This window comes from Bufo gargarizans, unplaced genomic scaffold, assembly GCF_014858855.1.
Source record: "Bufo gargarizans isolate SCDJY-AF-19 unplaced genomic scaffold, ASM1485885v1 original_scaffold_2196_pilon, whole genome shotgun sequence".
Taxonomy (NCBI): Eukaryota; Metazoa; Chordata; class Amphibia; order Anura; family Bufonidae; genus Bufo; species Bufo gargarizans.
The window spans coordinates 142523-286701 of NW_025334682.1; the positions used below are offsets into that span (position 1 = coordinate 142523).

General features: G+C 44.3%; 1 protein-coding gene across 1 annotated transcript; it reads left to right on the forward strand.

Moving 5' to 3' along the window:
* The first annotated feature begins 1035 nt into the window (after positions 1-1035).
* LOC122924066 (ras-related protein Rab-4A) lies at positions 1036-116026 on the forward strand. Its single transcript, XM_044274985.1, has 8 exons — positions 1036-1227; positions 27655-27735; positions 28857-28971; positions 68685-68747; positions 72346-72500; positions 88363-88458; positions 112854-112991; positions 115897-116026. Exons 1-7 carry the CDS (start codon positions 1197-1199, stop codon positions 112967-112969), a joined length of 657 nt encoding a protein of 218 aa, XP_044130920.1. The 5' UTR covers positions 1036-1196; the 3' UTR covers positions 112970-112991; positions 115897-116026.
* Positions 116027-144179: the final 28153 nt, after the last annotated feature.

Below are 144179 nucleotides of genomic sequence, written 5' to 3' on the forward strand. Positions count from 1 at the left end.
CGGGGTGAAGGGCGTCCATGATATGGATTCACGTTTTATAGTGATATTAAACAGTTAGGCCTCCTGCACACAAAAGTTTTTTGTTTTCGTTTAGCAAAAGGCTTTTTAAATCCCATATATGGAAAAAAACGGAATGTACTCCGTATGCATTCAGTTTCCGTTTTTCAGTTCAAAGATAGAACAGGTCATATTATTGCCCGCAAATCGTGTTCCGTGGCTCCATTCAAGTCAATGGGGCTGTAAAATGAACGGATACAGAATGCATCCGTATGTTTTCCGTATTTGTTCCATTTTTTGATAAACCGTCTATTGAAAATTTTATGCCCAGCGGAATTTTAGAATGTAATTACTGTATATGCCTTGTTTAAGTTCCTCAAAAAACGCAAACCAAACAGAAAAACGGAACGGAAACTGAGACAGTACTGAAACAAAAAAAATTAAAAACGTATCCTTTTAAAACGGACTTCAAAACCATCCGGTCTTCTGCAGGAGGCCTTATAAGGATTAAAAATAAAAATGAGATTTTCTACCACTCATCTGTTCAACTTTATTTGGCAAAATTATTGTAATGGATCACATACCACAAAGGGTTAAGAAGGTCCTTACGGAGTATGGAGTTTAGCCAATTCACTTTGAATCAGCTAAATCCCATCATAGTTCTGTACCTGACCACTAGGGGGCTAAGAGGTCCGTGCCGTGTATGGAGTTTAGCCAAATCAATGTGAGCTGGCTAAACACTAGCTCTGTTCCGGACCCGTCCACTAGCGGGCAAAAAGGTCCGTACCGTGTCTGGAGTTTAGACAGCTCATAGAGAGCTGGCTATTTCCCATACTGCAAAACGACCAGGTCCGTTTGGTGTCTGGAGTTTAGACACAACCCTTTTCTCACACACACATTATTCCCCTCCAGTCACAACCTCATTACACAGCCACGCAGAGCCACGTGATGCCGTGCGGTAACACGTGCGCGTTGTTTTGGTGCGTCTCTGTAGCTCAGCTAGGGACGTGAGAGGGCAGTGGTATGCGCATGCGCTGTTCGATGGGAAGGAGGCGGAATAATGCGAGAAGTAGTGTGTGAGCCGCGCAGGTCTATGACACTCTGATCTCCCCTGACATTCCCGGCCTGGCCAACCAGGCGCTGACACCACCGGCGCCGCACTGAACGGGCCGACAAAGAAGCCGACTGGTGATTCCAACATGTCGCAGACAGCCATGTCAGAAACGTACGGTATGGAGGCGGGGCCTGGGTTGTGGCGTAAACGCATAGGACTGGAGGCGGCTGCTGCAGGTGCCGGGGGACGGCGGCCGCCGCCTATCTAGGCGCTGTGTCCACAGATACTGGCGGCTCCGTCCGTGCGGTACCTGAGCGGTTCTGTTGTAGTTCATATAGATGGGGTCATGTCAGTTTGTGTGAGGCCACTCTTCTGTTCACACTGGAGCCACACCATATGGAAACCTCAAGTGGAACCATTGTAATTCGGGGACATTGGGATCAGTATTATGGTGACCCCAGCATTTCTATTGTATACAGAATGTGACCAGAGCCTTCACCTAGACTAGAGGGTAAACCATGGATGGTGCTGGGACATCTCAAAGGGTATCCTGGTAAGACATTATCCCATTTCCACAGGGTAGGGCATAACCATTAGGTCGCAGGTATCAGACCACCTTACCAGAATACAATTTTAACCCATTAGTGACTGCCAATTCCCCTTTTTACGGCTGTCACTAACAGGCCTGCTGGATCAGCAGAAGAACTGATCTGGGTCGTTTAACCTCTTAGATGCCGAGATTAATAGTGCCCGTAGCATCTTAGTGGTTTAGAGGGAGACGTCTTCATATGGCAACCTGAGGGCTGCCTGCCGTCCTTGCCCATCAGACGGCCTGTCAGTATAGCACTGACAATATAGTACATTGTACTTGGTATAAGCATTAGGACTCATGCACACAAATGTATATATTTTTTTTGTCTGTGTCCGTTTTTTTGCATCCCAAATGCGGAACCATTCATTTCAATGGGGCTGCAAAAAATGGAAATGACTGTGTGCATTCCGTATCTGTATGTCTGCAAGTCTGTCCCACAAAAAGATGCAGCATGTCCTATTCTTGTCTGTTTTGCCTACAAGGACAGGCAATGTTAAAGTGGATTTTTATTTTTTTTGCAGATCCGTGTTTTGAGACCACAAAATACACACGGTCATCTGCATTAGCCCCTACAGTGTATTATAGAAGCAATCAAAAGATCACCTTTTAAGGTCACCTTTGTGGGCTAGTAAATGGTTAAAAAAAGGTAAAGCAGTTGTCTCTGTTCAGCAAGTGGCATTTATCATATAGAAAAAGTCAATTCAAGGCACTTACTAATGTATTGTGATTGTCCATGTTGCTTCCTGCCTTGATTCATTTTTCCACCAGATACATTGCTTGTTTCTATGGTGACGACCACCCTACAATCCAGTAGTGGTGGCCGTAATTGCACACTATAGAAAAAAGCACTACCCTATATATGCTGCCATCAGAGAGGCCAGTGCCTTTTCCTATATTGTGCAAGCACGACCACCACTGATGGATTACAGGGTGGTCGTAACCATTGAAACGAGCAGTGTATAATGTGCTAAAAAAATTAATCAAGCCAGCAAAGGAAGCAATATGATCAATCGCAACACATATATATTTTTTTTATCTGATCATTTTTATTAATAGTACATTTTATACAATCAAGTACAAATTGTGTCTACATATTGTTTTCAACTCACAACACATTAGTAAGTGCCTTGTATTAACACTCTCTACATGATTTTATGCTATTTGTTGATGTAAGACAACCTCTTTAAATGGAATCTGTCACCTGGTTTGAGCATATTAAAGTCTTAGTACTGCCATGTACAATAAAATACCTTATTTCCATTTCGTCCACAATGACTGCTTAACCTGGAGATTGACCTCTGTAGGGGCAGGAACACAGAGAGTTTAAAAGGCCACCACTCACTCTCACCCTCAGTGTTTCCTGTCCCTACGGGGGCACCTCACAGAGAGACATCCTGTGAGAGGTGAAGAACATCTGTATTTTAAATACAGTACAGGATTTTTATCCTTTTCCCTCTGCCCTCCGGTGGTTCCTTCCAAAGCTGGGCAGAGGAAGACCTAATGGAGCTGCATCTCGTTCCTGTCCAGCAGGGGCCTGAATCTCTCCTCATGCGCAGGGTCCCCCTTCCCTCTATTGGGAAGCTGACTGCGCACCACAGAGCTGGCTGCACGCGGACTCCTATGTGTGAAGCCTCAGCGCTGCGCTCTGTTCGGGACCGACAGGAGGCTGAGGGGGAGGAGTAAGGATCCAGGCGCGCGCTCGCAGTGATGATGTCAGATGCCGCACTGGCATTTAGAGGCAGCAGTTTGAAGGGACTACTGCTGCCTCCAGAGGGAAGTTCCTGCTCCAGATGTCAGCCCCTGATGCCCCTGCAGGCCAAATGGATCCTACAGACGCAGGCTATGAGCTGAGAGCTGCGATTGGCCAGCACTCCAGCCTGGGAGAAGGAGAGGCCAGCAGGCTCCTCCCAGTTGAGCCGAAAATCTGAAGATACTGGATCCTATACCGGGAGAACGGAGCGGCGCCCAGGGATAATAGTAAGTGCAAGGTGATCCCTGTGCGCCACTCTCCATGTCTGTATGCTTAGTTTAGATTTTTTATTGTAGTGAAAGGTCCTCTTTAATGAAACACTGAAAATTGACGTCCAAGTAGCGAAAGTGGTCAAGAAACCTCCCTTCCATTTGAGGATTCCTCTCAGTTACAGGATCCGATGGAAAGGAAGGTGGACTCGCTCCTAAAAAAAATCTTGAGAAGCATCCATGTACGGAATAAAAACTAACATAGCTGCAACCTCTGTAGCTAGGTTCATGTATTTTTGGCTTGGTGAACTGGAAAACCATATTAAAAATAGGACCCTGAGAGAGGAAATCCTAAATTCTATCCCACTCCTCAAGTCGGCCATAGCATTCTTGGCGGATGCCTCAGCTGAGTCCGTGAGGTTCACTGCCAAGGATGCCGCTCTCTCAAATTCCGCAAGGAGGGCCCTGTGGATGAAATCTTGGGGAGGGGATAGGACATCAAAAGCAAAATGATGTTCTATTGCTTTTTCAGGGGAATACGTTTTTGGTCCCGCACTGGATTCTATCCTTGAAACAGCAGCAGACAAAAAGAAGAGGTTCCCTGAGGAAAATAAAAAGAAGCCCTTTCGTTCCTTTAACACCCAATCCAAGTACTATAGGGGAAAAGGAAAGACTGGTAGGTGGAGCTACCAAAAAGGTGGGGAAAGGCAAGAGGGTTCCTTCTCAACCCCCAAAACAGTCTGACAAACAATGACGCCAGAGTGGGAGAAAGTTTGAAGAAATTTCTATCCCACTGGGAAACCGTGACCCAGAACCCCTGGGCCTCGGATATCTTAAAAAACGGTTACCGAATAGAATTTTCCTAAGGCCCTCCAAAGAAAGTTCTGGATAACCTTCCACAGCCCAAATGTTCTAGGAAGGATTTGGTGGGGGGGGGTCCTACAGTTAACAGAATCAGGGGTGGTGGTAAAAGTCCCCAGTTCAGAAGAAGGAAGGGGTTTTTATTCAAACCTGTTTTTGGTTCAGAAACCAGACTGATCCTTCCGTACTATCATAAATCTAAAGGGGTTAAACAGATCCATTGTGTACAGAAAATTCAAAATGGAATCTATAGCGGCCATCATTCCTTTAATCAAAGACGGATATTACATGACGTCCATAGATTTGAAGGCTGCTTATTATCACGTCCCCGTACACGAAAACTCGCAGAAGTACCTCAGGTTCGCACTGATGGACAGCACCGGAGTGGTAAATCACTTCCAGTTCACTGCTCTACCCTTCGGAATTTCTTCTGCCCCAAGGGTTTTCACAAAGCTTGTGGTGGAAATGATCTCTCCTCTCAGATCAGAGGGAATACAAATCTTCCCGTACTCTCACACCAATTACCTTATTCGCAGATTTTCAGAGTTTGGCTGGATTATAAATCTGAAAAAATCTTGTCTGGTCCCATCCACCAAGATGAAATTCCCGGGGGTACTTCTAGATTCGGTAACTCAGATGTAGTCTCTTCCTAAAAAAACCTGATAGCCTTCAGAGAAAAAGCAAAAACATTTCAGTGCCAAGCCCAGTGCTCCATCTGAAATGCCATTCGTCTCTTGTGATGCAGGAGGTCAACATTCCCATCAGTATTGTGGTCCTAGGCTCATACCAGGATAACCCAATCCTGGATCCTGACGAATTGGGACAAAAAATAGTCCTCTCTAGAAAAAAAGAATATCCATCCCCATTCATGTAAAATCACATTTGACTTGGTGGACGGAAAAGAGGACTCTGTTAAGGGGCATTCCCTGAATAAAAAATCCGGAGATCCAGGTGTTCACAGACGCAAGTGGCACAGGATGGGGGGCAAGAGTGGGCTCCTCAAACTACCAAGGCAGATGGTCAGACGACATAAAAATAAGATCGTCAAACTACCAAGAGCTGAGGGTGATTTGGGAGACTTTAAAAGCATGCCAGAAAGTGGTACTTGGAAAACACTTGACAATACTTTCTGACAATGGGACAGCAGTAGAATACTTACAGCACCAGGGAGGCACGAGATCTCCAAGCCTAAAAGACCTGGCAGAGTAAATTATTCTTTTGGGCAGAAAAGAATGTGCTCTCCATCACAGCAATCCATCTAAAAGGTACAGAAAATGTACAAGCAGACTTCATCAGCAGGAAGACCATAGACCCAGGGGAAGTCCGCCGACAGAACTCCAGAAGGTGGGGAACCCATCAAATAGACCTCTTCGCATCAATAAAAAACGCAAAGGTAGGACTCTATATATTTTTTTTTTTACTCCCTAAACCCCAGGGAAAGGCCTTGGGCGGTGGAAGCCTTCTCGGTCAGGTAGACCTGGGATCTCGTCTATGCTTTTCCTATTTGGGCGTTAATTCCCCGGGTACTACAAAAGATAAGGTCCAAACCAGTAACAGTGATCCTAGTGGTCCCATGCTGGATGATAAGAAACTTGTTTCCGATCTTAACCCCTTAAAGAGGACCTTTCAGGGACTCAGCCCTATTTCCCCTTAAGGACTTGGCCATTTTTTTGCAAATCTGACCAGTGTCACTTTAAGTGCTGATAACTTTAAAACGCTTTGACTTATCCAGGCCATTCTGATTGTTTTTTAGTCACATATTGTACTTCATGACACAGGTAAAATGAAACATTTTTTAACTTAATTTTTATTTATAAAAAATACCAAATTTACCCAAAATTTAAAAAAAAATAGTTATTCCTTTACATTCCCCATAAGTCTACTTCATGTTTGGATCATTTTGGGAATGATATATTTTATTTTTTGGGGATGTTACAAGGTTTAGAAGCAAATCTTGACATTTTCAAAAACCCAGTTTTTAGGAACCAGTTCAGGTCTGAAGTCACTTTGCGAGGCTTACGTAATAGAAACCACCCAAAAATGACCCCATTCTATAAACTACACCCCTCAAGGTATTAAAAACTGATTTTGCAAACTTTGTTCCACAAGAATTAATGGAAAATAGAGATACAATTTAAAAATTTCACATTTTGTCAGGTTTTTACATTTTTTATAATTTTAATTTTTTTTTCCAGTTGCAAAGCAGCCAAACCAAACTCAATATTTATGGCCCTGATTCTGTAGTTTACAGAAACACCCCATATGTGGTCGTAAACCGCTGTACGGGCACACGGCAGAGCGCAGAAGGAAAGGAATGCCATACGGTTTTTGGAAGGCAGGTTTTGCTGGACTTTTTTTTTTTTTTTTTTTTACACCATGTCCCATTTGAAGCCCCCCCTGATGCAACCCTAGAGTAGAAACTCCATAAAAGTGACCCCATCTAAGAAACTACACCCCCCCCAAGGTATTCAAAACAGATTTTACAAACGTCGTTAACCCTTTTAGGTGTTCCACAAGATTTATTGGCAAATGGAGATTAAATTTAAGAATTTCAATTTTTGGGCAAATTTTATATTTTAATCCATTTTTCCGAGTAACAAATCAAGGGTTAACAGAAACACCCCATATGTGGTCGTAAACCGCTGTACGGTCACACAGCAAGGCGCAGAAGGAAAGGAATGCCATACGGTTTTTGGAAGGCAGATTTTGCTGGGCTGTTTTTTTGACACCATGTCCCATTTGAAGCCCCCTTGATGCGCCCCTAGAGTAGAAACTCAAAAAAAGTGACACCATTTTAGAAACTACAGGATAGGGTGGCAATATTGTTGGTACTACTTTAGGGTTTTTATGATTTTTAGTTGCTCTATTACACTTGTGAGGCAAAGTAACAAGAAATAGCTGTTTTGGCACAGTTTGTTTTTTATTTATTTTATTTACAACATTCATCTGACAGGTTAGATCATGTGATATTTTTATAGACCAGGTTGTCACGGATGCGGCAATACATAATATGTATACTTTTTTTTATTTATGTAAGTTTTACACACCGATTTCTTTTTTTAAACAAAAAAAAATCATGTTTTAGTGTTTCAATAGTCTGAGAGCCATAATTTTTTTTTCTGTTTTTGGGCGATTACCTTGGGTAGGGTATGATTTTTGCAGGATGAAATGACTGTTTTATTGGCACTATTTTGGGGGTTGTGTGACTTTTTGATCGCTTGCTATTAGGCTAGGTCTACACAATGACATTTGTCGCACTAATGTCTACTACTCTCGTGCACAGAATAAATAGTGAAATTTCTGATAGATGCTGGAGATGTAAGGAAGAGTTAGGAACATATGCACATATTTGGTATATACAGTTGCAAGAAAAAGTATGTGAACCCTTTGGAATTATATGGACTTCTGCACAAATTGGTCATAAAATGTGATCTGATCAATAGACAATTACAGTCTGCTTAAACTAATAACACACAAAGAATTAAATGTTACCATGTTTTTATTGAACACACCATGTAAACATTCACAGTGCAGGTGGAAAAAGTATGTGAACCTCTAGACTTATGACATCTCCAAGAGCTAATTGGAGTGAGGTGACGGCCAACTGAAGTCCAATCAATGAGATGAGATTGGAGGTGTTGGTTACAGCTGCCCTGCCCTATAAAAAACACACACCAGTTCTGGGTTTGCGTTTCACAAGAAGCATTGCCTGATGTGAATGATGCCTCGCACAAAAGAGCTCTCAGAAGACCTATGATTAAGAATTGTTGACTTGCATAAAGCTGGAAAGGGTTATAAAAGTATCTTCAAAAGCCTTGCTGTTTATCAGTCCACGGTAAGACAAAGCTGCTACTCTCCCTAGGAGTGGCCGTCCTGTAAAGATGACTGCAAGAGCACAGCGAAGACTGCTCAATGAGGTGAAGAAGAATCCTAGAGTGTCAGCTAAAGACTTACAAAAGTCTCTGGCATATGCTAACATCCCTGTTAGCGAATCTATGATACGTAAAACACTAAACAAGAATGGATTTCATGGGAGGATACCACAGAGGAAGCCACTGCTGTCCAAAAAAAACATTGCTGCACGTTTACAGTTTGCACAAGAGCACCTGGATGGTCCACAGCAGTACTAGCAAAATATTCTGTGGACAAATGAAACCAAAGTTGAGTTGTTTGGAAGAAACCCACAACACTATGTGTGGAGAAAAAGAGGCACAGCACACCAACATCAAAACCTCATCCCAACTGTGAAGTATGGTGGTGGGGGCATCATGGTTTGGGGCTGCTTTGCTGCATCAGGGCCTGGACGGATTGCTATCATCAAAAGAAAAATGAATTCCCAAGTTTATCAAGACATTTTGCAGGAGAACTTAAGGCCATCTGTCCACCAGCTGAAGCTCAACAGAAGATGGGTGTTGCAACAGGACAACAACCCAAAGCATAGAAGTAAATCAACAACAGAATGGCTTAAACAGAAGAGAATACACCTTCTGGAGTGGCCCAGTCAGAGTCCTGACCTCAACCCGATTGAGATACTGTGGCATGACCTCAAGAAAGCGATTCACACCAGACATCCCAAGAATATTGCTGAACTGAAACAGTTCTGTAAAGAGGAATGGTCAAGAATTACTCCTGACCGTTGTGCCCGTCTGATCTGCAACTACAGGAAACGTTTGGTTGAAGTTATTGCTGCCAAAGGAGGCTCAACCAGTTATTTAATCCAAGGGTTCACATACTTTTTCCACCTGCACTGTGAATGTTTACATGGTGTGTTCAATAAAAACATGGTAACATTTAATTCTTTGTGTGTTATTAGTTTAAGCAGACTGTGATTGTCTATTGTTGTGACATAGATGAAGATCAGATCACATTTTATGACCAATTTGTGCAGAAATCCATATCATTCCAAAGGGTTCACATACTTTTTATTGCAACTGTACCTGCTCGCGAATTGCTCCTTTCTGGGAATCACTCAGCAAAACAATGGAGGAGATCCTCAGAAAGGAGGTTACGTTCTCGGAAAAGTTGAACAGTATTAACATTTATGATGTGAACCAAGTCAGTTTCAAATCTGAGTTAACCACACATTTCCTAAACGCTGCTAAGAGCTTCGTACCTAGAAAATGGCTGCAAGAGGACTCTCCTACTATCCAAGAATGGATGTTTGAGATCCACAAAATCTATAGCTTTTAGAACCGTAAATGGACAAATAGCGCAGAACATTCAGAAGTTTGAAAAGATTTGGACTAAATGGACTGAATACATGACCTCGAACAACTGTAATCTGCCTCTGGCTTGATAATATAACAAAATTGTTTCCTTTCGAAAAAATGTACTCTTGTATAATGTATTATTTGTCATAATTTTATAATCTGACTGGTATTTTCCACTCCCCCTCCACTCCCCCCCTCCCCTCTTATCCATTTATTCATGTTTAAAACATTAACCTTTCTACGAATTTATATAATAATTATTATATATTTTTATTTTTCTTAAACACGTGTGGAGTGCTGTAACTCAATTGTTATATAATTTTATATAAAATAAAAAATGGGCAGCACTCCAAGGAATAAAAATAGAAAAATTCTTTATTCACCCACAAGGATTATGCTTGTGGGTGAATAAAGAATTTTTCTATGTGCTGCCCGTTTTGACATTTTTGTTTATCTGGATTGGCTTGTATCTACATTGGGCCGGTGCACCCTTCATCTATTTCCGTCTAAGACGCTAAGACTAATATATATATATTTCCCTTAAATAAACTAAAATTACAAGAAAGCTGTTTTGGCACTTTTTTTTTTTTTGTTATTTACAACATTCATCTGTCAGGTTAGATCATGTGGCATTTTTTATAGAGCAGGTTGACACGGCGATACCTAGTATGTATACTATTTTTTATTTTTATTTATGTAAGTTTTACACAATGATTTCATTTTTGAAACAAAAAATAAATAAATCATGTTTTAGTGTTTCCATAGTCTGAGAGCTATAATTTTTTCAGTTTTTGGGCGATTACCTTGGGGGGTAGGGTATGATTTTTGCAGGATGAAATGACGGTTTGATTGGCACTATTTTGGGAGGCGCATGACTTTTTGATCGCTTGCTATTACACTTTTTATGATGTAAGGTGACCAAAAATTGCTTTCTTTTTTTTTTTTTCTTTTACAGTGTTCACCTGAGGGATTAGGTCATGTAATATTTTTATAGAGCAGGTTTTTACGGATGCTGCGATACCTAATATATATATTTTTTTTAATTTACTTATGTTTTAAACAATAAATAATAGCTTTAAAAAAATATATGTTTTAGTGTCTCCATATTCTGAGCCAGTTTTTTATTTTTTGGGTGATTGTCTCAGGTAGGGGCTCATTTTTTGCGGGTTGAGGTGACGGTTAGACTGGTACTATTTTGGTGGGCATACGCCTTTTTGATCGCTTACTGTTGTACTTTTTGTGATGCATTTGCCCACCAAAATAGTACCAATCTAACCGTCACCTCATCCCGCAAAAAATGAGCCCCTACCTGAGACAAATCACCCAAAAAATAAAAAATAACTATGGCTCATAATATGGAGACACTAAAACATCATTTTTCGTTTTAAGAAATCTGTTATTACTAAATGGTGCCAGGCCCTAGCAAATGGCGAATCTCTTCCCAAACAAGCATTAGAAGCCACAATTACAATTATTCACAAAGAAGGAAAAGATGCAAGAGAATGTGGGAACTACAGACCCATCTCGCTTCTGAACCTAGACATAAAGATTTGGGCCAAACTATTAGCTTTTAGATTAAACTCCCTGATGCCAAACATTATCAACAGAGAACAGGCAGGGTTTGTATTGGGCAGGGAGGGGCACTTCCAATACTGTAGACTCTTAAACGCGATTACATGGTCAAAGCTTAAATCCCAGCCTATGGTGCTGTTGAGTACAGACGCTGAGAAGGCCTTTGATCGGGTCGACTGGTTATACATGCAGCGTACCCTCCTCAGGTTTGGAATCCCCTCAATGTTCATACAGGCTATAATGTCTCTATATAGCTCCCCTAGCGCCAGGGTACGGGTTAATGGCACACTATCAAACCCCTTTCCTATTTCCAATGGGACACGACAGGGGTGCCCCTTGTCCCCCTCATTATTTATAATGGTTATGGAGACGCTGTTGCAGGCGTTCCGCGACAACCCACTCATTAAGGGCTTAACAATCGGGTCTGTGGAACACAAACGTGCGGCATTTGCTGACGACTTAATGCTCTTAATAACAAACCCGAAGCAGGCTTTCCCATTAATTCTAGAATTATTTTCGGCATTTGGAAAATTATCCAACTTTAGAATAAACTATTCTAAGTCAGTAGCAATGGGAGTGTCGGTACACGCCTCTTTGCTAAGAACGCTTAAAGCGACTTACCCATTTAAGTGTAACGACACTTCCATTACATACCTAGGAGTTGAACTAACTAGTGACCCCTCTAAACTATATAATGTTAATTATATATCACTGTTAAAGAAAATACAGACCCAGCTGAAGTCCTTGACACTCCCGTGGGTATCGTGGTTGGGACGTAAAAATGTCCTACAGGCATACCGTATTTTTCGCCGTATAAGACGCACTTTTTTCCCCCCAAAAGTGGGGGGAAAATAGCAGTGCGTCTTATACGGCGAATGCAGCTTATTTTGCGATTTGCGAATTTTTGCGTGAATTTTTTGCGCAAATTACTTTGCGATTTTCAATGATACACCCGCCGCGATGCAGGCTGGGAGGACGGGCGCTGGCAGTGTGTGTCATACGTCACGCGCCTGCGCCGCCCACTTTATGAATGAAGCAGGCGGCGTGGGCGCATGACGTATGACTCGCGCTGCCAGCTGTCCTCCCGGCCTGCCTCCTCCCTCCTCTTGGCGAGCGCTTGTAGTTGTAAGTACTCCGCTCATTATGCGATTATGCACATAACTATTTACTATTAGACATACGATTATACAGTGAGCGGGGCCCGTGTAGTAGAATACAGTCACTGCACGGGCCCCGCTGTCATTATAAAGCCAGACGCCGGCCCCCAGCCCTGTATTGAGGGTCATTCACTACAGGGACACTTATGGAGGGGATCTGTGGATGACACATAGCATAAGATGCTATATATGTGTCATCCACAGATCCCCCCCCCCATAACTGTCAAACACAGAGACCCCAATAAGAGTCACCCACAGATCCCCCATGAGTGTCACCCACAGATCCCCCATGAGTGTCACCCACAGATCCCCCATGAGTGTCACCCACAGATCCCCCATAACAGTGCGTCACCCACAGATCCCCCATAACAGTGCGTCACCCACAGATCCCCCATAAAACCCACCAAAAGCACACCTTTTGGTTCAAAATATTTTTTTTCTTATTTTCCTCCTCAAAAACCTAGGTGCGTCTTATAGGCCGGTGCGTCTTATACGGCGAAAAATACGGTATATAGTCCCAAAATTGCTATATCTGCTGCAGATGGTACCAGTGAGTGTTCCGCTATCCTTCTTCCGACAGATGCGACAAATGTTCTCACTCTTCCTATGGAAAGGTAAAAAAAACAGGTTAGCCTATGACAGACTAACTAATGCTCGTATACAAGGAGGTTTAGGCCTCCCTGATTTAGCTCTATATTATAGAGCTATTCAACTAAAGAGATGGCTGTTGCTCTGCATATAGACCTTTAAGGGGCAGGGACCTCCATGGTTACATGGCTCGGGGGCGTGGAAGGAGTGGGCATCTGTGGCTGAGCATTCAAGGCAGGGTACACACACATACCCAGCATCCATATGGCTGACTATATTGTGATGTTACAATGAATAAATAAAGCAACCGAGAACCTTTTTATCCCCTAATGTGTTTCATTATCTTCTTCATGTTTCCCCCTTTCCCCTCTATTTGATGGTGGATATGCTTTGCCTCTCAGAGCTAGAAGTTTACCATTTGCAACCTTTGTTATAATGCTATGTGGTTATCTTCATTATGTACAATACCAACATTGCCGACTCGCGACGCGATGTCCTCAGTGTCATATCCACTAGGATTTTTGATGTTACCGTGTAAAACACAAAAAATTGTCTGATTTAACAGTGATTGTCAAACACTTTGCTTTTTCAATAAAAAGCTGTTATTGTGTAAAACTTACATAAATAAAAAAAAGTATACATATTAGGTATCGCCGCGTCCGTATCGACCCGGCTCTATAAAAATATCACATGACCTGACCCCTCAGATGAACACCGTAAAAAATAAAAATTAAAAACTGTGCTAAATAAACAATTTTTTTGTCACCTTACATCCAGGGCTGTGGAGTCGGAGGCAATTTTGGGTACCTGGAGTCGGCAAAAAATGAACCGGCTCCGACTCCTACTAGATTTAAATTGGAATTTAAAAAAAGGAAGTTTAAATGTCCCAATTCACAAAAAGTTATAATTAATTACCGTATTTTTCGCCCTATAAGACGCACGTAGGTTTTTGAGGAAAATAAGAAAAAATATATTTTGAACCAAAAGGTGTGCTTTTGGTGGGTTATGGCACTGTTATGGGGGCCTCTGCGGATGACAGATATACAGCTTCTTAATATAACAGTGTCCCTGTGTAGTGAATGGGGGCTGGCATATGTTTCTGCAATGGCAGCGGGGCCCGGTGCCTGCTTCATTCATAAAGTGGGCGGAGCAGGCGCGTGTTGTAGTGAGCTACGCTACGAGCGCCCACCCAGCCTCCTGACTACCAAGAAGTAAGTAGTACAGCGTTGGATATGATTACCGTAAACTACAGTGAGCGGGGCCCGGTGTAGTAGAATACAGTGACTGCACCTGGCCCCGCTGCCATTACAGAAACAGATGCCGGCCCCCAGCCCCTCCTCCCTCTCAGCCTATTCACCGGGCGGTAGCATTTGCCCCATAAGACGCACTGCTATTTTTCCCCCACTTTCGCGAAAAATGCAGTACTTCTCTACTGTAAGAATAAAGGCCATTACATGTAGTGCGTCACGTTACCGCAAAACGAACACGTTAAGTGACCATGAAGAAGCATGCTTTTTATGTTTCACTATATGGCACGCAACGCACAGTTAAGGAGCGGCAATACTTATACTTTCCATTGTGTTGTGTTCCGCTGTTACAGGGAACGCAATGCCCATGGTTAACCTAGCTCTCACTGATTACTTAATGAGTTAATATGTTTTTTGCAGGACTAAAAGACACTTGTGTAAGTGAAGGGAACGGATAGTCAATAGTTCAAGACTGAAGCTGTAAACCATTTCAAAAACTGCTGTCATTCAGCTAAGGCTATAAAAACTTAGATTGTTAGCTTAAACTTACTGCGACTTTTTTGATCACTTTTATTACCATTTTTGGGAAGTAAGGTGGGCAAAATTTCAATTTTTTCATAGTTTTTATTTTTATGGCGTTCACCGTGCGGGGAAAGTAACATGACTGTTTTATAGATCAGGTCATTACGGACGCGGCGATACCTAATATGTGTAGTGTATTTTTTTTGTTTTTTATTCAGTGATAAATTTTTATTTTTTCCCTTCTTCTTTTTTTTGTTTTGTTTTTTTGACCCAGACCCACTTGGTTCTTGAAGATCCAGTGGGTCTGATGTCTGTATAATACAGTACAGTGCACCATATAGGGTACTGTATTTCACTTACACTTTGTCTGAACAGATCTATGCCTTTAGCATAGATCTGTTCAGCACCATGGACAGCAGGACGCCTGAGAAGGCGTCCTGTTGCCATGGGAACCTTCCCCGTCTGCTCAGTTGTAGCCACAACTGCGCAGACTGGGAAGGGCAAGGATGGGGCTCTCGGGGGGGGGGGGGGGGCTGTCTGGGGGCTCTCTCCCTCTCTGCTACCTGAGCTGTTAACAGCTCTGCTACCTGAGCTGTTAACCTTTTCCTAACCTGTATGGAAAGGGTTAAACGGCTGACATCGCATCACCGATGTCAGCCGTTTATACCAGGGTGTCAGCAATGTGCTGACACCCTGGTATACCCACTAGACGCCAACGATTATTCGGTTTGCTGCAATCGCCGATACGGGGCGTCACATGACCTCCCCCCCCCCCCCCCCCGCCTTTGTGACAGGATGCCGGCTGAATGATTTCAGCCGGCATCCGGTTCGAATTAACCCCCAGGGCGCCACAATCTTATTTTAAACTCATGACGTATTGGTACGTCATGGGTCCTTAAGGACTCGGAAAACATGCTGTACCGGTACGTCATGCGTCCCTAAGGGGTTAAAGAAAAATATAAAAATTACTCCTTAACCGCCTCCGGACCGCCTAACGCAGATGTGCGGTCCGGAGGCGGCAGCCCTGCGCACGACGACGCATATACGCGTCATCTCGCGAGGGCCGGGATTTCCTGTGAACGCGCGCACACAGGCGCGCGCGCTCACAGGAACGAAAGGTAAGCGAGTGTATCTCCAGCCTGCCAGCGGCGATCAGATTTTTTTTAACCCCTAACAGGTATATTAGACGCTGTTTTGATAATTTTTTGTTTGTTTTTGTTTTTTCTTACCAAGTCTCATATTCCACTAACTTGTGTCAAAAAATAAAATCTCACATGAACTCACCATACCCCTCACGGAATCCAAATGCGTAAACATTTTTAGACATTTATATTCCAGACTTCTTCTCACGCTTTAGGGCCCCTAAAAAGCCAGGGCAGTATAAATACCCCACATGTGACCCCATTTCGGAAAGAAGACACCCCAAGGTATTCCGTGAGGGGCATATTGAGTCCATGAAAGATTGAAATTTTTGTCCTAAGTTAGCGGAAAGTGAGACTTTGTGAGAAAAAAACAAAAAAAATCAATATCCGCTAACTTATGCAAAAAAAATAAAAATTTCTATGAACTCGCCAGGCCCCTCATTGAATACCTCGGGGTGTCTTCTTTCCAAAGTGGGGTCACATGTGGGGTATTTATACTGCCCTGGCTTTTTAGGGGCCCGAAAGTGTGAGAAGAAGTCTGGGATCCAAATGTCTAAAAATGCCCTCCTAAAAGGAATTTGGGCACCTTTGCGCATCTAGGCTGCAAAAAAGTGTCACACATCTGGTATCGCCGTACTCAGGAGAAGTTGGGCAATGTGTTTTGGGGTGTCATTTTACATATACCTATGCTGGGTGAGAAAAATATCTTGGTCAAATGCCAACTTTGTATAAAAAAAATTGAAAAGTTGTCTTTTGCCAAGATATTTCTCTCACCCAGCATGGGTATATGTAAAATGACACCCCAGAACACATTCCCCAACTTCTCCTGAGTACGGCGATACCAGATGTGTGACACTTTTTTGCAGCCAAGGTGGGCAAAGGGGCACATATTCCAAAGTGCACCTTTCGGATTTCACCGGTCATTTTTTACACATTTTGATTGCAAAGTTCTTCTCACACATTTGGGCCCCTAAATTGCCAGGGCAGTATAACTACCCCACAAGTGACCCCATTTTGGAAAGAAGACACCCCAAGGTATTCCGTGAGGGGCATGGCGAGTTCCTAGAATTTTTTATTTTTTGTCGCAAGTTAGTGGAATATGAGACTTTGTAAGAAAAAAATAAAAATAAAAAATCATCATCATTTTCCGCTAACTTGTGACAAAAAATAAAAAGTTCTATGAACTCACTATGCCCATCAGCGAATACCTTAGGGGGTCTACTTTCCGAAATGGGGTCATTTGTGGGGGTTTTCTACTGTTTGGGAATTGTAGAACCTCAGGAATCATGACAGGTGCTCAGAAAGTCAGAGCTGCTTCAAAAAGCGGAAATTCACATTTTTGTACCATAGTTTGTAAACGCTATAACTTTTACCCAAACCATTTTTTTTTTTTTTGCCCAAACATTTTTTTTATCAAAGACATGTAGAACTATAAATTTTGCGAAAAATTTATATATGGATGTCGTTTTTTTTGCAAAATTTTACAGCTGAAAGTGAAAAATGTCATTTTTTTGCAAAAAAAATCGTTACATTTCTATTAATAACAAAAAAAGTAAAAATGTCAGCAGCAATAAAATACCACCAAATGAAAGCTCTATTAGTAAGAAGAAAAGGAGGTAAAATTCATTTGGGTGGTATGTTGCATGACCGAGCGATAAACGGTGAAAGTAGTGTAGTGCCGAAGTGTAAAAAGTGCTCTGGTCATGAAGGGGGTTTCAGCTAGCGGGGCTGAAGTGGTTAAAGGGTTTGGAAACACCAATTTCTGGACCTCTGAGACTGGCAGGAACTTTGTTGGTGATCATACTTGCCTGATGCCCAGTGCGGGGTCCCAGCTCGTTTGCTCCACAGCCTTTGTTGCTTGTCTTGAGTCCCTTCATGAAAACCTCCTATTTGACGGCGTTACAGCCAATGACTGACTACTGCTTCCCGTGCATTATGTTAAATGGTCATGCGATGCAAGGGGAGCAGATCTCTACTGTGGCCAGAGATTGTCTTGATGCCACTGCAGCCAAACGTTTTCATGGAGAAACCCAAGACAAGCAGCGGAGGCCGGGAAGCAAATGAGCCGGGACCCAGCACCTAGGGATTACCAACGCCAGGTCCTGGAAATGAGTTTATAACTCCTTAAACTGCGTGGGCTGTAGCTTAGAAAACCCCATGCTCCTAAGCATCCCAGCTATATTATATGTATTTTAAATTTGGCAACGAAAAATTTCATTTGGCTCCTAAATTTTTCAGGTTAGGAGCCAATGGCTCCTTGAAAATATGTTTTTGTCTGGAGCACTGCCATGTAGTACTACTGCAGGAAACATATTTTAAAAACACATAATGTCCCACATTTTTGCTCTAAAAACTATAACTAGGGCTGCAACGATTAATCGACATTATCGATAATATTCGTTAACGGGATTCATTGTTGACGGTTCCCGTGATCGAATAATCGTCCGATTTGTTGTTATGCGGGCGGGAGCAGTCGGCAGCGTGTAAAACTTACTAGTACACTTCGTAGCAGGCAGGAGGCCAGGCGGCAGCGTAACTCACTATGTCACGCGCATGCTCCTCCCACTTTATGAATGCAGGCGCATGACGTAGTGAGTTATACTGCTGCCGCCTCCCGTCCAACTGCCCGGCCTCCTGCGACAGTTTAATACTTGTAAGTTAGGGTCTGGGGTGATTTTGCATTATAAGTAGTTTAACATCCCTACTTGATAGCTATGATTGGTTGAGCAGAGCCCGGTGTAATAGAATACAGTGACTGCACCGGGCTCCACTGCTATTACAAAACCGAAATGCCAGCCCACACCCCTGTATTGGGGGTCACTCACAATCACTACACAGGGACACTGTTATGGGGGTAATCTGTGGATGACACATATGTGTCATCCACAGATGCCCCCCATAACAGTGCCAGACATCCAAAGATCCCCCCCATAACAGTGCCATCCACAGATGCCCCCCATAACAGTGCCAGACATCCAAAGATCCCCCCCATAACAGTGCCATCCACAGATGCCCCCATAACAGTGCCTGCCATCCACAGATGCCCCATAAGTGCCATGATTGTCATCCACAGATCCCCCACATAACAGTGGCATCTATAGATGCCCCCATAACAGTGCTATCCACAGATGCCCCCCATGGAGATTGAATGTGCAATAAATTATAAGCTGTACAACTACACCGTCGGAACGTCTCTTCTCTGCAACAGGTAACATGGCGTGTAAGAAGAAAGCTAGCCTAAGCCCTGACCATGTGGACATGTTCATGTTGTCTGTTTTGCATAGTAACATAGTACGTAAGGCCGAAAGAAGACATTTGTCTATCCAGTTCGGCCTGTCATCCCGCAAGTTGATCCAGAGGAAGGCAAAAAAAAACTGAGGTAGAAGCCAATTTTCCCCACTTTAGGGGAATAAAAAATTCCTTCCTGACTCCAATCGGGCAATTAGAATAACTCCCTGGATCAACGACCCCTCTCTAGTAGCTATAGCCTGTAATGTTATTACACTCCAGAAATACATCCAGGCCCCTCTTGAATTCCTTTATTGTACTCACCATCACCACCTCCTCAGGCAGAGAGTTCCATAGTCTCACTGCTCTTACCTTAAAGAATCCTCTTCTATGTTTGTGTACAAACCTTCTTTCCTCCAGACGCAGAGGATGTCCCCTAGTCACAGTTACAGTCCTGGGGATAAATAGATGATGGGATAGATCTCTGTACTGACCCCTGATATATTTATACATAGTAATTAGATCTCCCCTCAGTCGTCTTTTTTTCTGAAGTGAATAACCCTAATTTTGATAATCTTTCAGGGTACTGTAGTTGCCCCATTCCAGTTATCCAGTTATTACTTTAGTTGCCCTCCTCTGGACCCTCTCCAGCTCTGCTATGTCTGCCTTGTTCACAGTAGCCCAGAACTGTACACAGTACTCCATGTGTGGTCTGGCTAATGATTTGTTAAGTGGTAGCACAATGTTCTCATCACGGGCATCTATGCCCCTTTTGATGCAACCCATTATCTTATTGGCCTTGGCAGCAGCTGCCTGACACTGGTTTTCGCAGCTTAGTTTGCTGGTTATTAAAATTCCTAGATCCTTTTCCATGTCAGTGTTACCGAGTGTTTTACCATTTAGTATGTACGGGTGACTTGCATTGTTCCTTCCCATGTGCATAACTTTACATTTGTCAGTGTTAAACCTCATCTGTACCTTATCTGCTCAAACCTCCAGTCTATCCAGATCGCTCTGTAGTAGTATGCTGTCCTCTTCAGTGTTAATTACTTTGCACAGTAAAATTTTTATAATTATGTAAGTCCTAAAAGTGTTTTAATATGGCTTTTGAACATACTTTTTCAAGTAAAATCATATAACCCCCTTTTTTTTTGTCATTTTGGTGTTTTTTCCCCCCCCGATTAATCAATGAAATTATCGACAACTAATCGATTATTCAAATAATCGTTAGCTGAAGCCCTAACTATAACACTCGGTTCCATAGCACAAATCTGGAAGCTAAAATATGCTTTACATAAATCATTTTCTTGTTCTGTTTAATAGATACTCGAATGTGTGACAAAGGAAACTATGTCTTTGTCAAGCTGACGGTCTGTGGGAGAACGTACACAATTGGTAACGTATACTTGCGAAATTAAGGACAGGGTAAAACTTTTGCCACTATGTCCAGATTGGACTTCATAGAAGGTGTTCTTATTGCCAGGGATTTCAATCTGACTTTGAATCCAAAGTTTGACACTTCCTTAGGTAGGTCATTAGTGCCATTCTCAACAATATCCAGGGTACGAGCGGTCCTACACAGTAGGAGACTAGTAGATATCTGGCGAATACTGCATCCAGGGGAACAAGACTACACTTTCTAGTCACCGGCCCACAACACTTACAGCAGGATTGACTTGTTCGCTGTTTCCCATCATGCTGTAACCTTCTAACCTAAAGCTACTATTGGCTTAGCTTTGTGGTCGGATCACGCACCCATATTTTTCACCCTTGACCTACCTGATATGGTGGCCAAGGGAATGGACTTGGCGCCTCAGCGAGACCCTGCTGAAAGACACGGTTTGTAGTCAGGCGATAAAAAATGATAAAAGATTTCATGGTGACTCACTCTTCTGACAATACAGCTCCTCCTCTGCAGTGGGAAGCATTGAAATGTGTGATTAAGGGCACACTCCTACAACATGGGTCCAGATTGAAGAGGGAAAGGGAAGCTCATATCAAAAGGCTGACGGACTGCTTAAACGAACTGGAATCCTTACATAAACCTTCTTTTACCCCAGCCTTCTTGGCTGAACTGACAGAAGTGAGGGACAATCTAAAAGAAGCTATAGACAAATGATCCATCCTTTCCAGGGAGCGCTTTCGCAGTTTTCTATATGATAATGCCAATAAGTGTGGACGTGCTCTTGCTAAGTTGTTACACCCCAGGCTAACACAAACTCATATCCCAGAGATTAAGGATCATAGGGGACAGGAGTACATAACCTCTCCCACATTGCAGATGTTTTTCCTACGTAAAGGAGACTGCTTTACCAGGGGTTTCATTAGAGCAGAGTACAGAACTAGATCAGCCTTTCACAGAACCAGAAGTACAGGCTGTAGTCTCCTCACTTAAGGGAAAGAAAAGCCCTGGTCCGGACGGCTTTACAGCTACCCTTTTTAAGCGATACAATTAATTACTTCTCCCGTTCCTCGCTAAAGTTTTTAATAGTATATCTCCGTGTCTCTTCCCTAAACAGTCCCTCGAAGCCAACATAGTGGTCATATTCAAGCCTAACAAAGATATCACTATATGTAGTAATTACAGGCTGATATCTTTGATGAATTGTGATATCAAGATCTTCTCAATTCTTCCTGGAATTATTAATAAAGATCAGGTCGAGAAGCGAGGGACAACACTATCCACACTATTATTCTGATTTCACAGGTCCAGAAAAAACAGACCCCCATGTGCATTGATACCAGTGGATGCTAAAAAAACATTCGACAGGGTACACTGGCAGTTTATGTTGGCAGCATTAAAACAAATGGTGGGTGGCAGATATGTAGAGATGGTGGCAGCTTTGTATACCCACCCCTCAGCGTGTGTTCAAACCAACGGGATTCTGGGTTGCCCCCTTTCCCCTCTTCTCTATGTTTTGACAATGGAACATTTTTAGCAAAGGCAATTAGGAACAATCCTGATATTCAAGGCATAGAGACCCGTAATATGCAGCATTAACTTGCGCTTTATGCAGATTATCTTCTTTTTACGTGACTTGCCCTCACATCTCTTTACTGTCCTTACTTCAGGAATTCAACAGGTTCAGTCACCTTAGCAACTTTGAGGTGAACCTTGCTAAGACTGAGCTATTAAACATCTCCCTTTCCCAAATAGAGGTATCAGCTATCCAAAATAATTTATCTTTCAAATGGAAAGTTTAAAGCCTGACGTACCTGGCATTCAAATTCCTGTGCAACTACACTTATTATTCCCCTTGAATTTCTTGCCACTGCAGAGGAGAACCCTTGAAGACCTACGGCTGTATAAGCTGAAACACCTTTCTTGGTTTGATCGCATGAATACTGTGAAAATGGATATCCTTCCGAAATTTTTACACAGTCAGGTTCATAAATATTGGGACATCGACACAATTCTAACATTTTTGGCTCTATACACCACCACAATGGATTTGAAATGAAACCAACAAAATGTGCTCTAACTGCAGACTGTCGGCTTTAATTTGACGGTATTTACATCAAAATCAGGTAAACTGTGTAGGAATTGCAACAGTTTGCATATGGGCCTCCCACTTGTAATGGGACAGAATAATCATCATAAATCAAACTTTCACTTTTGAATACTTGGTTGCAAATCCTTTGCAGTCAATTACAGACTGAAGTCTGGAATGCATAGACATCACCAGACGCTGGGTTTATTCCCTGGTGATGCTCTACCAGGCCTTTACTGCAACTGTCTTCAGTTCCTGCTTGTTCTTGGGGCATTTTCCCTTTCAGTTTTGTCTTCAGCAAGTGAAATGCATGCTCAATCGGATTCAGGTCAGGTGATTGGTTTAGCTGTTGCATAACATTCCACTTTTTTCCCTTAAAAAACTCTTTGGTTGCTTTTGCAGTATGCTTTAGGTCATTGTCCATCTGCACTGTGATGCGCTGTCCAATGAGTTCTGAAGCATTTGACTGAATGTGAGCAGATACTATTGCCTGAAACACTTCAGAATTCATCCTGCTGCTTTTGTCAGCAGTCGAATCATCAATAAATACAAGAGAACCAGTTTCATTGGCAGCCATACATGCCCACGCTATGACACTACCACCACCATGCTTCACTGATGAGGTGGTATGCTTAGGATCATGAGCAGTTCCTTTCATTCCCCATACTCTTCTCTTCCCATCACTCTGGTACAAGTTGATCTTGGTCTCATCTGTCCATAGGATGTTGTTCCAGAACTGTGAAGGCTTTTTTAGATGTCGTTTGGCAAATTCTAATCTGGCCTTTCTGTTTTTGAGGCTCACCAATGGTTTACATCTTGTGGTGAACCCTCTGTATTCACTCTGGTGAAGTCTTGTTTTTTCAGCCTAATGATGGCTTACTTCACTGATGGTGACAGCTCATCTTGAGAGTTGATAGCAACAGATTTCAAATGCAAATGGCACACTTGATATGAACTCTGGACCTTTTATCTGCTCATTGTAATTGGGATAATGAGGGAATAACACACACCTGGCCATGAAACAGCTGAGAAGCCAATTGTCCCATTACTTTTGGTCCCTTAACAAGTGGGAGGCACATATGCAAACTGTTATTCCTACACAGTTCACCTGATTTGGATATAAATATCCTCAAATTAAAGCTGACAGTCTGTAGATAAAGCACATGCTGTTCGTTTCATTTCAAATCCATAGTGGTGGTGTATAGAGCCAAAAATGTTAGAATTGTGTCTATGTCCCAATATTTATGGACCTGACTGTATCTCTTCCAAACTATACCCATTCATGCTCCGAATAAGTATTTTGTAGAAATTCAATCACCTCTCGCTAGGTTCATCTGGCACACCAGTAAACCTAGGTTAAATAAGAAGGTCCTAATCAAACATAAATCCTAGGGAGGATTCAGTCTCCCAGCTATTCACATCTATCATAATGCTGCGGTGCTCACCAGAATTTTAGATTAGATGCACAAAGATTCAAAGAGGTTGTGGGTCACCTTGGAGCAGTCTCTGTCACCTCTTTCCCTCAAAGCTGTACCCTGGATCAGTTTGGTAGATAGACCACCTATAGAGGACTGGCCATATCTTGTAAGACATGCCCTGGCAGTTTGGGATTACTAGATCACCAAATCACTGATCTCATTTAAACCTGGACCCATGACTCCATTACATGAATATCCAGCATATACTCAGAGATTGGTCCCCTTGTACTTTCTAATTAAAACTGTACTTAACGCTTTTCTGAGAATAAGAGATGTCCTGACTTCAGGGAAATTGACCTCATTTGAAGCCTTACGCCAGAGTGCTACCTTTTTAGTATGACTTCTTGGCTGGGGTATGCCCAGCTAAATTCTTTTTTTTTTTTTTTTTTTTTTTTTTTTTAGAGCTATGTACATTCTCCAACGAGATGACGGACCCACTGACAGATTTTAATATCGTTTACCTATAATCAGGAGACGGTAGAGACATCTTGTCCACATTGTATGGGTGCTTTTAGACCTCTACAGTGGGGCTAGGGCCCCGTTCTTTGTTAAATGGGAATCTTATTTACAGGTCCAGTTCACAGAGGAGGAGGTGAGGAAGATGTGTACGTTCTCCCATGGACTATCGCTGGCGATGTTGATCAAAGAAGAGAATTATGGTGGTACTCCCCAGACATTGGAAGTCCAGGTCCACACCCACAGTATAAGTTAAATCCACGGCACTCCGAAAGTTTTTTTTTTTTTTTTTTGCAAAATAAAATTTCACATTTTAATTCTTAGTATGCAGAATATCATTCATGTACATCCACTGCAATTAATTTACATATAGTAAGTATTATGCCATATCAGATAATTCCCGAACGTTTCGCTCTGTGCGACCTTCTTCATCGGGGTCTGTAGGCAGGGTGAGGAGGCAGGTGCTGGATGTACATCCAGTGCCTGCCTCCTCACCCTGCCTACAGACCTGAAGAAGGTCGCACAGAGCGAAACGTTCGGGAATTATCTGATATGGCATAATACTTACTATATGTAAATTAATTGCAGTGGATGTACATGAATGATATTCTGTATACTAAGAATTAAAATGTGAAATTTTATTTTGCAAAAATAAAAAACTTTCGGAGTGCCGTGGATTTAACTTATACTGTCTAAACCACTCTCACAGGCACCCACACTGGATCCAAGGTGTGCAGAGTACATATTTATCTAACACACTCACAGTATGTGAGTGGACCAAGGAGCTAAGATACATTCTACACATGGAAGAGCTGATAGCAGATCAACAAGAAAGATCAGATATATTTATGAGTAGTTGTCATTCTTTACTCGCTTTCCTAGATTCTCCAGGATTTAGAAGCTTTTTGGCATCCTAAGCTTTGCCTGTCCTCTAATCTCGCCGATCATAACTTCCCCTCCCGGTTCCCTTCTTTTATTCCTTTTTTTTCTTTTTTCCTTTGTCTCTCTTTCCACCTATATACTTGTTTTATGTCAATTAATGGCTCAATAATTTGAGTTTCCATACAGAAATAATAATGCAAGGAACATAGAAAGCAGAAGACACATTTTATTCATTTTCACACCTTTTTCTGATAATAATGTGCTACACCCATAAACGTTTGAGTTAACATATATAGTCACATAGATACATTTGTCTTCAGCTCTAACACCGTAACTTGGATCTTGCATAATCCTACGATTGGATTGTTCACGTAATAGATGGCCATTCTATCTTATATTGTTATAACTTGAAAATCTGAATAAAAATAGAGTAAACATAAAAATAAAAAATTAAATGTGTCATCTTTTAACTTTTTAGGGATTATTTCATCTTCAACATGCTTAACTAATTACAGTAGCAGTAATTTTGACCATGGATGCCCAAAATTTTGCATGCCACTGTAAAAAAGTACTAATTTATTACCACATAAACTGACACACATCAGATTTGGAAAATTAGTCTGTATCTATAAGGGGTTGAAATGATGTCCTCTTTCTATTATGGTCATTTGGATGTGGGGGATATGAGTCACTTGAATTCACGGTGAGGGCAAGAGGTAGTATTTTTTTAATGTATTATTTGAAAATTTCTAAACTGCCCCCAGACCTTTTTTGAGCACATTTAACCCCTTTTCTACCAGTGCCATACATGTATTTTTGCTGGAGCGAAATGCAAACACTGCGCCCGGTCGCACATGCAGCAGGCGTCATGGTCGGCGGGTCTCCACTGTTTAAACTCCAGAGACCTGTGGCTAATGGCCGCGGGTCATTGGATTTTGTAGGCTCAAATCCGAGCTTTCAAATCGTAAAAAAAAAATTGTTATAAAAATGTAAAAATATAAAAGTTTAAATCACCCCCTTTCCGTAGGAAAAAAAAAGACATAAACATGCATAATAATAAAAAAAAAATATCATGGGCATCACCGCGACTGAAAACACCCGTATTATTAAAAACTAAAAATATTTTTCCAATACAGCAAATGGCGTAATGGAAGAAAAGATTAAAATTGCCAATTTGCCATATTTTCATCGCTTCTTTTACCCAAATAAATGTAATAAATTGTTATAAAAAAAGTCACACGCACTCCAAAATGGTAACAATAAAAACTACAGATTGTCCCGCAAAAAATTAGCCCCCACACAACTCAGTAGATATAGCAATAAAAAAAAGTTATGGGGGTCAGAATATGGTGATGTAAAAAAAAATAAACATATATATATTTTTTATTTAAAATACATTTTTACGCTATTTAGACATAAAAACCTGTGGTATCTTTGTAATCTTACTGACCCAGTGAATGAAGGGCACAGGTCAGTTTTGCTGCAAATGGAAAGCCGTGGGAACAAAACCAGTAAAACAGTGGAGGAATTGCGTTTCTTTTATTCCAATTCCACCCCATTTAGATTTTTATTTCCTGCTTCCCACTACATTGTATGCCATTTTAAATAGTGGCATTAGAAAGTACAACTTGTCTCTCAAAAAATAAGCCCTAATTCAGCTATGTGAATGGAAAAATAAAAAAGTTATGGCTCAAGGAAGAAACGGTATCCTAAAGGTTAACATAATTTTTTATTTTTTTATTGCTGATATCTCCTTTTAACTTGAGCTAACATTAGCTCCAGTTACAGAAGGAATACAGCCTCCTGGCATGCACTGTTGAGATACTCTGGGACTGCTAAGACCCAACAGCTCATGCAGTTACCTGACAATCATCTCCCTGCTCCTGGAGTAGCGCAATCTGTTTAGCTAGTGACTCAGTCCTTGCAGAGTTAATTGCAGACAGTGTGGATGTACATACTCTATGGGCAGTCCACAGTTAGAGATGCTCTTCATTCATTTCACACCTATACTTTGCTCCAATGATCTGTATAGCTGTATGTATTTCTTATGCCAAAAATGATTTGGAGCCTGTCCTGAGCAAAGTCTCCAAAAGTCAAAACTTGGGAAATATGTTTCATTATCCAGGCAAAAGTTTCCTTTCAAATAGTGTTAGCTTCAATGACTCAGCGTGACCTTTCATATGGACCCTTTGTAATTTATAGTTTTACTGCATTTCAGATTTTCTTTTCAAGTTCCTGGTTATTGGAAATGCTGGTACTGGGAAATCCTGCCTGCTACACCAATTTATCGAGAAGAAATGTAAGTCAGTAACCTCTGAATACTGTTATATGGGTTGAGTTCATGTATGGAGTCTGTAACATAGTTCATAAGGCTTAAAAAATACATTTGTCCATCCAGTTCAGCCCGTTATCCTGCAAGTTGATCCAAAGGAAGGCAAAAAAAAAACCTGTGAGGTAGAAGTCAATTATCCTCATTTTAGGGGAAAAAGATTCCTTCCCGACTCCAATCGGGCAATATGAATAACTCCCCGGATCAACAACCAATCTCTAGTAACTATAGCCTGTAATATTATTACACTACAGAAATACATTCAGGCCCCTCTTGAATAATTTTAGTGAATTCACCATCACCACCTCCTCAGGCAGAGAGTTCCATAGTCTCACTGCTCTTACCGTAAATAATCCTCTTCTATGTTTGTGTACAAACCTTCTTTCCTTCAGACACAGAGGATATCCCCTTGTCACAGTCCTGGGGATAAATAGAAGATGGGAAAGATCTCTGTACTGGCCCCTGATATATTTATACATGGGTATTAGATCTTTTTTCTAAAGTGAATAAACCTACTGTTGATAATCTTTCAGGATACTGTGGTCAGCCCATTCCAGTTATTACTTTAGTTGCCCTCCTCTGAACCCTCTCCAGCTCTGCTATGTCTGCCTTGTTCACTGGAGCCCAGAACTTACTGTACTGTACTTGTTTAATACTTTGTGATATGTCATTAGCATGCATGTACAGTGTGTATTTCTCCATGTTAATGAAACCTGTGTTTTATGCTTTTCTTTTTTTTTCTGATGTGAAGTGCTACATCACATGACGGAAATAAACGGCACCTACAGACCCCATCCCATTGGGTATAATGGGGTCCGTTGGGTTTCCTTTGTATTGTCTGTCATTTTTACTAGCTAAAAAGAGCAATGCATGCTGTGTTTTGTTTTATAGTATGTTTAATATAATCTGTGACAGAGGTTCCTAGTGGAGCCTCCAACGTAAATGTGAACAAAGCCTCATTTATAATCAGAATAAAGTCTAGTGATGAGTTTTGTACTTAAAGCCACCACTAAAATGTTTATTGACACTGATCACTTGGTGAGATGGTTTATAATTTTGTGCATCCTTGATAATGTTCTCTTTCTTTCTAGTTAAAGAAGATTCCAATCACACAATAGGAGTAGAATTTGGTTCAAAGATTATAAATGTTGGTGGTAAATATGTGAAATTACAGATCTGGGATACAGCAGGACAAGAGCGATTTAGGTATAAATGCCTGCATTGTTCACTGCTTGATTTATAATCTTTTTGTGCTTTTTATCATGCCACAAATTAACATACAGTTGCTTAGGAGTCGGCAGTGCAGTATAATGATGCAGATGTATGTGCTTCCAATTATTGGTCATTGTGACTGACATATTTGTATACATACTGCTCTGTTATGTTACTATTGTAACATAGTTTGTAAGGCTGAAAAAAGACATCTGTCAGACATCCAGTTCAGCCTGTTATCCTGCACATTGATCCTGAGGAAGGCAAAAAAAAACTTTTGGGGGGGAAAAAAATCGGAATACTCCCTGGATAAACGACTCATCACTAGTAACTATAACCTGTAATATTATTACACTCCAGAAATACATCCAGACCCCCTCTTGAGCTCTTTTAGTGAATTCCCCATCACCACCTCCTCAGTCAGAGAGTTCCATAGTATTAGGGCTGTTTCACACGAGCGGATGCCGTGTGTGACATCCGCTCCGTGACTGACAGCCAAGACCCGATGCGGACAGCAGAAGCACGGAGCATTAACATGATTGATAATGCTCCGTGCCTCTCTGTGATCTCTTTACTACGAAATCACGGTGACAACTTTATCTCACTGTGATTTCGTAGTAAAGCGATCACAGAGAGGCACAGAGCATTATCAATCATGTTACTGTACGTGCTTCTGCTGTCCGCATCGGGTCTTGGCTCTCATTCACGGAGCGGATGTCACGCACGGCATCCGCTCGTGTGAAACAGCCCTTTCTGCTCTTACCGTAAAGTATCCTCCTCTATGTTTGTGTACAAACCTTCTTTCCCTCAGACTTAGAGGATATCCCTTCGTCAAAGTCCTGGGGATAAATAGATGATGGGAGAGATCTCTGTACTGACCCCTTATATACAGTCCTGATCAAAAGTTTAAGACCACTTGAAAAATGGCAAAAAAAAACAACATATTTTTACATTGTTGAATCTTAACAAGGTTCCAAGTAGAGCTTCAACATGCAACAAGAAGAAATGAGAGTGAAACAAAACATTTTTTGAGCATTCAATTAATTGAAAATAACGATTAAACTGAAACAGGCTGTTTTTCAGCTGATCCAAATTTTAGGACCACATGCGTTTAAAAGGCCAAATGTATTAATTGTCATTTTCTGTCAGGTAGTCACACGTTGTGATGGCAAAGGCAAAAAAACTCTCCGTTTTTGAACGTGGTCGGGTTGTTGAACTGCATAAGCAGGGTCTCTCACAGCACGCCATCGCTGCTGAGGTGGGATGCAGTAAGACAGTCATTTGGAATTTCTTAAATGATCCTGAGGGTTATGGAACAAAAAAGTCAAGTGGAAGACACAAACAAATGTCATCAGCACTGAGCCGGAGGATCCAATTGGCTGTCCGTCAAGACACTGGACGATCCTCAACCCAAATTAAGGCCCTTACTGGTGCTGACTGCAGCCCCATAACCATCAGACGGCATCTGAGACTGAAGGGCTTCAAAAACAAAAAATGTCTTCAAAGACCTAGTCTCCTTGAGCGCCACAGAACTGCTCGTTTGGACTTTGCAAGAGAGCACCAAACATGGTTTCCAACGTTACTAGCATGACAAGCAGATCCCACCTGAAATGTTTTCTACGCGCCACAGTGGAGGGGGCACCATAATGGTCTGGGGTGCTTTTTCCTTCAGTGGAACAATGGAGCTTCGGGAAGTGCAGGGGGCGTCAAACGGCCGCTGGCTATGTCCAGATATTGCAGAGAGCATCCTCATGACTGAGGGCCCTCGTCTGTGTGGTAATGACTGGGTTTTTCAACAGGACAACGCTACAGTACACAATGCCTGCAGGACAAGGGACTTCTTCCAGGAGAATAACATCACTCTTTTGGCCCATCCTGCGTGTTCCCCTTATCTAAATCCAATTGAGAACCTTTGGGGATGGATGGCAAGGGAAATTTACAAAAATGGACAACAGTTCCAGACAGTAGATGGCCTTCGTGCGGCAGTGTTCACCACTTGGAGAAATGTTCCCACTCACCTCATGGAAACGCTTGCATCAAGCATGCCAAAACGTATTTTTGAAGTGATAAACAATAACGGCGGAGCTACTCATTGCGGAGTTCATGTTTGAAAGTTGGATTTCTGTTTTGGGGGGGTTTCTTTTTTTTTTTTTTTTTGGAGGTGTGGTCCTTAATTTTTGATCAGCTGAAAAACAGCCTGTTCCAGTTTATTTGTTGTTTTCATTAAATTGAATGCTCAAAAAATGTTTTGTCTCACTCCCATTTCTTCTTGTTGCATGTTGAAGTTCTACTTGGAACCTTGTTAAGATCCAGCCATGCTAAATATGATTTTTTTCTGCAATTTTTCAAGTGGTCTTAAACTTGATATTACCATATAACATGGTAATTCAATCTCCCCTCAGTCGTCTTTTTTTCTAAACTTAAAAACCCTAATTTTGATAATCTTTCTGGATACTGCAGTTCACCCATTCCAGTTATTCCCATATTTTCCCCCAGTCCAAGCATTCTCATTTATTTAATTTTTATTTATTTTTTATTCGTTTTATTGAACAGGTATATAGTACCGAATTATACAGAACAACTAATACCTACCAAAATTCTGAAAAATAACAAGTACAGCACTGTGTCTTTACAATCTTAATCAGGAAGAGCATGACATTTGGTATACATAGAGCAGATCAAATATGAGTGACTTATACATATTTACGTCAATATGTGGTCTATCTGGATGCAGTAAGTAAAGCAGCAGTGAATCTATGGGCTGAATGCAAAGTTTGTGAAGAGGAGCACCACAGTCCCCAGACCATCAAAAACTTAGGGGAACACCCTCGATTTTTGAATACTATAAAGTTTATACGGTATTATCGTATTCACCAATGCCCTCCACTGGCTTACGGTGGGAGTTCTATCTCCCATACACCTGATAGCTATGGCTTTCCGTGCCAAAAATAAAACTTCCCTCAAAAATATTCTGGTATATAGAGTACAAATTACCTCATCCATGATACCAAATAGGCACATCATAGGGACGGGAAGAGTCAGTAAATTAGACAAGAAATCTTTTAATTTCCTTCCGAAATGCATGTATATACGTGCAGGCCTATATAAGATGCCAAAAGTTAGCCCCTTCTGCAGCGCACCTGTGACATCTTGAATGTGATAGCCTGCCCATCTTATACAATCTCAAGGGTGTTAAATAACATTGGTGTATAATGCATAATTGTATGAACTTATTATTGATAGCAAGCCATCATCTATGCCTTCATCTTTAAGTTCTGGTATTATGGTTTTCTATTTAGAAATGGCTAGTAGTGGGGTAGATTGTATCTTGGCGCTCAGTAAATGGGTATATAATGCTGATATGAATCCAAGGGGACCTTGTGAACGAATCACTCCAATCATTGGGTAGTTGGCTATATCAATTTGATGGCACTGAAGTGGGAATGCAAAACATGTTTTAATTGTAGAAACCTATAAAATGCTGTTCTAGGTAGGTCGTATCTATTACTTAAAGCATCAAAAGTGTTAAGTTCATATGCTATATTCCTTCCAGAATTGATTCCCAGGAAGAGAAACCAAAGAGGGGAGCATAGGATTGTCCCATAGTGGTATCTCAGCCATACAACCCCTATATGCATGTATCCTCTTGCAGGCCTTCCAAACCTGTATAGCTAATCTATGTATTGGTAACAATATTCGTGAGAATAACTGAGGTTTCTCCAGTACAGGCCATAAAGATTTAAGGCAAGCATTCTCATTTATATACTAACCTTTTATGTGGTACAGTATCAATAGCTTTGGGGAAGTCAAGATATATGACCTCCATTGATTCTTCACAGTCTAGAGCTTACCTCCTCATAGAAACTGATTGGCCTCTCTGATGGCTGGGACCACGGGAGTGCACATAGTCCAGCACTTTTTCCTATAGTGTGCAAGCACGACCACCGCTGCTGGATTTCAGGGTGGTCGTAACTATGGAAACAACTAGTGTACAGTCGTGGCCAAAGGTTTTGAGAATTACATAAATATTGGAAATTGGAAAAGTTGCTGCTTAAGTTTTTATAATAGCAATTTGCATATACTCCAGAATGTTATGAAGAGTGATCAGATGAATTGCATAGTCCTTCTTTGCCATGAAAATTAACTTAATCCCAAAAAAAACTTTCCACTGCATTTCATTGCTGTCATTAAAGGACCTGCTGAGATCATTTCAGTAATCGTCTTGTTAACTCAGGTGAGAATGTTGACGAGCACAAGGCTGGAGATCATTATGTCAGGCTGATTGGGTTAAAATGGCAGACTTGACCTGTTAAAAGGAGGGTGATGCTTGAAATAATTGTTCTTCCATTGTTAACCATGGTGACCTGCAAAGAAACGCGTGCAGCCATCATTGCGTTGCATAAAAATGGCTTCACAGGAAAGGATATTGTGGCTACTAAGATTGCACCTCAATCAACAATTTATAGGATCATCAAGAACTTCAAGGAAAGAGGTTCAATTCTTGTTAAGAAGGCTTCAGGGCGTCCAAGAAAGTCCAGCAAGAGCCAGGATCGTCTCCTAAGTGCAGAGCTTGCTCAGGAATGGCAGCAGGCAGGTGTGAGCGCATCTGCACGCGCAGTGAGGCGAAGACTTTTGGAAGATGGCTTGGTGTCAAGAAGGGCAGCAAAGAAGCCACTTCTCTCAACAACAAAAAAAACACATCAGGGACAGATTGATCTTCTGCAGAAAATATGGTGAATGGACTTCTGAGGATTGGGGCAAAGTCATATTCTCCGATGAAGCCTCTTTCCGATTGTTTGGGGCATCAGGAAAAAGGCTTGTCCGGAGAAGAAAAGGTGAGCGCTACCATCAGTCCTGTGTCATGCCAACAGTAAAGCATCCTGAGATCATGTGTGGGGTTACTTCTCATACAAGGGAGTGGGCTTGCTCACAATTTTGCCCAAAAACACAGCCATGAATAAAGATTTGTACCAAAACACCCACCAACAGCAACTTCTTCCAACAACAGTTTGGTGAAGAACAATGTTTTTTCCAGCACGATGGAGCACCGTGCCATAAAGCAAAAGTGATAACTAAGTGGCTTCGGGATCAAAACTTTGATATTTTGGGTCCATGGCCTGGAAACTCCCCAGATCTTAATCCCATTGGGTCAATCCTTTGGACAAACAAAAACCCACTAATTCTGACAAACTCCAAGAAGTGATTATGAAAGAATGGGTTGCTATCAGTCAGGAATTGGCCCAGAAGTTGATTGAGAGCATGCCCAGTCAGAAATACTGACTCTTTGCATAAATGTCATGTAATTGTCAATAAAAGCCTTTGAAACATATGAAGTGCGTGTAATTATATTTCACTACATCACAGAAACAACGTAAACAAAGATCTAAAAGCAGTTTAGCAGCAAACTTTGTGAAAACTAATATTTGTGTCGTTCTCAAAACTTTTGGCCACGACTGTATAATGTAATGGAAAAATGAATCAAGCCAGCAAAGGAGGCAATTTAGATGATAACAATACATCAATAAGTGCCTTGTATTAACTTTCTCTACATAATAAATACCACTTGCTGAAGTGAGACAACCCCTTTAACCTGCCTGTATATCCCCCCTTAATCACTAGATGGCACTTTAAGTTTAGTATAGTGTTGTTTTAAAGGGGGTTGTCTCACTTCAGCAAATTACATTCATAATGTAGAGCGTTAATACAAAACCACTTACTAATGTGTTTGGATTGTCCATATTGTCTCCTTTGCTAGTTAGATTCATTTTTTCGCTTAAGTCTAAGGACTCTTTCACACGAGCGTGACGGATTGACCCATGATGCGTTCAGTGAAACTCGCACCATTTTGCAAGCAAGTTCAGTCAGTTTTGTCTGCGATTGTGTTCAGTTTTTTCCACGCAGGTGCAATGCATTTTTATGCGTTTAACGCATGTGATAAAAACAGAAGGTTTACAAACAACTCCTAGCAACCATCAGTGAAAAACTCATTGCATCCGTACCTGCTTCCGGATGTAATGTGTTTTTCACTGAAGCCCTATTCACTTCTATGGGGCCAGGGCTGCATGAAAAACGCAGAATATAGAACATGCTGCATTTTTCACGCAACGCAGAACTGATGCTTTAAAAAAAAACGCTCATGTACACAGACCCAATAGAATGCGTCAGGATTCAGTAAGGGTGCTGTGCGTTCACGTTGTACCCGCGCAGAAAACTCGCTCGTGTGAACAAAGCCTAATAGCTTCATGTCTTGACTTGAGGAGTGCCGTCATTGGCATCCATATACCCTACATTCTATTTTGTCTGTACTTTAAATCTGAAGTAAAACCAGAACACAAGAAACCATTTTTTTTTATCATTGCTAAGGTTTGACTTCTTAAATTGCTTCTGTCAGCAGATTTGTACCTATGAACCTGGCTGACCTGTTGCATGTGTGCTTGTCAGCTGAAGACGCCTGTGATGACCTCTGGATAGGTCATCAGTATCACTGTCCGCTGCTGTATGTCTATGGGACAGCCCCTGTAAACCCACCTCCCCTTAACCCCTTCAGGCGACTTTTCACCTTAAGGACCAGGCCATTTTTTTTGCAAATCTGATATGTCACTGGTGTGATAACTTTAAAACGCTTTTACTTATCCAATCCATTCTGAGATTTTCTCGTCACATTTTGTACTTCATGATAGTGGTAAATTTGAGTTAAAATATTTCATTATCTATTAAGAAAATACCAAATTTTACCCAAAATTGTGAAAAATTCACAATTTTCGAAATGTCTATTTCTCTGCTTTTTAAAACCGATAGTGATACCTCCTAAAATAGTTAGTTATTACTTTATATCTCCCATATGTCCACTTCATGTTTGGATCATTTTGTAAATTACTTTTAATTTTTGGGGGACATTAGAAGGCTTAGAAGTTTACAATCAAATCTTTAAATATTTTCAGAAAATTTCCATAGCCCAATACAACCTGTATTGTAATGCATTGGCTGTCAGCTTTCATGTTGACAGCCTGCCTGTGAGACCCAGCCTAAGGGATGGATCTCACAGGCTTCCGTAGAAGGCATCGGGCTTGAATTCTCTGCCATATAGTCCCTGCGGGGACCCGATGGGGAAGCAGAGGGCACCCGTACCCTCCGCAAACCCTCTGCATGCCACGGTCAGCTTTGACAGCGGCATACAAGGGGTTAACCCGCCGGTATCAGTATTTTCACTGATGCCAGCATGTGCAGCAGGGGCCGGGCTGTCAGTGACTGCTGGGTCCGTGCCATTGATCGGGCGGGCGCAGCTCCTGCACCCGCCGATCCGCCTGCCGTACATGTACGGCACTGGTCCTTAAATCACCTCCACCAGCGCCGTACATGTACAGTGAGGGTCCCTAAGTGGTTAAACTGCTTATTTTGTTTCCTGTCCGTTAGGATAGATGGGCGTATCAGTGCAGGAATACTACGCACAGCCTCTGGGTTTGTATTCCCGTTTTTTGTTACCGGAGGTTTGGTGCTGGGAGTAGGGTTAGGGGACTATATTGTCCTTCCTACCTCCTGGTTTAAGTCAGGCATGTGCTGGCAAACTCAGGCTTTTTGTCTACGCTCCTGTGTGAAGGACCAGCGGATTGGGGGTATTCCCAGGGCCAGGGAATGCTCTCTTCTTGAGTCACGGCTCCTTCCTGGTTGTGTTCATCACATGTCCGGCATGAAGATATCAGTGGGCATTGCATCAGTAACGCACCGCCGTGGGGCATGTGACGTCATAACGTCAACTCGGGAAGCGCCATATTTGGGGAAGAATTGCCATTATGACGACGTTCTTGGGCGTGTGTTACTGCTCCTTTGTCGAGAACCAGGTCCTGTTGTTCTGCACCCAGGCGAGGAGATGTCTAGTCCCTCTAAAAGCGATTCTGCCCGCAAGCCCACCAATCCTCCCTGAACCAGAAGCCCGGTATGCCTCCTTCCTGGAGGGTCTTTTTGTCACTGAAGTTATTTGATACTTCTTGGGTGATGGTTCTTTTCCATGTTATTCTGACATGGCTGGGGCTCTCCTTATGCTTTTCTTAGGTTAAAACACTTCCAGATTGGGTGAACCATAACAAAAAGAAAAGATGTGCCATTTATAAAAGGAACCTCCCTGCTTCTTAAAAAAAAAAAGAAAAAAAAAAGGTGCCTAAAATGTGCTGACAGTGATTTCTGAGGAATCACCACCCTTAATGGAGGGCTTGAAGTCCATAATTAAGGAAGAAGTGGGACCAGCCATCGGTTTCACCTACACCATCTACTTCAAAACCTCAGATGCCAGTTAGGGTGGAACAAGAGTCGGACCTAGACTGCCATCAAGTATCATCAGAAGCGGAATTATGTTCGTCTGATAATACCTTGGGGCGCCCTCTGTGTTCAATTGAAGAGACAGAATCTCTTCTAAAGACTATTAGAGCCACCATAAATTTAGATGGATCAAAAGAACTTATCAGTACTGGACCAAATGTTCCTGGGGCTAAGTGGTAGTGTGTGCTGCCTGAAGGACGATAAGAAAAGTCCAAATTTGCTTACCGAAATGTATTTCCTTAAGTCCAAAGGCAGCACACACAAAGGTTTCATGTCTTGCTCCTCTTGTCTAGGACAGAAGATAAATAATTAGTAAGTCAGACTAATTAACCCCCCTATAAAGGAGTGCACACGTGGCAGACGTGTTTTTTCCAAGCAATTTCTTTTGCAGGGAGGGATACAGTCAGATCCATAAATATTGGGATAGAGACACAATTCTAAAATTTTTGGCTCTATACACCACCACAATGGATTTGAAATGAAACGGGCAAGATGTGCTTTAACTGCAGACTGTCAGCTTTAATTTGAGAGTATTTACATCCAAATCAGGTGAAAGGTGTAGAAATTACAACAGTTTGCATATGTGCCTCCCACTTGTTAAGGGACCAAAAGTAATGGGACAGAAACAAATCCTAAGTCAAACTTTCACTTTTTAATACTTGATTGCAAATCCTTTGCAGTGAATTACAGCCTGAAGTCTGGAACACATAAACATCACCAGACGCTGGGTTTCATCCCTGGTGATGCTCTGCCGCGCCTCTACTGCAACTGTCTTTAGTTCCTGCTTGTTCTTGGGGCATTTTCCCTTCACTTTTGTTTTCCCGGGCCGCGCGATGGACTGAAGGCGCACGCGCCATGGTGACTTCTTCCTGGCCAGTATAGTACAGAGCCGGCGTGCGCGCTCACGGCTTTGTACTATACTGGCCAGGATGAAGTCACCATCGCGCATCCGCGGCGGCGTGCTCGTTCAGGACAGTGTGCGGCCTGCCCGGGAGAAAAGGAGTCTTCTGCACAAGCGCGGTGGCTGTAACCAGGGGACACCGAATGACAACAATGATAGGATAACCCCTTTAAACATTTCAGAATTCATACTGCTGCTTTTGTCAGCAGTCACATTATCAATAAATACAAGAGAACCAGTTCCATTGGCAGACATACATGCCCATGCCATGACAATACCACCACCATACTTCATTGATGAGGTGGTATGCTTAGGATCATGAGCAGTTCCTTTCATTCTTCATACTCTTCTCTTCCCATCACTTTGGTACAAGTTGATCTTGGTCTCATCTGTCCATAGGATGTTGTTCGAGAACTGTGAAGGCTTTTTTAGATGTCGTTTGCCAAACTGTAATCTGTTCTTCCTGTTTTTTGAGGATCACGAATGATTTACATCTTGTGGTGAACCTTCTGTATTCACTCTGGTGAATTCTTCTCTTGATTGTTGACTTTGACACACTTACGCCCACCTCCTGGAGAGTGGTCTTGATCTGGCCAATTGTTGTGAAGGGTGTTTATCCCTTCGTCCTATGACAGCACCAGGAGAGAGGGATCCACCTCCCAGAACAGGAAACCCACAGGTATAAATCTTCACAGACGCCCCTCCTCCTCAGTGGTTTCCTGTCCTAGGAGGGACAACCTACAGGTGTTTTTTATTTTCAGTGGGGACTGGAGGAGGTGTGTGCCGGGTGACCCCGCTCCACACACCGCGGAGGGAGATGGACGGCTGGACACCGGGTATGGAAGCCCTCTCTACTCTCCCTTCATTCCTCCCTTCAAACCCTCCCCACTCTGTACCTGAATAGGAGGCCATCCCGAGGACATGTGCGGCGCGGGCAGCGGCGCAGGACAGAAGATACAACTAGGAAGTGAAGATACAGGACGCAGGAAGGGGCGGAGCTTAGGGAAGAGGCGGCAAGTTTAAAAGGGGAAGGAGCAGAGTGTCCGGAGCAGCACACAGCTTCTGCCTGGCTTTCCTGTGCAGGCGCTAATGATTAAGCCAGTATCTAGCCAGTCTCCCATGTGATCTTTGCTGGGGTCTTCCAGAGCCAGGGCTAAAGGGATATTTCCAGCATGGAGAGTTCTGGAGGAAACCCTTAAGGACCCAGTCACCCCTGCACCTATGGTAGGAATGGGTATGGGCCTGAAGAAATGTAAGTGATCTACATTTGTCTTTTTTCTCTGAAGATCGTGATGTTTTGTATGTTTAAATTTCCAGGGTGTAACTGAGAAACCCAGAAAAGCTACTGCTAAGATGCGTCATAAGGAATGTGGTATCTGTAAGGCTAAACTAGATGCTTCATACACTAAACCCCTATGTAAAGGATGTATTGAGAGTACCATAGTGGAGGAATCCCCTAGTATGGTCAAATGTATGAAGAAAATGATCAGAGAAGAGTTAAGTCTTATGTCTTGTAAAGAGCGCAGGCGGAAAAGCACCAAAGATAGTGCATCTTTTTAAATTGAAAATTCTGACTTGCCTAGTTCAGAGGACGAGCTTGAAAGCGGTGAAAGGGAGTCCGGTTACATCCTTTTCAGATGAGGAATGCAGTGGTAGGTCCTTTTTTTTCCTGTTCAGGAGGTAGATCAATTAATCAAGGCAGTCAGGGCAACTATGAATCTGGAGAATGCAAAGGAGGTTCGCTCGATTCAGGATATCCTGTTTGGGGGCCTGCAGACTAAGAAACGAAGAGCCTTTTTTATCTACAAGTATGTAGGGGCCATGATGAATAGAGAGTGGAAACATCCGGATAAAAGAAGCTTTATCCCTTCAGTAATCAAAAGGAAATATCCGTTTGAGGAAGGTGAATGTTCCCTATGGGATAGGGCTCCCAAAATTGATGTGCCCATAGCTAAAGTGTCTCGAAGGTCATCCCTACCCTTTGATGATTTGGGCAATCTTAAGGATCCAATGGACAGAAAGGCTGACACCTTTTTAAAGAGAACATGGGAATCCATAGGTGCATCCTTCAAGCCTAACATAGCTTTCACCTGTACTGCTAGGGCACAAATATTGTGGATGAAACAGTTGGAGGCGCAGATCCGGGATAAGACTCCTAGAGATAAATTATTAAAATAAGTAGAGGCTATTGGAAAAGCAGCCTATTTTTTGGGCAGACGCCTCTGCGGATGCAGTTAGGTTGTCTGCTAGGGCTTCATCCTTGGCTAATTCCGCTCGTAGGGCTATTTGGCTCAAGAATTGGTCAGGGGATGTGGCCTCAAAAAATCGCTTATGTGGTATCCCTTGTGAGGGGAAATATTTGTTTGGGTCTTCCTTGGACGACATATTAGAGAAGGCAGGGGATAAAAAGAAGGGGTTCCCGTCTTCTTTTCAGTCATACTTTCGTAAGCAGGACCTTTTTTTTCCAGAGAGGCAGAGGAAATACGGATAGGAATAGGAGTCCAGCAAATAGAACTGACAGGTGGAAATTCTCCAGGTCCAGAGGGCTCCTGTTCAAAAATCAATCCAGGGATCCTCCTAAGAAAGACTGCTCCCAATGACGCTAGGGTGGGAGGAAGATTACAATCTTTTCTACCAGCCTGTTCCAGAATATCCAACAGAGCGTTCATTAGAAGAAGGATTCAAGCTAGAGTTCAAAAAGTTCCCTCTGCAACGATTCAAAATTACATAAGTAGATCATTCAGCTCAGAAAAGGAGGTCTCAAAACTCATTCAAAAAGGCGCACTCATTCAGTGTCCAGAAGAGGAAAGGGGCACAGGATATTATTCTACTCTGTTTTTAGTGAAAAAAACAAGTAGAGAATACAGGACTATCATAAACTTGAAGTCTCTAAAGGAGTACCTGGTATACCAACGCGTCAAAATGGAGACTATAAAGACAGTAATTCAGCTTCTTTACAAGGACTGTTTTATGGCAGTGTTAGACATCAAAGATGCCTACCATCACCTTCCGATTTTTCCCGAAGTATCTCAGAGTGGCCGTAAGGTTCCAGGGGATGCTGAAGCACTTTCAATTCCAGGTAATACCTTTCAGGATTTCGATGGGGCCAAGGATTTTTACGAAGCTAGTCTGAGATGGCAGCCCATATCGGGGAAAAAGATATCCTGTTTGTCCCATACTTGGGCGACTTTCTGATTGTCGCACTGTACTACCAGAGATGCTTATTTCAGGTCCAACAGGTGGTAGAAATCTTGACAAAACTGGGCTCGATCCTGAACAGAGAAAAGTCGAGACTGATTCCAGAAAAGAAACAACAGTTCCTGGGAATCTTACTGGATTCAGTGTCTGAGATCCTACCTCAGAAAAAATTCAGAAAATAAGGTCAGTGGTTCACACCCTGATAAACAATCCGTGTGTGTCCATAAGGAAGGGGATGTCAGCACTGGGAACTCTGACTGCCTGTATACCTGCAGTTCAGTGGGCTCAGATCTATTACAGAGCCCTCCAAGAAGAAATTTTGGGGAACTGGTCAGTTAAAATAGAATACCTGGAAAGCAGTGATGTTGGCCCAGACTTGTCAGACACTGAAGTGGTGGCTGTCACTAGAGAACCTGGGGCAGGCAGTCCCATGGAGGATCGAAGAACCCCTTATAGTTACCACAGAAGCCAGCCCAGTAGGGTGGGGGGCTCATGTGGGAGAGACCTTGCTTCAAGGATTGTGGGACTGCCGGATGTTGGACAGTTCTTCAAATCAAAAAGAGCTTATGGCAGTCTTTCCGGCGCTTCAGGAGTTACTCCCTCTGATCAGGAGTCGACACGTGAGAATTTTATCCGACAATGCCTCGGTCGTAGCATATCTGAATCATCCGGGTGGTACCCGGTCCGTGTCCCTGCAGTCCCTGGCGGTTCAGATTTTTTCCCTAGTGGAGGGGGTAGCTTTATCCCTCTCGGCCCTTCATATCAGAGGTGTGGACAATTGGAAGGCCGATTTTCTAAGCCGTCGATCTCTGGATCAGAGGGAATGGTCTCTGAATCCTTCTGTTTTCAGCAAGATTGTCAGGTTATGGGGGATGCCTCAAGTGGATCTTTTTGCCACCAAGGAGAACAGGAAGGTAAAAAGATTCTACTCCCTATCTCCCAGGGATCAACCAGAGGCGATAGACGCTTTGGTTCAGCCTTGGAGTCAGGGTCTATTGTATGCCTTCCCTCCACTTAAGTTGATACCGAGGGTTCTCAAAAAGGTCAGGGAAGACAAAGCCAGAATCATCATGATTGCTCCCTTCTGGCCATGTCGAGCGTGGTTCTATTGGCTGAGGGTGATGTCAGTAGCAGATCCTTGGATCCTTCCGGACATCCCAGATCTTCTTTTTCAAGGCCCTATTGTCCACCCCCCTGTGAAAAGGCTCCATTTGACGGCGTGGCTTTTGAATGGCGCCTTTTACTAGATAGAGGTCTTTCTGAATCGGTGGTTGCTACCATGCTGTTAAGTAGGAAGACGGTGACTACTAATATCTATGCTAGAACTTGGATCACCTTTATTAAGTTTCTAGGAGTCCCTCCTTGGACATCCTTCCCTCTTCAGTTAAGTAAAATCTTGGATTTTCTTCAGAGGGGTGGAGAACGGTCTAGCGCTAAGTACTATCAAGGTCCAGGTGGCCGCTCTGTGTTCTATTCGATTACAGGTTAGCGTGTCATCCTTGGATTATAAGGTTTTGTAAATCAGTATCTAGGAGTCTCCCTGCCAGGAATTTCAAAACTCCTCCTTGGGATCTTAATCTGGTGTTAAAGGCCTTTGTTAAACCTCCCTTTAGTCCTGTAGATTCTCTGCCAATTAAGTTCCTGACCTTGAAATGTATTTTTTGGGTAGCTATTACATCAGCCAGGAGAATTAGTGAGCTTCAGGCTCCTTAGCCCTCCATTTACGATTTTCCAAGATGATTGTGTCCGTCTTAGCATTTTTACCCAAAGTAGAATCGGAATTCCATAGAAGTCAGGAAGTGATTCTTCCTTCCTTCTATGAGAATCCGAGTAACGAGGAAGAGGCAGATTTCCATTCTTTGAATGTTAGAGAATGTGTCCTACGGTACCTAGAGGCTACAAAAGGTTGGAGGAAGTCCTCTTCATTGTTTGTCTTATTTTCAGGCCAGAATAAGGGGAAATCAGCTAGTAAAGGTACTTTAGCCCATTGGATCAAGCAGGCTATTTCTTTGGCATATCTTTGTATGCAGGAACCTGTCCCGTCTGGCTGGTCGGCCCACTCTACAAGAGCGGTGGCAACTTCCTGGGCAGAAAAGGCAGAAGTTTCTATACAAGACATTTGTACAGCAGCAACGTGGTCTTCTGCTTATACCTTCTATAGACACTATAGATTAGAAGTGTCTAATCTTTCCTTTGGACGCAAAGTCCTCCAGGCTGTGGGCCCCCCCTAATTTTTCACTCTCTGGGATATCTCCTGGTGCTGTCATAGGACAAAGGGATAAATGATCATTACGTACCGGTAATGTTGTTTTCCGGAGTCCATGACAGCGCCACCTTAATTCCCCCCCTGTTTCTTTTCCACCTTAGGCTACTTTCACACTAGCGTTCGGCTGTCCGCTTGTGAGCTCCGTTTGAAGGGGCTCACAAGCGGACCCGAACGCTTCCGTCCAGCCCCCAATGCATTCTGAGTGGACACGGATCCGCTCAGAATGCATCAGTCTGGCAGCGTTTGTTCTCCGCTCCGCTCAGCAGGCGGACACCTGAACGCTGCTTGCAGCGTTCGGGTGTCCGCCTGGCCGTGCGGAGGCAAACAGATCCGTCCAGACTTACAATGTAAGTCAATGGGGACGGATCCGTTTGAAGATGACACACTGGCTCAATCTTCAAACGGATCCGTCCCCCATTGACTTTCAATGTAAAAGTCTGGACGGATCCGTTCAGGGTAATTTCACACTTGGACATTTTTTGACTATATAATGCAGACGGATCCGTTCTGAACGGAGCCACCGTCTGCATTAATATGAGCGGATCCGTTCAGAACGGATCCGATCGAACGCTAGTGTGAAAGTAGCCTTACTCTTCCATTCAGTTCTAACCGAAACCATGGGATGGAGCTGGTCCGGATGTACTGAAGATGTCTCGTCTATGAAAACCACTGAGGAGGAGGGGCGTCTGTGAAGATTTATACCTGTGGGTTTCCTGTCCTGGGAAGTGGATCCCTCTCTCCTGGTGCTGTCATGGATTCCGGAAAACAACATTACCGGTACGTAATGATCATTTTCTTCACCAGGGAAAGAATTCTTCGGTCATCCACCACAGTTGTTTTCCGTGGTCTTCCCCGTCTTTTGGTGTTTCTGAGCATTAGGTGTGATCAAAACAACTGTTTGGAACATTCTTAAAAAGAAGGAATGCATCGGTAAGGGTACTTTCATACTTGCGGCAGGACGGATCCGACAGGCTGTTCACCCTGTCGGATCCGTCCTTCCGCTATTTCGTCGGACCGCCGCTCCGTCCTGATTGACTATAATGGGGACGGGGCGGAGCTCCGATGCAGTACAGCAGTTTGCGGTGAGAGGCCACCGGACTAAAAAGTCGGACATGCAGGACTTTTAGTCCGGCGGCCTTTCGCCGTGCACTGCCCCCGTCCCCATTATAGTCAATATTGACGGCACGGCGAAATAGCGGAAGGACGAATCCGACAGGGTGAACAGCCTGTCGGATCTGTCCTGCCGCAAGTGTGAAAGTACCCTTACTGGTGTGTTCCTTCTTTTTAAGAATGTTCCAAACAGTTGTTTTGGCCACACCTAATGTTTTTGCTATCTCTCTGATGGGTTTGTTTTTTCAGCCTAATGATAGCTTGATTCGCTGATAGTGACAGCTCTTTGGATCTCATCTTGAGAGTTGACAGCAACAGATTCCAAATGCAAATAGCACACTTGAAATGAACTCTGGACCTTTTATCTGCTCATTGTAATTGGGATAATGAGACTTTTGGTAGGATATAGGACATCAATCTTAAAATCAAGACTTCTTGATGTACTTTCAGATATGGCCCATGATAGAGCTTGCAAAGTCTGACACCTTCTTAGCTGATGCAGTTGCCACCAGAAATAGAACCTTCCAAGATACAACCCTTAGGCCCCTTTCACACGGACGAATATTCCGCGCGGATGCGATGCGCTATAACATGGTTATAAGGGAAAATAATAGCATTCTGAATACAGAATGCATAGTATAATAGCACTGAAGGGGTTAAAATAATAATAATTTAACTCTCCTTAATCCACTTGCTCGCGCAGCCCAGCATCTCTTCTGTCTGTCTTCTGTGCTGTGTGCAGGAAAAGGACCTGTGGTGACGTCACTCCGGTCATCACATGATCCATCACCATGGTAAAAGATCATGTGATGGACCATGTGATGACCGGAGTGACGTCACCGCAGGTCCTTTTCCTGCACAGAAGACAGACAGAAGAGATGCCGGGCTGCGCGAGCAAGTGAATTAAGGCGAGTTAATTTTTTTTTTTTTTTTTACCCCTTCAGCGCTATGCATTCTGTATTCAGAATGATATTATTTTCCCTTATAACCATGTTATAATGGAAAATAATACAATCTACAGAACACCGATCCCAAGCAGAAGTTCGGGTTTGGGTACCAAACATGCCGATTTTTCTCACGCGCGTGCAAAACGCATTACAATGTTTCTCGTGCTTTTTTCCATTGGGGGACACAGACCATGGGTATAGCTTAGAGGTATTAGTAGGAGGGACACTATGCAAATGAAAGAGCTCCTCCTCCTCGGGCTATACCCCCAGACTCCACCAGGAGGAACTCAGTCTTTGCTTAGTGTCTGGTGAAGGAGGTTGACACTCTCTGATTCTACTCCTTTTTGTTATTTTTATTCTAGATGGGGACACAGGTCGGCATGGCGCCTTCCTGGTCCCCCGTGGAGTGCCCGCCGCCGTCTTTGGGACGTTGCCTGGCTGCCTCCATTTCCCCCCAAGAAGATAAGTGGATCCGGGCTCGACCTGTTAGCTCCGGCATCCCACCAGCTGCTGGGACGCCTGCTGCCTACCCTCCTCCAGAGCACTGTTCTCCTGGATTGGAGTCAGAAGTCTGAAGAGGCGCATCCCTGCTGGTCTGGACATCGAGGGAGCATGCTGAGCAGATAAGTGTTGCACAATCCCTCCCCCTCCCTCTGTGTCTATTTGTCTGTGGCTGCCTGGGTGAGCTTGAAGAAGGATCCTGATGGGGCACTTTCTTCATTTTGGCACTGGAGTACTGGCATCTCTTCCCCTTAAACTGTGGGCTTCAGCGCTTCTCTCGTCGGGCCTTGGCTGCTGTGCTCCCTCAGCGCCCGCCGGCAGGCCGCTCCTCCACGTGGTGCGCTTATTTTCGCGCATATTTTCGTGCTCGCGCATATTTTCGCGCGCGCGCATATTTTCGCGCGCATATTTTCGCGCGCCATATTTTCGCGCGCGCATATTTTCGCGCGCGCGCTTATTTTTCGTGCGCGCGCTTATTTTCGCGCTTTTTTTCGCGCCATAATGACGCGTTAGGGGAGGCGGAGCCTCGGCATGCCGCACTGACTCTCCTTACACCGGAGACTGTTTGCTCATGGCCGTGCAGCTCCTCATCACTCTACTCCGTTTTGTGCCAGGCAAGCTGGTAGCTCAGTGGTACTGCTGCTGTTGCCCCATGTCCAGGCTTTCTGAGTTCAAAGCCCCTTTCAGCCTTCAAAAATTGTTTATATTATTCTAGATGGGGACACAGGTCGGCATGGCGCCTTCCTGGTCCCCCGTGGAATGCCCGCTGCCGTCCTTGGACGCTGCCTGGCTGCCTCCATTGCCCCCCAAAGAAGACAAGTGGATCCGGGCTCGACCTGCAGCTCCGGTATCCCACCAGCTACTGGGTCTCCTGCTGCCACCCTCCACCAGAACACTGCACTCCTGGACAAGGAGTCAGAAGCCTGATGAGGTGCTTCCCTGCTGGTCCTGGAGTCGAGGGAGAAGTTCTGCAGGAGCAGATAAGTATTACCTGCATCCCTGCCTTACCCCCCTCCTCCACGTCCCTGGGGGCCTGCGGTCCCCGCTTGGGCATCTGCCATGTCCAGCGCGGCCGCTAAATTGGTCTTAGTCACCAAGGCAACCATGTCCTTTAATCCTGTGGCGCTAACGACTCCATCTCTCTCAGTGGTCCCCACAGTGGGTGACTGACTACGAAGAGGCAGCGTGAGCGGCAGCATCCCACCTCGGATGTCTCTGTCTCTCCACCCCCCTCACCTCGCCGGTGGCGCTTGCGGACTGCTCTTCCCCCTCCCTAGGGAGAGTACTCCGAAGGAGAATTATCCGGCTCGGACGAGCCACGTCCTTTTTGGACTATAGGGCATTTTCAAATCCTGTGACGCCAACCACCTCTCTAAGTGGTTTTCCACAGAAGACGCCCGAATACTAACAGGGAGCGTGAGCAGCAGCATCCCTCCTCGGATGGCTCTGGCTCCCCCCCCCCCCCCTCGTCTAGAGGCGCGTTCGGGCGACTCTCCCCTCCCTTAGGGAGCGCAAGTCTGAAGGAGAATTTCCGGCTCTGATTAGGTCATGGAGCGGGACCCCTCGCCTAAGCTCTCCACCAGGGTGGCTGACTTAGTGGTGACTGTCCGAGACACCTTTATTCTCCAAGGGGATTCTCCTCCTTCCACTGGTCAGGAGTTCCCCCTTTTTCCGTCCAGGCAGTCGGAGACTACCATGTTCCCGGTCCATGAGGGATTTTTCCGCGGTCATGTCCAGGGCCTGGGGTGGTCTTAATAAGGTTCTCGACCACCCAGCGCATGAATATACTTTCCTTTCCCTGCTGACGGCGAGGAGAGGTGTCTCCTCCCCCTAAGGTGGATCCTCCGGTGGCCGGATTAGCCAATTATGTGGCCCTTCCTGTCTTAGTCAGTTCCTCTTTCCAGGATGCTGTGGACAGACGCATAGACTCTCTTCCAGGTCCTTTTTTCGCTGGCAGCGCGTCCCTGTGACCTACCTTTCACTTAGCAGGGGTAGCCAGTGCTCTCTCGGTGTGGTTACAACACCACCACCAGGAACTGGCGGTACGAGATGCGGCTACTAACACACTGGAGTTGGTTCTCCAGATGTCTCAGGCTTCTAACATTCTTTGCGAAGCTTCTAGGGACATTGTTTCCCTCTTTGCCCGCTGGTTGGCCATCTCTGTCACTCAGCGCGAAGAGATCTGATTGAAGGTGTGGGACGCTGACGCCTCCACCAAGCGTTCCCTTGCTAATCTCCCCTTTGGGGTTTCCAGGCCTTGTGGGGATCAGCTGGACGAGTTCGTCTCTGCATGCCTTTTGCCGTTTCTCATCTGGTAGGCCGTCGCCTGCTTCCTCCGCCGGGGGTCTCAGGTCGCCCGCACAGAGGCCTTCCTTTGCACCAGCCTTCCCGGCACTAGAGGGCCCAGTCAGCCCGCCCTGCTGCTCCTAGGCCTATCACATGTCCCGATTGCGGAATCCCACCATCGATTCCTGCGCTTCGCCATTATGGGTCGACACTGTCAGTTTGTCGCCCTTCCTTCGGGTTGGCGACCACCCCGCGGGTCCTTGCCACGGTCCTGGACCGCTCATGGCGCTTCTTCGTACCAGGGGCATTCCTTTGCTGCCCTGTCGGGACGATATCCGGATAGAGGCCCCCCTCTCTACCGCAGACCACGGACAGCGTCCGGATCACTGTTCAGACCCTGGAACGGTTCGGCTGCCTGGTAACTTTCCCAAACTCCTGCCTCTTCCCGTCCCAGAGGCTCTCCTTCCGGAGGGTGATTTTGGACACCTCGGCTGCCAAAGTATTCTACCAGCCTTCAAGTCCTCCCAGGTCCAGGGGGCAGTGTCGCATCTGCTGCGCTCCCCGTGCCTCTCCATTCGGGAATACTTGCAGGTCCTGGGTCTTATGGTAGCCTCTTTCGAGGCCTTTCCATATGCCCAGTTTCACACTCGCCTGGCGCAACAGGAGATCCTTTACCTTTCAGCGGGTTCGGGCAGTTCTCCCTTGGTGGCTGTTCCCAAAGAACCTGAGGTCGGGGAGTTCCTTTCTCGCATTCTCCTGGACGATCGCCGCCACCGATGCCAGCATCCTGGGTTGGGGGGGCGTTTTCCAGTCTCGCACGGTTCAAGGAATTTGGCCGGCGGCAGAGTCTCGCCTTCCAATCAACTTTCTGGAATTGAGGGCGATTTTTTCCGCTCTCTCTCTCCTATTGGACCTCTCTCCTTGCGGGCCTCCCAGTGCGGGTTCAAACGGGCAATGCCGCGGCCGTGGCCTATATCGACCATCAGGACGGGACCCGCAGCCGGATGGTGATGCAGGAGGTGAAGTGAATTCTGACGTGGGCGGAGACTCACGTTCCGGTGTTGTCAGCAGTTTGCATTCCAGGAATGGACAACTGGACAGCGGACTTTCTAAGCCACAATACGGTGGATCCAAGCGAGTGGTCTCTGCATCCAGAAGGGTTCGAAGAAATCTGCCACAGATGGGACCGTCCGGATGTGGACTTAATGGCGTCCGGGTTCAACAACAAGATCCCAGTGGTCCTGGCTCGCGCCCGAGATCCGGAGGCGTACGGATGGATGCGCAGGTGTCTCCGTGGCAGGACTTCAGCCTCCTCTGTTTTCCTCTCCTACCAAAGGGTCTACGCCAGTTCGAGGCGGAAGGGACTCCGACCGTTCTCATCACCCCAGAGTGGCCTCGCCGCGCGTGGTTTTTCGGACGTGGCTCGGTTGCTGGCGGACGCCCCATGGCCTCTTCCCGACGGACAGGACTTACTGTCTCAGGGCCCGTTCTTCCACCGGAATTTGCGGTCTCTTCGTTTACCGGCGTGACTGTTGAAACCGCCATCCTGATAAAGATGGGGTTCTCGGATTCAGTGGTTAGGACCATGATCAGTCCGGGGAAGTCTTCTTCCTCCCGGATTTACTATCGTACCTGGATGGCCTTCCTATCCTTTTTTGTGGGTTCGGGGTTCCCTCCCCTTCGGTTTTCCATCTTGATGGTACTGTCTTTTCTTCAGTCTGGGCTTGTGCAGGGACTGTCGCTTAGTTCCCTGTAAGGTCAGGTTTCGGCGCGGGCCGTCAGAGGTCCCTTGCTCTTAAGGGTCCGGTGGTGACCTTTCTTCGGGGGTGGCGCATTCGGTTCCCCGTATGTTCCCCCTTTGTCTCCTTGGGATCTCAATTTGGTTCTGCGCGCTCTGCAGTCGGCTCCCTTCGAGCCTTTGAGGAGGGTCTCTCTGACTGTTCTCATCTGGACTTCCTTGTGACCATAGCTTCTGATACAGCTACATAGCGTAGTGATTAAAGTTCTGGGCTATTATGCAGTGGCTGTGAGTTCACGTCCCATCACAAGCTTTTAGGTCAGACTGGTGTCGAAGCTGGCCGCTCTTTCCTGTCAGGAGCCTTAATGGTTTTCCTCCAGGATTAAGTTGTGCTCCGTCCAGTTCCCTTCTTTTTGCCCAGGGTGGTCTCTCCCTTCCGCCTTGATGAGGATCTTGTCCTGCCTTCCTTTTGTCCTTCTCCGGCTAACCCCAAGGAACGCACTCTGCATTCCCTGGATGTTGTACGGGTCCTGAAGGTGTGTCTCGCGGCTACTGCTTCCGTCCGCCGTTTCTGGCGCTCTGGATCTGCTTGGCTATTTCCGCGGCTTGTCACGCTTGTGGTGGAGTTCCCCCGGCTAGAATTGCCGCTCACTCCATTGGGGCGGAGGGGGCTTCCTGGGCAAGACGCAGTCGTGCCTCTGCGTCTCAGCTGTGTACGGCGGCCACCTGGTCGTCCTTGCATACCTTTGCAAATTTTTGTCAGTTGCATTCACTGGCTTCGGCTGATGCGGCTTTGGCCGCAGGGTTTTGCAGGCTGTGGTTCCTGTTTGACCGTTGGGGCGTTCCTCCTGGCGGTGCTGATATTTTTTCCCACCCCATGGACTGCTTTTGGACGTCCCATGGTCTGTGTCCCCCAATGGAAAAAAGCACGAGAAAAGGAGATTTTTGTGAAACTCACCTGTAAAATCTTTTTCTCGTCTTTTCCATTGGGGGACACAGCTCCCACCCATTATTCCTGTTGCAGGAGGGGTCTTTAGTTCAGTTTTTCTGTTTCTGGTTGGACCTTATGGCTTGGTCCGATGGTTTCCATGATTTTTTCTTGCTCCTTCTCCTACTGCTTGTGCAACGCCTGAGTTCCTCCTGGTGGAGTCTGGGGGTATAGCCCGAGGAGGAGGAGCTCTTTCATTTGCATAGTGTCCCTCCTACTAATACCTCTAAGCTATACCCATGGTCTGTGTCCCCCAATGGAAAAGACGAGAAAAAGATTTTACAGGTGAGTTTCACAAAAATCTCCTTTTTGCACTCGCGTGGAAAAATCGTGCATGTTCCCTCAACGCACCCGCACCTTTTCCCGCAACGCCCGTCTGAAAGAGGCCTTAGTGGTGCTTCTGTAAGAGGCTGAAATAGAGATTCAACCAGGGTCTTGAGGAGAACAGGCTGGAATAGGAGGCTTAGCCGATTCATTTTAATTGAATAAAGAACATAAAAAAAAAAAAAAAAGCATGAATGCACGAAGGGTCCATCTATGCAAGCAGTGGCAGCATAAAATGCACTCTTACAGTGTTAGGTTTTAAGCCAAACTGGAAACCATCCTGAAAAAAAATATTAAAATAAAAATGTGAGACTTCAGACCAGGATTCTGCAAAGTTTCCACATTTTACCAGCCCTTCTTCAGTTCTGAACCATCAGATTCCAGGCTGTAAGCGGAAAATCTCCAGTGTGGATGCTGTAGGCCTGCTTGGACCAGATGATCTGGCTGGACTGTATCTCCAATAATTTCCTCTGGAAAGTTGTAGCCAGTGAGGGATCATGCCCTCCTGGCCAGATGAGCACTATGGCTATGGCTGAGACTCTCAACTTATTTTCCTGAGCACTCAGGCTATGATGGGAAATGGAGGAAAATTTGGATGAAAAATTCCCTCCTAACTGAAAGACAGGTCTATTCTTTCTGGTGGAGCCGCTGGATTCAGAGAGCAGAACTTCTTGAGCTATGTATTGGAGGGTCCTCTTTGCATCTAAATGGGTATACCCAATCTGTACTCAATCTGTTTAAAAATACAGTCGTTGAGACTTCAAATGTGACCCGTTTGACAGATCCTCCTGAACATTCGGAGTACCCAGAATGTGAATGGCTGTCTACAGTTTGACATTCCACTGCTCAAGTCATAATTTGACTGTATTGACTGTTCCTTGGATCAGAACGAATCCTGTGCCAATTGTTTATCTAGCACATGGTGGAGATGTTTGCTCCATCACTGACTAATTCTTGAGCCTCCCCCAAATGAAGAGCTAGATATATAGATCCCAGTCTCTGTTATTGCATCACAAATATGTCTCTCTCTCTCTCAATCCCCACAGAACTCAAAGAATGTGGAAGTTTACTTCCTGACCAGAGTTATTATAATGCTCAGAATAGTCTACCTTGTCAAGTATTTCTCGGACAAAGCCATCAAGACAGGTCTTCCCGTGTTTCTGGCTTAATCACCACAAGGCGAACCAGACTTGATAAACATTGGTTTCTTCCTGAAACAATGCTGGTTTGCAATGTACATCAATGCCCATGTTACGTCTTCTATCGAAGAGGTCAGGAAAGTATATATTTGTAGACAGAGTGGCTGCCTGATCTGATGGCGACAGGAGTGGCTGTTGCACGGAAGGGGTGGGGGGAGCTTGCAAGAAGTTGCTGGGGGGGAGCCCTGTTCAAATATTTGCTGTGGGGGAACTTGCTCTTCTCTTTCTGTCCCTTCTGAACCCCTCTTAGGTGATCTTTAGAATGAAAATGAAAGCATGAAACTAGACCTAGAGGTATATTGTGAAAAGGAGACTCCTCTGTAACAACGATTGATTCTGAGTAGAGTTCATTTGGTGAGGACAAATGGCGCTAACAGAATGTCCCTCAGCACAGAGTGGCTATGGGGATCACATGAACTCAGAGGCACATTCAGGGCCCATTCACACAAATGTATTTTTTCTTTCCGACACGTCCTGCAATTTGCAGATCTCATGTGGACCCATTATTACAATGGGACTGAGAGACAGACAGCACACAGTATGTCGTCCGCATCTGCACATCCATTCTGCAGCCCTGAAAAGAGAGAAAATGTACCAACCTTGTCCGTATTGCACACAAGAATGAGCATTACCATCATAGGGCAGGATGTTCTGAACTGCAAATGCAGAATGCACACCACAGTATTTGTGTCCTATGGATCCGCAGTTCGTGGTCCGCAAAATTGGATATGGTTCTGTGAATTTACCCCCAATCTTAGTGCCTAAGGGAGACTTCATGGGGAAGCTAGCCTTATGTCACAAGGAAACTGAAGCCAAAGACGCTTTGCACTCTGTCATAGAAAACAAATCTTTCTGACTAGAAGTTCCCTGACAGGGAATGACCGACTTCCTAAAAAAAAAGTCTTCTCAGCCAGACTGGCCTCTGGAATATTACCTTAAGGGGGTTTCCCCACTGAGCTGAGAGTGCAGGATCTGTGACACTGCTATAATCTAGTTCCCAATAATGTTACCTGTCTGGCTGGACCACACTCCTGCCATACATTCTTTTAAAATTAGGATCATCAGGAGATACCCTAGTGTTTTTTTTTGTTGTTGTTTTTTTTGTTTTTCACCCCTTTTGGGCTTATCCCCTCTAGGTGGAACCATTTCAAGGTGAGCTAGCACATCTTTTAATAATGAAGGTAAAAGAAGTTGTAGATAAGCGAGGTCTTATAGATATGAGCAGAAAGGACCTGAGTGAAGGCTTCTGACCACTGAGAAGTAAACCATTTCACAACCTCTGCACCATGGCTGCACTGGAGACCTTCAGCTGGAGGCAATGGTCCAGACTTCTCCTACATTGTCCACAGTTGGTGCACATACTAACATTAGCTTTATGGGATTCTTTGCAGAGCTCTGTAATTGTAACATATTAATTTGCTCACACATACAAGCACGCTACATATGAGCCATTCCAGGACACAGGATCCCTAAAGGATAAGTGTCGCATTTATTTATTTTGACTATTGGTTTTGGTGATTATTATCACCTTGTTGGCCCTGTTTTAATTTTTGATTGTTTAATAAATAACCCCTAAAAGCCACATTTTTGTCCCCAGTATTGGCTATTGTTACCGGAGATTAAAATCAGCTTGCTAGGGGGGCGGAGCCTAGCGGCGCATGGAGTAGGACGCACGCCGCACTAGCTCCGGCAAGCATCCTGTCTACAATTGCTATAACGGTGGCGAAATACCTGTCAAACATCCAGAGGAGCGGAGGACATACCCAGGAAGCGGTCCGGTGTGGAGAGATACCATCATGCCTGCAAAGAGAGGCAAAACGCCGAGCCGACAGGACAGAGAGGCACGATCCCAAGATGGCGCCGAGGAGGAAGAGTGGCCTGACCTGGGGGCGGCGGTGAGTCAGGGAGCGGCAGCGCGGCTGGAGCGCTTCGCTCAAAAGTCACACCAGTTCCCCAGCCATGTATGGGGAGAAGGAGAGGGCACCCTGTCACAAGTGGAGGAAGGCTCAGGGGAGCAGGATGGCCCCTGTAAAGATGGTCAGCAATCCCCAGTGCAGCATGGGGAGGGGGCGAGTGCTAGCCTGTGCAGCACTGAAAAGTGTCTGCCAGTAATCAATGCTCCTGAGCCTACTTTGAAAGATGTGATGGCAGCTATTGCTAGCTGCAACGCCACCCTCCAGAATATGAATATTAATATTGGAAGTCTAAAAGCGGACATGTCCATTATCCGTCATGACCTGCATAAGGTGGCTGAACGCACCTCAGAAGTGGAGAGGAGGGTCTCGGATCTGGAAGATGGGGCTGTTACCCTACAAAGGGAGAGCCGGGCTGCATCAAAGGATATAGCGGCGCTCTACGCTAAAACCGACGACCTCGAAAACCGCTCTCGCCGCAATAATATAAGGCTGGTGGGCATCCCTGAGAAGTCTGAGGGCCCAGAGGCCACTGATTTTATTGAGAAATGGTTCGCGGAAAAATTCCGTGATAGAGGACTCTCTGCACTTTACGCTGTTGAACGAGCGCATAGGGTCCCCACCAGGCCTTTACCGCCAGGACGTCCGCCGCGCCCAATACTGGCTAAGATCCTGCACTATCGAGACAGAGACACTATACTGAGGGCTGCAAGGTCTCATCCTGATTTAAAAATCAATGGAGTTCAGGTGTCTCTGTTCCCTGACTATTCATCGGATGTACAGAAAAAGAGAGCTCGCTTTGTGGAGATTAAACGGAGGCTGAGAGATTTGCAAGTACAGTACTCCATGATGTTCCCGGCCAGGCTCAGGGTGGTGGCGTTTGGATCCGCGGTGTTCTTTGAGGACTCGGATGCTGCGGTCAAGTGGCTGGATCAAAATGAGCGTCGCCTTCGGATCCCTTCAACAGACACCTGAGACTGTTGGACATTCCTGCTCCTGGTTGAAGTTTTGAAGTCCCTGGGACTGTCCACCCACCGTTGTGGTCATTTTCGTTTGTCTTTAGCCGGTTGCTGGAGATATCTTGTGGGTAGAGCATACGCCCGAGGTTGCTCCCCACCTTCCTAATGTGCCTGTGTACGGTATCGTGCTGGATGCTGTGCTGCTTCAGGCGCTGTTGGGCCAGGTTCACAATGTTGGCCCCGAGTTCATTACTGAATCTACTTATGCTGCATATGTTTATTGTCTGGGGAGGGATAGTTGGGTGGGGGGAGGGGGGAAGGGATTAGCGGGGGTTAATACTGTCAAAGGTGCTATTGTTGGCAATTCTAGAATGCTGAAACGTACAGTCCTTGTATGTTCTGTCAGGGGGGAAAATAGGGAAGAGATGGGAGTCTGTAATCTGATGATTAACAGTGTTTTTTCCTGCAGCTGTTGGAAGTTGGAAAGGTGTAGCGCTCAAATGTACTTTTATATCTGTATACATTCTTATGGGACCTGTTACGAGAATACTTAGCTGGAATGTGAGGGGAATGGCGGATGCTACAAAGAGACACGGTCTGTTCCGGTACCTATCTAGATATCAGCCGGCAATAATATGCTTGCAAGAAACGCATGTGACCAAACAATCTATGCATGTCATGCAAAAGCCGTGGCTGGGTTATTCTGTGCATTCCGTCTTCTCCTCGCATTCCAGGGGGGTTAGTATCCTAGTCCATAAGAATATCATATTTGAATGTCTCAGGGAATGTGTGGATGAAGAGGGAAGGTTTATAGGAATGCATTGTGTGGTCCAAGGGATAAGAATGGTGTTAGCGACAATCTATATACCCCCACCGTTTTCCTCGGTGCCTTTAAGGAAACTTATGGAGTTTGTGGCAGAATTTTCTGAACTGCCAATGTTGATAGTGGGAGATTTTAATAGTGTACTTGATAGCTCGCTTGATAGATGCCAGATCACACCTAGTGATAGAAATACGGGTGAAACCTTGTTGGCAAGAATACTGAGGGAACTAGGTCTGATGGATGTATGGAGAGAGACCCACCCCCTGGACAGGAAATACTCGTGTTGCTCCTCGACTTATGGCTCCCTGTCGCGTATAGATCTGGGTCTGGTAAATGCTCATATGTTCCCGTATGTACAGAACTCAGAATATCTTTCTAGGGCCCTATCTGACCACTCCTTATTTAGCATCGAGCTTGACATCTCTGTGACAGCCAGGCCGGGGGTTAGATGCTGGCGATTGAATGCCTTTTGGTTAAAACTGATGGGTGAGCCGTCAGTCGTCTGGGATGCCATGAAGGCTTTCCTCAGAGGATCCTTTATTAAATCAATCAGTCGGATTAAATCTAAATCTAGAGAGCTTGATCGGCAGAAACAGGATAATGTGAAGATAGCGGAGGAAGCTTTTGTGTTAGATCCTTCTATCATGACAAGCAATGCCTTGAAGGCTAGGCAGGAGGAGTTGAGGTGTCACCTTTTGGAGGTAGCAGAGAGGAAACGGCTGTTTTACAAGCAGCAATTTTTTACTGAAGGTGAGAGTGTAGGCCATATGCTCTCGGTTATCGCAAAAGCGCAGCAAGGGTCACAATGTATATCTGGCCTGTTGGATGCTGGTGGCGTCCTCAGGCGTGATACGGATACCATTTTGAATATACTGAACGATTTTTATTCCTCTCTGTATACTTCTAGGGTGACATGCTCGGATGAGGATATTGACGCCTTTTTAGCTACATTAAGTCTCCCTAAGCTTTCCAGGGAAGACAGGATGCGATTAGAGGAGCCGATTGAGTTGGAAGAATTGAGGGCGGCATTAGCTGCTATGGCTAATGACAAGGCTCCGGGTTTGGATGGGCTTCCGGCGGAAGTATATAAGTCCTTTGCGGAAGTGCTGCTCCCGGAACTTCTGAAGGTATTCAATTATTCCAAGGAGAGGGGGGAGTTGCCTCCGACCATGCAGGAGGCGGTAATAGTAGTCATTCCTAAGCCGGACAAGGATCACTCTCTCCCTGACTCATATAGACCGATATCGTTGCTCTCCGCTGATGTTAAGTTGCTTGCAAAGGTCTTGGCCATGCGTCTGTCTAAAGTGATTTTGTCTATCATACATTCTGACCAGACTGGCTTCATGCCTCAGAAGTCAACGTCAATTAATATTAGAAGAGTGTTTGCCAGTATTCAACTCCCAGCTGATAATGTTGGAGATAGAGCCATCCTTTCTTTAGATGCGGCCAAGGCCTTTGACAGCATTGAGTGGCGATTCCTGTGGAGAGTTATGGCGTATATGGGATTTGGAGATGAGTATATATCCTAAGTCCGGGTGCTATACTCTAAACCCAAAGCATGTGTCAGGGCGAATGGAGGGGTGTCCCCCAAGTTCTGCCTGGGCCGGGGTACTAGACAGGGGTGCCCGTTGTCGCCTCTGCTATTTGCAGTTGCGATTGAGCCATTAGCCGCAGCGATTTGGAAATCAACGGACATTCGGGGGTTCAAATATGGGACAGTTAATAATAAAGTGGCGATGTATGCAGACGACACTTTGCTCTTTCTGGGGGATACTGGTCCATCGTTGGAAGCGGCTATGAAAATCATTGATTGCTTCAGGGACCTGTCGGGTCTGTCTATCAACTGGAGTAAGTCGGCGATTATGCTGCTTGACGGGCAAGTGCAATCACAGACAGTGCGAGACAGAAGTATTCCATGTGTAGCGACCTTTAAGTACTTGGGTATCCATATATCCCCGAGAATCCGAGATTTTGGGCGCTTTAATTTTGACCCGCTGGTTATTAAATTTCGTAACAAAACTAAGGCGTGGTGTAAATTATATCTGTCAGTGGCGGGAAGAGCTAATCTCATTAAAATGGTGTTGATGCCCCAGCTACTCTATGTTCGACATAACTCCCCGGTCTGGCTGTCAAAGTCCAAATTTGTCCCAATCAATGCTATTTTCAGGGAGCTCATATGGCGGAAGGGGCAACCGAGAATTAAGCTGGAAACGTTGCAATATCCTAAAACGGAAGGGGGCCTTGCAGTGCCAAACCCCTGGGTGTACTTCCTGGCGGCACAGTGCCAACATTTTAAGGGGTGGATGGAACTGGAGTTGAGTGAGATGTCGTGTCAGTTGTTTAAGCATTGCTTGTCCTCTAGTGACTTACTGCTACTCCTTGAGACTGGGGGGGCTGGGAGAAGTGGTCCGTTGGGTGATTTGGGACACTTGATGCAGTCCGTGTGGAGTAAGGTCAAGCTCCTGAGGGGGGTTTTCGGCAATACGGAATACACTCCACTGTGGGATAATCCCGTGCTGCCGGAATTCCTCTCCCTGTCTGAGTTTGGGGCATGGAAAAGGAGGGGTATTCTGAGGCTGGGACATCTTTTAGAGGAAAAGAAGTTCATGTCATTTGCCAGATTTCAGGAGAAGTATGAACTGCCTAGAACTCACTTTTATAAGTACCTTCAGGTGAGACACGCATACAACTCCACATTTAAAGGTGCAACTGTGGTGGCGGGGAGAGATGCTGCATTGCACCAGATTCTGTCCAGGGGGGCGAGGAGAGGTATGATTTCCTGTATATACAAGATGCTGCTTGATAAGTTTCTATTGTCACACCCGCTTGCGGCTAAAAGTAAATGGGAGAAAGATGTTGGCGGATTAACTGACGACCAGTGGTCTGACATACTAGAGGCGATACCTCTCTCTTCCTTGAGTGAAGGGCGTAAACTCTCGCAGCTGTTTATTGTCCATAGAGTCTACAAAACACCGGTTTTTTTGTTCCGTATAGGGTTTAGACCCACGGATGAGTGTCCAAGATGCTCTGTAGTGTCTGCAGATTTGATGCATATGATGTGGACGTGCGAGAGGTTGGGGAGATACTGGGAGATGGTACGTCAGACAACACAGGACGTTTACAAAGTTCGAATACCCTCTGACCCGAAGGTGTGTGTGTTGGGGTATGTCTCTGAATTGGCCACCGGTCAGGTGCATAAAGTAGCTATAGGTAGAGTGTTGTATGTTGCTAGAAAATTGATTGCCCTACATTGGATACAGACAGCACCGCCAATTCTAGGCGAATTTTTAAGTGCGGTTGACGTGATGCTGAGGTATGAACGGATGGTATACCAGAAGCGTGGATGCCCAGCGAAATTTGAAAAATTGTGGGAGCCATGGCTGTCGTTTCGGCGTCTGAATAGAACTGTTTAACAATGTGCCTTTTGTATTTTGCAGGTTAGGGTGGGGTGGGATGGGAGGGGTGGGGGGGTTGGATTGAAACTTGATTACTACACATAGTCTGGTGTCCTGTTTGTTATTAGCCATGTGGACAATATGTCTCTATGTAATCCTTGTACGTACTGTGATGAAACGTGTAGTTACACTGTAAAATGATCTGATTTAAAAAAAAAAAAAAAAAAATCAGCTTGCTAGGCATCCACGTCTACCAGTTTGCTCAGAGGAAGACGGGGAACCCACAAGCAGGCTGTCCTCCTGCCTGCGTGCGCTCTCACATTACTGGTCAGAACTGACAGCCCGAGTAAAAGTTGTAAGGGAATGGATTAAAAAAAATAGGTCCTCCCTGGTAGCTGATAACAGTGCCTGAGCTGTGTACACTTTTCCACATCCCTGCGCTTGGCAGATGCTCCCTCAGCAGTGCTGGAGAATGGGGGCTGGAGCAGGAGCCACTCAGCAACATGTGGTAAGAGGAGAGCTTGGAGGACCACAGGCTTCAGCCAGACTCCGGAACTTCACTGCAAGACTTCCCTCCCTATACAGTGCTGGTCTTCACTAACTTCACTGCAGGCGTCCTATAGATTAAGCCCTGCATGGCTTCACCAACTTCTCTGCATCCTACAAGTAACCCCTGCATGGGTTCAGTAAGTACAGCCCCCATAACCTTGTATTAACCCTTAAATGGCTTCACTATGTGCAGCCCCCCATAACCTTGTATTAACCCCTGCATGGGTTCACTAAGTGCAGCCCCCCATTACCCCAGATTATCCCTTTAGTACCACACATGGCTCTGCTCTGCCTATAGATTGTATTAACCCCTTAGCCCTACACATGGCTCTGCTCTTCCTATTATTAAACCCTGCAGCACAGTCAGTAAGTTCCATATATACTGTACCATCTGTATACACAGTTCATTGCAAACATTTGGGAGGGCTCTGGTTACTGGCACTTTTGGGGGGCTCTTGTTACTGGCACATGATTGGGGGGTATCTATGGGGGCACATTTTAGTGGCACAAGTTAATATTTTTTTTTAAAGTGGGAAAAAATCTGTTTTACTTTTTAGTTGCCATATTGACCCCTATAACATTTTTGTAATTATGTATACGGAGCTGTGTGGGGGCTCATTTTTTGCGGCACAATCTGATCTTTTCATAGATACCATTCTGGGGTGTGTATGACTTTTTGATCACCTTTTATATAACTTTTTTTGAGGACATGAAGCATCCAAAAATAGCGAATCGGCCATTTGGACACTTTTTTCCGGTTTTCTGTTTACCGTATGTGGATTTAAAAAAAATATTTTTATAGTATGGGTGTTTTCGCACATTTTTTTATTTATTTTTTTCATTTTGGCAAAAGGGGGTTGATTTGAACTTTATTTTATTTTTTTTACATTTTTTATTTATTTTTTACACTTTTGTATAGTTTCTATAGGGAACTATAACATGCAATCATTAGATTACTATTCTCATACATTCCAATGCAATAGCATTGGAATATATGAGAAAATCGCATTTTTCCTATGGAGCCTATTACAGCTTAGGCTCCATAGGAAATACTATGCAGCAGCCTGGGTTTCATTCATAGAGACCCAGGCTGCAGCAGGCACGCTCCAGCTTTCTGTGTCCAAGCTAAATTGAGGCTCTACAATCCAGCCGCTTCCTAAAGTGTATGTGATAGAAGGAGGAGGAGAGCTTGTTTAAGTGGGGAGAGCAATGATTGGTTGAGGTGCAGAAACTAATGCATGAGAGGAGCTATTGATTCGGTAGTTATTGATTCGGTAATATCATGTTATTAGTAACTACATATATGAAAATTGAAATTGGGGTCTAAATGTGACAGTTATCCTTTAAAGCTGCTGTGATTCTCCTGCTGCAGTAAGATCTCACACCTGTGCAGAGCCACAGATAACACATGGCACAGAGTTATCTCATACCATTTTGTCACAAACTATTAAAATACATTGAAAAAGTTAGTTAACCTCTTGTGCCATTTTTTACTTAACATGTTACCCATCAAGTTTAGCTCAGCTGCACCTGTATACTCCAAAATGGCTCCTGAGATGGAGACACTGCCTACAGGCCTGAAGGTAATAACTGTGCTTGGAACAGCCGAACCATCACTTTTCACAGGGACACACCCTGAAACATACATTGATAGTTTGCAGAGAACACCCGCTGCATATGAGAAACTTGCCAGAAACACTCCAGGATAAATTTCAGCTCAATCATCCCATGGAACACCCGATGAGGAAAATAAATTCTGGAAACCACTTCCAGTTCAGTAATGTCATGCAGTTAATTCTGGACACACTTCCAGAACCTCATATGATATATAATACTTACCATACTTGCCTTCACAGCAGCAGGAGCCTCTATATGTGTGAGCTTCACCGTCCTAGACAAAAAAAAAAAAAATTCAAATAAATCCTATCTGCCTTTCGAAGACCTTGTGCTCCTCCGATATCCCATGCACAAAAAGTGTGAATCTTTGCGTTATCGAAGAATTGCGTTATGGATTCTAAATTCCGTTATGGTCTGTGGTAGCGGAATCCATAACGCGATTCTTCGATGACCCGAACTTTAGACGCCGAACTTAAAACACAAGTTCGCTCAACACTACTTAGAACCCTTTCTTTATGGCTGTCCCAACTAGAGGAACATCTACTGTAGAAGCGGGAACGCGAAGGGAAGATATTTTATCTTCCATTCCAGTTTTGAAACGAGCGACAAATTTACTAGCTCTAGGTCAGCAGCCATCTCAAATGTCTCCCATAGGGCAGTTTGGTTGAAGTCATGGTCATGTGATTCTGCATAAAAAAATTGATTATGTTCTATACAATGTAAGGGTGATAGACTTTTCGCTAAGGCATTAGACGATATACTAGAAAAAGCATCTGATCCAAAGAAGGGGTTTCCTACAGAATCCCGTTTTTATCATCAAAGACGTAATTTTCGTCCCCAAAGACGTAGTAAATTTAACCAAAAGAAAAAGGAATTCTCTTCTGCCTGGCAACTCTCCAATGAAAAGGGTAAATGATTTCTGTCAAACCTCCCAATGATGCCAGAAGCCCTGTGGGGAGGGGTAGGGGGACTAAAATTATTCAAACTAAAAGGACAGGGTGGCATTAGCAGGAGGTGCTCAAACCCACATGCAGTCGTGCATATATACAGGGGAGCAAATCCTGCACTTGTGGCCCGTTGCTAATGGCGATCCCCAGCAAAATGCATACGGTGGAGGATGCCCGCGGCGAACCACAAGTACCACAATAGACATCTCACACAAGATAGCAAGTGCGGATGTCATAATCAATATAACAAAACAATAGCAAAGACAGGTGCACTCTGCAGTCTCACTAAACCCTCAAACTGATTTTAAAATTGAGAGATTAGTCAACATTTCCTACGGTGTAGAACATGTCTAAGCCCGGGCACCACGCCAAGGTTTCTCAAGTAGCCCAGGACCTAACACTCTCCTACCTGAGCCGTATGGGCAATACCAGGAGCCAGTGGGCAAATTACAGGAGCATGAGGCCGACTCACAAACAGCTCACCAGTTACCTCCAGCATGTAGCCATGCTTGCAATGGGAGGAGGGACTAAAATTATTCACTGCTACCTGGAAAAAATTCATACCTCCCCATAGATAATGTCTGTCATACAAGTAGGCTATAAGCTGGAGTTTATAAGCCCCTCACCAGATAGGTTCCTTACAAACAAAAATGACTGGGAGGAAATCAGATCTGTCTCCTATTACAGAAGGTACCACCAGACCAACAGGAAAAGGGATTTTATTCTCCAGTATTTTTAGTAAAAAAAACTGATGGGTCATTCAGAGCAATCAAAACTGTAAAATCTACAATCAGTCTTCTGTCCAGAAATTGCTTTATGGTGATAGTAGATTTGACCAACTAATATTATCATGTACCAATACACACAGATTATCAGAAATTCTTAGGAATGGCATTCTGGCTAAAGGGGAGAGTACATCACTTCCAGTTTCAGGTTCTTTCTTTCGGCCTCTGTTCAGCCCCAAGGATCTTCACAAAAGTGATGGCGGAGGTATCAGGATTTCTTCATCAGTCAGGAATACTTCTAATCCCGTATCTCGACAACTTCCTGATTGCGGCACCGACAGAAAAAAAAATCCTTCTTTTTCAAATACAGGCGCTCCTGAACATTCTATCGAGTTTAGGTTGGCTGATAAATGCTCAGAAGTCAGATCTTTTCCAAAGCCAAGAAAAGATATTTGTGAAATTACCTTTCTTCCAGAAGAAAAAAAGAAAGGCCCTCGTACAGAAGATGCCAGAATTTCGTAGACTCTCCTGGGTGACTGTCGGAAAAGTTATGACATTTCTAGGCTTAATTACATCGGCAATCATAATTACTGCAGTAAAATGGGCTCAAACCCACACAAGAATCTTTTCTTCTAAATTTATGGGACAAGAGTCAGAGATTACCCCTAAAGGGCTAAGTTATTCATTGATTTTATGTATATGTTAATGTCAATACTACTGTGCATTATGCAGATGCATAATACGATTTGCCATTGATGTCCTCAAAGTATGACATTCTTTCTGACTTGTACAATAAAATATTTTACAAACTAAAGGGCTAAGTTATGTACCATACCAAGGTGAAATTTTGTTTGGGCCTGTAAGAATTACTTGAGAAGTTCTGTACAAGAAAAAGGGGTTCCCCTTTGCCAGAAGGGAAAACTTTAGAGCAAAGGAGAAAGCTAAGAATTGAGTAAGGGGGATTCAAGAAAAGTAAGGCTTTCTTTTTACCAGTTCTGAGGCCTCTAAAAAAACAGCCCAACAATGATGCCAGACTCCCTGCAGAAGGACATCTAGCAAAGGTTTTTTGTACAATGGCAAAACATTCCAAACAGTCCCTGAATAAGATGAATAATAGGGGAAGGTCTAAAGTTCAGAAATCTTCCAGATTCTTATTCAGAACAGATTAAAGCAAGAGGCCATAGTAGCAGGCGTTTTTTGCTAGCCAGTCCCAGAGCAGGAGGTGACAAGAGTGTAAATAGTACATTTCGACGACCAATAATAAATCTGAAATGCTTGAATCAAAGTCTGGTGTACATACATTTTGGGATGGAGTCATCCTCTCAGCAGATGTTTTATGACAACTATGGGTTTATGCGAAGCATGTTATCTTACTATGAATTTCCCCATGGTGGGATTATTGTCACTGTCTGTGTTGTCTCTGGACCAAGGGGTTTACAACCAGATATCAGCCATAGACAGGTTCTTTTTTTCTCTCTCTCTCTCTCTCTCTCTCTCTCTCTCTCCAAGGGATCTCTCTCTCTCTCTCTCTCTCTCTCTCTCTCCAAGGGATCTCTCTCTCTCTCTCTCTCTCCAAGGGATCTCTCTCTCTCTCTCTCTCTCCAAGGGATCTCTCTCCTAGGGATCTCTCAGTGGGGATCAATTCCTTTTCCAGACATGGAGGCAGGGTCTTCTTTATGCCTTCTCCCCTTTAAAACTTCTTCCAAGGATTTCCAACTAAATCATAGAGGAGAATGCCACAGTAATAGTAATTGCCCAGTTTTGGCTCAAAAGAATAGGTTCTTGTGGCTTCTCAGGATGTCCATAGCTACCCCTTGTAAAGGATCCACATTTGACTGCCTGGAAAAGGCAGATTTTAAGTAAAAGAAATGTCTGCCTTATGAGGTTACTTCCATCTTGGAGGGCTTTTTGTAGATTTACCAATAGGCCTGTTTGAGATTCGTCTTGTTGAACAATCCTGAATTAAAAGGGTCATGAGAGCAATAAAAGTAGGCTTGCTCCCATCCAGAAAAGCAAAGCTCCTTCTTGGGTTTTATCTGCCTGTATGGTACTTCAGACCCTTTTGAGGAGTCAGTGGGATAGCTGCTTTCTCTATAGATCATACGCACACAGTAATCCTGGAAGATAAAGTAGATATTTCTCCAGATCCCTCTTTCCTACCTAAGGTGTCATAAAAGTTTCACCATTCATGGGAAGTAGTACTACCATTGTTTTATCTATCCCCAAAAAATGAGGAAGAGTCAAGATTTCATTGTCTGGATGTCAGGAAATGTCTTCTATATTTGCAGGTTACGCATTAGTGGAGAGAGTCCTCTCAGCTTTGTTACAGTTTCAGGGGCCTAGAAAGAGACTGGGCTTCTGCGTGCATTTTGTCTAGCATACTCCTCTAAAGGTATTTCCCCACCTTCTGGGTGTGGTGCCCATTCTACAAGATCAGTGTCTACCTCTTGGTCTGAAAGGCCTCTACAGCGCAAATATGTAATGAGGTTACGTGACAGTACCCTCTTTTTTCCATCCTATAGCTTATCGTATTTATAGATTGCTTAGTTTAAAAAAAAAAAATATATATATATATAACTGCATAGCATAGTGGGAGAAACAACAATAAATAAAGAAGGTTAAATGACCACAATAGCCACACCTGGGGAAAGAAGGTGTGGCAAGCACCAGAAACAACACAGACGTCATTTGATCCAAACAGAAAATATGTCAGATCAAACGACATGTTGCCAGTCTCAACAATCTACTTACACCTGTCGCAGGAACGTCTGTGACACCACCGTGGCATCCACGGGGTTAAGAAGAGTTACTGAGCTCTGCGTCCATAACGACCAGCTCTATGATGCCATTAAAAAAAAATCATTTCCCCTCCATTTTCTTTTAATTCTTGTGGAACACCTAAAAGTAACATAGTACATAAGGCCGAAAAAAGACATCTGTCCATCCAGTTCGGCCTGCCATCCCGCAAGTTGACCCAGAGGAAGAAAAAAAAAACCCTGTGAGGTAGAAGCCAATTTTCCCCACTTTAGGGGAATAAAAAATTCCTTCCCGACTCCAATCAGGCAACCAGAACAACTCCCCGGACCAACGACCCCTCTCTAGTAGCTATAGCCTGTAATATTATTACGCTCCAGAAATACATCCAGGCCCCTCTTGAATTCCTTTATTGTACTCACCATCACCACCTCCTCAGGCAGAGAGTTCCATAGTCTCACTGCTCTTACAGTAAAGAATCCTTTTCTATGTTTGTGTACAAACCTTCTTTCCTCCAGTCAGAAGTCCTGGGGATAAATAGCTGATGGGATAGATCTCTGTACTGATCCCTAATATATTTATACATATTAATTAGATCTCACCTCAGTTGTCTTTTTCCTGAAGTGAATAGCCCTAATTTTAATAATCTTTCAGGGTACTGTAATTGCCCCATTCCAGTTATTACTTTAGATGCCCTCCTCTGGACCTTCTCCAGCTCTGCTATGTCTGCCTTGTTTACAGGAACCCAGAACTGTACACAGTACTCCATGTGTGGTCTGACTAGCGATTTGTAAAGTGGTAGGACTATGTTCTTATCATGGGAATCTATGCCCCTTCTGATGCAACCCATTATCTTATTGGCCTTGGCAGCAGCTGCCTGACACTGTTTTTTGCAGCTTAGTTTGCTGTTTATTAAAATTCCTAGATCCTTTTCCATGTCAGTGTTACCGAGTGTTTTACCATTTAGTATGTACTGGTGACTTGCATTTTTCCTTCCCATGTGCATAACTTTACATTTATCAGTGTTAAACCTCATCTGCCACTTTAAAGATTTAACAAAGTTTTGTAAAAAAAATCCGTTTTGAATAATGTGATTGGTCTAGTTTCTAAAAGGGGTCATTTATGGGTAGTGTATGTTATGTAAGCCCCACAAAGTGACTTTATAACTGAATTAGCCTTTAAAAAAGTGGGTTTTGGACATTTTCTTAAAAATTTGTAAAGTTGCTTCAAAAATTCAAAACCTTCTAATGTCCTAAAAAATAATAAAATGACATTTACAAAATGATGCCAACATAAAAACATTTGGTGAATTGTAAAGGGGTTGTCCGGGTTCAGAGCTGAACCTGCACTTATGCCTATTTTCACACAGGCAGCCTCCCTGACTTGAGCCTCGGAGCAGTTCATGCTCCTATGCTCTCCTTTGCCCTGAATCACGCAGGGCAAAAGCATTTTCTGGAGTTCCAGTGATGAATCGGGTTCTCCATAGGGCTGCCAGTCGGAGACTTCCACCCAGCAGTGAGCCCGGTGACGTCACCGAAATTTGAAGGGTGGGCTTTAGCGCTGCCCTAGCCTGTAAAACGGCTAGGGCAGGGCTAAAGCCCGCCCATCAGAGCCAGCAACATCGCCGAACACGCTGCTGGACTGAAGCCTCCGCCCGGCAGTGTTATTGTAAATAAAAAAAACGCTTGCCCTGCGCGATCCAGCGCAGGGCATGGGGGAGAGCATCGGAGCATTAAATGCTCCCATGCTAACATCAGCAGGGCTGCCTGGGTGAAATTATGGGTATGTCCAGGTTAAGCTCTGAACCCAGACAACCCCTTTAAGTAATAAACTATTTTAGGAGTTATCACTATCGGTCATAAAAGCATAGAAATTAAAATTTTCAAATTGGAAAATTTTCAAAGTTTTTGACAATTTTAATTTTTTTTATAAACTTGAAAACCATCAACTCAAATATACCACTAACCAAGTACGATGTGTCATGAGAATAAAATCTCTGAATGGCTTGTATAAGTAAGTGTTTCAAAGTTACTACCACATACACTGACACGTCAGATTTGCAATCATTGGCCTGGTCCTGAAAGGGTTAAAATAACGCATGTGCAATGTTTTTTTTTTTTTCCTTCTTTTTGAAGATTCAGTTACCAGTTGTATAAACCTTCTTTGTAATATACTGACAACATGACCATGCTGCCTGTTATGAAATGTCACCACAAATTATTTTTGTAGCCTAAATCCTGTATCTCTTTAAAAGGTCTGTTACTCGGAGCTATTACAGAGGAGCTGCTGGTGCTTTACTTGTTTATGACATAACAAGGTAATACGTGAATTTTTTTTATCCACCTAAGGACTTTTAACTAGTTAAAGAAGAACCTGCGTCTGTGTATTAAAGAGGTTTTGTGGGATATTTTAACTGATGATTTATCATCTGGATAGGTCCTCAGTACCTGATTGGTGGGGGTCTGACACTCGGGAACCCCGACGATCTTGCAGTAGTGCCCCTTCCTTCTCGCAGCTTTGCCTAGGCTATGTGATGTCGCATTCATTGGTCATATGGCTTAGGCGCATTTCAGCACCATTGGAGTAAATGGAGTGGAGCAGCTATGCATAACACAGCCTCTATACAGTACACCATGCCGACGCCTTCTGAAACAGCTGATCAGCAAGGAGTCTTGGGTGTCAGACCCCTACTGATCAGATACTTATGATCTATCCAGAGAATAAGTCATCAGTTAAAAAATCTTGGAAAAACCCTTTTATTTTACACAATTTTATTGCCCAATTTAAAGAAATCTGTCTCTTAGAGAGCCACACGCTAGGCAGCTTTGTCTCATGTGAATGATGCTACAAATGACAATGGCAGAAATTATACAGTGGCTAGAACGCTGTGTTCACCGTGTAGTTTCCAGCGACAGCTCAGATCCCATTCACTTGCATGGGAGCCGACCTGCAGTGGCACAGCCACTACACAGTGGATGGACCCTGGTGCTTCAAGTTCTGTCCATTGTGTAGTTTCTGTCACTGACAACTGCAGAAACAGCTGATTGGTGGGGATATGGTGTGTTAGACCCCGACTAATGTGATATTGATACTCTATCCTGAGGTTTAAGTACAGAAACTCCATTTAAAAGTAAAAAATAAAATAAAGGACTTGCTTTAAGGAGCCCTATCTTATACAATTGGTCATATCGCTAACATATGCCCCCAATGGCTGCTAGGTGTGGGTCCCAACTTTGGGGCCCGCACCTATCTATAGAATGGAACTTGCAAAGTAAAGGAGGGCACGCGGCGCCCTCCATTCATTTCTATAGGGCTGACAAAAATATCTATTTTTCGTCAGCCCCAATAGAAAGAATGGAACGGTGACTGCGCATGTGCGGTGTGCTTTCACATTCATTTTAATGGGACTTTTGAAAATAGCCAAGCACGCTGCCCCGCTATATTCGGCTGTCCCATACAAATAAATGGAGGGCGGTGGGGCATGCGTTGTGCTCCCTTCCTTCACTTTGCAGGCTCCATTCTATAGATAGGCATGGGACCCGCACTTATCAGACATTGGGAGCATAACCTAGCAATATTCCCCCAATGTATGAGAGGGGCAAGTCCCAAAGGGGTATTCCCATCTAGGACATTAATGGCATTATCAATAGGATATGCCATAAATGTCTCACAGATAGGGGACATACAGCATTCTTTATCCACTGTTATTAATATTTTCAGAAGTCCCATAGCAGTGAATAGAGAGGGTGATACTAAACAGTGATTGACAGCTGCCATCTCTGTATGCACACTGATACATCGAAGACTGTTTGTCACTAAGTAGGACCGCATTCCAGTGTAAACAATAGAAATAGCAGGGATTCATATAATACAAGTTATAATACAGATGTTTGTACCATACTGTTCAAAGCGGTATTCCGGTTCTATAACTTCTTTTCAACTCTTGTAGCGTTGGTGTGTATGTGGTGCACTTAAAGGGGTTGTCCGGGCTGGATTGCGCAGGGCAAGGGCTTGTTTGTTTGTATTTTCAGTGTTGCCAGTGACATCACTGGCACTGATGAGTGGACTTTACTACTTCTCTAGCCATTTTGCAGGCTAGGGCAGCTCTAAAGCCTGCCCGTTAGTGCCAGTGACGTCATTGGACATATGTCCGGGATCCGCTCTGAACCTGGACAACCTGTTTAAACTAACCTGATACATGTCAGCTTGAGCTGGACAAAGTATGCAAAAATTGCATCCAGCGCGACTTCTCACACGCCCCGTGATGACGTCATCACACCTGCCGGTGTGACATCATGCGTCACTGTGCACGGGATTTAGTATGAGATCTTCAAGCAAGACAGACAGGCTCAGACAGATTGACAGACACATAGTAATACAGAAACAGACAAATACAGACAGCTATGTAAAATGCAGAAACATATCATCATTAAGACATAGAAAGCAATTTGAAACTCAATCAACAGATGAAGCAGATAACGAAAGATCAATTGACACTGATCAAGATCTACATAGGCAAGCTGACAAAAGAAACTGAAAAATCCACAACAAAACCAAAGCTTAGGCTTTTGACTTTCCGGTTTTGAGATCCAGAAGAGGATCTCAAAACTGGACCAAAACAGTTCAGTGTTGTCCTCATTTATTGTCAGTGGGGACAAAACTGACCAGGATCTCAGTTCCATTTGGTTGAGTTTTGTGTCTGTGAAACGGAACAAATCGGATCCAGCATGAAAATCAATGTAAGTTAATGGTGCCGGATCCGTCACCCATTGACTTTCAATGATTTTATTGCCGGATCCGGTTTGTTCCGTTTCGATTTAATACAACCGCATACGAAAGGAACGGATGCATAGTCTTGTATTCAATGAAACAGGTCCATTTTATTCAGGTTTTGAGCATAGCTCCCTTACATGCCTTGTAGGATAAGCTGACAGCTCTGTGTTTCAGCAGACAGGAAGTTCAGAGCAGAGAAGCCCCAACCTGACACAGTCTAAGGTTCAAAAGAATGCACTTCACAGAGCTGGGACTAGACACAGAGCAGAGAAACTGAACATGATCAACCAGCAGCAAGAGAGAGCAGACAGTTCGTAGCTAAGGGGTGCATTAGTGTAAACAAGGCAGAGGGAGGCTAAGAGGTAATGTATTTTGCGCCCCAGAAGACGCATCCCCCCCCCCCAAAAAAAAAAAGTGGGGGGGAAAATGCGTCTTATGGGGCAAATACTAATGAAGCCCTTCCATTATGGATGCGCTTCATTACTACCGGAGGAGGACCGGGAAGCTGTGAAGGCTCTGTACTCACCGCTTCCTGGTCCTCGGCTGTCGGCTGTGAACGATGCACACAGTGTGAGGGCGCGCTGTGACCTCACGCTGTGCGCGCAAATTCATAGCACAGCAGACGGAAGAGGAGGAAGATGGAGCGTGAGGAGTGGCGGCGTCCAGAGCAAGAGAGGTAAGTGATTATTTTATTTTATTCCATATGAGGCTGATGGGGCTGAAATATCACTTCTGGAGGCTGGTGACAAAAAATGGGCGCTGATTTTAGGCAGCTGGGGGCTGAAGAGAGGCATCAGGCTCTTATCTGAGGTATGATTGGGAATCATTCACATTGGTGTCTGAGCTGAGGTCTTATTGGGGTCTTATTAACATTGGTGGTCTGACCTGAGATGTAATGAAAAAAACATTTTTTTTTATTGTTCTCCTCTTATGGTCCGGTGCATCTTATAGGACGAAAAATACGGTAAGTAAATATTATTATAGAGCAGTGCATAAAAGTTTTATTACAGTATATTAGACTTTTGTAAAACCTGCGCAATGCTTTCAAGATAGACCCAATTCAGAGAACCGGAATACCCCTTTAACAGATCACTTTCAATAAATATATATACCATATCATATTTTTCTATTTCCAAATACAGTCGAGAAACTTACAATGCCCTTACCAACTGGCTAACAGATGCTCGAATGCTGGCTAGTCAAAACATTGTAATAATCCTTTGTGGGAACAAAAAAGACTTAGATGTCGACCGTGAAGTTACATTTTTGGAAGCGTCTCGATTTGCACAAGAAAATGGTGAGCAACAATTAAATTTTTTTAATTTATGTGTAAAATTAGAGGAGACTATTACTACAGTGGTTCTGTAGTGGACACTATTACAGAAAATGACAGGTACAGTAGGTTTCATTTCCCCAACCACTTACAAGATATAACCTAAATACTTAAAGGCTGTGTACACTTTTGGGGCAATTGTATTTATTTATTATTGCATTGTACTTATTTTGTGCTAAAAATAATTTTTTCAATGGGTCTTTATTTAAAAAAAAAATAGCAGAAGGACCCGGCATTGCACAGGTATATTTAATCTGTTTCATTTAATATTTGTGTGTGACGTTAAAAAATATCGACAGTATCCCCTATAACAGTGACATCTACAGTACCCCGAAAACCATTCCAGAAAAACTTATGTTCTGAAAGCCAAATGGCGCTCATTCCCTTTTTTTGTTTGTTGTATGTTGCCCATACAGCAGCTTACGTCCATGTTTTTATGGCCTTTTCCTATCCAGTGGAACCCGCCTATCAATTCAATTAGTGTGGCATTAAAATGCTTACTTTACTCCTTAAAAAATACCTTGAAGGGTGTAATTTGTAAAACTGTGTAACTTCTTGGGGGTTCCATTTAATTTCCCCCCCCCCCCAGAGCCTCTACTTTTCAGAACAAGATACGTAAATCGCTGCATATGTGCTTGTTCTCCTTTCCTCCTGAGTTCTGTTGTATGTCCAGGCAAAAGATTAAGGCCACATGAAAGGGTCTCTATAAAACCAGTAAGCACAGTGTAATAAAAAGAGGGCTTGCTTTTCAGACTGGCATACTTTTGGCACAACATATTCAGCACTTAATTGGTATATCTGTGGAAAACTTGCATTGTTCACTTTGCACCATCTGCTGTGAATTAATATTTGCTAAACACCTGGGGGTAAAAATGTTCACTTCCTGCCTTGGTAAATATTTTGAAGGGTATAGTTTCTAAAATGGGGTCATTTCTTGGGGGTTTCTATTTTTATTTCACCTCAGAGCCTCTGCTGTTGTCGGCCAGGGTTGTATAAATCCCCAAACTAGGCCTAAAATGCACATGTGCTCTTTCTCTTCTGAACCCTGCACTGTGCCCAAACAGCAGTTTAAATATACATATGGGGTATTTCTGTAAACTGCAGAATCGGGGTAATAAATATTGATGTTTATTTTGCTGTTAACCCTTGCTGCGTTACAGGAAAAAAATTATTTAAATAGAAATCTGCAAAAAGTCACATTTTTAAATGTCACCTCCATTTTCTTTAAATTCTTGTGCAATATCTAAGGGGGTTAACAAAGTTTGTAAGATCAGTTTTGAATGATTTTCAGGGGTGTAATTTACAAAATGTGTAAGCCCCGTAAAGTGACTTAATTACTGAATTGGTCCTTTAAAGTGGGTATTGGAAATAATTAAAAGAATTGTTAAAAAAAATTCTAAGTTAATGTCTAAGGCTACTTTCACACCAGCGGCACGGACCTCCGGTAGGCTGTTCCGTTGGGTGAACAGCCTGTCGGGTCCGTCCTGCTACTAGTGACCGTGTGCCTCCAGACTGCCACTCCGTCCCCATTGACTATGGCGGGGGCGGAGTTAGGCGAGGCACAGCGAGAGGCTGCTGGAATAAAGCTACAACATGTCCGACATTTATTCCGGCAGCCTCTTGCCGCGCTGCCATGCCTTGGCCGGAACTCCGCCCCCATTATAGACGATGGGGACGGAGCTGCAGTCCGGAGGTGCACGGTCACTAGCCGCAGGACGGATCCAACAGGCTGTTCACCCGACGGAACAGCTTGCCTGAGGTCCCTGCCGCTAGTGTGAAAGTAGCCTTAGACATTAACTTTAGAATTTTTGAAACAATTTTTTAAATTATTTCCAATACCCACTTTTAAAGACCAATTCAGTAATGAAGTAACTTTACGGGGCTTACACATTTTGTAAAGTACACCCCTGAAAATTATTCAAAACTGATCGTACAAACTTTGTGCCACTAGTGTGAAAGTAGCCTTAAAAAAACAAAAACAAAAATCACATTGACAAAATGATGCCAACATAAAGTAGACATAGGTGAATTTTGTTAACTATTTTATGGTGTGTCAATCTGTCATAAAAGCAGGGAAATTCAAACTTAGAAAATATAAGGTAAAACATATCGACTCAAATGCACCACTGACATGATGTATTATGTGTCATGAGAAAACATTCTCAGAATAGCTTGGATAAGTGAAAGCATTCCTAGCTTATTACCACATAAAGTGACATGTCAAATTAGCTAAATTTGGCCTTGTGAAAAAACAGTTGTGTTATGAAAGGGGTTATGCTTTTCTAGAATTTCACCTTTAACACAAAATGTTGAGTGATGTACATTTTTTTTCTTTATTTATTACTGAATTTGAGTTAAACAATATTCTCTTTCAGTTAGAGCTGAGGCATCTTGTATCTACATTGTTGGGTAATTCCAACACAGATTTGGGCATTTTTTACTAAAAAGTTCAGCTTAACCCACGTCGCAGATGTGTACAGAGCCTAAGATACTTCTTGTTTCAAAGAGCAGTAAACATCATTTTGAAAGCAACTATATGTAGTTATGGATCAAACCACATTAAATAACATTGTATGAGTGTTACTTATTTTATAACTGATGACCCATCCTCAAGATAGGTTATCAGTATCTGATCGGTCAGAGTCAGACACCCGGGACCCCTGCCGATCAGCTGCTTGAGAAGGCACTGATGCTCCTGTGAGTGCTGCGGCCTTCTAACTGCTTACTAAGTACAGCACCATACATTTTATAGCGGCTGTACTTGGTATTGCGCTCAGCCCGAATGCGACAGAACTGCTCCTAGGCCATGTGATGGATGAACGTGCCATCACTGGCCTAGAAGAAGCTGCACTACTTTGCTGTCAGACCCCAATCTATATGATACTAATGACCTGTGCTCTGGATTACAATTTCTGAAAATCCCTTTAAAGATTAGATGTAATCTCTTCTGACATGTCTGCTATAGTAACTACTTGATTTCTCCATTTAATAACAATTCTTGAGCATCTATTCTTATCACTGTGTTGAGCCATTCATTTATTATTCCTTCTAGAAGTTATGAATGCATTGCCTGCAATTTTCAATGAAGAAATTAGGCATGTTAAACCGTGGGACATTTGCACAGATGGTTTAATAATGTCAATTAGTAGCTGCCTGTATTTGCCGTTCCCTACACATGTGCAGCTAGTAATACATGGGGGCCATCACCTGTAAAAGCCCCCGTACACATTTGTTTTTTATTGCCCTAACCTGCTGAGAATGACAGTTCAGCCGACAGCTTAATATATATGGGTGCTCCCAAGTCTCCCTCTACATCATCTGAAAATAAATATTTTTGCCTAATCTTTGTTCCCCAGGGAGATAAGCTGCTATCGGAAGTATCTAGCAGTGGCTTTCTCCCCATTGGATACACACATAGAAATCATTGGGCCCCATAGCAAAAATCTGAGTTGGGCCTGTCCTCTTCCTAGCCCCTTCCGCTACCCACACCTGGTCCCTCCCACTACCCACACATGGCTCCTCCCTCTACTTACATTGGCTGCTCCCTGCCCTCAGCCTCTTTTCACCCACAAACAAAGAAATGAAATGTCCCATAAATAACCTAATCAAACAGGGATAAAAAATAAAATAAATTTAGCGCCATAAAATGCCAGCTATTAGCAGAGCAAGTGCAGGGCAGCAGCTCGCATGAGAAATTGCCCTCCTGCCTGTGCCCATGTATGCCAGGCTTTAGCAGGTACATTTTAAAGATTAGGTACACTTTAAGCTTACCTTATGAAGTATGCCTGTTGTTTGCTCTGCTGCTATGTGTGCCCCCAGGGTTCACCCCCTTATAAACTGTTCCAGTGCCACCATACCCCCCCTTAGGAATAGTACCAGTGTCACCATAGTAACCCTTATGAACTACACTTGTGCCACCATAGGCCCCCATATGAACTACACCAGTGCCACCATAGCCCCTTTTAAACTGAACCGTTGCCACCATAAACCACCTTATGAACCGTACCAGTGCCACCATTGTCCAAACCATACTAGTGCCACCATAGCACCACTTTTGACCTGTACCAGTTCCACCACAGCAAGCGTATGAATCAATGCCACCATAGCCTCCCTTTTTAAACTGTCCCAGTGCCGCCATAGCCCCCCTTATAAACAATGCCAGTGCCACCATAGCCCCCCTTATAAACAATGCCACCATAGACCCCCACGAGAATATAGTGAGAGAGTGGGCGCCACTCCGTTCACCCGCTGTGGCCCCGTTACCTTCTTTTGCGCTGTATTGTAATTGCTACTATCGGAACACCAGGGAGAAGTCTGCCCTGTTTCTCCCTGGGCGTTCCTTCAGGGAGAAAAAAAAAACTCCTAGGCTGTGAGCTCTGCACTGCAATTTGGACAGCGCTACAGCTAGGGAGAAGGAACGCCCAGGGAGAAACAGGGCAGACTCCTCCCTGGTGTTCCGCTAGTAGCAATTACCATAGAGCACGGGAGAAGGTAACGGGGCCACAGCGGGCAAACAGAGCAGTGCCCAGGGATAATATTAAGTGCAGTAAGATCCCTGCATATACAGATAGTTATCTTACAATGTTTGGACCCATGAAAGTTCCTCTTTAATACGTTTTTCAGGGCCCCTTCACATACACTGGCACCGTTTTAATTAGGCCCATCCACCAAGTTCCGGGCCCGGGAAGTCCAGAACAGAGGAATGCCGCGTGGGAGTCGGGTACAGGGACAGGATCTCGCCTCACGGGTTGCAGACAACTTCGGCGGTGCCTGTGACAGTCTGACAGACTGTGCCCCTCCCGAGACCAGGCTCTGGATCCACCACTGGTGTCTCTGACCCCTGTGTGGACTATTTCAAGAAGTAGTGGCCTGGTGGCTCCCCTGCAGACCAGATCCCTGTTAAAGGGTAAAAACCAGTGGACTGCCTGGATAACACCCAAAGTGAAACCTGTTAGTTGGTACAGTAAGTCGTGTATGGGGGAGCCTGGAGAGATAGCTATTAAATGTGTATGGCCACCCTAATCCTATGACTAATTGTTTGCAGTTTGAACTCCTGGCCTGTGTTCTATCAGGGTGAATGGCAGCACAGAGAGCAATTAACTACTGGCCTGTGGTCTGTGAGGGTGACTGGCAGCACAGAGAGCAATGAGCTCCTGGCCTGTGGTCTATGAGGGTGACTGGCAGCACAGAGAGCAATGAGCTCCTGACCTGTGGTCTATGAGGGTGACTGGCAGCACAGAGAACAATGAGCTCCTGGCCTGTGGTCTATGAGGGTGACTGGCGCCACAGAGAGCAATGAGCTCCTGGCCTGTGGTCTGTGAGGGTGACTGGCAGCACAGAGAGCAATGAGCTCCTGGCCTGTGGTCTATGAGGGTGACTGGCAGCACAGAGAGCAATGAGCTCCTGGCCTGTGGTCTATGAGGGTGACTGGCGCCACAGAGAGCAATGAGCTCCTGGCCTGTGGTCTGTGAGGGTGAATGACAGCACAGAGCAATGAGCTCCTGGTCTGTGGTCTATGAGGGTGACTGGCAGCACAGAGAGCAATGAGCTCCTGGCCTGTGGTCTATGAGGGTGACTGGCGCCACAGAGAGCAATGAGCTCCTGGCCTGTGGTCTGTGAGGGTGAATGGCAGCACAGATCAATGAGCTCCTGGTCTGTGGTCTATGAGGGTGACTGGCAGCACAGAGAGCAATGAGCTCCTGACCTGTGGTCTATGAGGGTGAATAGCAGCACAGAGAGCAATGAACTCCTGACCTGTGGTCTGTGAGGGTGAATGGCAGCACAGAGAGCAATGAACTACTGGCCTGTGGTCTGTGAGGGTGACTGGCGCCACAGAGAGCAATGAGTTCCTGGCCTGTGGTCTATGAGGGTGAATGGCAGCACAGAGAGCAATGAACTACTGGCCTGTGGTCTGTGAGGGTGACTGGCAGCACAGAGAGCAATGAGTTCCTGGTCTGTGGTCTGTGAGGGTGAATGGCAGCACATAGAGCAATGAGTTCCTGGTCTGTGGTCTATGAGAGTGAATGGAAGCAAAGAGATCAATGAGCTCCTGGTCTGTGGTCTGAGGGTGACTGGCAGCACAGAGAGCAATGAGTTCCTGGTCTGTGGTCTATGAGGGTGACTGGCAGCACAGAGAGCAATGAGCTCCTGGCCTGTGGTCTATGAGGGTGACTGGAGCCACAGAGAGCAATGAACTCCTGGCCTGTGGTCTGTGAGGGTGACTGGCGCCACAGAAAGCAATGATTTCCTGGCCTGTGTTCTATGAGGGTGAATGGCAGCACAGAGAGCAATGAACTCCTGGCCTGTGGTCTATGAGGGTGACTGGCAGCACAGAGAGCAATGAGTTCCTGGTCTGTCGTCTGAGGGTGACTGGCAGCACAGAGAGCAATGAGCTCCTGGCCTGTGGTCTGAGGGTGACTAGTGCCACAGAGAGCAATCAACTCCTGGCCTGTGGTCTATGAGGGTGAATAGCAGCACAGAGAGCAATGAGCTCCTGGTCTGTGGTCTGTGCGGGTGACTGGCAGCACAGAGAGCAATGAGCTCCTGGCCTGTGGTCTGTGAGGGTGACTAGTGCCACCGAGAGCAATCAACTCCTGGCCTGTGGTCTATGAGGGTGAATAGCAGCACAGAGAGCAATGAGCTCCTGGTCTGTGGTCTGTGCGGGTGACTGGCAGCACAGAGAGCAATGAGCTCCTGGCCTGTGGTCTATGAGGGTGACTAGTGCCACAGAGAGCAATCAACTCCTGGCCTGTGGTCTATGAGGGTGAATAGCAGCACAGAGAGCAATGAGCTCCTGGCCTGTGGTCTATGAGGGTGACTGGAGCCACAGAGAGCAATGAACTCCTGGCCTGTGTTCTATGAGGGTGACTAGTGCCACTGAGAGCAATGAACTCCTGGCCTGTGATCTATGAGGGTGAATGGCAGCACAGAGAGCAATGAGCTCCTGGCCTGTGGTCTATGAGGGTGAATGGCAGCACAGAGAGCAATGAGCTCCTGGCCTGTGGTCTATGAGGGTGACTGGCAGCACAGAGAGCAATGAGCTCCTGGTCTGTGGTCTGTGCGGGTGACTGGCAGCACAGAGAGCAATGAGCTCCTGGCCTGTGGTCTATGAGGGCGACTAGTGCCACCGAGAGCAATCAACTCCTGGCCTGTGGTCTATGAGGGTGAATAGCACCACAGAGAGCAATGAGCTCCTGGCCTGTGGTCTGTGAGGGTGACTGGCAGCACAGAGAGCAATGAGCTCCTGGCCTGTGGTCTGTGAGGGCGACTAGTGCCACCGAGAGCAATCAACTCCTGGCCTGTGGTCTGTGAGGGTGAATAGCAGCACAGAGAGCAATGAGCTCCTGGCCTGTGGTCTATGAGGGTGACTGGAGCCACAGAGAGCAATGAACTCCTGGCCTGTGTTCTATGAGGGTGACTAGTGCCACAGAGAGCAATGAACTCCTGGCCTGTGGTCTGTGAAGGTGACTGGCGCCACAGAAAGCAATGAGCTCCTGGCCTGTGGTCTATGAGGGTGACTAGTGCCACAGAGAGCAATGATTTCCTGGCCTGTGATCTATGAGGGTGACTGGCAGCACAGAGAGCAATGAACTCCTGGCCTGTGGTCTATGAGGGTGACTGGCAGCACAGAGAGCAATGAGCTCCTGGCCTGTGATCTATGAGGGTGAATGGCAGCACAGAGAGCAATGAGCTCCTGGCCTGTGGTCTATGAGGGTGAATGGCAGCACAGAGAGCAATGAGCTCCTGGCCTGTGGTCTATGAGGGTGACTAGTGCCACCGAGAGCAATGATTTCCTGGCCTGTGTTCTATGAGGGTGAATGGCAGCACAGAGAGCAATGAACTCCTGGCCTGTGGTCTATGAGGGTGACTGGCAGCACAGAGAGCAATGAGCTCCTGGTCTGTGGTCTGAGGGTGACTGGCAGCACAGAGAGCAATGAACTACTGGCCTGTGGTCTGTGAGGGTGACTGGCAGCACAGAGAGCAATGAGCTCCTGGCCTGTGATCTATGAGGGTGAATGGCAGCACAGAGAGCAATGAGCTCCTGGCCTGTGGTCTATGAGGGTGAATGGCAGCACAGAGAGCAATGAGCTCCTGGCCTGTGGTCTGAGGGTGACTGGCAGCACAGAGAGCAATGAACTACTGGCCTGTGGTCTATGAGGGTGACTAGTGCCACCGAGAGCAATGATTTCCTGGCCTGTGTTCTATGAGGGTGAATGGCAGCACAGAGAGCAATGAACTCCTGGCCTGTGGTCTATGAGGGTGACTGGCAGCACAGAGAGCAATGAGCTCCTGGTCTGTGGTCTGAGGGTGACTGGCAGCACAGAGAGCAATGAACTACTGGCCTGTGGTCTATGAGGGTGACTGGCAGCACAGAGAGCAATGAGCTCCTGGCCTGTGATCTATGAGGGTGAATGGCAGCACAGAGAGCAATGAACTCCTGGCCTGTGGTCTATGAGGGTGACTGGCAGCACAGAGAGCAATGAGCTCCTGGTCTGTGGTCTGAGGGTGACTGGCAGCACAGAGAGCAATGAACTACTGGCCTGTGGTCTGTGAGGGTGACTGGCAGCACAGAGAGCAATGAGCTCCTGGCCTGTGATCTATGAGGGTGAATGGCAGCACAGAGAGCAATGAGCTCCTGGCCTGTGGTCTATGAGGGTGAATGGCAGCACAGAGCAATGAGCTCCTGGCCTGTGGTCTATGAGGGTGACTGGCGCCACAGAGAGCAATGAGCTCCTGGCCTGTGATCTATGAGGGTGAATGGCAGCACAGAGAGCAATGAGCTCCTGGCCTGTGATCTATGAGGGTGAATGGCAGCACAGAGAGCAATGAGCTCCTGGCCTGTGGTCTATGAGGGTGACTAGTGCCACCGAGAGCAATGATTTCCTGGCCTGTGTTCTATGAGGGTGAATGGCAGCACAGAGAGCAATGAACTCCTGGCCTGTGGTCTATGAGGGTGACTGGCAGCACAGAGAGCAATGAGCTCCTGGTCTGTGGTCTGAGGGTGACTGGCAGCACAGAGAGCAATGAACTACTGGCCTGTGGTCTGTGAGGGTGACTGGCAGCACAGAGAGCAATGAGTTCCTGGCCTGTGGTCTATGAGGGTGACTGGCAGCACAGAGAGCAATGAGTTCCTGGTCTGTGGTCTGAGGGTGACTGGCAGCACAGAGAGCAATGAGTTCCTGGTCTGTGGTCTGAGGGTGACTGGCAGCACAGAGAGCAATGAGCTCCTGGCCTGTGGTCTGAGGGTGAATGGCAGCACAGAGAGCAATGAGCTCCTGGCCTGTGGTCTGAGGGTGAATGGCAGCACAGAGAGCAATGAGCTCCTGGCCTGTGTTCTATGAGGGTGAATGGCGACAGTAATTGATTATTACAGTGAAAAACCACTTCAAATCTCTGCTTTGGTTCCGAGTGGTACCTTGGAACCGAAGCGGAGTTCGGTTGCAAGGTTTTTCACTGTAAAAATCAATTACCGAAGTTATTCAACGAAGTCTTGCATGACTTTGTGAATACCTTACTCCGGCTCATCGGACCCCATACATTCAAATACCGTACGGAGACTAATATCCATGCAGTATTATAAAAAAAAATTTAGCTCATCTCTATACGTGATGCTCCTTCATTAATTTATACAGAGAGTATAAGTTATTTATGTACCTGGCCAGTGTCGGTGAGGAGGGCACATTTGTCCCCATGGGCATTGGCCTGTCGGGAAGGTTCTTTGTAGGGTCCATGGCCAGTCTGCTCCTGGTTTTAACACTGGCCTCAGTGGAGGAAAAGTGTCTGCTTGGCAGCTCCCCTCCAACTGACATGTAGATGTTAGGCACAAGAGATGCAGCAACATGCATGTCACTGACAGCATGCAAACTACTCGTAGGGACATAGAGAACTGCATGGTATTGGCTTACATCAAATTTAGGAAACATCCTGAAGAAGATTGTTCAGAACACACAGGGCGATTAATATTTGCAGTTATCACTCAGTACATCCTTAAATGTATTTTTAAGCTGTAGCTCAGGCATATTGTACATGATAATGTATTATTCATAAACCTACAGAAACTGTACTGACTGCCAAAATGATTACAAAGGTAAAAACTTTAATGGAGATCTGGAGTTTTTCAAGTCTTTTGAACTAGATATTACTGTGCATTTGCAAGTTTCAGGTTCTAGTCTAAAACGCTAATGTTTTTTTTTCTTGACGACTTATACAGACCACATACATGTTGCCTTATTTTCCAGCGAACATGACCACACCCATGCGAGGGCTGCCCATCTCAGGTCAGGAAACCTGAGGAAATATAAGGATCCACATCACCTCCACACCTTAGTTCAGAATTCCTGTCCTCCATATGGGAGTGCATTCTGCTTCAGTTTCAGTCTGCTTCCTCACAGTACATACTGTGGTAACTGCTGCAGCTCTGCTTAGCAGTTTCCTCCAGGCTTGGTCTGGTGTTCCTTGGAGCTTGAATGCTGTCTGCTTGTGACTTTGGCAAGTGAATAGGCACAGGTGATCTCAGCATCACTTCTGTAAATTTTCAAGAGCCTGAATTGTATCTGAAGCAGGGAAATCTGCTTGCGCCAACCCATCAGAAACCTACAGAGCTTCCACCCTGATATTGTTTGAGTGATGAGATAATCATTTTTGGGGTGAGATGTACCTATATTTTGACATTAATATTTACGATTTCTTTGTTCATTTTTCATGGTGTTAAAACTGCTAAAGCTAAGAATTGGTGTGACGTGTGTAAGAAAATCTGGTGGACAATATTAGACTTTAAAACTTTTTTTCTCAGCCTATTATTTCTGCTGGTTATTTTAGGGTCTCTGATTCTGAACAACGCCCCTTCATGTTGGAAATCTTTTTGTCAAATCTTTGGATGAAGATAATTTGACTTTTTTTTATCTTTATTAGCTGTGGAAGATGCAGACATTTTTATTGAAAGCTGTAAATGCTACCATGCAGTTTGATGACTCCAAAGATCCTAAGACTGTAACAGACCGATTTTCAATGGGTTGGCCCCTAAAGCCACTGGGGTTTTCTCTTTCATTAATAATGCCTTGTCACTGAGCCAAAAAAAATTGCAATACATATATAACCCTTTTGACCTTACTTCCCTGAGCCTGGCATAGTTGCTATTATGAATATGTACCTCCCCCTTGGGTTATTTTTACCCAATAGTTGCAGCTCCACATATGTAAATCCAGAGTAACTAGCCTCAGAGGTGTGGACAGCCACTCCTTTTCTTTGCTAGGGGAGGTTTCTCCCAACTGTGGCAATCTCCGTCACAGAGAATTAGGCTACAGCATGATCTCGCCAGAATTTGCAGTTCTTGTGATACCATGCTGCATCATAGCTTCAGACGGGACAGCATCCTCTTGAGCAGCTGGGCTCTTGTTATGCAATGGCGGTGGCTGCTGGGCTCCTCTGCGGTGTCTCACTCCGATCCCTTCTGAAATGATGATGCAGTGTAGTGACAGAGAAGTGACTGGCCACACATCTGTCACTCCAGAATTATATATGTGGTGCCACAACTACTGACAACAGGAATATATGTATCTCAATTCTTTTGGTTTGGTAACAGGTTCTCTTTAAACATTCCCAGCCATGTTGAACATACCATGTCTGTCCTAAGATAAATAAGAAATACTATAAGTGCAAGCTACCATCAGTCTAAAAAGTACATATATAAAACATAATAAAAATTGAGACAAAATACATAAAAAATTTGATTGCGGTATACACCTGAGGGGACAATACAGTAGGGCTCTCAATGCAGAGGGGAATACAATAGCTATATATCACTTAACCAAATGGTAATCAATGGAAACTAATGCGGTATATAAAAGTGTCAAGGCCTGTGTCTATATAATCAAATGCATTTAACCCCTCTCTCAAAGAGACAACAAACAATAAGTAAAACCAGTCCTTACATACTCACTCATGAGTGGGACAATCGCCTCAGGAGGACCGCACACCCCGACGCATGTTTCGGCAACACCTTCATCTGGGGGCGCCAGGGTGTGCGGTTCTCCTGAGGCGATTGTCCCACTCATGGGTGTGTTTTTATGTAAGGACTGGTTTTACTTATTGTTTGTTGTCTCTTTAAGAGAGGGGTTAAAGGGGTTGTCTAATCATGGACAATGGGGGCATATCGCTAGGATATACCCCCATTGTCTTATAGGTGCCACTGGGACCCGCAGCTATATCGAGAATGGAGCCCCACAGGTGAAGGAGGGCGCCCTGCCCATGCAGCCACTCTCCATTCATTTTCTATCGGGCCGACGAAAATAGCCGAGGGCTGGCTTGGCTATTTCCATCTTCCCCATAGAAATGTATGGAGAGTGGCTGTGCATGGGCATACCTCATTTATTTCCATTGACTACCATTTGATGGTTAAGTGATGTATAGCTATTGTGCTCCGCTCTGCATTTAGAGACCTACTATATTGTCCCTCAGGTGTATACCGCACTTTAATTTTTAATGTATTTTGTCTCTATTTATTTCATGTTTTATAGATGTATTTAATAAAGATTATTTTGCCATTTTAGACTTTTTTGGTATATATCTGCTCTATGTTGAGTTGGCTTCCTTTGAGGGGGTTTGATGTTGTCCACAAAATTTTTTGGGCCATTATTTGTCTTTGTGCTGCGTAACCTATATATATATATTAACCATCAGTCTTCTATGTAGATTCCATATGAATCCGGATGTAGTATCGCCCTTCTTCTGTACTAAACCTAAAATTCATGTTGGAGAAAAGATGAAAACTTATTGCAATATAAGGTTAAGGGGAATGGTTGTAAACCTCTACGTTATCTATTGCAAGATGGGCTAAGCAGACCATCCACTTGGCATACATTTCTTTGTGTTTAAAGCAGCCACTTTGAGCTCTCATAATTTTTTTGCAAACCTTATAGGTGGCAGCTCCTTTTTTATTCAGATTTGATTTGGGGGAAGTATTGTAGGCTGTAGTCCCTCATTCACAATATATTTATTAATTTTTTTGTGTTTTCTATTACAATCTCCCATGGGTGCGGTCATAGCCATAGGGAAAGTAAGGGTACTTTCACACTTGCGTTGTGAAGATCCGGCAGGGAGTTCCGTCGCCGGAACTGCCTGCCGGATCTGAAAATCGGTGTGCAAACGGATAGCATTTGTAGACGGATCCAGATGCGGATCAGTCTAACAAATGCATTGAAACACCGGATCCATTTCTCTAGTGTCATCCGGAAAAACTGATCCGGTATATTTAAAAAAATAAATTTTTTTGCATTTTTAAAGGTCTGGCATTAAATGCATTGCAATGGAAAATAATGCCGGAAAATAACGGCAAGTGCTCCGGAATTTTGGACGGAGAAAATACCGCTGCAGTATTTTTTTCTGACCAAATACCGTAAGAGTGACTGAACTGAAGACATCCTGATGCATACTGAACTGATTGCTCTCCATTCATAATGCAATAGGATAAAACTCAGTTTTTTTTTTCCAGTATTGAGCCCCTAGGACGGAACTCAATACCGGAAAAGAATAACGCTAGTGTGAAAGTACCCTTACCCTGGGTTCAGACCTGAGCGTTTTACAGCGCGTTCCTACGTGCTGTAAAACGCTCAACACGGAGAAACCAATGATTCCCTATGGGAATGGTTCTCACCTGGGCGTTTTACAGCGCGTACGATCGCGCTGTAAAACGCCCGACGCTCAAACAAGTTCTTGAGCTTTTTTTGGGGCGTTTGTCGCGCGTTCCCGCACATAGAAATTCGGGAACGCGCGACAATGTGTGCACGCCTGTCTCTGTATGCGCGATTGTAAACGCCCGTACAATCGCGCATACAGAGCGCTCGTTTCAGAACGCTCAGGTCTGAACCCCCTGTAAAACTTACATGTTAATTGTTTTTATGTAGTATGTGACCACACCCCAAAAGTATTTAAAAGTTCTAAGATGTTTTCTGCCAGACATTAGACATATACCATATTTTTTGCTTTATAAGACACCCCCTCTGGTTTAGACAACAGAAAATTACCAAAAATATTTTCTAGGTCCTCTTTGAAGGGAATGTGGTTTACTGAAGTGCAGGGGTCAAGGTCAGTAATTTTGGGTGTACAGTAAGGAGGGGGGGGGGGTAGTTTTAGTCAGTTCCTTTTACCCTCAGCAATGGTGCATCTGGTCATCCCATTAAAAGTACCTATCCAAATAAATGTGTCTCCTGTCATTGCTTTGTTGTGTCCTGCCATGCTTCTTGTTTTGCTAGATAATTTTTAAGTATGTGTCTGCGACACATACACACACAGCACTGGTGTACATACACATAGTGTTACTACATCCTTACAACTCTGCTACACACACATATCTTTAATTAAAAAAAATCACATTTCCCTGCACTAGTGCTGGCTGTAAAGTTCTTGTGTTCTAGCTCCTCTCATTGATGACATCTAGTGATGAGTGAAGCAAGCTTCGGATCACTGAGGTGTGGCAGGGGTGTGGATGTTTTCATCTCCTCAGGTTTTCTGTTCTGGGATGGGTGGTCCTCTCATGGGTGCTGTCATAGGATACAGATTAGGGTTGTTTCGATACCATAAAAAAGTATTGTGATACTCGATACCATGCAAAAAAATAAAATAAAAAATGCTGCATGCATTCCACATTTTATGGAACGACCGGGCCATAATCGAACAGTGCTATCCTATTTTTTGGGGACAAGGTGACAAATAAAATGGCGAATCACACAGTTTTTATTTAATTTTTTTCTTTTACGGCATTTGGACTTTTCAGACATGGCGATATGTAATATTTTATTTATTTATTTAATTGTTTTTACAGTTTATTTAATTATTTTTCACCTATGGGGTTAGAACCTGGGATCTTTTAATCCCTTGTCTATTCACCCTAATAGAGCTCTATTGTGGTGAATAGGACTTCACACTGTCCCTGCTGCCCTGTGCATAGTACACACAGCAGCAGGGAGCGGACTATGGCAGCCAGGGTTTCAGTAGCGTCTACTGCTGGGGCTCCAATCAGAAGCTGCCACTGCCACCAATGCGGCACCTGAGGGGTTAACTGCAGCACCCTGCCGGCAATGTGTTTCTGCCGCTGCCTGCATTTGTATATTAAATGTTAATTATCATTGGTGGCGCAGTGGCCACAGACCCCCCCCCTCTGCGCTCTCATTGGCGGCAGCAGCACAGGGGGAGGGAGAGACTGCTTCCTTCTTCCCTGTGCCGCTGAGAGCAGCGCGACCCATATTCTCTGATACTAGGCTGTGCAGTAGTACAATCTAGTATCGATAAAAGACAAATCCCGGTATTGTATCGATACCGGGCTAAAAGTATCGATTAGGTATCAGTAAAGTAAAACAATTACTGATAAGTGTAGCTATTTATTTATTTATTATCTAAATATTGTCACACAATTGTTCTAAAGAGGTTTTCCCATGAAAAGTTTTATCATGTATTATGTTGTTAAATATAGGACAGCAGGGGTTCCAACTTCTGTGACTTCCAGCAAGCCAAAGAATGAAGGGTTCCTGAGTCCCATTTATGAATGGAGAGGTAGTGTACATGTTGGTCCACCTCTCCATTCACTTTTATTAGACTGACAGTGTATGCTTACATCATTCCCATAGAAGTTAATGGAGCAGTGAACTGACATACACTCTACCACTCTATGCAGTGACATGACTCGAAGAACCCTTGTTCTTGGCATTGCTGGGAGTCTGAACCCTCTGCAATACGATATTTATCACCTCTCCTGTGGTTTGGTGATAAATGCTTTTTATGGGATAACTCCTTAAATTTTTTAATCATTGTTGAGTTTTTTTTTCTTTTCCAGAACTGATGTTTTTGGAGACTAGTGCGCTTACAGGAGAAAACGTGGAGGAAGCGTTTGTACAGTGTGCTAGAAATATACTAAACAAGATTGAATCAGGTAAAGTATAGAAATGCAACACTTTTTACGTGGGTTATTTTTATAAACACAGTGGCTGTCTTGATGCTATTTATGATGACAACCTTTATGATGACAACCCCTCCAAATCTTTAGAGGCATTACTTTCGGGGTTCCATATTAACACCAAAAAATCTTGAGGCATATCTTCTGCAAGGTCTTTCGGTGACTACCTACATATACTAACCTGGCTCTAAATGTAAAGCATAATCCACTTCTCCCGACAACATGGAAATTGTGCACATGGCATAGCCAACTATTCCATCTTGATCCACATTGCCCTTTGTTTTTACCATTTGTGGTGTATCTTGGTTTTATGCTGCCCTAGGCAAGACTAAACTGACCCACCCCTTCCTGTCAAGGCCAAACCCCTTCCTCTGTAAACCCTATCCCTTCCTCTTTAGGCTTCACCCTTTCCTGAAAAAGAATCATCACAAATGTATGCATGAAATGAAATAAAATGTCTATCATCTAAAAGTTATTTAAAAAAAATAAAAATAAACTATGCACATTCCTAGTTAGACACAAATATTTTGTATTTTGCAGATGTATAAAAAATATATAAAAATCTGTACAATACGAAGTATGTGTGTCAGAAGTTGTGCTTTTTTTTTTTTTTAAAGAAGAAAGCAAGGCATTGATTGGTCGCTTTGGACCCTAAATGTCCATCCAGCGTGTATGTGCCCATTACACACAGATGTAGCAGAGCTGAGTTTGTCACTGAGCACTCCTCGCGCGCTGCCTTTAGTTTTGCATAAGACTGCACGTACGCCAAGCTCTTATTGGAGATTAGTTCTCCCCTGCAGACAGAAGTTTAGCTCCATCTGTGTGTGACCGGCGCATCAGAAACTGGTGATGGGCACCGTGGTCACTGCCCCAGCACTCCGGGCACTCACCGCCTGAACATCCCCTCCATGTCCTTGATCTGCTTTCTGCTCAACTCCTTGAACTCGGTGTACGAGTTGAAGACCCTCATGTGTGGCGGCTCCCCCTCCGCCTGGTCCTCCATTCGCAGGCGCCTGTTCAGCCTGGAGGCCAGCTCGTCCTCAGCCATCATGTCCCTTCACCGGCTGCAGCCGCCACCTGTCCCCCTCACATGAGAAGATGCAGCCGCCACTGGTCATGTGTCTGCTCCCCATGCAATGCTGCCCCTGATTGGAGGAGAGAGAGGGAGGGGTGGGGACTGGTCCAGAGAGACGGAGAGGAGGAGGATGCTGAAGGCAGAGGAGCGAGCAGTCACTGGAGTGTAACTATCACTAAGCAAACAAGGCATTTTGCTGCCCCATTTGCAAGTGCCGCCCTAGGCAAATGCCTTGTTTGCCTTGTGATAGATACACCCCTGGGCTATTTTCTCCCAGGCTGTGAGCTCTGCAATGCGATTGGCCAGCGCTACAGAAGAACAAGGGCAGACTCCGCCTACCTTAACTTAGTGAGCGGAGATACCGGAGGGCATAGCAGGAGAATGGAACGGCGCCTGGGGATAATAGTAAGTGCAGTGAGATCCCCGGGCGCCGCTCTACATGTCTGTATACTTAGTTCACAGTGTGATAATCGGTGAAAGGTCCTCTTTAAGGGAGAAGCCTCACTACCACCCATGCCCAGATGCCATATTATGTGGTTTGTTTGGCATTTTGCCTGCAAATTATTTCACAGGCAGGTAGGAACACCCATTTACATAACTTCCCACATTTCTTCTCTTTCTAGAAAAGCTATCCTTTGTGTTTAAGATAGAATGGATATCTTCCTAGTTTAAGGATCAACGATTAAAATGTTTTTTCATTAAACTATTGAATATATGTTCTATATAAAATTATGAATACAAAATATATTTTGCCTGCATATAATTGGACAAAAAAAAAAGTTTTGGTGCAGCTACTTGGTTTCTTGAACAGCAGCTTTTGGGTGCTGGCTTGTTGAGATGTTGATGACATTATGCATTCATCTGGGGTGTCAGGTTAATGTCCAGGTGTCCCTTCCCTACTTTCTTTTTTAGACTACTGTTTCTTGGTTTAATGGATAGGTACACTTTTGGGGACAATATTTTTATGATTGCATTTTACATATCACACTTTCTAAAAAATAAAAATAAAAATAAAATGAGCTGTTCTGTCACATGTTTTTCTAGCTGTGTGAATGGTACTTTCACTTTACTTTGTGCATGTCATCTAATAGCCCTTATCTCTAAATTACTAAGAGGTCATAAACACTTATTTAAGCCACATTTGTATGGGTAAGATCAGAATTTATAAGGTCAGAGATAAGGACCCTTTGACTCCCTGCAGGACAGAGCAGAGAGAAAATACAGATCCTGCTAGTAGATAAACTCAAAGCTGTGCAGGGAAAACAGCTCATAGTTTTTAATAAAGACCAATTGAAAAAAATATTTTTAGCTCATAATGAGTGCAATGCAATAATAAAAAAAAACAATTGCCACCGAATGTATACCTAGCCCTTAACTGTCCTAGTGTGATTGGGCTCAGTACAGGTTTACTTCATAATGTACAGCAGGTCTGCAAACTCTGGCACTCCAGCTGTTATGACTCTACAAGATTCAGCATGCAAACTTTCTAGGCTGTTCTTGATGTATAGCAAAAATAGCATGCTACCATGTTAGCCAGAAAAACCAATGTGATGCTAAATACTTTTGCATAAAAAAAGACAAAGGTATTATAGCAGCAATTCCTTTTATTGGCTAACCAAAACATTTTTTTTCTGTTTGCAACTTTCAGAGCACAGAGGATCCTTCATCAGGCAGTATACAAATAAATGACTGTGAGAAAGGCACACTACTTAAAATGTTACAGACATGGGGTGGTACTTCATCAGAGTAAGAGCTCATGCACATGGACGTGTGCACCCCATACCCGCTGCCTGCAGATGCAGACCCATTCTCTGTGATCTGCAAGATTCAGTCTGCACCACAAAAAAAAGAACATTTAGTTTTTTTGCAGTTGGGCGGGGGGGCGGACCGAAACACCACAGAAGTGCTCCGTAGTGCTTCGGTGGGCTTCCACTCCGCACCCATCTGTATCTTGTGGACCCATTCAAGTGTTTGCAGGCTGCAATAAGTCTGCAAAAAAATATGGATGACGTCTGTTGCTTTCAGATTTTTTTTTTGCTATTCCATTGTAAAAATGCCTTTTTCTTGTCTGCAAAACGGACAAGAATAGGACATGTTCTATAATTTTCCGCACAGAACAAACATACATATTTTTTGCAGACTCATTGAAATGAATGGGTTCACATCCAATCCGCAAAAAATGCAGATCAGATGAGTACAAAAAAACAGGAGGACTGACGGCAAGGGGAAAGAACGTGCTCCATGTAGTTCCAGGTGTCAGATTGAGGCCTCTTTTTAATGATTGGAATGTTATCAGTTTTAGATCAGTTTGGTAGAATCATTTCATTAATCTCCTGTCAGTTAGTGAAGACTGCTGCATTTACATGGAGCAATCTCCTCCGCAGACGGCATGCTCTGCTGCCGGCAATCAATGATTTAGGTGTCCACAGGCAGTGTAAAGAGGCCTTTAGGGCTCTTTCACACCTGTGTTCTTTTCTTCCGGCATAGAGTTCCGTCGTCGGGGCTCTATGCCGGAAGAATCCTGATCAGGATTATCCCCATGCATTCTGAATGGAGAGAAATCCGTTCAGGATGCATCAGGATGTCTTCAGTTCAGGACCGGAACGTTTTTGGGCCGGAGAAAATACCGCAGCATGCTGCGCTTTTTGCTCCGGCCCAAAATCCTGAACACTTGCCGCAAGGCCGCATCCGGAATTAATGCCCATTGAAAGGCATTGATCCGGATCCGGCCTTAAGCTAAACGTCATTTCGGCGCATTGCCGGATCCGACGTTTACCTTTTTCTGAATGGTTACCATGGCTACCGGGACGCTAGAGTCCTGGCAGCCATGGTAAAGTGTAGTGGGGAGCGGGGGAGCAGTATACTTACCGTCCGTGCGGCTCCCGGGGCGCTTCAGAGTGACGTCAGGGCGCCCCGCGCGCATGGATGACGTGATCGCATGTGGCGCTCTGACGTCATTCTGGAGCGCCCCGGGAGCCGCACGGACTGTAAGTATACCGCTCCCCCACTCCCCACTACTACTATGGCAACCAGGACTTTAATAGCGTCCTGGGTGCCATAGTAACACTGAAAGCATTTTGAAGACGGATCCGTCTTCAAATGCTTTCAGTTCACTTGCGTTTTTCCGGATCCGGCGTGTAATTCCGGCAAGTGGAGTACACGCCGGATCCGGACAACACAAGTGTGAAAGAGGCCTTAATCTTAACCCCTATTGCCTGTCTATCTGTAACAACAGTTTTATTACTCTTTCTTATTTGGGTGATGTATCACCTTATGTACAAATGTCTGTAACCTTTTAAGTAGTGTGCCTTTCTGTGTGTCATTCATTTGTATTCTGCGTGTGAAGGAGCCTCTGTGCTCTGAAAGCTTGCAAACAGAAAAAAAAAGTTCTTGGCCAATAAAGATATCACTGCCAAAATACTTAGTCTTTTTTAATACAAAAGTATTTTACATCACATAGGCTGTTCTTGGAAGTGGGTATGCAAATTAGCTTTTAGCAAGCTGTGCCTCCTACCAGATGTAAGGTAGCTATCCTATTTTAACCCCTTAAGGACACAGGGCGTACAGGTACGCCCTTGTGCCCTGGTACTTAAGGACACAGGGCGTACATGTACGCCCTGTGCATTTTCAATCACCGCCGCGCGGCCGGCGGCGATCGGAACCCCGTGCCTGCTCAAATCATTGAGCAGGCACTTGGGGCAAATGCGTCGGGGGGTCCGGTGACCCCCCCATGTATGCGATCGCAAAAAACCGCAGGTCAATTCAGACCTGCGGTTTTCTGCGTTTCCGGGTTATTCGGGTCTCTGAAGACCCGATAACCCGGAACAGGATGGTGATGGTGGTGTGATTTCACTCCACCAATCACCATCCAGCGATCCTGAGTGGTGATGGTGACATCACCACTCAGGATCGCTTTCTGATTGGTCAGGGGGCGGTGCGGCGGCAGATTCAAAAGAGGCAGGCGCCCCTCTCCTCCTCCTTTTGTGTTCCAGCGCCGGAGGAGAGAGGAGCTGCCTGCTTGTGTCCACCATCGCTGCCAGCACCCCTGATCTGTGCCCCCAGGACCCGATCTGTGCCCCAGCACCCCATCAGGTACATAGGGACAGCTAGGGAAAGTTTGGGATAGGCAGGGAAAAAAAAGGGAAAGTTAGTTTTTTTTTACTTTTTATTGCATCACCCTAGTTAGGGTGTCTGGGGTCCACAGCACAGCTGTGTGACCCTAGACCCCCCAGGGGTGCTGCCACTTGCCCCCCTCCCCCTGCCACTTGCCCCCCCCCCCCCACCTTTTTTGGGGTGCTTTTTTTTTTTTTTTTTTTTTTGAGTTCGCTGACTGTGACCGGCACTTAGCGTCCGGCCACTGTAAGCGCATCGCACACCCCACCGCTGATCAACTTCGGACGGTTGATCAGCAGTTTTGAATTTTTTTTCCTCACTTTTTTGCCCTTTTTTTTAGTTAGTTTTATTTATTTTTTTCTGTTAGTTTTAGGGTGAGTTCGTGAACACCCGTGCCCCCTCACACACGCACACCAAATAAAGAGTTACACACACGCACATATACACGCAGACACACACTCCCCTATGGCCCGCCGGACGTTCTCGGCCGAGGAGGCATACGCCCAGCTTGCCTCCGAGTCCGAGAGTCCCAGTGAGGATGAGGATGACCCCACATTCCTGTTGTCATCCGCATCCTCCTCATCATCTAGCGATGATGATGAGCCCCCAAGGCGGCGGAGACGCCGCCAGGCGGAGCAAGGGGACCGCCATGTTAGGGACCCTGTGGCCCACACTAGTACGAGCAGCTCTGGGGCTCGTACTGGTTTCCCGGCCCACCAGTTAAATCCACCGGAGCACCCTGCCGGTGAACTTGTCTGGTGTAGCCCAGAGCGATACGAGCCCGTGATTCCTGATTTTGTAGGCCAATCAGGAATCCAGATTTCCACAGTGGGCTACACTGAATATGACTTTTTTTGTCATTTTTTCAGTGACTCACTGGTAAATCTGATGGTGGAGCAGACTAATCTGTACGCCCAACAGTTCGTCGCTCAACACCCGGGCTCCTTTTTGGCCAGGCCCGGTGGCTGGACGCCGGTCAGTGCAGCCGAAATGAGGACATTTTGGGGCCTCGTGCTGCATATGGGCCTGGTCAAGAAACCCAGTGCCAGGCTGTACTGGAGTGGGGACGTCCTATATCAGACCCCACTTTACAGTACGGTTATGACACGCTCCCGGTTTGAGGCCATCAGGAAATGTCTGCATTATTCCGATAATGCAGCATGTCCACCCCGAGGTGATCCTGCCCATGACCGTCTGTACAAGATACGGCCGGTCATCGATCACTTTGGGGCCAAATTCATGGAGGCCTATGTACCTGGAAGGGAGGTCGTGGTTGATGAGTCTCTCATTGCGTTCAAGGGGAGACTCATTTTCCGCCAGTATGTGCCTTCCAAGCGGGCGAGGTATGGCGTGAAGCTATACAAAATTTGTGAGAGTACCTCAGGGTACACTTACAAATTTCGTGTGTACGAGGGGCGAGATTCCCGGATTCAACCACCAGAATGTCCCCCCACTCTGGGTGTTACCGGGAAACTCGTGTGGGACCTTATGTACCCACTGCTGGATAAGGGTTACCACTTGTACGTGGATAACTTTTATACCAGTATCCCCTTGTTCCAGTCCCTTGCCGCCAGATCCACGTCCGCTTGTGGGACCGTGCGGAAAAATCAACGCGGCCTCCCTGCCCACCCCCTCCAGGTACCCATCCCCAGGGGTGAGACCCGTGCCCTTACCACTGGAAACCTGTTGCTGGTCAGGTATAAGGACAAGAGGGATGTCCTTATGCTGTCCACAATTCATGGTAACGGCATCACCCCTGTCCCTGTGCGAGGTACCGCGGCAACGGTCCTCAAGCCCGATTGTATCGTCGCCTACAATCGGTATATGGGAGGAGTTGATCTCTCGGATCAAGTCCTCAAGCCATATAACGCCATGCGCAAAACCCGGGCATGGTACAAAAAAGTTGCGGTCTACTTGGTGCAGGTTGCCATGTACAACTCTTTTGTACTATCCCGAAGCGCTGGCAGCACAGGGACATTCCTCCAGTTCTATGAGGCAGTCCTCAAGGCCCTGATCTTTTCGGACCGGGAAAGAGCAGGCCGGAGTACCTCGGGAACTGTAGGCGCCCGGATCGTCCCTGGCCAACACTTTCCAGGTGTGGTCCCCCATACTGGAAAGAAGGGACGAACCCAAAAAAAGTGCAGAGTGTGTCGCAGGAGGGGGATACGGAAGGACACGACTACTCAGTGCGACACATGCCCCGATCATCCGGGCCTCTGCATTGACGGTTGCTTCAGGGAGTATCACACTTCCATGGAGTACTAAATTTATATCCCAATTTAGGACTGACATGGGATAAAAAAAAAAAATGGTTCTCAGACTTGAGACACCCAAAAAAACTAAAATAATTTATTAAAAGTAGACATAGGTATTGCCGCGTCTGTAATAATCTCCTCTATAAAAATGCCCCATGACCTAACCCCCCAGATTAAGGCTGCTTTCACACTAGCGTTCGGTATTCCGTTCGTGAGCTCCGTTTGAAGGAGCTCACGAGCGGACCCGAACGCAGCCGTCCAGCCCTGATGCAGTCTGAATGGAGGCGGATCCGCTCAGACTGCATCAGTCTGGCGGCGTTCAGCCTCCGCTCCGCTCGCCTCCGCACGGACAGGCGGACAGCTGAACGCTGCTTGCAGCGTTCGGGTGTCCGCCTGGCCGTGCGGAGGCGTGCGGATCCGTACGGATCCGTCCAGACTTTCAATGTAAGTCAATGGGGACGGATCCGTTTGAAGATGCCACAATGTGGCTCAATCTTCAAGCGGATCCGTCCCCCATTGACTTTACATTGAAAGTCTGGACGGATCCGTACTAGGCTATTTTCACACTTAGCTTTTTTTTGCTAAAATAATGCAGACGGATCCGTACTGAACGGAGCCTCCGTCTGCATTATTATGGGCGGATCCGTTCTGAACGGATCCGCCCGAACGCTAGTGTGAAAGTAGCCTAACACGGTCCAGAAAAAAAAAAAAGGTGCAAAAAAAGTTTTTTTTTGTCACCTTGCATAATAAAAAGCAAGCGATCAAAAAGTCATATAGCCCCCAAATTAGTGCCAATACAACCGTCATCTCATCCCGCAAAAAATGAGCCCCCACATAAGATAATCAGATAAAAAAAAAAATTGAAAATGACTCTTAGACTTTAGAGATACAAATTTTTTTTTAGGGTATCAAAAAGGATAATATAGTCTAAAACCTAAATTATTGTAAAAAAAAAGTTGACTTATTAGGTATCGCCACGTCCGTAAGAATCTCCTCTATAAAAATACCCCATGACCCAACCCCCCAGATTAACACAGTAAAAAAAAAAAAAAAAAAATAGGTGCAAAAAATTTTTTTTTGTCACCTTACATAACAAAAAGTTTCATAGCAAGCGATCAAAAAGTCATATAGCCCCCAAAATAGTGCCAATAAAACCGTCCGCTCATCCCGCAAAAAATGAGCCCCCACATAAGATAATTGGCTAAAAGAAAATTAAAAAAATTACACTTAGACTTTAGAGATACCCAAAAAAAAAAGTTGTATCAAAAAAGATAATATAGTCAAAAACCTAAATAATTGTTAAAAAAAGTAGACTTATTAGATATTGCCGCGTCCGTAAGAATCTCCTCTATAACAATATCCCATGACCTAACTACCCAGATTAACACGGTTAAAAAAAAAACAAAAAAACGGTGCCAAAACCGCTATTTTTGGCACTTTTCCATTTCAGTCCGTTTTTTCCGGTAAGAAAACAAGGGTTAACAACCAAACAAAAGTTAAAATTTATTACCCTGATACTGCAGTTTACAGAAACGCCACATTTGTGGTCGTAAACTGCTGTATCCGTAAAAGGGAGGCTGCAAAAGGAAAGGACCGACATGGTTTCTGGAAGGCCGATTTTGATGGCCTTTTTTATTGACACCATATCCCTTTTGAAGCCCCCCTGATGCCCCCCTAGAGTAAAAACTCCCTAAAATTGACCCCATCTAAGAAACTACACCCCTCAAGGTATTCAAAAATGATTATACAAACTTTATTAACCCTTTAGGTGTTCCTCAACAGTTAATGGCAAATGGAGATGAAATATCAGAATTTCAATTTTTGGTAACCTTACCTCACAAAAATGTAATATAGAGCAACCAAAAATTATATTTACCCTAAAAATACTCCCCCAAAAAATGCCACCTTATCCCGTAGTTTCCAAAATGGGGTCACTTTTAGGGAGTTTCGACTCCAGGGGTGCATCAGGGGGGTTGAAACAGGACACGGTGTAAATAAACCGGTCCATAAAAATCAGCCCTCCAAAAACCAAACGGCGCACCTTTCACTCTACGCCCCGCTGTGTGGCCGTACAGTAGTGTACGGCCACATATTGGGTATTTCTGTAAACGGCAGAGTCAGGGTAATAAAGATACAGTCTTGTTTGGCTGTTAACCCTTGCTTTGTTAGTAGAAAACATGGGTTAAAATGGAAAATAAGGCAAAAAAATGAAATTTTCCAATTTCATCCCCATTTGCCAATAACTCTTGCGCAACACCTAAAGGGTTAACGACGAATGTAAAATCAGTTTTGAATACCTTGAGGGGTGTAGTTTCTTAGATGGGGTCACTTTTAGGGAGTTTCTACTCTAGGGGTGCATCAGGGGTCTTCAAATGGGACATGGTGTAAATAAACCAGTCCATAAAAATCAGCCCTCCAAAAACCAAACGGCGCACCTTTCACTCTACGCCCCGCTGTGTGGCCGTACAGTAGTGTACGGCCACATATTGGGTATTTCTGTAAACGGCAGAGTCAGGGTAATAAAGATACAGTCTTGTTTGGCTGTTAACCCTTGCTTTGTTAGTAGAAAACATGGGTTAAAATGGAAAATAAGGCAAAAAAATGAAATTTTCCAATTTCATCCCCATTTGCCAATAACTCTTGCGCAACACCTAAAGGGTTAACGACGAATGTAAAATCAGTTTTGAATACCTTGAGGGGTGTAGTTTCTTAGATGGGGTCACTTTTAGGGAGTTTCTACTCTAGGGGTGCATCAGGGGTCTTCAAATGGGACATGGTGTAAATAAACCAGTCCATAAAAATCAGCCCTCCAAAAACCAAACGGCGCACCTTTCACTCTATGCCCCGCTGTGTGGCCGTACAGTAGTTTACGGCCACATATTGGGTGTTTCTGTAAACGGCAGAGTCAGGGTAATAAAGATACAGTCTTGTTTGGCTGTTAACCCTTGATTTGTTAGTGGAAAAAATGGGTTAAAATGGAAAATTAGACAAAAAAATGAAATTTTCCAATTTCATCCCCATTTGCCAATAACTCTTGCGCAACACCTAAAGGGTTAACGACGAATGTAAAATCAGTTTTGAATACCTTGAGGGGTGTAGTTTCTTAGATGGGGTCACTTTTAGGGAGTTTCTACTCTAGGGGTGCATCAGGGGTCTTCAAATGGGACATGGTGTAAATAAACCAGTCCATAAAAATCAGCCCTCCAAAAACCAAACGGCGCACCTTTCACTCTACGCCCCGCTGTGTGGCCGTACAGTAGTTTACGGCCACATATTGGGTGTTTCTGTAAACGGCAGAGTCAGGGTAATAAAGATACAGTCTTGTTTGGCTGTTAACCCTTGCTTTGTTAGTGGAAAAAATGGGTTAAAATAAAAAATTTGACAAAAAAAAGAAATTCTCAAATTTCATCCCCATTTGCCAATAACTCTTGTGCAACACCTAAAGGGTTAACAACGTATGTAAAATCAGTTTTGAATACCTTGAGGGGTGTAGTTTCTTAGATGGGGTCATTTTTGGGTGGTTTCTATTATGTAAGCCTCGCAAAGTGACTTCAGACCTGAACTGGTCCCTAAAAATGTCGTTTTTGTAAATTGCTGAAAAATTTCAAGATTTGCTTCTAAACTTCTAAGCCTTATAACATCCCCAAAAAATAAAATATCATTCCCAAAACAATTCAAACATAAAGTAGACATATGGGGAATGTAAAGTCATCACAATTTTTGGGGGTATTACTATGTATTACAGAAGTAGAGAAACTGAAACTTTGAAATTTGCTAATTTTTCCCAAAATTTGTTAAATTAGGTATTTTTTGGTGCAAAAAAAAATATTTTTTTGACTTCATTTCACCAGTGTCATGAAGTACAATATGTGACGAAAAAACAATCTCAGAACGGCCTGGATAAGTCAAAGCGTTTTAAAGTTATGAGCACTTAAAGTGACACTGGTCAGATTTGCAAAAAATGGCCTGGTCCTAAGGTGTAAAAAGGCTGTGTCCCTAAGGGGTTAAACAAGGATCAGTATTGGGACCTATTCTCTTCATTATATTTATTAATGATCTTGTAGGAGGCTTGCACAGTTTGCAGATGACACTAAACTGTGTAAAGTAATTAACACAGAAGAGGAAACTATACTGCTACAAATAGATCTGGATAGATTGGAGGCTTGGGCAGATAAGTGGCATATGACGTTTAACACTGACAAATGTAAGGTTATGCACATGGGAAGGAATAATAAATGTCACCAGTACATACTAAATGGTAAAACACTGGTTAACATGGAAAATGACCTAGGAATTTTAGTGCACAGCAAACTGAACTGTATGAACCAGTGTCAGGCAGCTGCTGCTGCCAAGGCTAATAAGATAATGGGTTGCATCAAAAGGGGCATAGATGCCCGTGATAAGAACATAGTCCTACCACTTTACAAATCACTAATCAGACCACACATGGGGTACTGTGAATAAGGCAGACATAGCAGAGCTGAAGAGGGTTCAGAGGAGGGCAACTAAAGTAATAACTAGATTAGGGTTAAATTAGGGTTATTCACTTTATTATATTAATATATCAAGGGTCAGTACAGAGATTTCTCCCATGATCTATTTAACCCAGCACTGTGACGAGGGGACATGCTTTGTGTCTTATTTTTTCATCATATAGTTTTTATTAGGTCTTATATGCACGTCATACAGAAAAGAGAAACATCGTACAATAAGGCTACATCAAGAATCCAGTCTCAACATATGCAATGCGACATGTAAATCAGTTATACATATTCTAATTACATACAATACCCCCCCCTCCTCCGCCCCCATGAACCATTCAGGTATCAGCTGTACTTTTACCCCATATTATTGCTTTACCTCATATACGCCTGCCACAGGTCCCATAGTTTCTCATATTTGAGGTGGCAACCTCTTTTCTGGAAGATAGCCTTTTCATGTACTAACATGTTATTAACCTTGCTCTTAAACTCTCCAAGTGTCGTAGGGTAAGCTTGTATCCAGTGTAGAGCTATTAGTTTCCTAGCCACATTTAGCAAATGTCCTATAGCCACTTTGAGCATGTTTTCAGTTCTCAACTCTGACACATATCCCAAAATGAAGTATGTATCCACTGGACTCTGGGGTCGAGTGGAGGGTGGACCATAGGCGCAAAACACAACCAGAGTTTGTTTCAAACCAATAGGTTGTTTTTTTTTTTATTATTTTTGTTATCGTGACAACGCTTTTCGGGGTTCTGTGGACCCCTTTTTCAAGTCGGTGAGTGCTGCTGATGGAAGTTGCACTGCTCCCAGCATCTGGCACGTCACGTGCCAGAAGCTGGGAGCAGTGCAACTTCCATCAGCAGCACTCACCGACTTGAAAAAGGGGTCCACAGAACCCCGAAAAGCGTTGTCACGATAACAAAAATAATAAAATAAAAAAACAACCTATTGGTTTGAAACAAACTCTGGTTGTGTTTTGCGCCTATGGTCCACCCTCCACTCGACCCCAGAGTCCAGTGGATACATACTTCATACACTGACCCAGACGGCGGCCTGGCCCCCGCCAAAGGTGAACACGGACGTAACCGGCAGCACCAACCAGCAAAACTTAAACCACTCCTACTCGCCTCCAGTACAGTTGCACCGAACATTAGGTGCAACGACAGCAGGTGAGCAACACCATTCTTCCTGAATTGGAAGCCTGTTCTGAACCTACTCACATCCTATGAGCGCCTTTTTCCTCCTTTGGCCACTTCTTTCTACATATCCCAAAATGCACACCTTAGGATCCTGTGGTATATGTACTGAGAGAGTTTTCTGTATGATTTCCATTACTCCTTTGCAGAATACATTTAATGCCATACATTGCCATAGCATATGTATCGGATCCGCAGGTTCCATAAAACAACAAGGACATTTAGCATCAGATCTAAATGTAAAGAATAAAAAAAAATCTGTGATAAATAATTGCGAGAGCTTCCCACTTTCAGTCAAGGAGGACATAGGCACCACTTCAAGTATATCAGACCATTGTTCCTGTGAAATTGCACCTACATCCTGTTCCCATTTGTGCATTCTGGTCAAGGGATTAACCACCTCAGCTCCCCTAGCTTAAACACCCTTAATGACCAGACCACTTTTTACAATTCTGCACTACACTACTTTCACCGTTTATTGCTCGGTCATGCAACTTACCACCCAAATGAATTTTACCTCCTTTTCTTCTCACTAATAGAGCTTTCATTTGGTGGTATTTCATTGCTGCTGACATTTTAACTTTTTTTGTTATTAATTGAAATGTAACGAAATTTTTGCAAACAAATGACATTTTTCACTTTCAGTTGTAACATTTTTCAAAGAAAACGACATCTATATATACATTTTTCTCGAAATTTATTGTTCTACATGTCTTTGATTAAAAAAATGTTTGGGTAAAAAAAAAATGGTTTGGGTAAAAGTTATAGCGTTTACAAACTATGGTACAAAATTTTGAATTTCTGCTTTTTGAAGCAGCTTTGACTTTCTGAGCACCTGTCATGTTTCCTGAGGTTCTACAATGCCCAGACAGTAGAAAACCCCCGCAAATGACCCCATTTCGGAAAGTAGACACCCTAAGGTATTCGCTGATGGGCATAGTGAGTTCATAGAACTTTTTATTTTTTGTCACAAGTTAGCGGAAAATGAATTTTTTTTTTTTCTCCTTACAAAGTCTCATTATCCACTAACTTGTGACAAAAAATAAAAACTTCCATGAACTCACTATGCCCATCATGAAATACCTTGGGGTGTCTTCTTTCCAAAATGGGGTCACTTGTGGGGTAGTTATACTGCCCTGGCATTTTAGGGGCCCAAATGCGTGCAAAGTAGTTTGAAATCAAAATCTGTAAAAAATGGCCTGTAAAAACCAAAAGGTGCTCTTTGGAATGTGGGCCCTTTTGCCCACCTAGGCTGAAAAAAAGTGTCACACATGTGGTATCGCCGTACTCAGGAGAAGTTGGGGAATGTGTTTTGGGATGTCATTTTACATATACCCATGCTGGGTGAGATAAATATCTCGGCAAAAGACTACTTTTCCCATTTTTTTATACAGTTGGCATTTGACCAAGATATTTCTCTCACCCAGCATGGGTATATGTATAATGGCACCCCAAAACACATTCCCCAACTTCTCCTGAGTACGGCGATACCACATGTGTGACACTTTTTTGCAGCCTAGGTGGGCAAAGGGGCCCACATTCCAAAGAGCACCTTTCGGCCCAAGATGTGGTGCTGCCTCTGCTGACTTGATACACTTAATGTGGAACTGCCCCCGCCTACGCAGGTATTGGAATGAGGTGGTAGACCTCATCATGAAAGTCTATAAGATTAGGATTGAACGCTCTCCTGTATCGTGCATATGTTTATCAGAAGGAGGGGTAATAACAAGAAGTTTAATAAAATTTGGTATACCTGGATTGAACATTTTCATCTTACTGTTTAGGACAGTGGCCTGGGGAAGGTAAAGAAAGTGAGAGCTATAACATGTATGACATGAAAATGGGTATAATGTGCGGTACAAAATAATAAATGTATGTGCTGGTGTGCTTGTGGTTTGGATGTACATTGGATCACACTCTGCAATCTGCTGTGGACTTTTTTCGGCGATGGACTGCACCTGGACTTTGGGGATGGGGTGGGGGGGGGGGTGGTGGATGGGTTTCTGTGTGTTGTCACTTTTGTTTACTTGCAAAAAAATGGAAAATCTGATCTTAACTGTTCTCAAATAAAAAGATTTGACACCCCCCCCCCCCCCAAAAAAAAAGAGCACCTTTCGGATTTCACAGGCCATTTTTTTTACAGATTTAGATTTCAAACTGCTTTGCACGCATTTGGGCCCCTAAAATGCCAGGGCAGTATAACTACCACACAAGTGACCACATTTTGGAAAGAAGACACCCCAAGGTATTTCATGATGGGCATAGTGAGTTCATGGAAGTTTTTATTTTTTGTCACAATTTAGTGGAATATGAGACTTTGTAAGGAAAAAAAAAATCATTTTCCGCTAACTTGTGACAAAAAATAAAAAATTCTAGGAACTTGCCATGCCCCTCACGGAATACCTTGGGGTGTCTTCTTTCCAAAATGGGGTCACTTGTGGGGTAGTTATACTGCCCTGGCATTTTAGGGGCCCAAATGCGTGAGAAGTAGTTTGAAATCAAAATCTGTAAAAAAAAAAAAAAATGCCCTGTGAAATCCGAAAGGTGCTCTTTGGAATGTGGGCCCATTTGCCCATCTAGGCTGCAAAAAAGTGTCACACATCTGGTATAGCCGTACTCAGAAGAAGTAGGGCAATGTGTTTTGGGGTGTCTTTTTACATATACCCATGCTGGGTGAGATAAATATCTCGGCTAAAGACAACTTTTCCCATTTTTTTATACAAAGTTGGCATTTGACCAAGATATTTATCTCACCCAGCATGGGTATATGTAAAATGACACCCTAAAACACATTCCCCAACTTCTCCTGAGTACGGCGATACCACACGTGTGACACTATTTTGCAGCCTAGATGCGCAAAGGGGCCCAAATTCCTTTTAGGAGGGCATTTTTAGACATTTGGATCCCAGACTTCTTCTCACGCTTTAGGGCCCTTAAAATGCCAGGGCAGTATAAATACCCCACATTTGACCCCATTTTGGAAAGAAGACACCCCAAGGTATTCATTGAGGGGCATGGCGAGTTCATATAATTTTATTTTTTGGGCACAAGTTAGCGGAAATAGTTTTTTTGGTTTTTTTTGTTTAGTTTTTTCTCACAAAGTCTCCCTTTCTGCTAACTTGGGACAAAAATTTCAATCTTTCATGGACTCAATATGCCCCTCAGCGAATACCTTGGGGTGTCTTCTTTCCAAAATGGGGTCATTTGTGGGGTGTTTGTACTGCCCTGGCATTTGAGGGTCTCTGCAATCATTACATGTATGGCCAGCATTAGGAGTTTCTGCTATTCTCCTTATATTGAGCATACAGGTAATGAGATATTTTTTTTTTTTCCGTTCAGCCTCTGGACTGAAAGGAAAAAATGAACTGCACAGATTTCTTCATTCGCATCAATCAATGTGGATTAAAAAATCTCCGCAAAAAAAAAAAAGGAGGGGAAAGGCGTCTGCCAGGACATAGGAGCTCTGCCCAACATCCATACCCACTTAGCTCGTATGCCCTGGCAAACTCGATTTCTCCATTCACATCAATCGATGTGGATGAATAAATCATTGCCGGGATTTATTTTTTATTTTTTTATATACAAAGTGTTTGCCAAAGCATATGAACACCGCCGCCCCCTCAGCTCATATGCCTTGGCAAACGTATCTTTTACTGCAGAGGAGAAATTTCGTCTTGCAGTGCCGCATACACCGACTTTTGTGTAATCTGACAGCAGTGCAATGCTTCTGTCAGAATGCACATCAGTGCTGCAGCTAGTCGATCGGTTGGTCCACCTGGAAGGTAAAAAAAACTAAACAAAAAAGAAAAAAACAGGCCGCAACGCAATAAATTTATAAACTTTATAATAACATTTGAACGGAACATATAAACTTTATTTAACTTTTTGAACAGAACGTTAACTGTTTTGCTTACTGGTGATTTTATTTTTATTTTTTTACCTTTATAGGACAAACCTCTCCTTCCCCATGGGACGATGTGCAAAGCGCAAATCGCCCAAAGATGTGGCAAAGTACATTATGCACTTTGTCCCGGGTGAAAGGAGAGGTTTGCAGCAGCTCTGTGTGAATGGGCCCTAATAGCCCTGTGTGCCTGTCCTGTGAGATGCAATCCCTATGCTAAGTGTACCTGTGTGTGGTACTTCCGGAAACACTCCCCTAAGCATAGGGCAGGGTGGTCAGGGCAGTCAGGACAGAAATAACGGGTGTCACGCCTTATTCCACTCCTGCTACAGACACGACATCTTTTTTGGGGTGACGATTGGGTTGAGGTACCAGCAACGACATTGGGGAAATGTCGCTCGTGTAGACGGTTCACTACACTGGTGGATGGGGCCACGGAACCTCCTGGATATAGGAGGTTCTCGATGATCTCTTCCTGAAATTTGAGGAAGGATCCTGTTCTCCCAGCCTTACTGTATAGAACAAAACTATTCTATGCAGCCAATTGAATCAAATATACAGACACCTTCTTATACCAGCGTCTGGTGCGTTGGGAAACTAAATAAGGAGCCAACATCTGGTCATTGAAGTCCACCCCTCCCATGTGAAGGTTATAGTCGTGGACTGAGAGGGGCTTTTCAATGACACTGGTTGCCCGTTCTATTTGTATTGTCGTGTCTGCGTGAATGGAGGAGAGCATGTAAACATCACGCTTGTCTCTCAATTTCACCGCAAGCAGTTCTTCGTTACACAAGGCAGCTCTCTCCACCCTTGCAAGATGGGTGGTAACGAGCTGTTGGGGGAAGCCCCGGCGACTAGGTCGCGCGGTGCCACAGCAGCCAATCTGTTCTAGGAACGAATGCCTAAAAAGGGGCAGACTTGTGTAAAAATTGTCCACATAAAGATGGTACCCCTTGCCAAATAAGGGTGACACCAAGTCCCAGACTGTCTTCCCACTGCTCCCCAGGTAGTCAGGGCAACCGACCGGCTCCAGGGTCTGATCTTTACCCTCATAGATCCGAAATTTGTGGGTATAGCCTGTGGCCCTTTCACAGATCTTATACAATTTGACCCCATACCGGGCGCGCTTGCTTGGGATGTATTGTTTGAAGCCAAGGCGCCCGGTAAAATGTATAAGGGACTCGTCTACACAGATGTTTTGCTCAGGGGTATACAAATCTGCAAATTTGCTGTTGAAGTGGTCTATGAGGGGCTGAATTTTGTGGAGCTGGTCAAAAGCTGGGTGGCCTCTGGGACGGGAGGTGCTGTTATCACTAAAGTGCAGGAAACGCAGGATTGTCTCAAATCGTGTCCTGGACATAGCAGCAGAGAACATGGGCATGTGATGAATTGGGTTCGTGGACCAATATGACCACAATTCATGCTTTTTGGTTAGACCCATGTTGAGGAGAAGGCCCAGAAAAATGTTAATTTCGGAAACTTGGACGGGTTTCCACCGGAAACCCAATCTGCCCAATAAAAGCTTCCCGGGTTGGCGGCTATAAATTGAGTGGCATACCGATTTGTTTCTGCCACGACTAAGTCCAAGAGCTCCGCAGTCAAGAACAGCTCAAAAATTCCCTGTGCCAAACCGATCTGAGCTGTCTCAACCCGAACTCCAGACTGGGCGGTGAAAGGGGGAACTATTGGTGCGGCTGAAGTTGGGGGCTGCCAATCAGGATTTGCCAGCACCTCAGGGGCTCTACGGGCCTGTCTGTGCAGTGGCTGCGACGGGGTAACTATTGCACGTGCCACCGTACCAGCTTCAACTGCCCTTCTGGTGCTCGCCACTTCACCATGTTGTACGGCAGTGCTGGTACTAGGTCCAGGATGGGCTGCGCTGCTGGTGTATGCCTCACCACGTAATCCGACAGCGCCAGCCCCACTCTGCTGCCCTTGAAGCGGATCCTGCGCAACCTGTGGTCTAGCAACACGGGCCGGGTACGCCTGGTGCTATCAGGGACCTCAACCTCCTTGTCCAAACTTTGGTTCAGACTGCCACTGCTTTCTACAGGTTCATATTCTGACCCGCTAGATTCGTCAGATGAGGGTTCCCATTCCTCATCCGACTGGGTCAAAAGCCTGTAGGCCTCTTCAGAAGAATACCCCTTATTTGTCATTTGGTCAACTAAATTTAGGGGGTATTTTCTGAGACTACCCAAGAAAAAAAGCAAGCCTGTCTTACAAATGGGAGGCTAGCGAAGTACCAGAGGCCGCTGCGATTGATAAAATATATCAAAACAGATTTATTTATTTTTTTATCGCCGCAGCGCTTGTAAAGTGATTGTGCAGTGAAAAAAAAATGTATATTTTTTGTCACTGCGGCGGGGCGGGCGTGGGTGAACGCACGTGTGGGCGACCAATCAGGCCTGATCGGGCAAACACTGCGTTTTGGGTGGAGGGCGAACTAAGGTGACACTAATACTATTATAGATCTGACTGTGATCAGTTTTGCTCACTTACAGATACTATAAAAGTACAAATGCTGATTAGCGATACACTAATCAGCGAATCAGTGACTGCGGTGCGGTGGGCTGGGCACTAAACGATCGCTAACTACCTAACCAAGGGGCCTAAACTAAAACCTAACATCAATACCAGTGGAAAAAAAAGTGACAGTTTACACTGACAACTATTTTCCCTTTCACTAAGTGATTGACAGGGGCGATCAAGGGGTTAATTAGGGTGCTGGGGATGATCTGGGGCTAAGTGAAGTGTTTGGTGGCTACTCACTGTGAACTGTGTGCCTCTGCTGACACCAACCGATGAAAAGGACCAGCAGAGGAGCAGAGAAACCATTTAACACCTTATATTTACAAATATAAGGTGTTAGATGGCTTCTGATTCGATTTTTTTTTTAAAATTGCCAGCCTGCCAGCGATGATCATTGGCTGGCAGGCTGGTGACGAAACGCTCCTTTAACTTTTGCCGGCCCGCAATGCGCATGCGCGGGCCAGCTGTGAGCATAATCTCGCGTCAAGGAGGAATGAATCGACCGCCGCCAGGACGCATCCCTGCGTTAGGCGGTCGGGAAGCAGTTAAGCTCCAGGAATTTGTTAAGCAACAACCAGTATACCAGGGATATCATCCCTCTCCCCTCCTGAAACTATAAAATCATAACGCTGTATTTTGCTCGGACACCACAGTACCGTTGCTAATCATAGTATTTTAAGCGTGCCGCATTTCCAGGTATTGATAGTAACAACGTCTAGGAATGCCATAAACATCCCGAAAGCCAGTGAAGGATCTAAATACTTCTTGTTACCCCTCTCGCCTTCCATTCATCAAACCCTGTCATTGAAACAAACTCAGTCAAAGCTGGATTGCACCATAATGGGGCATACTCCGTGAACCCAGTAACCCCTCTCAAGTGTTTGATCTTTTGCCATACTAAATACATTGTACGCCGTATGGGAATTTCTGATATTTCTGTTCTCACATCTAACCCCTCCAATAGCATCATTAAGTCCCGTCCTTTCAGATGAGACCTAAGAAGCTGACTAGTCATATCTGTGGCCCCCAATTCTAGCCATCCTTTAAAGTGCTGGCTCTGAGCTCCCAAATAGTACACCCAAGGATTGGGAATTGCTAGGCCCCCCTCCGTTTTAGGATACTGCAAGGTCTCAAGCCCTATTCTACGCCATATCAGGTCCCTAATCTAATTACCGTATTTTTCGCCGTATAAGACGCACCGGCGTATAAGACGCACCTAGGTTTTTGGGGAGGAAAATAAGAAAAAAAATATTTTTAACCAAAAGGTGTGCTGTGGGTTTGGAACTAGGTGGTCTGTGGATGGCACTATTACTGGGGATCTGTGGATGACGGACACTGTTATGGGGGGATCTGTGGATGACGGACACTGTTACGGGGGGATCTGTGGATGACGGACACTGTTATGGGGGGGATCTGTGGATGACTGACACTGTTATGGGGGATCTGTAGATGACGGACACTTATGAGGGGGGATCTGTGGATGACGGACACTGTTATGGGGGGAACTGTGGATGACGGACACTGTTATGAGGGAACTGTGGATGACGGACACTGTTAGGGGGGAACTGTGGATGACAGACACTGTTATGAGGGAACTGTGGATGACAGACACTGTTATGGGGGGATCTGTGGCTGGCACTGTTACAGGGGGGGGGGATCTGTGGATGGCACTGTTATACATGTGTCATCCACAGACCCTCCCAGCCCATAACTGTGCCATCCACAGATCCCCCGCCGCTCCAGTATACTAATATAATATGTCTTATTCAGTTAATAGTTATTAAATATGCCTCTTTATTCCTAAAAGTACCTTAAATCCTAAGCGCTTAAGTACAATGCCGGCAGGCCGGGCGGCCGGCGCGGCGCGTCACTCACTGACGTCACTTGCCTGCGCCGCCTGCTTCATTCATAAAGTAGGCGGCGCAGGCACGTGACATCAGGGAGTTACGCTGCCGCCCGCCCGGCCTGCATTGTACGGATGCGCTTAGGATTTAAGGTACCATTAGGCATAAAGGGGCATATTTAGTAACCATTAATTGAATATGACATTTTATTAGTACACCGGAGCGGCGGGGCGGGCCTTTAGTACAGTGACTGCACCGCCCCGCCGCTATTGCCGGCCCCAGCTCCTCCTCCCAGTCCCTCCCCGAGTCCCCGCTCGCTTTGCATCGCATCCAGCGATGTAAAACTGACTGCATTCGCCGTATAAGACGCAGGGGCATTTTTCCCCCATTTTGGGGGAAGAAAAAGTGCGTCTTATACGGCGAAAAATACGGTAATTGTGTTAAACCTGTCCATTGGCAGCCAGACCGGGGCATTGTGAAGAATATACAAAAGCTGCGGCATCAAAACCATCTTAAGAAGGTTCGTCCTACCCACCTCTGATAAATAGTGTTTTACACCAGGCTTTAATTGTATTGCAAAATTTAGTTAGTAGCAGAATAAGATTCCATTCTTCGAAGTCCTTATATTAATACTCAAATATTTAAAGGTCTCTACGCATGGAATATTCCTGTCAATTATCACTTGTGATTTTGGTTGACCATCTATGAGCATCAACCATCCTCTGCATTTAGAGGAAAGAAGAGCAGTGAGACTATGGAACTCTCTATTAGAAGAGATAGACGGGCCTGGATGTATTTCTACATTTCTAGGTATAGCTACTAGTGATGGGTCAATGATACAGGGAGTTATTCTGATTGGAGTCTGGAAGGAATTTTTTCCCCCTAGAGTGAGGAAAATTGGCTTCTACCTTAAAGTCTTTTTTTGCCATCCTCTGGAGCAACTTGCAGGATAACAGGCCAAACTAGATGGACAGATGTACGGTATTTTTTTTCAGCCTTACAAACTGTTACTAAATTGATGATTTCAGGTTGCTTTAGTTATAGCCCATACTATGGTACTAAATGTTTAAACCCTTAGGCCCCTTTCACACGAGAAAGTTTTCAGCGTAGGTGCAATGCGTGAAGTGAATGCATAGCATCCACACTGAATCCTGACCTATTAATTTCAATGGTTCTGTGTACATGAGCGTTTTTTTCATGCATCAGTTCTGCGTTGCATCAAAAACGCAGCATGTTCTATATTCAGTGGTTTTCACGCTGCTCTGGCCCCATAGAAGTGAATGGGGCTTCAGTGAAAACGCATTGCATCCAGAATTAGATGCGGATGCAATGCGTTTTTCCCTGATGGTTGCTAAGATATGTTGTTTGTAAACCTTCAGTGTGAAAAACGCATCAAAACGCATTGCACTCACACGGAAAAAAACTGAACTACTAAACGCAATTGCAGGCAAAACTGACTGAACTTGCTTGCAAAATGGTGCCAGTTTCACTGAACCGTCATGCTCGTGTGAAAGAGGCCTTAGTGATTTGCCTGTTTTTGGCCTTAGTAACCACACAGTTATTTTCATTGTCTGTTTAAATACCAATTGAACCAGGAAATGTATTGGGCGATTCATGCATCAAACACCTTGTGTGAGTTTTGCTGTTAAGCTCCTTGTTAGAGAACAGCAAGTTGTGCAAAAAGTACTGAAACACTTAACAGTTGGACATGTGCATTCAAAGGTTTAGAGAAGGTCACATTAAGTTCACCTATAAAGGTTAGAGTGCATTTTAGGTTACTCCTGAAATTTCACCCACGATCGAATATTACGGTTCTGTTTATATATATATATATATATATATATATATATATATATATATAGTACATCGCTCATTCATTGTTCTGTTATAAACTCTCCTCTGTATACAATCCTATGATAGTGGCTGACAATAGAGAACAAAGGCTAGTGAGTGCTGTATTGTGTGTGTGTGTGTGTGTGTGTATATGTATAGATTTTTTTATATTATATATACACACACTATATTTGTGTATTCCACTAGACAGGGTATGCTTGAAAGTATTTTTATTTATTTTTTGCATGCAAGCAGACACATAAAGGAGTTAAAGTAAAAATAAAAATTAATAATGCTCTCTTTATTTACATTTTCACTTATAGGTCTATGCAGATGGGGCTCATTATACAGCACATGGGTGCTATATAAGGTTCTGAACCAATCACTTTTAATCAATATTCCCACCTACCCACCAAGAACGTGTCAATCAGAAATGACAATACTTTCACAGATTGCCCACTGCCTTCCTTCATCTCTGTGCCAGAATGAATCTCTGGGCAGCTGCTGTTGGACCAGAACATATGAGCCCATCCCTCTCCACCAAGGCAGTGGCGCCTGCACAGTTTTGCAGTTTTCAATGCTGGCTGCCTACCTCATGTGCCACTGGCTTGGATACCGGGGTAGTAATCAGCAATGGAAAAACACTGCTGGCTGATATTAAGACTCAGTGATAGTAATGGAAGTGTCTGTCAGATACCTTTATTACAAACACTAAACCCAAACATATGAAAAAATACTTTATTTAGACCCTTTTCACTCAGGTAAACCTGCTGCAGTTTTTGTCTGGCCAGCAGCTGGCATTTATGCCAGATCATCTCTGAAGGAGATGTAAATGGGGCCTAAGGCCTCATTTACATGACCATGTGACGGCCTTGTCTGTTTTGCGGACAGTGAATACACAAAACATGGCCACCGGCCATTTGCACCCAATCGGTCTGCAGGATACAACCAAAAATAGGACGTGTCCTATTTTTTGCGGGGTGGAGGCATGCGTGAAATATTGCTTTACGGTTACCAAATTTTTGTAATGTACAATTTAAGTATCTCTAGAAGTAAATCTAACGAGTCGTATTTTGCTGCGTCTTTTTAAGTTATTGTTTTGTATGTATTTGGCTTTTCAAATATTTTTTTTTATCAGGTGAACTTGATCCTGAAAGGATGGGGTCAGGCATTCAGTATGGGGATGCTGCTTTGCGACAGCTTAGATCACCGCGTCGCGCACAAGCCCAAAGTGCTCAGGAATGTGGCTGTTAGAATCTGTTCTTAAAGATGCAAGGTAAAATAGGATTTATTCTTACAAACCATAATTGGATATCGCAGAGGCTTTAAGCGGCTTCATTTATAATTATGTAAATAATTTATTTAATCTCTCTATCGAAAAAGAACAAACTTGTCTGAAGACTAAGGCTACTTTCACACTAGCGTTTTTTGCGGATCTGTCGTGGATCTGCAAAAAACGCTTCCGTTACAATAATACAACTGTATGCATCCGTCATGAATGGATGTGGTTGTATTTTCTTTTATAGCCATGACGGATCCATCATGAACTCCATTGAAAGTCAGTAGGGGACTGATCCGTTTTCTGTTGTGTCAGAGAAAACAGATTAATCCCCACCCATTGACTTACATTGTGTGCCAGGACGGATCCATCTTGCTCCACACCAAATCGCAGACAGAAAAACGCTGTTTGCAGCGTTATTCTGTCCGCCATGGGAGCGCAACCAAGCGGAACGGAATGCATTTTAGTGCGTTTCGTTCAGTTCAGTTTTGTCCCCATTGACAATGAATGGGAAGTGTTTTCTTCTGCTAATTAAAAACACTAGTGTGAAAGTAGCCTAACCTGTAGTGAAAAAATTATAGGGGTTGTACCAATACTGCTGCTGGCACATTTTGATGCTGTTGTGCCATCCTCCAGAGTGAGAAATCAAGTCAATGAGAAACATTAGCTAGTTGGAATTTACAGGCATCATAATTTCGAGAACTATTTCATAGTTGCTTTTTTTTTACTATACTAAGAGCTACTACTTTACAGATGTGTGTTTTGCTGGGCATTGTTACAACTTATAGTGACTTTAAAGGGAACCTGTCCGCTCACCTATGCTTCCCAAGTGTAGTGACAGACCCGCTGATTTACACAGTCTGTCACTTGTATTTTAACATGCAGCAGTTTGAGTGTATGACCACAAGGTGCAGCCATGCTGCGCTTGAGTACTGATCGGTCGTATGGACTAATTAAATTAATGCGATTGAACTGCTTAGGCTACTTTAACACTAGAGACAGCAGGGTCCCTGCTAACGCTAGCACACCGTTACACCGGAAGTCCTCTCTGACCCTATTCACCTCCAGTCCGCCCCCATTATAGTAAATGGGGCCAGACCGAACTGCCGGCGGCCCAGGTGGGCTAGCGTTAGCACGGATATGGCAGGCTGTTCCCCCTGCCGCAGGTGTGAATGTAGCCTTAGTCGTTCTGTATTGTTAAAGGCTGCATATTATTGAAAGTGCTGCATGGTAATCAACTGTACAGACTGACTAAACCAGTGGTCCCTAACCTTTTATTGTGCCAGGGACCAGTTTCACACAATTATTTGCTCACGAGCCGGGGTGGGGTTGTTGTTTCTATAGGGTTCAAAACACTGTATAAAACTGTATAGGCCCTCACTCAGTGATTTTACGGGTGATGTTTCCTCTGACTGGAGTTGGTCTTTTTCCTTTTTTTTTTTAAGTCCTGCACAAATCGCTCTTAAGATGTCTCCTGATCACTGCTTCTTTCTGCATAATTGAACAAACAGAACACAGATATTTAGTAATAATGCCTCCTTTATACTTAGTAATCATCCCCATTTAGGCCCCAGTAGATATAATGCCCCCAGTAGTGTCCTATGTACATATGACATCCCCCAGTAGTGCTCACTTCACATTTAATATACCCCAGTAGTGCCCTCTTCAAATATAATGCTCCCCAGTTGTGGCCTCTTTAAATAAGGTGTCCCCCGGTTGTGGATTCTTTGCATATTGTACCTTCTAATAGTTGCCTGTTTACATATAGTTCCCCCCCCCTGTAGTGGCCTGTTTACATATAATGCCCCCTAGTGTATATATATAGTGCCTCCTCCTTGGTGCCCCATGTAGTGTTCACAATATACACGCCTTCAGCCTATGAGACTAAACGACTGGACACAAGAGCCAGCGGTTCCTGTCTTCACTGTTCAACACCGGTACTTCCCGCGGACCAGTACCGGATGATCCGCAACCCGGTGGTTGGGGATCTCTGAACGAAACAGTGCGGTCTCATTAGTTTAATTAGAGCTCGAATGCAGCAAAGCCATGCCAAAAGTGCCACATGACCGTGCCGTCTAGTCATACCCCTAGAGTACACAGCTGTGATGCAGCAGGATTTGGCTAAAGCTGGCAGATATTGGTCTGATGCTTTGCTCGCTATGCATTGTGATCCCGCTCTCTTCCCTAGCACACGGGAACTGACAGGTTCCCTTTAAAGGAGTTGTCACTTCAGCAAATTGCATTTATCGTGTAAAGAAAGTTTATACAAGGCATTTACTAATATATTGTGATTGTCCATATTGCCTCCTTTGCTGGCTTTATTCATTTTTCTGTGACATTATACACTTCTTGTTTCCATGGTTATGATCACCCCTGCCATCAATCAGTGGCAGTCATGCTTGCACAATAGGAAAAAGCATCAGCCTGTCTGTGGTGGCTTGGACCGTGGGAGCACACGTAGGCTAGTACTTTTTCCTCTACTGTGCAAGCACGGTCACTGCTGCTGGATTGCAGGGTGGTCTCTAACCATGGAAACAAGCCGTAAATAATGTGGTGGAAAAATTAATCCAGCCAGCAAAGGAAGCAATATGGATAATAATACACTAGTACGTGCCTTTCTCTACATGATAAATGCTATTTGCCATTAACTTTATGGTTAGCTTTGCCATGTGTCATGGCTCCCTGATCATTCTTTGGCTGTGCAAAAGGATGTAGATGTCATTGGTGGTTTGTAGCACCGTTCAGCAAATAATCTTCCATCTATACAGTACTGATTATAATTCTGCATTTGCCAGCATTAATACAGTCCTCTGTGTGTTTTTTCGTTTTGAGCTTCTGTGAGTGTGTTTGAAGATATTGTATGATACATCTTGTTGCTCATACATTTTTGTTTTGTTTTTAGGTGTATATACGAATTTAGGACTATTTCTGCAATTCTCCCTACTACTTGTTCTGTAGAACAAGAAAGGACTTGTTGAGAAACGGCACAAGTGAAGCAAGTAGTGTGGTGAACACTAATGGACAGCTGACTGCAAAAAATCCATAAATGTCTGAAATAATTTACTGGATAATACTGATTCCTTTATGTACTGTATCTATACATTTTTGTATTGTATATTGCTCTGTCTGCGCCTAACTTGTAATTTGTAACCAACCTTAATCCTTAGAGGTTCTTTTTATGAGCATGGTCTGTAAGATATTTTTTTCTTTCCTTCGTTCGTAATCAGTATAAGAGCACAGAAGGGCAGATTTACAATTGTGCCTCAATTTGCACAAAAAAAACTGACTTACATGCCTTGTGCCAGATTTATTATGTGTTTTAGAGGCTTAGGGCTGTTTCACATGAGCAGATGCCGTGCGTTTCATCCGCAGCGTGAATGACAGCCAAGTCCCGCTCTGGACAGCAGAGACGCGGAGCAGTAACATGATTGATAAGCTCTTTGCCTCTCTGTGACCTTTTTATTACAAAATCACAGTGAGATACAGTTGTCATTGTGGTTTTGTAGTAAAAAGATCCCAGAGAGGCACAGAGCATTATCAATCATGTTACTGCTCCTTGTCTCTGCTGTTCGGAGCGGGGCTTGACTGTCATTCACGCTGCGGATGACACGCACGGCATCTGGTTGTGTAAAAAAGCCAAAATATTGGTCCAGTGGTAGCTGGCCAAAAGGTGGTATAACGCTAGACAAAAGGTTCTAAAGATGCACCTTACAGGCTGAGCCACTCTAATTCTAAGCGGTTTAAAAGTCTGTGGGGGAGATTTTTAAAAACTGGTGTAAAGGAAAACTGGCTTAGTTTCCCATAGCAACCAATCAGATTCCTTTCTTTTTCCAAAGTAGCTCTGAAAACTGAAAGGAGGAATCTGGTTGCTATGGGCAACCACACCAGTTTTGATAAATCTTCCTCTGTGTGTTACTAAATCCCCCCACTGTGTTCCATTTTATTTTTTTTGCCATGTGAGATAGGACCCCAAATCATCTTACATCCACTGGATTTGCTTCGAAAGCCATATGAAGGACACCTATTGCAAGACTGCGTGGGCAGCTGTAGTAATTTATATGCTTCACATCCCTAAAATGTAATTGGATAAGCAATTCTAATTCCATTTTGGGTTACATCTGCCTTTTCTGTTTTACTTTTGCCATCTTCACTATGAAACCATCATCCTACGCTGCAGGATTTTACACTGTGGAGAATCGCTTATATTAGGACAGATTCTCTAAATAGAAAAGGACTCCTCATTTTAAAATGTTTAGTAGAGCTGCCTATTTCACAGTATTAATACTGGGATTTATCATCACATCTCAATCTTATGTTTAGTAAGCTGAGGTTCTGCACAGGTAGTCCTCACATTAAAGTGGGTTACACAAAAAAGCTACAATATTCTGAAATCTACAAGATATCTGATTTATGTGTTTTCATGTGTGTCATACTTATGATAATTTGTGCTTTCGCATTATTATTCCTTAGAACGCTACCAAGACTTTATTTGTGCTAGAGGTTTGCCTTATTCTTATGGTGACACACTGTTTAACTGTTAATACTTGCTTGTCAATGCTAGTGAAAAGTCATTCCTTGTATTATGAAGGACATACCTGGTTTCAACAGCATGTATAAATAAACATCAATGTCCCTGTAAATCTTTGGGGCTTATTTGATAAAACAGTCTTCAGTCAGTTTATCAAATTTTTATTATTGTTTTTTACAAATGGATGAATCATCACTTTAGCATTTATGATGGCCCACAAGATACTGTAGATCAGGGGTGCACAATTCATGCACCCGCCTGATTACCCAGGCTAATACCAACAATGCAGGAGGTACAATTGCTCCAGCAGTTGTTACCTCATTCTGTTTTGTATGTTATCTGCAGAACACCCCTGATTACACAGACAGATGAGACCTCATACCAAAATATAGTCCATGAAGTGTTTTGTTCATTTTCAGGAGATGCTTGATTATTGTATAATTGGAACTTGGCTCATAGGAAACTTCAAGAACATAAGTGAAACTGGTTAACTCTTAACTTACTGTTTCGTATTTTCAGAGAATAAAACTTAACACAAAACTTGCTGCACACTAACTGGAGAACACACTTTCCCATATTCATTTGTTGAGCTGGCATATTACAGAAGCTAACCCTTTAACATTCCTGAGCAAGGTCCCTCTGCCATGAAGCAGATCCATATGGTGTGTCTGTTCATGGCCCGTACTTACCAATACTCCTATCTACTTTCCTTGCTGTAGACCGATTCCACAGTATGCACTTACTGGCAGGGTATGACCACATGATGGGTTTCCCTAGGTGATATCAGTGTTCTATCGGTCTTAGGAGAAACAACAGACATGGTTGTAACAGTTTGCTAACAGCAGATGCCAGCTTGGGTACACACTTTATTGAAAACTTGACTTCGAGATATAGGATTAGCCGATAAGGCAAAATTTTATGTAATTGCCCAAATATCCAACTCCATATTCCCTTTAACTAGTTGGTGTGATTTATACTAGATGTTTCTTCAATTGCCCTATGGTGTTTTTATGAAATTATTATCCCAACCCCCTGGCAGTGGGAGGTGTGTATCCACTGATTCCTTCCTTCACCTTTCACAGAAGTGGGAGTGATCAATTGAACTTGGAAAGGGCCATCAAGTCTTGGTCTGGGCTTTTCCTCACATGCCTCCTTATCACCACCCAGTTACCTGGCTGTAGGCTGTGACAAATCCTGTTGGAGTGCACTACCATATGCTGTTAAACCCCCTGATTGTGCTGCATTTGTTTTTGGAAATGGTACTCTCTCTTTGTTGGTGTCTCCAAATAGGATCTCATAGGGTAATAGCTGCGTTTTTCCGTTCGGGGGTGTTTCTTACAAAATACAGGGCTATAGGTAAACACACTGTAGCAGAGCAAAATGCTGGGTCACTTTCTTTAATTGACCCAGTCAATCTGCCAACATCTTGTATTGAAAAGCTCCAGCTGATAATGATGAGACATGAATATTCATGAGCTCCTGACCCTCCCCGCCTACCTGCTGCTGAATGACAGTTTTTTTCCCATATGAATCAGCAGCAGGTGGGAAGAGGAGTGGCTATAGCTGTTAATTAAATGTACGCTGGACTCAATGACATCACGCTGTACTCCAATCAGCTCATTAGCATGTGGCATCTTTGTGTGTATATTATGAGGTAACCATCTGTCACACCAGTAAGTGAATACATCTAAGGCACTTTTTAGTAGTTAATGATTGTATATAATTAGTTAGATTATAATTATAATCAAATATCCACATGACAGGTTCCCTTTAACACACACACACACTCTTAACTCATACGGTATTTCTTAACTCAGAAGCCATTGAAAAGCAATTGAATTGGTGTTGGATTAGCATTACTAGTATAGTTAACACGTCTAGTTAAGCATGTGTGTTAACTCTACTACATCTGTAGTTTTCCTGTTCCTGCCATCATATTCTGAGTTTCTGTGTGCCATTCAGTCTCTCTACTTCTTACACACCAGTTCAGCTACTTGGCCACTGTTCTAGCATTGGCCTTTGGCCACATGATCCAGCACCATGGTGATGGACCATGTGATGAGCGCAGTGATGTCACCACAGGTTCTTTTCCTCACAGATGAAGACAGAAGAGAAGCCGGGCTGCGCGAACAAGTGGATTAAGGCGAGTTAAATAAAAAAAATAATAATAATAATTTAACCCCTCCAGCCCTATTGTACTAGGCATTCTGTATGTAAGAATGCTATTATTTTCCCTTATAACCATGTTATAAGGGAAAATAATAATGATCGGGTCCCCATCCCGATCGTCTCCTAGCAACCGTGCTATGGGGCCTGCGTTGCGTGAAAAACTCACAAAATAGAGCTTGCAATGCACAAGTGATGCGTGAAAATGCACAAGTGATGCGTAAAAATCACCGCTGGTGTGCACAACCCCATAGAAATGAATGGGTCAGGATTCATTGCGGGTGCAATGCGTGCACGTCATGCATTGCAACCGCGCGGAGAACTCGCCCGCGTGAAAGGGGCCTAAAACGCTGAAAAGCTGCCTTACAGTCTCTGCATTTCAATAGATTTACCAGCTTATGCCAAAAAGTTCTTGCTTTTCCAGGTAAGACCATAGGAATGTGCAACCCCAAAGGCATATCTGGTATGTGTGTATGTTAGCTGTCTGACTTTCAACCATTGTACATGCTGCATCGAATGCCTTCAGCTCTCCTTGTCCTGAGCATAAGGGTGGGAGCTGTTTTTGTACAACTACTTTCTTCAAGGTACTGTCTGCATTTACAAAAAAAATATATAAATCAATTTGCGTTAGGAATTAGATTTTCCACTACATTCTTAAGCTCCTGCATTTCAGTTTTTATCAGTTCAAGACAATCATGATAATATTCTGGGTTGTAAACCTGAAAAACAAATAATGTGGTATTGGGTACCATTTCCCTGTCTGCTCATTAATTTTCTCCTCTGATGCCTCTAGCGCTTTCCATGAAGATGGGTTAATACCCCGTATGGCAAAACACTGCTGAGAGGAATGTAAGCAATGATACAGATTCCTCTAAGCCAGTGGTGGCAAACCTATGGCACGGGTGCCAGAGGCGGAACTCAGAGCCCTCTCTGTGGGCACCCGCACCCTGGAAAAAGTCTATGGTATACCAATATGCCTTGGACTTTCCCTGCCATTCATAAGCGCAGGGCGCCCTATGAACAGCACAGTCAGCACACTATGAACAGCATAGGCCGGGCATTATAGCTAAATAATAAAGTACATAGAAGATATACTATATTGGACTGTAGTATTCAGGTTAAATTGCTGTGTTGGCACTTTGCGATAAATAAGTGGGTTTTGGGTTGCAGTTTAGGCACTCGATCTCTAAAAGGTTTGCCATCACAGCACTCCTACTGCTACTGGAAAATTTGTGTTGGTGTGATTCAGTCTCCACTCTCCTAGAACCTGTCCCATGGTTTCTGGAAAACTGGATGGTGACATTGCTTCACCAGTAGGTAGGGTAGTCCAGCAGTATTACTTACCTTGGGTGAAGGCAAGCAATTTCTGGCTGGCCTTCTCAAGGGGCACTAGGAGAAGTGCTTTGGCCAAGTTAACCAAGGTAAAACAAGAAGAAGTTGATGGTACTTTGTTAGGGCCTCTTTCACACTTGCATTGTCCGGATCCGGCGTGTACTCCACTTGCCAAAATTACACGCCGGATCCGGAAAAACGCAAGTGTACTGAAAGCATTTGAAGACGGATCCGTCTTCAAAATGCTTTCAGTGTTACTATGGCAGCCAGGATGCTATTAAAGTCCTGGTTGCCATAGTAGGAGCGGGGAGCGGTATACTTACAGTCCGTGCGGCTCCCGGGGCGCTCCAGAATGATGTCAGAGCGCCCCATGCGCATGGATGACGTGCCATGCGATCACGTGATCCATGCGCTTGGGGCGCCCTGACGTCACTCTGGAGCGCTCCGGGAGCCGCACGGACGGTAAGTATACTGCTCCCCCGCTCCCCACTACACTTTACCATGGCTGCCAGGACTTTAGCGTCCCGGCAGCCATGGTAACCATTCAGAAAAAGCTAAACGTCGGATCCGGCAATGCGCCGAAACGACGTTTAGCTTAAGGCCGGATCCAGATTAATGCCTTTCAATGGGCATTAATTCCGGATCTTGCGGCAAGTCTTCAGGATTTTTGGCCGGCGCAAAAAGCGCAGCATGCTGCAGTATTTTCTCCGGCCAAAAAATGTTCCGTTCCGGAACTGAAGACATCCTGATGCATCCTGAACGGATTTCACTCCATTCAGAATGCATTAGGATAAAACTGATCAGGATTCTTCCGGCATAGAGCCCCGACGACGGAACTCTATGCCGGAAGAAAAGAACGCAAGTGTGAAAGAGCCCTAAGGCTGGGTTCACACCTGAGCGTTTTACAGCGCGTTCCTACGCGCTGTAAAACGCTCAACAGGCAAGAACCAATGATTCCCTATGGGAATGGTTCTCACCTGGGCGTTTTACAGCGCGTACGATCGCGCTGTAAAACGCCCGACGCTCAAACAAGTGCTTGAGCTTTTTTGGGGGCGTTTGTCGCGCGTTCCCGCACATAGATATTCGGGAACGCGCGACAATGTGTGCACGCCTGTCTCTGTATGCGCGATTGTAAACGCCCGTACAATCGCGCATACAGAGCGCTCGTTTCAGAACGCTCAGGTCTGAACCCAGCGTAAGTAAGGTGTGAGGGTTTGGTACAATTGGAACACTGATAATCATCCTCTTGTTCACCTCCCTAAGATCATAGATCATTCAGTATCAACTAGTAAGGATTTTTTTTATGCTCTATTTACTGTGTAACACTGTACAAATATATTTTTTACTTAGGCACAAGCAGTGGGCCTCAAAATGTACATGGTGCTCTTTTCCTCCTGAGCCTTTCATATGTTCAGGCAAAAGCATAAGGCCACATGTTGGGTGTTTCTAAAAGAAGGAATTCCTGTAAACAACTGGTGCCCATTCATTAGTTTACAAACACATATGGGTTGTGTCTGTAAACTGTATTTATTTTATGCACAGACATTACCATCAAGCTGTCCCCAATGGAGCTCACAGTCTATGTTCCATCTCAGTAGGTCTTTAGAGTGTGGGAGGAATCCTATGCAAACACGGGGAAAACATTCAAACTCCATGCAGATATTGTCCTTGGTCAAATTCAAACCTAGGACTCCAGAGCTACAAGGCACCAGTGCTAAACACTGTACTGTACAATCAGAGTATTAACCTCCCTGGCGGTATGATTATGTCAGGAATTTTGTACCAAAAGCGGTACTATTTTTTGCATGTGTGCTGTTTCTTTCAAATTTAATTCATGCACTGTATTATTATATCTTCTTTCACTATGTTGTTACCAATGTATTGTTCTCTGCTGCCATCTGCTGGCCGGAATTCGTATGCTGCACGCCTTGCTCTTGTTAAATAAAGTTTTTCTCTGCTGGGCGTGGCTTTAGCAGCCTTGGTCCTTGTCACTTCCTGTAGCCATTTTTCAGTGCTGCACTCCTTTGTGACTGGAGACTCGCACCTTGGCTTGTGAAGGCATACGTTTTTGACCAGCAGTTTGCCTCAGGAAAGGCATCCGCATGACAGCATCTACACTGCTACTGCATTCCTGTATTGCATAACCATATGTCGCTGCTCTGGATCAAATAAACCCACGTTTGATTGCATCCTCATGTCTACGTCTGGATCCATCTAACCTGAGCATCTGCCGGTCCGGTCTGCTCCACTGCTTGGATACGAAGGTAGGACAGTCACAAAGTCATTATCAGTTACACCTTCATTTGCCTTCATGTGGGGACAGAACAGTCAAAAACTGCCTTAAAGCCTTATACCCCAGTAAATACCCGTCTAAACGTGCCCGGCTACAGGTTCCCTCAGAGCCCAGTCCCACACTCAGAAATCTCCCTTGCAACAGGCCCACTTGCAGCAAATCTGCCCGGCACCAGTGCACGTCCCACAAGCCCAAGGGGAAGCACGGCGTGTCCGCAGTAGATATACTCTTGCCTGGAAGTCCTCCACTACTCGCCAAGCCATTTTCTACATCCTATGTTAACCCTTGCTCGCATGATATAAGAACTGTTCATGCACACGGGGCCTCCCTCAAACCAAAACCCCGCAATTCACTCAAAACACTTTAGGAACCTCATCGGGGTGCCTCATCTGAGCCGCACTGCAATTTTCAGCCCCCAATTCGAAAGTTCATTATCTTAAAGAGACAGCGCACGTTAAATCAAAATGGCCGAAAAGGACCGCGTACAGTTCCCCAGTGATGAAACAAAGCAAATGCAACCTGATACTGATCATTATGAAGAGCTGGAGGTAGAACCCACACTTCCAGCAGACCAAGTCACGGAACCAAGGCGCTTTCCACACCAGGAAAGATGAGCTATGTGACAACCTGGAAGAGCTATGGGAACGAGTTTCCTCCCTCATATCAGGACTTAAGTCCTCAGGCTATGCCACCAGCTTACAAGTTGCCGTCGGGCGGCTGAACGCAGCCCATGAAAGATACAAGAGACTGTCCACAAGGTATTTAACCTTTCTAAAAGACTCTAATATTGAAGAAGCCCCGTCAGAATTGTGCAAGGCAGAATCAATAGACAGACAAAGAGACGCCATGGTGCTGGATGCTAAAGATAAAGTGGAACTCCGCATCTCTCATTTGCAAGAAACTAGATCACATAGATCGCATTCATCCAAACATTCCTCGCGGTCCTACAGATCATCATGCTCTAGAAGCTCCGCCCTGAGCGACAGATTACTAAAGGTCCGTATAAATGCAGAGCAATCCAATGTGAGGCGTTCCTTCACCGAAAAAGAAGTCCTTGCGAGGGCAGAAGCGGAGGCAGCGGCCAAAAGGGCAAAAGAAGAGACTCGAATAAAGATCCTTGAATCACAGAGGGAAGAGGAAATTGCATTAGCAAAAGTAAGACTACTTGAGCAAGCATTGAGCCAAGTCCTTGATTCAGTCTGTTTACCACCAGAGGAGATGGACGATCCAGTTGATGGCACCAGCGACTATGTACTGAAACAGTTATCTGCACCACCCCCAGTGTGCAGTACTGTCCAAGCCAATAACACTGAAACCTCCAAGCCAGCTCTACCCTCAGTGCCAGTGACACCCACAGCACCCGAGCAATCCAATAACAGTTGCCCAGATGCGCCCTCTCAAGGACAGCTATTACAGCAAGATGGCTACCTGGTGTTTCCTGGCCTACCTCCACAGCTCAAGCAGCAGTCATCAGAATCTACAGAGGATAGACCACAGCTCAACCCTGCAGCAACATCATTCTACCCGGAAGCATCTCACCCTTTCACGCCACGCAGCCCATGCGCCCCAGGGGCATCACTAGTTGTCATGGCAACAAGCAGTGAGAAATCGGATATGTCTGAGTTTGCCAGGTTTATGGTGAGCAGAGAGCTAATTAACACCAGTCTCTCAAAATTTGATGACTGCGCGGAGAGCTACAGAGCCTGGAAGGCAACCTTCAAAGCCGCCATCGCCAACCTCAACCTAACCGCAGAGCAGGAGCTCGACCTCTTGATCAACTGGCTGGGCCCAGGCTCCACAAATCACATCAAGAGCCTTAGAACTGTCTATGTGGAACAAGCAGAAGCAGGTCTCGCTGCAGCCTGGCAGAGACTCGACCGCACCTTTGGCAGTGCAGAAGCAATAGAGAAGGCACTATTCAGGAGACTGTAGAACATTCCCAAGATCAGTCTCAAGGATGTCCATAAGCTTCAGGATTTAAGTGATTTGCTCATGGAACTGGAGCTCGCCAAAAGAGATCCTCGTCTGTCCGGGCTGTGCTACCTGGATACTGCCCATGGGGTGAACCCAATTGACGTGAAGCTACCATACAGCCTGCAAGAGAAGTGGGCGGCATCAGTCTCAAGGTACAAAAGAGTGCATAACGTCACCTTTCCCCCATTTATTCATTTCTGTAGGTTCATCGACGAATAGTCCCAGATGAGGAATGACCCCAGCCTCGACTTCCTGGAGTTCAATACTACAGCTTCAGTAACACCATCATCAAGGTATGAAAGTATTGTGCATAAACACAGAGACTTTAAGAGCAGCGTGAATGTTAGAAAGACTAACCTACCATCATCTGCAGTACCCAGGTAAACAGTGCACTACCTCATCAGGAGACAAGGCCTTCAATCGTGAATGTCCCATTCATAAAAAACCACACTTACTGAACAAATGCAGAAGATTTAGATCCAAAACCATACATGAGCTCAAGAAAGTCCTCACCGAGCTTGGGGTATGTTTCAGGTGCTGCGCTTCATTGGAGCATATGGCTAAGGACTGTAAATCCATTATCAAGTGTGAGGAGTGTCATAGTGAAAGACACGCCTCAGCTATGCACCCAACTCCACTCACAAGGGATTCACCGGCTGCTGTCACCACCAGTCCCGCTCCAAGTCATGGCGGGGAGCCCCAAAATAACGCTAACACAGCCACTGCTGTTTCCTGCTCATGCTTGGACGTATGTGGGGAGGGCCAGAGTGAGAAATGTTGTGCCCGCATATGCCTAATCAAGGTCTACCCGGAGGGGCTACCAGAAAAGGCAGTAAAAATGTATGCCATCATTGACGACCAAAGCAACCGCTCCCTAGCAGGACCTAAATTCTTTGAAGCCTTTGGAATAAAGGGACCGTCAGAACCCTACATCTTAAACACCTGCTCGGGTCGCATAGAGACTAGCGGCAGGAGGGTACAAGGATTCATCGCTTGTTCCGTCAGTGGGAATACAGAAATACCTCTACCGACACTGATCGAATGCGATCAAATACCCAACCATGGGGATGAAAGTCCTACCCCGGAAGCTGCATTTCACCAACCACACCTAAGGCACCTAGCCAACCTTATCCCACCTATGGACAACAACGCCGAGATTCTACTCCTGCTTGGCAGAGGCAATCTAAGGGTACACAAGGTGTGTCAACAGTGTAATGGTCCCGACTATGCACCATACACCCAGAGACTGGACTTGGGATGGGTAGTAATAGGAAATGTATGCTTGGATCAACCAAGAATCTGCTCTTTCAAAACGTATGTGCGCGGAGATGGACGCACAACTTGCATTAAGCCTTTCCCTCATCACTACGAGGTGAAAGATCAGCCTCCAGACCTCATACAACCACCTGACGACATTCCTCCCTTCTTTGCCGACAACTTGGGAAGATTAGTCTTTTACACAAGCAAGGACGATGATAAAGTAGCTTTGTCAGTAGAAGACAGAGAATTTATCAAGATAATGGACAATGAGTTCCTTAAAGACGAAACCAATCACTGGGTTTCTCCATTACCTTTCTGAGCTACCAGGGTGAGACTCCCGGACAATAGGGAACAAGCTCTGTCTAGATTTAACTCTCTTCAGCGTACCATGAACAGTAAGCCTGAGATGAGAGAACACATTGTTGCCTTTATCGACAAAATATTCTGCAACAACAATGCAGAACCAACTCCATCCTTAGGGAAGAACGACGAGTGCTGGTACTTGCCTTCATTTGGAGTGTATCACCCACGGAAACCTAATCAAATTTGGGTTGTTTTCGACTCAAGCGCCAAACATCGAGGTGTATCTCTTAATGATGTCCTTCTCATAGGTCCTAATCTGACGAATAACCTAGTTGGAGTGCTGATGAGGTTCAGAAAAGAGCTCGTTGCCATCACCGCCGACATTGAACAGATGTTCCACTGTTTCGTAGTCAGAGAGGACCACCGGAATTTCCTCAGGTTTCTGTGGTACAAGAATAATAACACCAACGCAGAGATGGCAGAATATCGAATGAGGGTACACGCATTTGGAAACAGCCCTTCACCTGCCGTGGCAACTTACGGCCTTCGGCGCACTGCATTAGAGGGAGAATCCGAGTACGGTAAAGACGCCAGAGACTTTGTAGAAAAGGACTTCTGAGTAGTCGATGGACTCAAATCACTACCGACTGAAGAAGCGGCCATCTGCTCAAAAGGACTCAAAGTATGTTGTACCAAGATAAACTAGACTACACAAAATTGCTTCGAACAGCCTGGCCGTTATGAGGGCCTTCAAATCAGGCGATCATGCATCAGGATTCAAGGACATTAACTTGGGACTGGACAGTCCACCTGTGCAGAGGAGCTTGGGCCTCAGATGGGATCTCTCGGCTGACTCCTTCGGTTTTCAGATAAGTTGCGCAGACAAGCCATTTACAAAACGAGGCGTCCTATCAGTGGTAAACAGCCTATTTGATCAGCTGGGATTTGTAGCGCCCATCACCATACAAGATAAATCTCTACTGAGACAGTTTTCTGAAACAGACAAGGATTGGGATACCCCACTTCCCTCCGAGAAAGAGCAAAAATGGGAAGCCTGGAAGCGATCCTTGTGTGCCTTGGATGAGATCCATATCACGAGATGCTATGTTAAAACCTCACTGTCCTCTAGCATAAAGAAAGAACACCACGTGTTCTCGGACACCTCCACGGAGGCCATCGCAGCGGTTGCCTATCTGAAAGTGACAGAACCCAACAACCAAAATTACTTTGCATTCGTCTTTGGTAAGGCTAAGTTAGCCCCTAAGCCCGATCATACTATTCCCAGATTGGAACTTTGTGGGACTGTGTTGGCAGTGGAGATTGCGGATTTCATACAAGAACTGGGTGTCGACATAGCTGAAGTCCAGTATTACACCGACAGTAAGGTCGTTTTAGGTTACATCCACAATCGGACCAAGCGATTTTATGTGTACGTTAGTAACCGCATAGAGAGAATCAGGAGATCCTCCAAACCTAAACAATGGCACTACATACCATCTGAACTTAATCCAGCAGATCACGCTACTAGGCCTATGTCTATAGGTTCCTTTACTAACTCTACTTGGCTTACAGATCCAGAGTTTCTGCTTGGAGAGGCGGACAAATGTGTACAGGAAGCTTTCTGCATCCAGGATCCAGATAATGATCCAGAAATCCGCGCTGAAGTTAGCGCATTAGTCACTGGAACTAAGCAAACAGCCAGCTTCGGTTGTCAGCGCTTTGAGCGTTTCTCCAGTTGGATGAGACTCGTCAGAACTATTGCAAGGTTAGTGCACATTGCAAGATGTTATCATAATACTCACCAAGATATAGATTGTCATGGTTGGCATGCCTGCCATAAACCCTTCTCTGCTGAGAACATCTCTCATAGGAGTACCTCAGTGTTCTTCAAGGAAGAAGAAAATGGCAACACCACAAACCAAACTTGAAGGAAAGGAGACCTTGTATTGATGAAAGAGCAACAAACCAAAAGGATTGACTGGCCTATTGGGCTAATTTCAAAGGTTTTCCCTAGCAAGGATGGCAAGGTCCGGAAGGTGGAGTTGAAGATCTTCAGGAAAGCCGAGCTTAAAACGTTCTCAAGATCAATCAAGAAACTCATCTTAATATTACTCATCTAGAACGTCCCTGCTGGGTGAACAGGACTGTTTCTAGCTTCGCAGATCTTCTCCATTCCAAGTTGGAAAACAGGACTAATCTATGTTTTGCATTCTAACATGTTTTTTTTTTTACAGGTTGTTTATATTTTATGGACATTCGTCATAGTGAAATCCCTGAAGTGAATTTCAGACGGGAAGTGTGCTGTTTATTTCAAATTTAATTCACGCACTGTATTATTATATCTTCTGTCACTATGTTGTTACCAATGTATTGTTCTCTGCTACCATCTGCTGGCCGGAATTCGTATGCTGCACGCCTTGCTCTTGTTAAATAAAGTTTTTCTCTGCTGGGCGTGGTTTTAGCAGCCTTGGTCCTTGTCACTTCCTGTAGCCATTTTTCAGTGCTGCACTCCTTTGTGACTGGAGAATCACACCTTGGCTTGTGAAGGCATCAGTTTTTGACCAGCAGTTACCCTCAGGAAATACATCCGCATGACAGCATCTACACTGCTACTGCATTCCTGTATTGCATAACCGTATGTCGCTGCTCTGCCTCAAATAAACCCACGTTTGATTGCATCCTCATGTCTACGTCTGAATCCATCTAACCTGAGCATCTGCCGGTCCGGTCTGCTCCACTGCTTGTATACGAAGGTAGGACAGTCACAAAGTCATTATCAGTTACACCTTCATTCGCCTTCATGTGGGGACAGAACAGCATGGAAATTTGATGTTATGTGTGGTAGGCCTGCAATTCTTAGTAATTACTTACTTAAACCTGACCAAACAAGACTCTAGTAGACATCCCAGATGTGATAAAGTTTGAAACACTAAATCATGAATTATAATCTAATAAATATAATTTTATCCAATAATGTAATAAAAAAATAATGAAATTTGTCAAACAAAGAAAATTCAATAAACATCCTGAGTGTGATAAACTTTTAAACATGGGACTGCACAAAGTCCTACGTCACAATCAGGACAATGGAACCTGGTTTCTTTTTGGACTTTCTTTCCATTGCCATCTCTCTATGAGCAGCAAACCACGCACATCCTGGTAGGTGCTGCCTTTTTTGCGGTTGGCGGGATGTAGTCCAAAAAGTGACAACCAGCCAGGTGTTCTGGGTTGACAACATCAACAGCACGACGTCCAGATCTGTTCAGAGCTACTGATGGCGTCTGGTGGTTGACAAAAATCCGCTCAACCACCTTCCATATAAACTCAGAATGAACAAGAGGCTTGTCACTGTGCAGGATATATGCATTCCAAAGGCATTGTTCCAGAAGATGCCTAAAGATCTTCCTATAATATTTTTTTTGCTGTTTGCGCATAGCCAGATAAAATGTCACTGCCTGATCGGCTCTGTCGACACCTCCCATGGTGTTATTATAGTCTATCACGACTTGGGCTTCAACACATCTTTCCCACCTTTTGTGTGGACCATGGCAGTAGAGGTATTGTGCACAGTACTCATGAGATACACGTCCTTCTTGTCTCGCCATCGTATTGCCATCATCTTACCCTTCTGCCAGGCAACCATTTCTCCAGTTTTTTCTTGGCAAACATAGATGGCATGTCACGTCGGTTAGGCCTAACGGTACCATATGCATCAGTCTTGTTTGGTCCAAAAGTACTTTTGTATTAAAGTGGCGCTTTTTTTTGATGCCATGTTATAAATATTTTATGGGCACAAATGACAGTAAAATGGCAGGCAAGGGGCACTGTACAGTGATCAAGTGTCAGATCTGAGGTGATAGTGTAATCCTCTCAGATTACACTGTATCACCTCTTTTATGTGTGTGTGTGTGTCACTTTTATGTTTACACTTTTGAATTTCCTGCACAGTTCTGCTCCCATGCGCCACTGCTGCTCGCAGGGAACGGAACCAGGAAGTCAGATGCCGGCCGGCACTGTCGCTGGCGATCACAGCGGAGGACATCGCTGGATCGCCAGGAGAAGGTAAGGGGAGTCTGCTGACAGCTCTGCAATGTTACCCCGAGCGTGACTCGGGGTTACCGCTCCTAGCAGCGAAAATTGCCTCGAGTCACGTATCGGGAATACCGCCAGGGAGGTTAAATACTGTGCTTTGTTTTTCTGTTAACTCTTGCTGTGTTATAGAAAAAATGGATTAAAATTGAAAATCTGTGGAAAAAACGTCCTTTAAAGGAAAATTTCTTCAGAAATCCAGCGCCGTTCACAAGATTTTCCCCGCCTGCACACTTCATTCTCCATTATGGAGCGTTTAATGCTCCTGTGCCGGAATGGGGAATGAAGTGCGCAGGCACGGCGAATCTTGTGAACGGTGCTGGATTTCTGAAGAACCTAGGGCGGGCCAGATGGGGGTTTCATATGAATAGCGACGAGGGGCCTGGGCACCGGCCGCTTGAATGCCACCCCTGGGCACCTTCTGACCTAATTTGCATATTGAATAAAAGTTGTTGTTTTTTTTTTTTAAAGAAAATACGTGACGGACAGCTAAACAGTAAGTAGCATTCCAATATGGGGACTATAATGCTGATAATGGTGTTATTGTTCTATAATGGTCAGTATAGGTGAAAGACTCCCTTTAATTCCTGTGGAATACTTAAATGGTTAACAAAGTTTCTAAAATGAGCTTTGAAGGGTTTAGTTTCTAAAACATGGTCATTTATATGTAGTTTCTATTGTGTATGCCCTGTCTTGCCCTGAAAATGGATTTTGGAAAATTTCTTGAAATTTTATTGCTGCACGAAGGGGGTCACGCCAGATACTTACAGTAAAGGTTTACATACTTTTTCAACTTGCAGACGTGAGATTGGATCATTTACCTTGATGGGCTTTGGATAAGAACACCAAACTGTATTGGGGCTGTTCATTCCTTTGTAGGAGGTTGACCTACCTGGTCAGAGGTTACAGAAGGTATGTATGGACAGGGGCAGGCTCCTCCATATTGTGCCCAAAAATAATGCCCCCACAGTACTCCCAGTAGTAATAATGCAGTTATAATGCCCCCCTGTTTTAATACCCCATTAGTTCCCCTTGTAGCTTTAATGCTACCCAGTATTTAATAGCCCCTGTATTTATAATTGAATATATGTATTTATAATTGAGTATTTATAATAACCCCTGTATTTATAATGCCCTCTCTGTGTAGTGCTCCCTGTATTATTATTATTATTATTATGTTCTCCAGCAGTGCGGATGCGCAAAACATATTGGCTGTGTGTGTTCTGCATTTTCTGCTCCTCCTCTCATTGGTTGCTGATGCACACAGAAGTAACTAGAAGCAACACACTATATGTGCAGGGTCTGCTCTCCTGAACGTAGCGCACAACTGCATAGGTAGGTTTAGCGTAGGACTTGCCTGAATCTAAGATCACCGTGGCGCTGGGTAGGTGGGCACAGATTTGTTTTGATCAAAATATATTGACTAAGAGTCTAAGATTTTATCATTAGAGTGAGGGCTTAGTCCATATGTTCTGTTTGCATCTATTGCTATAGTGCATTATTTTCTGTGATTTTTTAAATGGAACACACAGCCAGCCCTATGATAGAAATTACTATTCTTGTCTGTGATTGCGGACAAGAATAGGACATGCTCTATATTTTTTTTGCAGGGCCGCCCAAACGGTACTACAGATGTAGACAGCACACGGTGCGCTTTCTGCATATTTTGCGGCCCCATTGAAATGAATGGAAATATGATTGTGTGAATGTATACTAATGCTGACTCTCACCCCAATACTGGCCCCAACTCTAATACTGATCCTATTAGTGATTACTGATCCTATTATCTATTACATGAGATCGGCCATGTCAAACTAATTTAATCAGTTTCTATGAGGAGGTAAGTTCTAGACTTTACCGAGGCGAATCAGTGGATGTCGTATATATCTGGACTTCTCCAAAGCATTTGACACTGTACCACATAAAAGGTTAGTATAAAAGATGTGAATGCTCGGACTGGGAGAAAATGTCTGTATATAGATAAGTAACTGGCTCTGTGATAGAAAACAGAGCGTGGTTATTAACGGTACACACTCAGATAGGGTCACTGTCACCACTGGGGTACCACAGGGTATTGGGCCCCATTGTCTTCAATATATTTATTAATGATCTTGTAGAAGGCTTGCACAGTAAAATATGAAATTTTTTATTTTGAATCAGATCATTTTTATATGCACATGTTACAGAAAGTAGAAGCATCGTTCAATAAAAATACAACAAGAAGCAATTCTAAATATATGTAACGTTACATGTAAATTTGTATACATTGGTTGCATACAAATCCCTCCCTGAACCTAAAATATCTCCCCTTTCTCCCTCCCCAGCAACCCCTCACTCTCTGGTATCAGCTGCACTTTTACCCCAAAATATTATTCAACCACATATATGCCTGCCATGGCTCCCATAGTTTCTCATATTTGAGGTGACAACCTCTTTTCTGGAAGATAGCCTTTTCGTATACTAACATGTTATTAACCTTGCTCTTAAACTCTCCAAGTGTCTGAGGGTAAGCTTGTATCCAGTGTAGAGCTATTAGTTTTCTAGCCACATTTAGCAAACGTCCTATAGCTACTTTAAGCATATTTTCAGTTTTTAACTGACACATAACCTAAAATGCACACCTTAGGATCCTGTGGTATATGTACTGAGAGAGTTTTCTATATGATGTCAAGTATATACATTTATTGCCGTACATTGCCATAACATATATATCAGATCCGCCGACTCCATAGAACACCGCGGACATTGAGCATCAGATCCTAGCCCATCTGATGTAAAAAGATTGGTGTTTTGTACACTCTATGAACAATAAATAATCGCAAGAGCTTTCCACTTTGACTCAAGGAAGACATAGGCACCGCTTCTAGTATATCAGACCATTGTTCCTGCGAAAGTGCACCTACATTCTGTTCCCATTTGTTCTTACTAGTCAAGGGATGGAGCTCTAGGAGTTTATTAAGCAACAACCTGTATACCAGGGATATCATCCCTTTCCTCTCCCCTCCTGAAACTATAAGGTGTAGCTCTGTATCTCGCTGTGACACCACTGTACTGTTACTAATTATAGTGTTGTAAGCATGCCGCATTTGCAGGTATTGATAAAAACGTTGTCTAGGAATGCATTAGCATCTTGGAAGCCAGTAAAGGATCTAAATACTCCACCCTCTAAGAGATGTCCCATTCTTGTCACCACCTCTCTTCTTCCATTCGTCAAACTCTGTCATATTGACAAACTCAGTCAAGGCTGGGTTGTGCCACAGTGGGAGATACTCCATAATCCCAGTGACCCCTCTCAAGTGTTTAATCTTATGCCATACTAATGGGAATTTCTGATCTCTCCTATCTCGAATTCAATCCCTCCAATAGCATCATTAAGTCTCGTCCTTTCAGATGAGACCCAAGAAGCTGACTAGTCATATCTGTGGCAGACAATATTACTTTGGGCAGGTGCACAGCCAAGGCCTTTGCTAGGATCTTGACTTCTGTGGACTACAGCAAAATGGGTCTATAGGAGTCTGGTAGTTTTGTGTCCTTTCCCGGTTTGGGCAGAACTACAATTAGCGCTTCTTGCATGGAGGCAGGCAAACATCCTATCTCCAAGGAGTAATTAAACACCTTCCTTAATTCAGGGAGTAATATCGTTTGCCATTAATCTCACTGCCTCCTCTAATTATAAGGGTACTTCCTGAAGCATGCAGGCCACATGCGGCAACCTCGGGAGATCCGTCCCCTGCAAGAATTCCCTGATTCCGAACATGACGTCTTTGAGGAATCCAAAGACTAGTAAAAGCCTCCCAAAAAATAAAATAAAAGTATACATATTTGGTATTGCCGCGTCCATAATAACCTGCTCTATAAAAATATCACATGCCCTAACCCCTCAGATGAACACCATAAAAAACGGTGTCTCCGAATATGGAGACACTAAAACATGATTTTTTTTAAACTGTGCTAAATAAATCTTTTTTTGTCACCTTACATCACTAAAAGTACAACAGCAAGTGATCAAAAAGGCCAAAATAGTACCAATCTAACAGTCATCCCGCAAAGAATGAGCTCTTACTTAAGACAATCGCCCAAAAAAATAAAAAAAAATATGGCTCAGAATATGGAAACACTAAAACATTTTTTTTTGTTTTAAAAAAGCTGTTATTGTGTAAAACTTAAGTAAATTAAAAAAAGTATATATATTAGGTATCGCGACGTCTGTAATAACCTGCTCTATAAAAATATCACATGACCTAACCCCTCAGGTGAACACCGTAAAAAAAAAACGGTGTAAAAAAAAGCAATTTTTTGTCACCTTACATCACAAAAAGTGTAATAGTAAGCGATCAAAAAGTCATACGCACCCCAAAATAGTGCCAATCAAACTGTCATCTCATCCCGAAGAAAATGAGCCCCTGCACAAAACAGTTGTCCAAAAAATAAATAAAACTATGGCTTTCAGAATGTGGAGACGCTAAAGAATCTTTATTTTTTATTTTTGTGCTATGTTATGTAAAGTTGTCATATTTGGTATTGTCGCGTCTGTTACAACCTGCTCTATAAAAATACCACATGATCTAACCTGTCAGATGAATGTTGTAAATAACAAAAAGTTAAAACAGTGCCAAAACAGCTATTTCTTGTTACCTTGCCTCACAAAAAGTATAATATAGAGCAACCAAAAATCCTATGTACCCTAAAATAGTACCAACAAAACTGCCACTCTATCTCGTAGTTTCTAAAATGGGGTCACTTTTTTGGAGTTTCTACTCTAGGGGTGCATCAGGGGGGCTTCAAATGGGCCATGGTGTAAAAAAAAAAAGTCCAGCAAAATCTGCCTTCTAAAAAACGTATGGCATTCCTTTCCTTCTGCGCCATACCGTGTGCCCGTACAGCAGTTTATGACCACATATGGGGTGTTTCTGTAAACTACAGAATCAGAGCCATAAATATTGAGTTTTGTTTGGCTGTTGCTTTGTAACTGGAAAAACAATTATTAAAATGGAAAATCTGCCCAAAAAGTAAAATTTTAAAATTTTATCTCTATTTTCCATTAATTCTTGTCGAACACCTAAAGGGTTAACAAAGTTTTTCAAATCAATTTTGAATACCATTAGGGGTGTAGTTTGTAAAATTGGGTCATTTTGGGGTGGTTTCTATTATGTAAGCCCCACAAAGTGACTTCAGACCTGAACTGGTCCTGAAAAAGTGGGTTTTAGAAATTTTCTGAAAAATTTCAAGATTTGCTTCTAACATCCCCAAAAAATAAAATGGCATTCACAAAATGATCCAAACATGAAACAGACATATGGGGAATGTAAAGTAATAGCTATTTTTGGAGGTAATATTATCTATTATAAAGGTAGAGAAATAGAAATTTGGAAATGAGCAAATTTTTCTAAATTAGATTTTTTTTTATAAATAAATATATATATGTTTTTTTTACTCAATTTTACCACTGTCATGAAGTACAATACATGACGAGAAAACAATCTCAGAATGGCCTGGATAGGTAAAAAGATTTGCAACAAATGGCTTGGTCCTTAAGGTAAATATGGCCGTGTCCTTAAGGGGTTAAACCTGTCCTGGAGTACAGAATCTACCCCCACGGTTGATTAGAGTTGAATACTTGGGGGTGAGAAACAAAGAAAGGTGATCATACGGTCCCAGGTGGGGGAGGGGCATTGCCTTGTAGGCTCCAACAATGTTTGTATAGACATGGTCCAAGGTTTTATCCCGTCTGGTATGGCAGGAGACATGTTGATGAAATTTAGCTAGCACTGACTTTAGGTTAGAGTAATTAAAGTCACCTGCTCCAATAAATGCAGCCTCAGGGTGTGCAGATTGTTGTTTGCTGATGCCCGCATGGAGTTCGTTCATAGCAAACTTGGCATTAGCATCCGGTGGGATATATGCAGCTGTTATTATAGTGGAGGTGAACTCCCCCGGCAGCTAGAACAGTTAACACTTAACCATGAGATACTCTTGGTCAGCTGAGCAGTATTGTTTCCCAACAATGACAGAGTTTGTACACCAAGCCTTATTAACATAAATGCACAGTCCTCCGCCTTTTGTTTTCTTCATCTGCTATTAAGTCTGCCCGTAGAGTGTGGCTTGATAGCATTGTCAGATATTCCTGAATGCTGGGTAAAGAAAGCCCGTACGGTGTTAGCCTTAGCTTAGCTGTTAGCCCACCACGTTTCCCCCCGATTTGTTTGAGGTCCCTGCGCCATCTTCGAGTACTTCTAGTCGGCTGAGTAGCCTGTGAAGCGTCGAGGTTTCGTCTTATTTCAGGGATGAGTCAAAGGTTACTGATAAAACAGAGTTGTGTAATCCTATATCTAAAAGCTCTTGTGGGTGTAAGATGTAGCAAACAGAACCGAAATGATCAGAAATAACACTGCTAACTTGCAAAATCAGAGGAGATGCTGGGCCTCGTGTAGTGCACGCGCCGCCATCTTTGCCAAGTATCTCAGAGATAGTGATTCTCTAAGACTTTGATCTAGTCTTCTGAGGAAAGAGCACATGTAGCTCCTTTCTCTTCCTCAGCTCCTGGCAAGGAATGGAACATGATTACTAGTATGGGCACAATGAAGCACTGTTAACACTTTGCACTCTGGGAGAAAATGTTTCTATTGGGACTCTGGAGAGCACTTTTACTGTGTTGGGCACCCTGGTACAGTATCAGTTTAGTGCAATTATTTTTGGGGGACATTGTTTTCACTATTAGTGTTGGGGGCACTAAATCTGATTTCCGCAGCTATTTTTTTATGACACTCTGTGCCAATAATAATTGAAGAGGGCACTATCTGTGTGGTACTAGTATTTTCAGGGGGTCTGTTTCTGCTGTATAGTATTGGGGTGGCAGGATGGGGTGTTGAGAAGATGTGAGGATGATGGAAAAGTAGGAAACTAAGATGTCTATTTGTCAAACTCTGCAGAGACGAGAAATGTCTGAAAAAAACGATCATGGCGGTCTGGTCTGAATGGAAAAGATGGGGAAAGAGAACATCTACACCGTAGGAGACATCACTGGATATAAGAGATATGTGGCACTGTGTTACCCTATATGTTCTGTAGCGCTGTATGTAATGTTTTCCAACTATATCTTTAAAGGGGTTAACCAACCCCTACAATAACCCCCCAATGCCTGTGCCCCTCATATAGATTATACTTACTTCGCTCCCCCGCACCCACTGCAATAGCAGGCAACGACAGGGACGAGCCTCCCTAGCGTCACCCGATGCCAAGGAGGCTAGTCCCCGTCACTGCCTGCTATTGGTTGCTCCCCCACCCGGTCACCGGATCTTTTGATCCATGCAACGGCAAGATGGTAAGTATAATCTATATGAGGGGCCCGGGCATTGGGGGCATGTTTTAGACATTGGATAACCCCTTTAACAGTAAAGCTTGAGGGAAGGGGTAAGGCCTCATGCACACAACCGTTTTTCGGGTCCGCATCCGAGCCACAGTTTTTGAGGCTCGGGTGCGGACCCATTCACTTCAATAGGGCCGCAAAAGATGCGGACAGCACTCCGTGTCCTGTCCGCATCCGTTGCTCCATTCCGAGGCCCTGCAAAAAAAATATAGCATGTCCTATTCTTGTCTGTTTTGCGGACAAGAATAGGCATGTCTACAATGGGCCGCCCGTTTCGGCTTCCGTTTTTTGCGAATCCGCGGCTTGCGGACTACAAAAAACAGCACGGTCGTGTGCATGTAGCCTTAGATTGAGAATTTGACATGGGGTGGGGGTTGCATTGCCGTTTCCATTTTTGCCTCAGGCAGCAGAAAGGCTAGGTGCATCCCTGCCCTTTGCCACAACTCTTGCACCAGGGCCTGTCACCGCCAGACATCTGAAAAGCTCTGACAGACGTTCTTCAGAACCTCCTGCTTGAGCTTCTTTTGTTTTGCTTTTGTTTTGCTTTCGTTTTGCTTTCGTTTTGTCATCTCGTTTCCCTCTCTCAGCTGTCATCTAGTTGCACTGATTGCATCCCTTTAAATCCCCTCCCATACTGCATCACTTTGCGGTTTATACAACTTCCTGGAGTGTGTACATGCTGGATGCTACAACTAATGCTTCTACAGATAAGTCTGTTCATTGATTTGTGTTTTCCTGTTTGCTTGATCCTAGGTGACCCTGACTCCCTCCGTATTAAGTGTCATACAGTCGAGGCACGAGGGCATGCAATTTTCTATCATAGAGATCTTTGCATGGGCTGAGAAGATAGGGAGAGTTTCAGGGCTTAAATAGGGGTCACCCTTTTGTTCCTTAGTTTCGGATCAAGCCAGTTGGATCCTTATTTGTAATTTCTTGTTTTCTGTTACACCATCCGTGACATTATAAACCGCCAAAACCGTCTTAAGCATGAATCCGGTTTCAACCTTGATTGACCGCATGCAGGGTCTTTCACTGGAGGTAGCAGATCTCCGGAAAACTGTCTCTCAGTTTGAGGTGACCGTTTCTGCTGGCGTTCATGGAATTTGTTCTGAGCCTAAAATCTCGCTTCTGGATACGTTCTCCGGGGGTAGTGAGAGTTTTGGAGAGGCTTGCAAACTCCATTTTCGCCTACTTCCCCATTTCTCTGGTGATGAGGAGCGGAGGGTGGGGATCATCATCTCGCTGCTCAGGGATAACGCTCAGTCTTAAGCCTTTTCGCCGCCGGTGGGGGCACGGCCCCTCCATTCAGTGGATGAATTTTTTTTAGCCCTGGGTCAGATATATGATGATCCGGATCGTATTGCTCTGGCTGAGTCTATACTACGTCTTTTATGCCAGGGTAAACAGTCCACAGAGATACTGTTCAGAATTTCGGAGATGGGCAGCTGATACTGGTTGGAATGATGCTGCACTCCGAAGTCAATTTTGCCATGGTCTTTCAGAGGGATTGAAAGATGCATTTGCCTTTCATGAGAGACCTACCTCCTTGGACTCTGCCATGTCTCGGCATCTGGCATCTGGCATCTTCCTGTCATACTCAGTCCAAGGACAGTGCGGCGGTCTCATTCAGTGTGCAGAGGTCTCAGTCTCTCTCAATCCCCTCTGAGCAGGAGCCCATGCAGCTGGGTTTGCTTACCTCTGACAATAGAAGATTCAGCTCTCATAGGAGGGTTTGTTTCTGTTGTGGAGGTATAAATCATTTGGTAAATGTTTGTCCCTCTAGGAGATTCAGGCAGTTTTTTGAGAGTAATAAAGAAACAAAAAGAAAAAAAATCCTCTAAAAACGTTCCATCTGTTACTATTGGCAAGGTTGATGCGGAAATTGAAGGTTTTCCGTTTGCTTGTAGTTCCCGTTTTGTCCTACCTGCCAGGGTGGCGCTAGAGAGCAAGAACATTTTTTTGTGAGATTTTTGTAGATAGTGGAGCAGCTGTCAATCTCATTGATAATCAATTTGCTATAACACATGGTTTCCAGGTAGGCACTTTGGGAAAGGATATACCTGTTTTTGCTATTGATTCCGCTCCACTTTCTCAGAAATCGTTAAAGGGCATAGTTCACAATATTCGTTTGTGAGTGATACTCATGTTGAGGATGTGTCATGTTTCGTCCTAAGTGGGTTGCCTACTCCTCTAGTGTTGGGGCTACCCTGGCTCACTAAACATAACCCCACCATTGATTGGCAAGCGAGGCAAATAAATGGTTGGGGTGACTTTTGCAGAGAGACTTGCCTCACGACATATGTTTCTGAGGTTTCTACTAAGACTGTACCATCTTTTCTCTCAGAATTTTCGGATGTGTTTTCTGAGAGTGGTGTTCAGGAGTTGCCCCCTCACAGGGAGTACGATTGCCCTATTAATCTCATCCCAGGCGCCAAGCTGCCTAAATCTCGTTTATACAATCTCTCCCAACCTGAAACGGTCGCTCTGAGAGCCTGAGAAAGGGACACATACGACCCTCGAAGTCACCTGTTGTCGCAGTTTTTTTCTTTGTTAAGAAAGAAGATGGTTCTTTAAGACCATGTCTGGATTTCAGGGAGCTGAACAGTATCACAATCCGTGACCCTTATCCGCTTCCTCTGATCCCGGACCTGTTTAACCAGGTTGTTGGGGCTAAAGTTTTTTCCAAGTTGGATCTAAGAGAGGCATACAACCTGGTCAGGGTCAGGGAAGGAGACGAATGGAAGACGGCCTTCAATACCCCTGAGGGCCATTTTGAGAATTTGGTTATGCCCTTTGGTTTGATGAATGCTCCAGCCGTCTTTCAGCATTTTGCGAACAGCATTTTTTATTATTTAATGGGGAAATTTGTACTAGTGTATCTAGATGACCTTTAGATTTTTTTCTCCTGATTTCAAGACTCATAAGGACCACCTACGTCAGGTATTGCTCATCCTGCGGGAGAATAAATTGTACGCTAAACTGGAAAAATGTGTGTTTGCGGTTCCAGAAATTCAATTTCTGGGGTTTCTTCTCTCCCCTTCTGGTTTTCGCATGGACCCCGAGAAGGTCCGCGCTGTGCTTGAGTGGGAGCTTCCTGAGAATCAGAAGGCACTGATGCGTTTTTTGGGTTTTGCCAATTATTACAGGAAGTTTATTTTGAATTATTCCTCTGTTGTTAAACCACTCACTGATATGACTAGAAAGGGGGTAGATCTTTCCTCCTGGTCGGTAGAGGCGCGTAAGGCCTTTTCTTGTATCAAGGAGAGTTTTGCTTCCGCTCCCATCTTGGTACAACCTGATATCTCTCGGCCCTTCATAGTTGAGGTGTGGGTGCGGTCTTGTCTCAGGGTCCCTCTCCCGCCAAATGGCGACCGTGTGCCTTTTTCTCGAAGAAACTCTCCTCCGCAGAGAGAAATTGCGATGTGGGAGATAGGGAGTTGTTGGCCATCAAGTTAGCTTTTGAGGAATGGCGCCATTGGCTAGAGGGAGCCAGACACCCTATTACCGTGTTTACCGACCACAAGAATCTGGCCTACTTGGAGTCAGCCAAGCATCTGAACCCGAGACAGGCCAGATGGTCTTTGTTCTTTTCAAGGTTTAATTTTGTTGTCACGTTCTGCCCTGGGGTTAAGAATGTGAAGGCAGGTGCCCTGTCACGTTGTTTTCCGGGAGGTGGGCATTTTGAAGACCCGGGTCTTCAGCCATTTTGGCTGAAGGTGTGGTGGTCTCTGCTCTTTATCCTGAATTGGAGGCAGAGGTTCAGGCAGCCCAGGCAGAGGCTCCTGATCTTTGTCCTCCTGGGAGGTTGTTTGTGACTCTCGCTTTAAGACACAAGGTTTTTAAGGAGCACCACGATACTGTCCTTGCTGGGCACCCGGGGGGTAGAGCCACAGTGGATCTCATCGCTCGGAGATTCTGGTGGCCGGCGCTTCGTAAATCAGTTGAGGGTTTTGTGGCAGCCTGCGAGACCTGCGCTCGTGCCAAAGTCCCTCATTCACGGCCGTCAGGTCCTCTTCTTCCATTGCCCATTCCTTCCCGTCCTTGGACACATCTGTCCATGAACTTCATTACGGACCTGCCTCGTTCCTTGGGGAAGACTGTGATTCTGGTGGTGGTGGACCGTTTTAGCAAAATGGCGCATTTCATTCCTTTTCCTGGGTTGCCCAATGCTAAGATGCTAGCGCAGGCATTTATTGATCACATTGTCAAATTGCATGGTATTCCTTCAGACATAGTCTCTGATAGGGGCACGCAGTTTGTTTCCAGATTCTGGAAGGCTTTCTGTTCTCGCTTGGGGGTTCAGTTGTCATTCTCTTCTGCTTTCCACCCGCAGTCGAATGGCCAGACAGAGCGCGTCAATCAGAATCTCGAGACATATCTGCGCTGTTTTGTGGCGGAGAATCAGGAGGATTGGTGTTCTTTTTTTGTCCCTTGCTAAGTTTGCTTTAAATAACCGTCGTCAGGAGTCCTCTGATAAGTCACCATTTTTTGGTGCATATGGGTTTCATCCGCAGTTTGGGACATTCTCTGGAGAGGGGTCTTCTGGTTTACCTGATGAGGAGAGATTCTCCTCGTCTTTGTCATCTATTTGGCAAAAGATTCAGGATAATCTAAAGAGCATTAGTGAGAGATATAAGCGCGTGGCGGATAAGAGACGTGTGCCTGGTCCGGACCTGAATGTTCGTGATCTGGTGTGGTTGTCTACTAAGAATATCAAATTGAAGGTTCCCTCCTGGAAGTTGGGTCCTAAGTTTATTGGGCCTTACAAAATCTTGTCCGTCATCAATCCTGTTGCCTACCATCTTGATCTTCCTCAGGCTTGGAAGATCCATAATGTTTTTCATAAGTCCCTATTAAAACCTTATGTCCAACCCATTGTACCCCCCGCTTTGCCTCCTCCTCTGATTGTGGTTGATGGTAATCTTGAATTTCAGGTCTCTAGGATCGTGGACTATCGTGTTGTCCGCGGTTCTCTCCAGTACCTCGTTCATTGGGAGGGTTATGGTCCCAAGGAGAGGATGTGGGTCCCAGTGATGGACATTAAGGCCACTCGTCTCATCAGGGCTTTCCATAGGTCCCATCCTGAGATATAAAACAGTGTACGGATATGTAAGGTACGAGGTATAAAAGATGAAGTGGGTACAGATATATAGTATATAGTAATCAAAGCAGTCTACTCATGTGAGATACAAGGTTTAATTTATTCCTCATACCTCACATATCAGTACACTGCTGTATATACTATACATCTGTATTTACTGCATGTATTATAAAAGTATAAGGCCCCTTTAACACGGGCGAGTTTTCCGCGCGGGTGCAATGTGTGAGGTGAACGCATTGCACCCGCACTGAATCCGAACCCATTCATTTCTATGGGGCTGTGCACATGAGCAGTGATTTTCACGCATCATTTGTGCGTTGTGTGAAAATCGCAGGAAGCTCTATTTTGTGCGTTTTTCATGCAACGCAGGCCCCATAGAAGTGAATGGGACTACGTGAAAATCGCAAGCATCCACAAGCAAGTGCTGATGCGGTGCGATTTTCACGCACGGTTGCTAGGAGACTATTGGGATGGGGACCCGATCATTATTATTTTCCCTTATAACATGGTTATAAGGGAAAATAATAGCATTATTAATACAGAATGCATCGTACAATAGGGCTGGAGGGGTTAACAAAAATAATAATAATCATTTTACTCACCTTAATCCACTTGATCGCGCAGCCCGGCTTCTCTTTTGTCTTTTTTCTTCAGGACCTGGGTAAACGACCTGTGTCGACGTCACTGCGCTCATCATATGGTCTGTCACATGATCCATCACCATGGTAAAAGATCATGTGATGGACCATGGGATGAGCGCAGTGACGTCACCA

Bases quoted from the DNA above. Each gene is read 5' to 3' on its own strand.
- LOC122924066 (XM_044274985.1), top strand. From the start codon at position 1,197: ATGTCGCAGACAGCCATGTCAGAAACGTACG. The intron at 72,501-88,362 runs GTGAGCAACAAT...TTTCTTTTCCAG, and splicing joins TCGATTTGCACAAGAAAATG to AACTGATGTTTTTGGAGACT. The intron at 88,459-112,853 runs GTAAAGTATAGA...TTTTTTTATCAG, and splicing joins ACTAAACAAGATTGAATCAG to GTGAACTTGATCCTGAAAGG.